Genomic DNA, 143,846 nt, shown 5'->3' with positions numbered 1-143,846 from the left:
GTGGCAGTTATGGCTTGCAAGGGCCACAGGCCTGTGATGGTCAGGGATGACTAGAAGCTTCATCAGGGCCAAAGAAGAGAAAGGAACTTACTGTGAACATGATAAAATCAGCTGAGGGACCAGTCAAAAACAAAGGATAGGGCTACACGAGATAAATAAATAAACTGTGATATGGAGGAGAAGATAATCAGGGTTGAGGGAAGAAGAGGGAGGATCGTGGAGGAGTATAACCTAAGCTCAAAGAGCATGCAAAAATCAGTGATAGTGCAGGTATTATGGGCTTCTTTAAAACTATATTGTTAAGCGACTTAACAGGCATATGTGTGGTCCTATTTACTCACATGATTATGTCCTCTCATGGTTGGAACTTAGCCTCTGGAGGAGCAGAACTGACACTGGGTTTGACTAACAAGCTTCTTCTCAGAAAATGCACTAGAGATGTCATGAATGCCTACACACACACAGATATCCGTAGCCTCCCTGGGCCAAAGCAATTTAAAGAGCATAGGAGCTTAACATACAGGGACTCAGTTTAGCACCCAGTTTAGTAACCAGCTGGCGAAATTTTGAGAGTAGATCTTTAGCCAGATTCTCACCACAGTTGCACCAGTGTGAATATCAATTAATTTCCAAGACTCCGTCTGAATTTATCCAGTAAATTCATTGTCCCTGAATACAGAATTTGGTCCTTTGTGTGCAATCTCAGTTTTATTCTAGGATGGGTCAGATTCCTTGAGGGAATAATGAAACATCTAAGTCATCTGGCGAATCTCCTCTCTGACAATGATACAGTGGTAAAACAGGTCAGTGTAGTTTAGGGTTGCTTTTGAATCTATGAGACAGGAGACACAGGAGTCTTTTCTAATACAAGAGACTGAATGCTAGGGACAGTGAGATTAGTTATTACAGGGAAGATGTAGAGAGATATGACAGCTATAAAAAAAGAAATTAAGAAGATTTTAAGGCTGCAAAACCAGACAAGATTAAATTATTTAAATACTTTCAAGTAATTCAGTACAGTGTTGGCTGCTATTCACAAGTGCTTGAAAGGCAATACAATTTCAATGAAGTACAGTATATAGCATATATGTTAGCATAGTATACAACACACTAGCTTCCACACTTCTTCTGGTCACATTAGTATACTAAAAAGTAGGAATAACCAAAGAAGAGTTAAAAAATGAAGGAAGCAAAGGAAGTAATTTTCTAAGATTAAAACTAAGCATCATGTCCTGACAGTAACATTTGGAGTTGTTTGCAGGCAGATATAGCTTTTAGTATTTAAAACAAGGTAGATAAAACATTATTTTTAACAACATGAGTTTTTCTCTTCAGACAGAGAATTAAATTCTGGTTCCATCAAAATTAGTGGGAACTTCTGAGGCCATCTGATATTATTAATAGTTTGGAAGAATAATTTCTGAAGGTACATATGTCTAAAGGAAGTGTATAGCCTATCTACATGGCAGACCTAGATAATTTTAAAAACCTGTTTAATGAAAAACTACAAGAAAAATAACAAGTAGCTGGAATTGGGTCAAGGCCTACAACAGGATATTTAATTTGGCTTCAATGAAGGGGCCTGGATTTATCATTTGTTGTTAATCTAGGCACTCTGCTTGTCCTCATTTATCTTCCCTTCAGAGCTATTAAGAAGAGTTTCAGAAATACATTTCAGCACATTGTGGAAACAGTCTATGCTTATAGCTAGTAATGAAGAAATAATGTAGTTAATTGCTGTTATGTAATGGCACTTGGCAAATTAATGTGGACTGCTACCGAGTAAATAAAAGCTAATGCTTTTTCTGGAATACCACTTAGAAACATCTTGACCAAAGACCTGGAGCATCCAAACATTTGACTGATGTTGTTTTACACAGAAAACATTGACATCAATAGCTGTTGGTTAAAGGTGTTGTAAGGAGGACCCTAGAGATTAAGAATTCCTGTATTGCTGCTGAGTAAGGACAGTGCAGCCTGTGTACTGTACCCAGCTGCCTCTGTCACAGTCCTGCAGCTCCTTCGTTCCTGTCATCTCTGCTAAGCTGGCAAGGGCATTCTGTTAATTCTGACAGCTCCTGGGGACAAAGTGATATGGCCTGAAAAGAGGCTGCCCAATGCACTGCATAGGAAAACATAAAGTACAAAATGCTACTTTCCACTGAGATGCATTCCCACCCGGAGGCACAAAGCTATTGTTTGTGGATCATCTTCTGAAGTTAATAACCTAGGATTTTTTACTGTGTACTCCTGTCCTTCACAGGATGGGAAGTTTAACCATAGCTACAGTCCATTAGACTAAACAATCTGTAAGGGCTTTGCAGGGACTGCTGAACAACTGTAAGCAGACACATGCTAGAGCATTTCCTGTGTCAGGTCTTACACTCACAAAGTCACAGTGTGTTGACAGAAGAACTGTAATATCTGTTCTTGGTAATGGAGGCTGCTCAGGGAGTGCTCAGTATGAGAGGAGCTGTGGGTGGGATGAAATCAGGAAGGCTGCCAGGCTACCCTGTGACTCAGAGGGGGAACTCCCACCTACATGGGGGGAATTCAGAGCCAACAGGCAGAAAAACTGAGGCACAAATCGTGGGCAGCTTAGCTGGCATCTGTCACACCCTCTGGAGAGCTGATGCTGTACTAGCAGAGTCTGATGACAGCCTGTGCTTCTTACCATTCTCATCTTTGTTATAAAATCTAAAACAAAATTAATCTTTTTATTTTAGCAAATGGGTCAACAAAACAATATCTCTCTATCCTAATGACTAAGAGATGTCAGTAACCTCTTTGCCTTGGCTCAGGAAATTTTAGAGGAGATTAAATTATTTGTTGCTATTACTGCACTCTTGCATCACAAACTAAATAGATAAAGGTATTTTGAGGGGATGGCTTTTTTTTAAAAATTAAGGCTCATATAACATTTCCAATATACTACCTTTAAATTTTTCATCTGCCCATTTACATTGATTTTTAAATTCCTTATATCTTTCCCATTTGAATAACAAATCCCAAATAACAGATTTAAACTGCTATTTATAAAATGCAGTAGGTGAATTGGGGTTTTGCTGATTACAATTTAAAGTTTGCACAGTTTTGAACCTTCATGCTTAACCAGTAATTGTTTCTTTCTTGTTAATCCTATTGTGAACAGAAAACTAACTTCACTGATAAGAAAATCAATCAGGTAAATCTGATTTTATACTGGGGATCCACTAACCTGTAATTTCATGTCTGCTTATTTGCTTCTGATTGCTTACATTTTTATTGTTGGTATTTCCTTCCCTTTAGGACTCTTAGATTGAAGCTGCTCACCAGAAATCCCATGGAATAGCTTATAATGGCTTAGTACCTGAATATTAACTGGCATCACAACTCAGCCGCTGTGGTGCTGGAAGTCCTCCCAGGCTTGACACTGCTGAGGGGACACCCACACACAGTCAGTCTGGGCAGAGGGATAGCCGCCGCTGCCTGGCCATGGGCTGCTTTCCTCGCTTCTGTGCCCTGAAGGAATTGGGGCTGAAGGATGCACTGGGTCACAGACAACAGACAAGTGGCATCAGCAGGGAGGAAGGTGGCTGTCTCCTCTCCCTGCCCTTCACACTGCCTGCAGCCATGCAGGGCTTACTGGGGCAGCCCTGCTGCTCCCCACAGTGAGGTAAGGTGGCCATTTTCCCTGCCAGTGTCCCTCTGTAGGGTGGCTGATGCCACAGCCCGTGACTCCCCCCTCCCAACCAGGCCAGGCAGTCGTCTCCCCCTCAGCACCCCACTGAAGACTGTGACCACGGCCAGAGAGATAGCTGTCAGCACCCTGAGGCCTTAATGGCAGTGACCTGCCTCACCTGGGGTGCCCATCCACACCTTGCCCATAGGCCTGAGGGCTCCATTTCAGCACAAGCATGGGTGATCAGCATGTCCTGAGCTGTGAGGTGCTAGTGGTTGTTTTTAGTATGGCCCTGGGACTGTTCATCTGCACACTCACCTATAGACTGTCTTTGTGCTGTGGTCTTGAATTTCTCTCATCACTGTGGATTTGCCTGGTGAAGAGGTGTTTTTTCTGCCAGCAACTAGTTCTGGGGAAGTTGTGACCACTGATGGCGAGGCAGCCATCTTGGTGCTCTAGGGCTGCTCTGGGTGGCTGGCTCTGCAGGCTGAGGAGGATTCTGACATGGATGTGCCTGGCCTAAAACAACTGGCAGGTCTACCAATGGCACAGGACCCCTCAGGAGCACCAGGTATGCCAAGACAGATTGATGTGTAACTTTCTTATATAAATGTTAAAATTCCACCTCACCAAAGGGTGGGTTCTGCCATTCTTTCTAGTTCTCCCTTTCAAGGAGGCTATTTGTGTGTAGCAATGCTGCTGTGACACAGTAATGCTGCCTTCATGAAAAGGTTTCAGCAAAGGGAGAGAATCAAAGGGCAAGGTTTGAACTAGTCTTACCCTTGGTAGTCATCTTGCCTCTTCTGTAGTTCTGGTGCCCTTTCTGTGAGCGACAGGGAGCCCTGGACAGCAGGGATGGGAATCTTACCGATACCTTTTTCAATGCCTTCCCAATTTAGCTTTCTTTTTAAAATGCATGCTCTATGCATACTTGGCCAAAGGACAGGATAAAGAGAAGGAATAAGGTCAGTTTTTCCTAATCGGGGTTTGCTAACATTATCATCTGTGAGGTTGCTCTTTTTACAAAAAAAGTCTGCTCAAGCTAGTTGATCGCCCAATTTCAGAGATACACTTCTGTTGCTGACTTCAAATACAGATGCAAGTTTTTCTGTAATCTTTGAAACTGAAGATTTTTCTAGATTTGAAGGTGTAAGTGAATTCCGTTTTCAGTTCCTATAGCAGAGGTGCTATGACTTATATGTAAACATTTGAAAGGACAAAATGTAGAGACTTTGATTATTATTTTTTTGCATTCAACTGTCATACAGATGATATGCAAAGATATCGATGGTTTATTTTATGGATTGCTTGCATGGGAAGTTATTGTGGGTACAAGAAAACTTTGATTCAATAGCTATAGTAATTCTGCCCCTCCTCTGGTCCTTTGCATACAATATTTATATAATTATTGTTTCTCCAAGACATTTGGAGTATTCCCCATATCGGTGTCCGCTGCTCATGGCTTCTTCAGATAATTCCAAACTAAAAAGTTCAGTGGCTTGAACAAAGGAAAGGACTGATTTTACCAATTAGGTTTATCATTACTAGTTGTGAAACTACTACTTTGCCTGAGGGTGTGTTTGAATTTTTTTTTTTTTTTCCCCAAAAAAGGTGACTTTGTTCTATTGAGGGTGTGCTATTTTTGAAAATGTATGGGGAGGGTATCAGTCTCTATTCCTGTTCTATTTCTATTGGTATTGTACCAGTTAGGACCCCAGCTATGATCCAGTATTTCCATTGTGTGAAGTACAGAATGAAAATGCATTCCCAGCCTCAAAGTGCAAGGTATCTTCTTGACTTTGTTTCACTCTACTGGATTCTTTTTTATTACTATTTTTGTCTATTCTTACTCTTTCTACTTCTGCTTTGGTTACTAAATATGGGGGTTTTACTAATCTTTTTATCCAAGAATTCCTGAGCTCCAACCCCATGTGTGGAATATTCACTCAGTGCAGGCAGACTGACTCACTCATCATACTTAATGTAGGGAAATGTTTTATCTTTTTAAAACATGTTAATTGTCACCACCTTATGTGGACAACAGTGAAGGAGTCCCGTGGAATAAACTGTGACCATCTGAAACACTTAAGCATTTATCTTAACACTTTTTTAAGATGGATTGGTTCCCCGATCTTGTTCACCACACATTTGGCACATCAGTTGTGCTGGCACAGTGGAAGGAGCAATGTGGATGCAGCTGAGAACAGCAACTGTTTAAGTTGGCAGTATTTGCAAGAAAATAGCATGAGGAACCCAGTTAGGGTATGTGGGACCTATCTGGATGCTTGAAGCGGTTGGCTCTGCCTAGTAAGGCCAGTAAGTGATAGGAAGCAGTAAAAAGGTGGGATGTCTGACTGTCAGAGAGACTGTCAGGCCTCAGGAAAAAGAGAAAGTTCAAGTCGTAGTGACTGAAATCTGTAATCAGTGATGTTTCTGGAGGTAGAAGGAACTGTATAGCAATCATGAAAACTAGGAGAAAGTTTCCACTTTGCCTCTTGAAACAGGTACTTGAGGAGATTTCTTTTGTTCTCCCTAACTGATTACAAGAATAAAAATATTTAAATGTATAACATTTCTGTTTAAAATTGCTGCCTTTTACTTGCATATGACTCTATATATCAAAGCCTGAATGTTATCTCTGTTGTATACAAACAAGAAGAAAATTGCCCAGAACTAAAATTCCATGTTACCATTATTATAGAAACCTTTCCTGTTAAGTATTAGTATTAGAAGTAGTAGGAATATGTTTGTATTAGTTTCACATGCAAATGCCTCAGCTGTGATTGTAAGCCTTGTTGGGTTTCCAATTGCAGAAATGAAAAGAGGAATCTTTGATCTAAATAGGTGACAATCCAAAAGATTGGGATACACTTAAATAACCTGACTTTTCATTTAAACTCTGAGCTGATATGTTTGTCAGAAGTTGACAATGTATTTTCTTATCACAGATTTCTACTTGAGTGTAGTTACTAGTCTAACTAGTCATATCTTTGTGAAATGGGAACTTGAATATGTGCATTTCTGTAGGTACAAAAAAAATGGAAATGTGTATCCATGTGTACACCTAGAAATATTTTATAACTCCACAAATCAGATAGTAATGGATCATTACTGGTTTACTGAGCGGATTAGACTAACAGAACTTTGCCAATATAGGTGCATTTGTACATTGATTGAAAGGATCAAGATGGTGCTTACAAACTTCTTTTTCAGTTCCAGAGCAAACATTTGCCTTATTTAAGGTGTTGCACCATTCTGAGGATGGAAAAAGTTTAAAAATATACTTTATGTTTACATTCTTTGTACACTAGTGGCTCTATTCTCATTTTTGGTTTGTTTATTTAATCATTCATTGCTCATTTTTGAAGCTGCTTTTGGACTGGAAACTTGTCTCATTTGGCCCATTTTTAGATGGTGTTATTTCTGGGTCTGAGTAAGAATTGCACATTTCCACCATGAAAGCAAAAATTATGTATGAGAGATTGAGAGGACTTGTCAAAATCCTCAGCATGCCACAATAAACTTCTGACATTTGAACTGTCAAGCTTTAGATTTTAACAAATGTTGTTTCAGCTCTTCTAACTGCTTGCTGTTTGAATGTTAAGGTAATTCTGCCAGAATATGCTTTCTGGACTGCTAAAAATAGGAAGTTCATCTTAATGACTTCAGTAGAATGCTAGTGTTCTGGAGACACATTAGTAAAGCTGTTTAGGTAACTCTTGTTACACTTGAATAAACAACACCTGGCTGCCCTAAACAAGTGTCATAGGACTAATCAGTGTGCTTCACTCAAATATAGAGCCATGAAAATACCTATCATTAGGTAATACCACCTCTGGTTCATCAGATTAATCTGTTGTGGATCTGTGGTACAGTCCTTTACATTTTGTGTAGAAAGGATCATGTTTTGGAAATTATAAAGACATAACTTGCTTCTTGTCTTCCACTAACTTCTTATCTATCACTCAGTCTTTTTTGATCTTTCATGACCAATTAGAGATTGTTGCTCATGGCCTGTTTATTTAATCCAAGCTGTGCAATTCAATAATAAAGGCTAATTTTACTGTGAGTTTCACAACTAAATACAGTATTATCCTTGCAGTGATGCACCTTGCAAGGAAAGAAGTCCTTGCAAGACTGCAAGGAACAGTGGACCTGAATATCTCCTGAGAATACTTTTGAAATGACATTAAATTCTTAGATTCTATGTAAGCAAAATAGTATTCTCCAAAGTGCTCTGTCTAAAATATGTGCCAAATATTGATAAGAGACTTCATTCACTTCTAGGTATTAGCATTGTAAAGAAATGAATACTCATAAGAAAAAGGGAATCCCTGAATATTTGTTAGGGGAAGTTTTATCCAACTATATCAGAACTGTTGATTAAGCACGTTACTGATAATTTTGCTGTGAAATACATAATTGTCCTGCAACAAATTTAAAAATAAACTTTAAGGAAGCTAATCAAATAGACTAAGTGTCTGGTATCTAGCATATTCAGAATCCTTTCCCATGAAAAGTTGCTAACATTTTCTGCATTTTCCTGAATGTCTTACTTATACTTGGCAGAAATATATGCTAGAAAAAAAGTCGAAACCGTCTTTAAGTCACTAAAAAAAGACATAAATGATAGGTTGTTTTTCAAAGGGTAAGAAAACCTGGATAAGGAGGGGAAGTATCCCTCTTGTTCTGTGTTTAAATTAAGCTTAGTCCTTTTCTCAGTAAGCAAAACGTAAATTTCATCAAAGTATTCTCTTCAAGCTTGTGTCTGCTTTGCAGAACTTTTTACTCAAGGTGTTGTTCTTTGCGTCCCAAAAAAACTCATTAGATGAACTTAAAGGAGTTCCTACTTAACTCATTTTAGCTCCTCTTCTATTGTATTATTTGTCTGGAGACCTCTTGGGACAGAGCAGTCCTGCAAGATTCCACAGGTTTATAAAATTGTTTACCACAATATTTCTGACTTCTGTAATCTCTTTTTTTTTTTTTTTTTTTTTTTTTTTTCTATATGGGATTTGTTAGTTTGAAAATTACTGAAAAATGTCCTTTTCACTTTACATGGGTTTTCTGGCTTTCAGTTTGGTACTGAACCCTGCATTGAAATCAAGCCTAAACAGAACATGCTGTACTGCCTGCCCCTGGGTGTGTTTCCACTATCTCCCTGCCCTATCAGCTGCTGTATTTCAGCTGTATTTCCAGTGAAGAGTTACTAAAAATAGTACTAAACATACAGGTGCTAGATTTAATTATTTTACAAGTTCAAAACTATGAAATCAGCCTCAATTATAAGAAAGCCTCCCTCCCCTCATTACAAAACAAGGAAGATTCCCCCATAAAAAATTCCCTTCCTTGTTACAAAAGTAAAAAACATTCCTCTGAACAACTCAGGATGGGTATTTATTTTCTATGAATTATAAATCAGAAGTCTAAAATCGACAAAAGCAGTCTCAGCTGACTGGCTATATTTCAATTTCCAAATAGGACTGTTCAAATAACCCAGTAAAAAGGGGCTGAAGTTTCATTCCATTAGTCTTAAGTGTCATTGTAGGCATAGACTGCAATTATTTAAATTTTCATCAGGCAGTAAAACTAATTTTTCTGCTGGAAGTGTATAGTTTGCAGTTTTACAGAAAGCTGTTGATCATGTTCAGCTTCAGGATTAGCTAATGAGAAAATGCTTAGTGCAACCAGTAGGGAAAAAAAAATAGGTGTTTGAATTCCTGCTGCTTGACTCAAGATGAGTTCTCACTTTTCTCTTCCCTCTTACATTCTGAACATGGAGTTGCTGGTTTCTCATACAGAAACATCTTCACTCTAGAGAGTCATGCAAAATATTTCCTGCCTTGGAATAGTAAGATAGCACATTCTTATTTGATTAAGAAAGTTGTAACTACCAGGTGACAAAAGCAGTATATTTGTAGTGGATACAAGAGGAAGTGATTGACAAGTACAGAATATAAAAAAATGAGAGTTCACAGTTGTCCAGAGTGGAAGGGAACAGCATGTCTAGCATGTATACCAGTTCACCTCTTCCCTTCACAATAGGAAGTATATGAGACTCCTTAGTTCTTACTTTTCAAGGAAAAGTGATAATTCTTGATGATTATGAAAGTGCCTTTTGACAAGCCTGGTTCCTGTACATGTAGTTGAAAAACTGACCTCCCATAAACTGAAGTTTGTTTAAGGGTACTTGCTAGAGCCTTCTCAGAAATAGGTACACTTACCCTTCCCATCAAAACACAAGTTTTTCCTTTCATCCAGAGATTCCTAGAATCTTTGGCATCTGACATGTGAATAAAAGTCACTTTTTGCTAAAAGCACTTATGACTTTGGAGGAGAATTCCTCCTTTCTGTTAACTTGGATGTATAGGACACAGTTAAACAGTGATTGATTTAGCTTGTCCTGGGAAGATGCCATCCATTAGCTGACATGCACCATTATTGTCCCAAACTAACTTACTGCAAAGTAGAATGGTTAGTTTAACCTTGCTAGCTTTTCCTTCCAGTTAGGATAGACAAAGTATTTTCCAGATGACAGGCAGGATCTTTCAAGACTAAGCGTTGAACAAACCTCTAGAAGCCTGGCACCAACACACGGATTTCAATTACAGAGGAGATTCCATGACCATTTAAATGTTTGGATTAGTATATGGCCCCAGTAGAATCACACTTTCATGCTTATTGATGGGGTTTGCTTGTTGATGTTTTATAGCTGTAGAGAACAATGATACTTTCTTCTTATTGAATTTCATTATTGAAGAATGGGGATACAAAACGAGTGATAATGCTTCTGTCTTAATTTCTTACAATGCTTACCCATTGTTTGACACACCATGGATACAGTTTAGGAGTAACTAGGAAAATACTTTAGTGAATGGTTGTTGTGGTTTGAGCCTGGTCGGCAGCCAACCACCACGCAGCCACTCTCTCTTCCTTCTCTTCCGGCAATAAGGAGGGACAGAGAGCCAGGCTTGGGGTTTGAGATATGACTGGGATGGGGAAAAAAATCCCCGTTTATGGGCACAAGGAAAAGGCAGACTCGTTAAGGGAAGAAAAAAAAGAACATACATTTATTACAGACACTAACAACACGTAACAGAGTAGGACAGTGAGAAACATTGCCAGATCTTGAGAACACCTTCCCCCCACCCCTCCCTTCTTCCCGGGCTCAGTTCTGCTCCCGATATCTCTACCTCCTCCCCCAGCAGCGCAGGGGCAGGGAGTGGGGGGTGCAGTCAGTGCTGCCACTTCCTCCAGCTTCAGAGGGGGGAGCTTCTGGAACTTCTTCCCCCTGCTCCATCATGGTCCCCCTGTCACAGGAGACAGTCTTCCACAAACTTTCTCCGACATGAGTTCCCCCCACGGGCCGCAGCGTTCCCCACACTGCTCCATCGTGGGTCACTAACTTTCTCTGACTGGATTCCCTCCCATAGCTGCAGCCCTTCCCGAGCTGCTCCAGTGTGGGACACCCCCGCATGCTGCAATCTTCCCAGTGCTGAATTACAGCAGTGGGGTTTACCTTTTCCCACAAGACCCCGGCCTTCTTTGGGCACAGCACCTTGATCAGTCTGGCGGAAACCACAGGCCATAAATCAGTGCCTACTCCACCGTAGATCTTCCTGGGTGGCAGGGGGGGCCGCCCTGCCGTCTCACCACAGGATACAGGGGGGTCTCTGCTCCGGCACACCTCCTCCCTCCTTTCTTCCTCTGTTCCTCCACTGACCTTGGTGTTCACGCAGCTGCAGCAACTCCTCCTCACAAGTCCCACTGCCCGTCAGCACGTCCCTTCTTAAATACGTTATCGCAGAGGCGCAGCTGATTGGCTCAGTTTCCAAACAGAAGTGGAGCTGACTTGGAGCTGGGGGAGCTTCGAGAAGCTTCTCACAGGGGGCCGCCCCTACAGCCCCCTCCCCTGCCACCAAAAAGAAACTCCACCACTCACTCAACCCAGGACAACGGTTTAGCTTACAGATCATTTAGCTTATCAGATAAAACCAAAGGGTCATTTAATTGCAATATTGAATAAACTTTATTGGATTTATACAGTTAGAGAACAACAGAACTCCTAAACTGTAACCACCATTTACTGCTGAATTGTTTGGTGTCCTATAAATTCCCAGTGAGTACAAAGCTACTAAAAAGCTTCCCACACAAGTCTGTAGCTCTTTAATGTAGTTCTTTAATAAAGTAATTTCCCACTTGGACTGGACTGTGGAGCATAAAAAACAGAAGAGTGATCTTTAAGCTTTTGATCTTGTCAGTTGATAACTAGGAACAAGAAGCTAGGGGATAGGAAGGGGAAATTCCTGTTTGAGGGAACAGGGATGAAAACTTTTTTTAGCAGTAATAGTTGTTTAAAAATGCAGTCAGCCATACAATGGAGGAAAACAGTGAGTTATCCATAGACAATGTGATTGGGATATTCTATTGTACTACCACACATAGTAATGCTACTTTTCTCATCAGGGGCACAAGGCTATTTTCTAATAATAGGTACCTTATGTGGGAAAAGGGGGAATAAATTCTACCTAATTAGGCTGCCATGGAGACCAGACTACTGCTTTATGCTGCTTCTCTCTGGCCTGAGTATGCATTCCTCCAAGCTGAGAGGAGTTTTACCTTTGATTTAAATGGGAGCAGAGTGAAACTTTCTCCTTTTTGTACTTTCTGGGATCTGACTCCTGAAGACTGTAATTTCTTGTACTGAAAACGGTGTAAACTTCAACAGGCAGACTCTGGTTTCTTCTGGCTCTAACCTTCTTACTTTTAAAACTAACACAAACTTTCAAACTAGGATGACAAGTATCTACAGCTCTAGTCATTGTTTTCTTGGCTTAAGGAAAATTCCTGATGATATCTAACTTTGAATTTAGCTTTTATATTTTGTATGTCCCAATAGAACACTTAGGTACTGAAATGACTATAGCAGTTTTGCTGGTTCCATCCATTCAGAAACATTTTTGTAAAATAATCTATATAATTTTGCCAAAGCATACTCTGGACTGTAACAGCATTGTCTCATGAACCTTTTTTTTTTTTTTACTCCCAAGAAGAAAAAATCAACACAGATAATTAGCACAAGGAAACCTGCTCATTGTTTTTCATCCAAATATTTTTTAAATTAAGTAAAGGTGAAATAAACAGAACTTCATGTAGACCTTACTAGCAATGAGATATTATTAGTTGTAAAACAAGAGATGTAAGTTTTCTGATGGAAAAATAAATTATGTTTTTTGGTTTTGTGGACGGTTACATACCTATAGTTCCAGTGATACCAACAATGATGCTGAAATTACTGCAGAAATCACTGTAGGCATACTTTCTGTCCTTGAGCTGTTTCTTTACCTTGTCTGTCCTTAGTACACAAGCAAATAGTCACTGAGACCAAGAGGAGACCAAAGCACCCCTTCCTCCAAAGGATAAGAGAGCCTGTCATGGACAAATACGTTAAGTAGGAAGAGCACCAGATCTAATTGCCTCATGTGGAAGCACCCTCTTCTCTGAAAAACTGGAGATTAAATTCCAATTCTGCAATGAGACTCAGCCAACAGTCTCTTACATAAAGCTGTAGCAAAGCAGGTATCACTTAAGGAAGTCCAAAACCTTCAAGCTCTCTTTGGTCATTATTAACATGCAGCAAGATAGTTATTTATACCTCTTTCAACAATTTGGGGAATACAGTGGAAGAAATTGTGTGGAAATGTTTCTGAATATTCACAGAGTAGGAAATCCTTAGCTGGCAGCTAAAATCAGCTTTTCTTTTGTTGTATTTTGGAAATCCATGAGAAGGATAACCAATCACAAGTGAAGATTTGGACATGGGATGTGTTTTAGTGGTGGACTTGGCAGTACTACATTAACAATTGGACTCTGATCTTAAAGGTCTTTTCCAACCTAAATGATACTATGATTCTGTTAAGAGCTGTAGATGGATCAGACTCTAAAAGATGGGCAAGTCTAGATCAGGTTGCACCCTAGTAGTGGAGGAGGAGGAGGAAAGTAGCTGCCATATGACTGAGTGTCACACCAGGTGATGTGAGTGCATCCCCTTTTTTGGGGGGGACATACAGTCTTCTCAGTGCTCTGATAGACCTTTATTAGCAAGTTAAGAGCTTGTTTAATCTTCATTGATTATTTTTGCCCAAACTTCTTCACCCAACCTTCTTCCTGGCCAAAGATGTGGATGGACATACAGAATGTCAGCTGTGCAAAACCCCTAACCATTTCTCTGGTCTCACCTACTGCTCTGGGGAGAAGAGAAAAAATATTCCATGTATTTTTAGATATGACCAGCAATGTGACAGCAAGAGATACAGCCAAGAAATATCTGGTAAAGTTGCTTTAAAAAAGTAAGGAACTTCTTCAGCAATAACAACTTTCCATCCCCACTTAGCACAGTCAGCTGTATAAACTAAAATTTTTGAAGCAAGAGCTTGGATTAGGCTCAAGTTTATATTTAGCAGCCAAGTTTCAGTTCTGAGAATGAAGGTTTAACCCTAATATGGGATACTACTACACACTGTTAGAAGTAGGTGAATGACTTGAAACAATTAGATGGTGAATTTTAGTTCACATATTGTCTGCAAATGTCTGAGCTTATAAAAACTTATTGTCAATCAAAAAAGTTAGGCAAATGTTTTGTAGGAGGAAAAAATAGCGCTGTTACACTCCTCAAAACCTGTAGGGAAATGATTAATGTGTCTGTTAACTTCAACTCTAAGCATACAAATAGTCTTTCAGAACTCAGAGACCTAAGTTATGCCAGGAGTTGAACACTTATTATAGGTTTTACAAATGCACTGATCAGTCTGTGTGAGCTTGATCTAAAATACTATTAACAAAGAATCCCTTTGACTGACACAGTGGATCCTGATCCTTGAAATTTAAGGATTGGGAATTTAAGCATTGGGATTCAAAAAGGGACTAGACTTGTATACAGGCAAGAAGACTATCTAAAGTGATACTGGTTAACCCTAAGGCAGTTTTAATTGGTGTGTTCGGTCTCATAATTTAAGGCTTGAAGAAGTGTCTATCAGAGGTAATGACATCTAATGTGAAGCTGTGATTATTACTCAGTATTGCTGTTGTAGGGTCCTTGCACCATTGTGCATGGACCCCATGAACAGCAGTACCAGTCAGTTCCCGAGTTGGTACTGGATGAAGTACAGCTCTGATTTGGTAAAATATGCATATTCATATCCATAGTATTATTGCTCATAGAATTGAGATCAATGTCTTGTCTGCAGTCTTGTGAGTCTGCATTTTGATAACAGTCTGATTTCTCCAGCAAAGCCTATTCAAGGAGATTTTGTTGTATTTCACTATCCCTTTATGCACCACAAGAATCAATGATTAGGTTTGTACTGTAACCCCACAAGCAGTTGGATAGGCATAATAATAGGGGGAAGCAAGACTTAGGGGAACCCTGTAAACTAGTGTCACTGCCAGAACATATGAACTACACCTTCAGGATATACTGGAAGCAGGAGCAAGAGGTTGATGCAACCCAAAATCACATCAGATGCAGCTATGGCTGAAGCAAACACACTGTAAAATAGTTGCCTGAGGGTACAAGAGTTTTATTTTGTATTCCTTTCTTTCAGCATTGTTTCAGCAGACTTTCAGCATTGTAAGTGTGTTAGAATTGTGCCTCTGAATTGTTTCTCTTTAGATCATTACCTATGTTAACAAGTCAATTATTGCTACATTTTATTCATTTTAGTTCTGTCTTTTTAAAACGAGCTGCAGGATAGTGATCTGATTTTACGTGACTGAGACGCAGTAAAATAGCATAGCATAAATATTAAATGTTTCCATTTGTCTTTTCAGAGCATTCACACTTACAATGTTCCACTTAACAACCCTTAAAATAGCCACTCTAAACGATTCCCTTTCAAACAAAGGAGAAATATATGCAAATGAATCACTGTAGCAATTTTTATAACAAACATCAAAACATTACAGGGAGCATTGAACCCAACCATATACTGAATCACGGGCTCTTTAAAATAAGTGCCTACTGACCTTATAACATGTAATTGGGCTTTTGAAACATCTTAGGGACTCAGCCAAAACACACTGCAGTGCATTAGCTATTAAAAAACCCAACTCATTAAACTGGCAAATTGTATATTAGACCATCATGCAAGTTCATCTGTTTTCAGCTCATGTACAGTCTGGGAACAGGATCAGGACCCTAATGCAGAAGAAATTTCATAAGAAATACTGTCACTAAAGCTAATGTGTCCTTAATTTAGAGCAGGACCTGAGTGACTACTGTGATTCCTGTTAGTGTTTTGCATTCACTTTAATGTCCTTACTGATTGGTGTCCACAATCAATACTTCCAGATCACTCCATAGCTATGCCAGACAAGGCCCAGTATGTAACTTACTTTCTCATGTTCAGGTTTATCAACAGTTGGCATCTGACTAGGTGGCCCACTTAATAGAGACGTACCCCTGAGGGCACATCTCACAGGCATTGTTGTAGCTGGGAGTTGGAAACCAAAGAAAGAAGCCTAAATTGTTTATCAAGTTCACTATGTATGCTGCCCTAGGATGAATAATTACTGCTTGGTCATCCTTATTTACAGCCTGTCATACTTGTTGTTTAGTATTACCAGGTTGCTTTTTAAAGGAGGCATTGAAAGCTCAGGCACTTTAGAGAAACCACTGTTTGTATTATGTACAGTTCATTCTGCTGCAAACACAGGAGTGGGAATTGAAGAGAAGTTTTGTTTTTGGCATATTACATACTCACTGAGTAAAGGTACCTGACTGACCAGTTCAAAGTGAGACCTTAATATGACCTAGAAGATACCAGTTCTGGTTTATTGAAGTTAAAAACAGTGTCCATAACACCTTATCTGAAGAGGAAAACCATGCCTCATTCCTACAGGAATTCGATCTCTCAGGAGTAGGTAGATGGCATCAATCTCACAAGTGTCACAGTAGAACTTTCTTTTAATTTGAGCCTTTCATGATGTTGAGGGCCACTAGGGAGAGTACATGGCTGGCAAATTTCTGGGAGCTCTTTCAGATGTGGAGAAACCAAGCACCGATAAGCAATATTCTGGAAATAAGGAAAGCAGAATATGGAAATAATGTAGGAAATAACATTTTATATGAACAATAGTCAATCTGCCCTGATCACTTGTTGTGTCTAGGTAGTATCCTATTCTCCAGATTCAAAGTAAAATTAAGTTATCTGGTAGCCCTTCTTAATTCTAAACTTTAATCTTACTTTTAATAGAAGCAGATCTGAGATCTTAATCAAGGACAGTCAAGGAAGCTTTGCACAGATGCCAGTTAGCTAATATAAGAGCAAAGCAGGTCACTGCCCTTTCCTCTGGGTGGAGATAATTTTCTTCAGCTGTGCTGCAACAGTAAGAGTCCTTGGCCTGTCCACACTACTGAGTAAGGGCCTGGAGAAACTTGTGAGCAATATTTGTAAATGAATCTTGTAGGTCACTGACAACAGCAGGAAAAAATCATATTTGGGATCTGTTCTTAATTTTCTTTTAAGATGCAATGACTTCTTCAATAGCAGGTACAACGGGCCTTCAAGGCCAGAGGCAAAGATACAGTATAAATTGAAGTCTGTTTTCCTCAGTCATGATACAAATGCTGAAAACTGCTGAAGTACAGGTCCAGATGATGACCCATTCCATACTCATATGACTCCTTTTTCACATTTGAGTGTTATTTGACCAGTATTGTTGCTGTTCCTACCTTCACTTACTAGCCCACTAGGCTGCAAGGCAGCAGGTGTCTTTTCATGAATGAGGATTGTGTTATTTCCTGCATTGTTCAGCCTCCTGTGTCCTCTGCATTAGCTGTTAAAAAAATTCACGAAGTCTGTCAAACAAGATTTGATATTTATGTAGACTTGTTTTTTAACAGCTCGTATTTCTTCTTAGTTTTGTGATTTCATCTTTTTCATGTGTCAAGGATCTAGCCAGCAACAGGAAGCAGACTCCTGATTTCTCCCTTTCTGCTTATTTAGTAACTTTTCTATAGTCCCTCTCTTGAAAGTGAATACTGCTGTTGGAAACCCTTGCCATTATGCCAGCAATTTCTTCCAAACATACTTGAAATGCTTTTCCACTCAGTTATCACCATATGTAGTTGAGGCTATAGTATGAAAAGAGTGATTGGGCAGATAAATGCCATAAACAGTTTTCATTATTAAAATGTATTTTTCAATTAAAATACAGTATCTGAACAGATAATTAGAATGGTGTATTGTTGGGACATTGAGTGCACGTAATCCAGGTTAGAGGTGCAAGAGGAAATAGGCAGTCTTGGACAAGCTTTATTCTCTTCTGTTATTTCCTGCATTACAGGTAGTAAGACAGAAATGAGGACAAGAAAATAATTTACTGTCTGTGTCCTGATGAAGTTGCAGGTAATTTAGCAAGTACAGAGGCAACTGCTTAGCAGCAAAACAGAAACAAGTTTTTGTTCTTGGCACAAGGCAAAAGATGCCTCTCATGTACGTGTTGTCAGATTAACAAAACTGCTTTTCCTAAAAATGTATTTTGGCATGCAGGGCAGTTTAGAGTAAGGTAGCAAAAATAGCATCAGCGAGAACACATGGAGCAACCTTAACATAGGGCTGCTAGGGAGTCAGTGCTATAATATTAAATTATCTGAAAAATGTGGTGGTGGTTTTTTTTGTTGGTGGTGGTGGGTTTTCTTTTTATTCTGAATATATAAGCATATACCTGAATGTTCCTCAGCTTTTTGTGAATTAAATCGGAAACCATTTTCTTCTAATCTTGTTTTAGAACATGGACATTGAGAAGCTTAGGATGAGAAGGCAAGTCAGACAATTAGTGAAATGCTTCACTATGAATACTTTCTTATTTAATAGATGCATAGATTATAAAGCCAAAAGGCACCATTCTGATCATCAATCTGATGGTGGCATAAATCCTTATGAGCAGGTACAGTTTAATCAGGGAGGATAAGGGAACACGTTTTGCCAAATTAGCAAAATCTCCTGTGAATATTCTGGTCTACCTCTGGACATGCATTATATATGGTATAGACAAGTATTTAACTTAACCATTTTTCTATATAAGGTGCACAAAGAACAAAGATGCACAATGTATTGTTTGTGTGGAGGTATTCCAAGAACTTGTATCTGTAATTGCAGTTATGGTGAGATCCTAATACGATCTTTTACTAGAGAAGGGAATAACATGAATTTTTTCCCACCCTTGATACATACTGTGGACAAGAGTGTCCTAGGAACTCTACTGGTCTAGTTGGTCTACGCTGACTCCATCAGTGCATTTCCTAGAGACTCTTCTTGAACCCTCTTCCCTTCCTCAGGATGGGTGAATGGACCAGCTGTACTATTTGCAATTAAATATCATCTGGAAAACCTCTCTGGATTTTTCTTCCCCTTTTTATAAAACTACCTCTTCTTCACAGTATTTTCTGTTTCCCAAAGATGTTGTCTGACTGATGTAACAGGAAAACAGTGTTGCCTAGAATTTTGCTAATGATATTGATCTTCAAGAAACAAAATCCCTCCCTGTGTTCTCACCAAGCTTCCAAAATGCTGGAAAGCAAATTTTACTCATAAGTACTTATCTTTGAAGATGTCCTTAAAAATTAAGATCTGAAGTCTGTGAAGTGCTCTACAGTGATAAATAACAAAAATGACCTTCAAATTTAAGCAAGTTAGTGTGTCTTAATGATTATTGTCTGCTTAATTTCATATTGTCTACTATGTGTATGTATTAATCTGAGATGGAATTATATTCCTTTTCAGAAACAATGTCTGCTTTGGTTTCCAGGTGTTTCCCATGGATAGATCCCCATGCGCATCTGTAAGAGAAGATGTAGAAAGGACCAATATTCACAGAAAAGGTAAATGTTCATGAAAGAATTCAGAACTCTGAGACAACTTCAAAACACATCCTCTTTCTTCTAGCTTTAGTAGAAGATAATCTGCTTTTGAGTGGTTGGCCGCCTATAACATATTAATCTGTTGTGTAATTGAAGATGTCAAAATGAAAAGTTTCTGACTAAGTTCTTGTGTCTGTAAGGTGCAGTGTATTCTAAGGCAGTAAGTCTCAGATGAACTTTCATTGTTTTACTTGCATAGTTACCTAAGGAGAGGAAAAAAAAATATTGATAGAACTCAACTAGATAAGCCCCTGAAAAAATTCAGCTTTGGAATTAACCCTGCTTTGAACAGGGGATTGGACCTGACCAGAAGATGACCTCCTAAGAGCCCTTCCAACCTAAATTATCCTATGAATTTGAAGTTTTATATTCAAAGACTCTTAATTCCTTTCCTTATAGGGAATCAGTGTAGACTTTCCAGAGAAAGATTTTCAACTGTTCTCTAAATAAAACTGTAGATCATGTGTGTGCAAGGAAAAAATTGCAATAGCCTTTTACAGAATATCAAGTTTGCAAGAATGCATCCTTACCTGCATGCACAAATGTCTGATATTTTGTAAGCATAGACTTAGAAGTGGTAGCTGAAAATGCAGTCTCTGCTGTGTCATTACAACATGGCTGAAAAGAAATCTTACTCTGTCTGTATGACTCGTGTCTCAGGTGGTATCATGTAATGTCTGGAAAATAGAGATTTTTAAGCAGAAGCAATATAATGCCTTTTTGTTTTGCATTGATGCTTAATTTTAGCCTCACCAAAAAAAAACCAAAAACAAAACAAAAAACAAACAAACAAAAACAAACAAAAAAACCAAACAAACAAACAAACCACCAAACAGAAAACAAATCCAAAACAATGTATCGAATCAGAAAGTAGCAATGAGGGACAGAGAAAGGATGATCAGAGGATTACAAGAGAAGTCTCAGCCAGATGAGTCTATGTTACAAGTGATTCAATCAGCATGTGTAACTCATGTTAGTATTTCTCAAATTACAAATATAAATTACATAGCTAGGAAATCTCTTCCAATACTAATGGACAAATAATTGATGCAAAACAAGCCATGAATTCTTCTTACTTGACAACATGAACAAATGATAGAAGGAGTAATGTACTGCTTACCTTTGAATCTCAGACTGTGATTAATCTTTCAAGCAAACAGTTGTGGATTAGTCAAGTATTAAGACAATATCTGTTAGGCCCATGTGCATAATTCTGCTCCCAGCACCCAAAACTGAGTGCACTCATGGAGACAGGCTGGGAATGCAGCTCCTCTGACACCAGTGAACCTGAAGCTAAGATATTAAAGCCTAATAGTAGAAGCTATTGAGTTTCTTATATGAGAAGTTAAACTCCTTCCAGTCCTGGTTTTAAAACTGTTCAGGATTGGGCTTTTGGAGTGCTTGATACTATTTATACCTCGGAATGAATCATCCCATTTTCTTCTCAATGTAATTGTCTTAAAGAAATGTGATCACAGTCATCTTGTTGACCTTACCCTCTTTAATGCATTCAGTGATTTACCATTCAGCAGTTGTCGATGGCTCAAGGAGATTTGAGTGCCAACCTTTATCCACTGCAGCCAGCTCACCACAGCCTTGTGTGACACAGATGAATGTTTAAATTACAACACTTGCTTTCACACATTGTTCTTTCATTCACAATGGCAAGAGTAGATCCTGCATCTGCTGTCACAGCTAGGTGTGATTCAGACAGAGGCTGAAAAAGAAACATTCCTGTCCAACTTACTTGGAGGGGTTTTTTTAGGTAAATTGGTTGGTGACGTCGCCAAAGTGTGAATCACTGCAGAGAAGTAGCTTCTAGAGCAATAAATCGCTGGTGTCTCTGTGCTGCTGTGTTTGAGTTAACAGCTCTGGTCATTAGAAATAGCCTGCTATTTTCCACAATTAGATTGCTTCCCAGTGTCTGCTGATTTCAAAGTAGCTTTTGAGGGGAAAAAAAAAGTCAAAATGAAGTTTTGATGTTTGTGATGCTCAGTGTAAACTGGATTAGCTGGTTGCCAGCCCCCTTGACACAAACAAAACTGAGACGGTTTTTAAGTCTAGCTGTTCCAACAAGACTGCCATGTGTGCATTTTGAAAGCAGGGTGTATTGCTGTTAAGGCCTTAAGCCCAGTAAGAGCTGTTTAGCTTTTCTTTAGGTACTGGTATACCAGTACCTAAAGAATTGTTTTTAATGGTATGATGTGACATTAAGGTATACTTTCACAATTTTGTTATGGAAGAGGTAACTTTATTTTTAAAACAAAGGAAAAGTCTGCAGGAAAATACTTGTTTTGGGTGAATAAAAAGGATTTTGTCACACTGCTGTAATAAGTTACAGTAAATTTTCTATGTTGTAATCAGCAATAGAATTCCCACAATAGTTATAAAGTGATTCAAGACTGCTTACTCCTCAGTGAAGTGTAATGGTTTCAGTGATGGGAATGAAGGGATATGACCCAGCTAGGGTTGACATGCCAGAGAGGTGATGAAAAAGACATAAAGGGATGTGGGTGTTAGGGCTTCCTGATGTTTTCCACTTGTAAGATATTATTTTAATTGTCTATGAAAGTTGTACATTTCTTACTTTTGTTTTAATCTTTATAGTCATTTCTAGATATGAATCTCTGCAATGACAATGTTTGGGCTTTGTGTAAAAAATTCCAGTTTCCTTTTACTTGAACTACTTTCGTGCTTTTCTACTTTGGAGCCATGATAACCGAAATGAAGCAGGAGCTTGGGAACAGGGAACTTTGGGACAGGACTTGGGTAGTGTACTGTCAGGGCAGAATAACCTTCTTGGCCATTGTTTTTTAGCTTGATTTTTTAAAAAAAGTTCTAGATTTTTAAATACTTTTGCACTCTGTATATTGTGTTGTTGAAAACTGGGTGTTGTGTCTAATACATGCTTTAAAAAAATGTTATTTCATCTGCAGACAATCAAATTATAACTTCTACAATTCTTGGAGTTTTTTGCACTGGAGAATCACTGTAAAGGGCTACAACAGCTCCGTCATAGCAGATAGCTGTGCTGTGTTGGAGGGATGCCCTTCTCTTTTTACCTGGAACTTAGATGTCCAGGATATATGAAATGGTAGAGAAGAGTACATCAGTGCCTTAGGCAGGAGAAAGTTGAATTAGGAGGCTTGAAAAGGAAGAAGCTGTACTAACCAGTCTAGGAAAAAAAAACATCAATGCTAACAAACTTTGAATCTTGAGATAGGATACAGAGGTGGTAAAACTTACATGAAAAGATGTACTGTGAGCATTGGCAGAAAATAAAAATCTAGATCATTTTTGTTTAAGTTCCTTTGTATGGTATTCCCTTGTATTCAGTCATATTAACTAGTGGTTTATCTACTTTAAAAAGAATCTATGCTCTTGTCTTAATGTTTGGGTACACATTACCAAGGCAAATAATAAATATTTTGAATTGTTGACTGTGCTTTGAAAGAAATTATGCATTAGCTCACTAGTGTTTCTGTTCTTGCTAGTAGGGTGCCAAAGCATCTATAACTTACTGCCTCAGTTTTAATCAGAATTCTAGACTCATGCATTTACAACATGGACAATATTTTAACTATTACCCTGGATGTTCCTTAAACAATTACAATATTCATTTTAGGTTCTGAATAAGAAATGAAATACCAGTCTGCTATGCTATCGAAAAACCTGTAGATTTTAAGGTTGACCACAAATGACTTAAGCATTTTTAAAGCATCCACATCTTGTTTATTCTCTTCTGTTAATTTGACAACCTATCCAGCATCATTAAAGAAACAAAGTCCACATGTCCTTTTGAACAAAATTATCTCTAAATTAACATTCTTTATAAATTTTTGCTATTTATTTATTTGACAGTGAAGCATGTAAATATGGGTATAATTAAGAAAGAATAAAAAATTCATCAATGATACCACCTACGATTTATGAATAAAATTCTCATGTTACGCTTCTTGCCCAAACAACCTTTGAGAAATGTTTTGGATTTGACTAATTTTTTTATTTCTCTTCCTTTTGATACAACGCTGAAACTTTCCAAGAGTTTGTGGAAGAAATACATAGTTTGGCCTAGAAATATTAATGAACAAGTAACATAGCTGACTAATTTCAGCCAGCACCCACTTCAGTTATAAGATATGGTTGCCAATAAACTTGCACAAAATCTGACAACAGCTGTCAGTTTTATTTGATTTTTCTAAGGGATCGATTTGAAGTTTCACATCTAAAACTCAGGGGTTTTTTTATTTAGGCTTTAACTAGCACTTACAAATATTTTTATTTGATGTTCTTTCGTTAAATTTCTCTGAAATAGAGACTATAACTAAGATCGAGTGAGATTCCTGTTTTCTTGGCCAAATCCAAATCCTGCCTTAAATCCATCTGGACACCAGCCCATTTCTCAGTGCCTTCTTTTCTTTTGCCTCTTGATGTTTGCTGTTCTTGATATTGATAAATCTTTCCATAGCCCATACTGTTATGCATGTAAGTACTACTTCTACTTCAGCTGTCAGACATACTAGCCTATTTTGTAATCATCTCCTGTTACATTATTTACAGTGCTGTTTAAGACATCCATTGTGGTCCAGTGGGCGCAGCAGGCACAGCTCAGATTTATATGCAAGATTTCACTGGGGGTGGAAATCTCCTTTTCCCCTTATTTGGCCAGGGCAGAGTTCCCAGTGCATTCTGCAGAGTGTGTGCATTGCTTTCTCCTGCTAAGAGCCTAATTTGTTCTGTAAATAGTAAACAGAGTCTGTGGAGGTTTTGGCATGTGGCCTCTCTAATAATGAAGATACAGCAAAAACATTAAAAGGTAGATGCATTTTCACCACAGTATCTCCAATAAGTCAAAAGACTGACATTTAATGACATTTCACTCATTCCAGACAAAAAGAACCTAAGATTCACAGGGTGAGTTTAGTAGATAGAGCTATCCTCAGTTCCCAAAGGGGGAAGTGGAAACCGGATACAGTCACAGAGAAGAAACCAAGGTTATAGTCCTATTTTTGCTTGGGCCTTTTTTTAATTTCTGGATGTAGTTTACACTTTTAATAATTGAATGTTCTTAGCATTTTTTCTGATAATATATCACAATTAAGGAATAAAACCTTCAAATTAAGTTGAACACCTTCATTCCCTCTATCTAGCCTGTACCCTCCTCAGATAAATATTCCTCTGAAGGAGAGGAAGTAACAGTGAAGCAGTTGGATGAGTATCTCCCACCTAAGAAAAACTTTGGCTACAGGTGAAGAATCCAAATAAGAAATAATAAGGGCAGTTTCTCTGAATATCACAGTAATCTGATGGACACTTTAATTTCCAGCTGTCTTGGATGTAACAGTTTACTTCCAAACATGCCTGGCTTGCATCAAGGAAGTTCACAAACTACAGTAAATTGTAGAGACAGAGTAGAATTATTAGTAACTTTGATGGCTTACCAAACACTAAAGCAAAGTCAGCATTTATCTCAAAGATTTAAAATGAGATTGTAATAAAGTAATCATCATCAGTCTTTAAGGGCTACTCTGTAAACACAGATCAAATAAACACATCCATGTTCTGAAGCAGCATGCTGTGCTGCACTTATAATCACTCAGGAGAGACCAGATACTATTTGTGTTTATCTGTAATCATCTCTGGTTTTGTGTCTCTCTGGAAAACAGATTTCTGAAAAAGTAGAAAACAATTACTTGGTTACTTCCCTAGTTAGCTTAGCTGTCGTTGTAATAGCAGTTGCATGAACATTTGTGTTTTCTGTGTGCCTCTTCCTTTTAAACTAATCTCCACAATCTTGCAAGACGACAGTGATGGGTAGAGCCTTCAGAAATACAGACAGAATCGTGCTGGGGATTCCTGTTACAGGCAGTGTGACGACTTGGGTCACCCTTGTCTGTCTGCTTGCAATTCTCCACCTCTCATCCAGAGACACGGGGATTTATTTTTGTAGCTTTCAGCGACAGGTTTTGCTGAATGCATTTCCCCTATGGAACTCTTTTCCAGAAATGTGACTGATATATTGATCAGAGGGAGGAAACTGACTGTCTCTTTCTTAGTAAGTTAAGAATTTACCCTTCAAATTCTCCACTTCAGAAATCTGAGGCAAGTTCATTGAAATCATGGGAATTAAACACTCTGGAGAGTAAGACCAAATTAATTTAGTTTGGGCCATCGATTTGTTCCTCAGACTTTAGGATCTAATTATCTAAGTTCCATTCAGGAATTTGCCTAATTCAAACCCAGCATTTTCTAGATCACAGTTGCATTATTTACAAGTGTTTTGCTGTTTTTGAAGATGGCTTAATCTTTTCCCTTTGTTTCCAAGTCTTGAGACTCTGGCCATACATGTCCTGCTGACTGTGCGTTAAGCCCCTTCGGATGCAATATGTCTAGACTTGGAATGCATGAAAATACAGTCTGCTAGAGTTCAGTTTCCACCCTTGTTTTCTCTAGATGCTTTTGTATGGAGTGGAGTGGAATGGACTGATGCTACTTACTGCTCCCCAGACATGTTCATTTTGTGAAAGGGAGAGAGCCCCCAAGGGAAGAGGGCAGACAGGAGTGGCATCTGTACTCAAGCTAAACATAGATATTAAAGCCTGGAAAGCCCCGTGAAGTAGAGGTAACCCCTATTTCTAAGGACTTCAAAGAGTACTGTTTCCTGAGGAAGCAGAACCACCAGATAAAAACAGGTTTGCATTTTTTCCCCAGTAGGTTTTCAGACTTCAATATGTGTCCCTCAAATATAATGTTGCCATATTCCTCTTGTTTCACTTCAGAGTATTTTCTGGTGTCTGAGATGGGGTGTGATAGGTTGTATTATGTATTAAGGACAAAATGTCTTTTTAGATGGCAATACTAAACTCTTTCGTAACCTGAAAATTGGATAAAACACTATTTGAACTTTTCACATTCAAACAAATAATTTTAAATCCCAATTTGGAATGAACATCTTCCACTTCTTTTTTGGACAAAGTTTGTACTAAAGTTGATGTTTGCTGATAATGGCCAGCCTTGTTCAAGTCTGTACATATTAGCTTCTTGACTGAGAACCCATTTGGTACCTAGTTTTTAATATTCTGTTCTACATTATGCCACTTTTATCAGAAGCTAAAATTTTCTTGGAAGTGACATGCAGTGACTAAAAACCTACTGTTCATGCTGACCTCATTGAAAGGATATTATCACTTACATGGCTGTCTGCTTAAGAGTATTAGCACTTTCACTGATGACACTAAAAAGCCCAGGTTTTACCCTTTCATTGACGTCAGCAGAAAGGTGAAGCTGGTTTACACAGAAGTAAACCAATAAGGATGTACTGCATTATACAATTACTAAAAGATAATCTCTTTTTTTTCATTGCCTTTATTTATTAGTGAGTCATATGGTCCCAGGACAAAATCCACACTGATTTATTGACTTCTATTGTTGTCTCTTAAACATGAAGAAAAAAGGATCCCTATACCTCATTTCATAGCTCTTACCAAGCATGATTCCCACTAGAGTAGGGAAGAGGTTAGCGTAAGAAATTAAGATCAGGTCTTGGCAACCCCATCTTTTTACAAGGGCAATGACTTAATTGTTTACTTACTCTGTAGTGTCACTTGCCACTTTAACCAAGCAATTTGGCTGTAATTGAAGTCAAGGAAAAACTACACACTGATTTCGAGGAGCTTAGGACTATATTTTAGGAAGGAGACAATTTAATTCTAATTTTAAAAGAATGTTTGCATCTCCTTTCTTCTTCTGTAACTTTATATCTCATTATGCTGAGCTTTTCCAGACGAGAAAAGAGGAAAACTTCTGTTTTTCATAGAAAAGTGGAGTTAGCTGGAAAGTAGATTGCAAAAAACTGAGTGTTTTTTTCTTTCACCTTAATACTGTTTCAGCTCCATGGCAAGTGATAATGGTTGCCTGTGATTCCAGCAGACATTTAGTGATAAGTAGGCATACTGTAAGTACTGTTAGTAAATGCAAAGTTCCAACCTCGAGCTTCATCCAGTTCTTGTCTCTATATTGTAAGAATCTATTCAACAACGGTATCTGATTTACTCTACTAAAGCAGAATTATTGGTACAGTAAGTTGTATGGAACCAGGAACTTTCTGTCTTTGCAGAGATGAATTTAATAATATCCTGTCTGAGGAGTAGATTCCTAGTTGCTACTATGTTATGAGTAATTAGTGAAACTGGTACTTGCACTGTGATTGTAAGAGGAGGGAAATACTCCAGTAAATAATTAACTGCAGAAGAATTATTAGGGAAATTTTGAGTAGAGTTCTTCTAACTGCTGTTTTGGCAATAGTCTACTGTTCCTCTGCTTTATTTTTTCATAGATTGTCATCTTAAGTAGAAAACTATGGGAAAAAGGAACATAAAGCAATTTTTTTTTTTTTTATTTTGTTCTTCAGATATTCCTTATGAGACACTAGACCTACCAAATATCCTTTTTAAAACACAGGACAGATCTAGGACTTTGATTTCACACCCACAGGTTTGTAGCCTTTATTGTAAGGTAATATATGAGCTAAATAGAAGGTAGGAAATATTAAAGGTTAGTTCTACAGAAGGGTAAACTTAATACAGTACACCCTGGGTGAGGGCATAGTGGAAACCCTGGTTAATATACTTTATAGTAAGACTAAAGTGACTTGTCTCCATTGTTTTTGTTTATTTTATTTTTCTTTTTTTACCTCAGAAGGGCTTGTGTACTTTGTCCTACAGTCAGGGGAAAACAAACAAACAAACAAACAAACATATATGGTAGTGGAAGCAAGGCTCAGAATAGTCATTAAGGTAGTTTCACAAACCCTGGTTACCTTAAATGTTCAGAAGAAAAGACCTTCAGATTTACAGGTCAGACTGGACTGCTTCTAAATAATCCTTATTAGGTCTTATATTACAAAAAGGCAAGAGTGCTATATAAGAGCAGTCCATAGAGTGGTAAGTATCTGGGAATATTATTTATCTTGTCAGATTCCATCATATTCTGGCAATTCAGTACTAATAACACATACCTCATCATATGGTACCACAGCAAGAGGAAACTATGGACAGAACTGACTGAATAAAAATGTAATTACAAAAATAATCATGGAGATGTTCCTATTAGTTTACCATGCATTGGCTGTTAGAAATAGTATTTCTAGCTCTACAGATTGCAGTAGGAGCTACCAGCATCCCAGTATATATTAGAAGAATTAGTCTAACGTCTGAGGTGAAAACACAAATGGTGAGATTCTGTTCCCAATTCCAAGAGAAATCCATGTTTACTCTACAAAATTCATAGTTACTCTGGATTATTTCTTATATGGAACTTTTTATCTAGCCCAGAGGTTTAAATGTAGAAGTTAGCTTAAACTTGTAGATCTCTTCTGCTACACATTTTGACCAGTGAATTATCCTAGCTAAAAATATCAACTTTGCCACGCAGCATAACTTCAAACATTTCATTTATCACAACACAAGTTTTTTAACGGACTCTATATGAATATGTAAACAGCTATTGACTGAATTAAAGTTGTGATTTTAATGTGTCATAGCCTCTTAATTTGAGCCAATTTTAACCCATTGTTTCACAAACTTCAGATTATTTCTAGCCCCAGCTAAAATCCTGTGGTACCTTTGCAGACCAGATGCTCACAGTGCCAGTCTACAGGTTGTTTAGACTTCCAAAGGTTTCATTTTCAGAAAAGTGAATGAACCTGAATATGATAGCTTTATCTGTTTTGGTCATAGTTGTTATCAGTATACTTACTTCTTCTGTATCTTCATAAAAAATGAGTTGTCTGTTTCACATTGAAAATGATGATAAAAATAGTAGCTTTTACTGTGCTGATTTATATCTTGAAATATGTTACTCTTAGATACAGTAGCAGGAAAGAGATGGTACAATCTATGATAATTGCTACAGTGTTTATCTACAGTGCCTGACAGATATTTTTCCCACACACACACTTTTTCATTTAGAATTAGTTACTTTATTATATTCTTTTGATAGCATTACTGTAACATCTAGGAGCTCAAATAGTCAAAGAGCAGCTGTATTGTGAGCAGTATCAATGTGTACAGTTACTATCCATATTGTAGTAATCCTAGAATCACAATTTAGAGTAAATTGACCATGTGAAATAAGGAGTTAAAAAAAAATAAAAGGAAGAGTTAGTGAGAAGAGGAGGTGACAAAAGTATTTTTACATAGAAAAGCTAATGTTCTATATCGAAGGTTAATAAATATACCATGCAATACAACAATTTCTCCCTTTCAGCACTATTTATGCAAGTGTAATTAGATTTCAAAACAATGAACTAATCTTTGTGACAGAGTATCAAACTATAATTAGCCTGATTCTTCTCCTAGTGAAATTAATGAAAATTTTATCACTGAATTTAGTGGGAACAAAGTTAGGTCTACCCTTAACCTTTGTCATAGCTGTCTACATATGGAAGTGATTAAGCTGCTGAGTAACTGAACATTATTCAATACTCCAGAGTGCAATTCTCTAAGATGTCAGCACTCCTTCGACAGCTAGCTATTAGAGTGAAGTTTCCAAGTCTGTGTTAATCTGTCCACTCTAAGATCAAACATTGCACCTTCTATAATAAGAATGACAACATCTTAACAGGCCAGATAGTTATCAAGGATGCTTGGAATCACTTCAGCGTTTTGTGCTGTGTTTATCTCAGCCTTAAGCCCTCACGTGCTATTCTAAAAACAGCAGAGAAATACTGAGATTGCATGAAAAAGCTGTCAATCTTACTGAAGCTGGTCTCAGTTCATCATAGCATTTTTCTAACCTAAGCAACCCATGTCTTCAAAAAAACAATGTTACACCAAGGAAAGGAGACCTTGTTGAACCTGGAAAAGTATATCAAAACTCTGACTTACTATAAAAGCTTCAAGAGGCACTTGGTATTTTGAAGAGTTCTTACAGGTGTGTAGACATCCAAGTTGGTGTGCCAAATGCTCATGATGTTATTGCAAATCTTCTGGTATTTTGATTATAGCTTTAGCCCTGAAGACAGGGTAGAAATGTGGTTTGATTGAAATGCAGAGGTTTTACAACCAAAAGGCAACACTTCTTCCCTTCTCCCCTGAACAATTTGCTTCTGAATGTGTATGTATGTGGTATTTAGAATAATTTCATGATCTGGGAGCCTTCATTCTGGTTTATTAACATCTTGAGATAGTTAGCCATTCTGTAAACCAGTGAACTAGGTGAACAACCTAGACAAATGGATTCTTGACTGCTCATCGAATACAAGCCCGTGTGAGAGTCGGTAAATCTGCATGCATATCTACATAAATGGTTCACACACACACACCCTCCAAAGTAGCAAATATATGTACTGCTAGCCAAAAAAATATATTTACTCCAGTACATGCTTAAAAGGTGCAAAAGTAGATACACGAGTGTTTTCAGTCACACACACACACAGATCACACCCTTGTACAACCATGTACAGATAAGTCAACTACCCATGCATTAGCCAAAAGAGTTATGTACCAACCTACTAATTAAAATAATGGCTTGTTATTCATTGCTGATAAATACATTATTAATTTGTCTCCCTATGTTTTTCCCAGTTTATCTGAGTGTTCAAATATGTGTCTGGGCTTCTCCAGACAGGAGTGTGGCTGCAATGGTAATCACTTAGTGGATGATGCTTCTGAGAAAGTCTTTTCAACTAGAGAATGCTTCCCAGTCACTATTATATTACTGTTGTAAGCAATATGCTATTGTCAGGGCATAAATTTAGTAACAATAGAATAGAGAAACTGGGAGAGTTGTTTACATCCACCATATTAATTAAATGTTTACATCCTCCATATTAATTAAAATGTTACAAGAGCTGCTGAGATCTGGCAAGGAAACACAAGTGAACTTTCAAGGCTTCTTGACCCAAAGTAAATATTTGATGCAAAGCAGACATTCTTTAGCAGGACACTGTCCTGACTGTCTGCCATAGTATCTGTGATATTGTAGGTTTGACAAGAGATAATCTCCTTTTAGGATTGAAAATCTGTTCTAAATCTGATTACAAGAGAAGTCAGGATAACAAAGTTTGAGAGATCTGTGCAGTAAGTGACGTTCTATAGTGGTCTTAATTGTAAAATTATCTGTATTGTGAGTGTATGTATGTGTATACTCTAGGTAAAATGGATCTATATGCCAGACTGGTCACTTCAGACTGAGTGCCATTGGTATTTATAAAGTTCCTATAGAAATACCCATGTCATTGGAGCTGCAATTGTGCTGTGTCACTGGGGGAATCACTGCATCATTCTGGTGAATCATGGCAATGGCCAGTATAACAAACATCAAGTTAGTAGTTACTCTTTCCTATGGATCACAGAAAATCTGCTATACTCAAAGCCACTCAAAAGGGCTGGTGTCTGAGCAAGTACACTGGTAATGCAGTTCAAATTGATGAAAAAAAGAATCTAAGTAATATAATTAAAGTGTTCATTATTGACCATAGAATTTGACATTAATGTTTCCATTAATATAAAAACTCTGTTGTGATCTACAGTATAGATGTAACATTCAACTCATTTTTAATACAAAAAAAAAAATTGGATGATTATAAGGATGTGTAAGACTGAAAGGGGCTAAAATTGTTCAGGTTCTGTGTTGAGCTGCACAGGTTACTTGTAACTTGTGTTATTTAAAGCTTTTCAGTAAGGCTTTTAATAGGTTGCACAAAGTCTAGTGTTATATTAGCAGAGCTAATGGAAACATGAAGAGGAGAGGAGAGCACAAAGAAGAGAGGAGAATACAGTAGTGGACAGCTAATGTATTTACAAAAAAAAAATAAATTCCTATAAAAATTGACTTTTATATTACTCCATGCAGCATGTGGACTGTGCTGGTAGATACTCTAAACTTTTGAACAGTAGCCTATCTAGTTTGGAAGTGATGCATCACCAAAACAAGCTAAGTAGTCAGTCTTGTCCAGAAGCTGAGAATTTCAGCAATAAACTCAACTGCAATGACAAAGCTAAAATTACTTTCTATTTATAAATTTCTCTGACAAGTATTGATCACATTTCAAATGACACTATTTCAAATGAGAGTTTGTCTATAAAAATCTTCAGCCAGGACTTCATTGCATGCACTATTCTCAGCTTTATATATTCCAGAGAAAAATCTGAAGCCTAAAGGTAAAATGTGTTACCACTGACAGAAAATAGACTTCAGAATCTCAGATGGCAGCTTGCAGGCTTTCCTAATACATGGAAGTCCCAGGGCTCTTTCTATAAATATCTAGGACCATATGTTCCTACATCACTGGAACTGTAGAAATCATCTACTCTGAGCACTGTCCAAGCACTTTGGGTGGACATTGGGAAGTTCTTGTGCTGTCATTCCATCTCCTTACCTGATTGTGAGCCAAGCAACTTGTCTCTGGTGTTAGCAGCCCATAATTTGTTCTTATCAAAAAAACGTAATCCTTTTTATTAGTTATTCTCTTTAGAGAGGCCTCAGGAAGAAACTGGAGACAACATTGCTCTTGCATCTAGTTGCACTACAGTGTGATCTTAAAACAGCTGTGGTTGAAGACTGTGCCAACGTATTTTGCCTTAATAGGCTTCTTAAACAAATTATGTTATCAAAACATGTTGAGATAGGGTCTACTAGCAATAGAAGGCACCTGGAAATCAAGAAATTCTGAGCCTGGAGCTTATTCTCTGCCAGACTCAGTCTGTGTATCAGTAGGCAGGCTATTTATGACTCTGAGGTTAACCAGTTTCTATTGACTTTAACTGGATTTACGAATGAACATTTAGCCACCCAGCTATCACTAATGTCTGCCTAAATTATTGTAAAATATATTTATGCCTGCTTCCTGCAATATTGCAGGACTTGTATACATAACTTTCTCAATCTGCTTTGAGTCCTTTGAATCTATAGTTATGTTATTATTCAGACTTCTGATGATAGTGCAAGCTTCCACAGTTCCACAAGCAGCAGCTTTTTGTAACAAAAAAAATCAAAATAATAATGAAATTGAAATGAAATAGTGAAATAATTAAATTCTTCTAGAACTTTGGGACACATTTCCCTGTTGTTATATGGTGCAATCTTTCCATCATCACAAGCCAAAGCAAAATCAAATCAATGAAAGCTTTGCCTGACATCCTTTGGCAGACTGCAAGTTAACTCATTTTCAGATTAATTTAAATATAAAATTGAATTAGCAGAGCTAAAAATATTTCTGCAGTACTGCACTGGTAAAAAGTAATAAACACTTTCATGCCAGATAGTCTAAGGAAGAATGGAGAGCAAACTCTGAGAAAATTATAACCAATTTTTTTGCTGTTACCATGGAAATGTAGCTACAAACAGTTGTATTTAGACTGAACAGTCCTCATGAAATACAGCTTGTCAGTTGTTTTTATAAGACATAAACCCTTTCAACTCCATGGATGCAGAACAGTTCCTAACAAGGAGAAAGGAGAAGGTGGCTGTTATAAATGGGATGTGTACAGTGCCCCATCAGTCCTCAAAATAACAAGGCAAAGCCATTATGGAGGCCTGATTCTAATTTAAACATCCATTTGTTTATGCTAGCATTAATGTGTTTCTTGGGTGATTTTGTTTAGATTTTGTGCCTCTTAACCCATATGACTGTATTCCCAAAGTATGTGGATACAGTCATGCAACTCAGTTCCCTCACTGCATTACTTGCTTGGCTATGAGGAAAGACAGTGCAATCTCTAATCCATGTTTAAAATAAGACTGTTATTTTAAGTGACCTTTGCCTAACCCTTTTGCATCTTTGCATGCCTGAGGGATTCCCTTTGGAGTTCCAATAAATAGAACAACAGCAGTCTTTACTCTGTGCATTATACAGCCCCCTGTGTTTCTGTTACTGCTCAAACAATGTGAGCTGAACAGACAGTAAGAGTTGGAGTAAGAAGCTGGGGAAATGCAGCACCGATTTTAGGTATTTCCAAGGATGTAGAAGTAAGAATGCAAAAGAGTGGAGTTTAGCCTTTGGGGAGAAAAACAAGGCTGTCAGTCCAAAACATGGGTGTGTAAATGATTTTAATCATCTTCATGCCAATTGTCACTTGAAGATCATATATGTGAGATCCATTTCCCGATCTCCTAATTAAAATTGGCCTGTTGCCATACATAATTCCCTGTTGCTTTTCAATGTGCAACACACAGCAAATCTGCTTTTCATAATGAACCTGTGCACATGACAGAATTTCTGCAAATGCACAAGAGAAGGCTGAATTTAATGGGATTATTCATAAACCTAAATTAATCACAGATTTGCAGTATCAAAACTAATGTTCCTAATCCAAAGGAATTACCCAGAGTAGATTTAAGATTGCAGGAGAATCTCATTTGAGTTGTATGATTTTGAAAATCAGGATCTCCTGACCTACATTGGAAATGATCTGAGGATAACTCACGTTCATGAGTTTTGGAAGGAAAATGGCACCTGGAGCTACCTGGCTGTTCTACGCAATTACAATTTCCACTGTTGCTAAGGCACAATATCCTGGAGGCTGATTCCCTATATCTCTGACTTGCACAATTAGATTATAATTGCTGACCTGGGATGTGTCTAGTAAAGAGCTGTCTACAAATAAGAAAAACTTATCAAAGACATTTATATTTCTTTTGCAAAAGCATGGCAGCCAGTATAGGAACGTGAAATGAAACCCCCTTTCTTGTTAACTGTCGCTAAATAATTCAAGTAGCTACTTTGCTATGGGGATATTTCTGTATTCTTGACTTTGTGTATTTCTCTGTATTTATTTACTGATGGTTTACTCCAGTTTTGTTACTGCCAATGGTAGTAAGGTGGTGGGCATGACACATTTGCTGAGTCTGCTAGAAGGGAAGAATTCAGGGCACTTCTGTATCATATTTTCCATGATACCTATGTGTCTCTCAGAGGCTTCTAAGGGTTGTACGGATCACTTACTGCTGATAATCCTGGGCTTCTGACTGCTAAATCTTCACTTTAAGGTGACAGCAGTATCTGCTGCTGGAAAGGAAATGTGGCATTGCCAGGAAAAGGTCTTCATGTAGCCTGAATGAGAGGTACCAGGAGAGAGAAGTGCAGCTTCTGAGCTCTGAGGAGAGAGATGCTCTGCTGAGGTACAGATGAAGGAATATGTAGGCAAATGAGAGACAGCTCCTTAAATATCCTGCTGATCTTGTTCTAGGCAATGCTGTGACCTGTGTCCACTAGCATTTATCTGATGTGACATTTGTTTTCATTATAATATGACTGTGCAGCATACAGTATGGGACACTTGCTGGTATTGCAGGCAGTCAGGGAGAAGAGCTTTCAGGAGTTGGATTTAGGAAAGTCCCTCTTCCCATTTCTAATGGAGGGGGCCATTCGGACAAGCTAACATAGTTACACTGGATCCTAAATCTTTAGGTACCAGACATCCTGATCTGCCTGGCATGCCAATGTAATGGGCGTTACTGTCTAAGGCTGGACAGAGATGATGTCAAGCTGACTCATGATGACCAGTGTTTCATCAGTGAGGACAGTCTCAAACCCCTATGAACTCCAGCAATTTGTCACTGAATTGCAGGCTGCCTCCTATCTTTCGCTGTGCCTGGTTTCATTGTGAGCAGAAGGTAGCCCTTCCAAAACTGCTCTGTTATGGACCTTTTCTCTAGATCCAGAATTTGCTGGATTACCTTCCTGCTTCCTCTGTGCAAGTAATCTCATTGACTGGAGTCAGGAATGTCAGGAGTGGGAGTGGATGTAGGGTTTAAGCTTGTATTAAAGGAGCCTGGCAGGGGCTAAAGATTTATCTTTGAACGTTCTTCCCTCTTCCGTTTCTGTTGAGCTGGTGATGCAGCTTTCTGTAACAGTTCTGTAGTGAGTAATACCTGAAAGCTGTAGAAATTTCTCTGAAATCTTGAATGAGGGAAAATGTGTTCTTCTGTTATCACAAGGGAGGTAGAGGATGTTTTTGCTTTTGTATCAGAGGGTGATATTTATATCAAGATGCTGTGTCAGTACACAAGTAATAGCAGCCAGGAGAGAGAAGTTAGGAAAGCCTGGTATTTTTCAATCTGTTTACTCAAAACAGAGTTATAGGGATGATGTGTTTCACTGTTAAACTGTTCCTGGAACAAAGGAAATCAACAAAATGACAGCTGTATTTTAGACATTAGAGGAGCAATATTAGACTAGAATGCTGGAAAAAAATCTGATTTTGTATGAACCTTTCGTTTTGGAGTTTGTTGCTTAATTTGACACACATTTGCAGAGATAGTTTAGTTAAAACAGACTTCATAAAATCTAAGAAACTAGTTTTCCAGATTGGTCTTTATTCCTGACTGTTATTCTGACCTTAGCTTTTATTCAAATCATAAGCAAGGACCTTCTGAAGTGATGGCCAGCAGCTGTTTTTCCAGGAGAAAAAACTTTTCTCAGTTCTACGAAAACCCTTAAAATTACTGTCTCATCTTGGGTTTGTTTTTAAGTGCCCTTCCCATTATGGTGGTCAGCCTTGCATAGCATTTGGAAATGTAATAAGTGAAAAATACATTGAGAAGCAGTTTACAGACTTGAATTTTTAATTTAATAATTAAATAATAGGTGTTTTCCATGCTATTGCATAAAGAATATAGAGAGGTGACCAGAAATGCACCTCTGTGTGCTGTTGTAACAAAACGCAGTGACATACATTTAAACAGAGCATTGTACCCTGCGTTAGCTTCTTAAAAGATGAGGTTTCTCTGCCTTCCCAATTAATTCCACTATTGCTTTTGAGTTGTCATGTTCTACTGTTATATTTCCAGGAGATTTTTCTCTGTATAAAATGTCATTTGCAAAATGTTTAATGGAGGAGAATCTACTACAGAGCCAGCCCATTGAACCCCAAACCAAGACATTCATTCTTTGGTCAGTATAGCATGTGATTAAGAACTCAGGCTGGATATTCTGCTTTGGAGATGCAGACATTTAGCCTTTGTCATTCTCTTTTGCAACATTTGACATGAAATTTTTGTAGTTTCTTTAAGGAAAATAATTTTTCTCTAAGTCTTTTTGCTCTCTTCCCTTTCCTCTTTTCTATTGATGCAAAATAACATACACAATTTGTTGACATAATTCCAAGTTATGGGTTAAAAAAAAATCTTTATAGATTTATTTAATCCCTTACCCATATCTATTGACTTTTTAGCTGCACTTTCCAAAATTTTCTATGGCTGTTACATGAATATAGACTTAGTCTTTCAACAGTCTTTCGTACAGTACACAATGACTGCAAGCTCACAAAATGAACTTCAAAAAGACCTTTCACTGCACTACAAAAAAAAACAATCTAACCTGTCATTATTGGTGATGCATCGTGTGGGTGTACACAAAGCATCAGGAATGTTTTTCAAGGATAACAATTTGCATGTTCTCAGCTGTACTTTATAATCTTCAGATTTAGAAAAAATACGCCATAAAATAAAACTTTGCATATTGGATTTTATTCACAAAGGAAGTGGAGAGAAGAGTCATCAGGGGCAGCATCATCTGGTGGTAGGTGTATTGGGATACAGTCTGGTAGACAGCTTTCTGCCTAGATTCACAGAAAATCTCAGCATTGCTGAGATCATTATAAAGTGCCACTTAGAGTGAGTAATGCAAGGTACTGCATTTCTACTGCTTAAGTTAAAATCAGAACTGAAAACCTGAGGGGAAAATTTTACTTCAGATATTGTTAAAGGGCTTTTTTTCATACAAAACCAAGGAGTTCCATGATATGGAACAGCTGCTATGTTGTGTGCTCTTGTTTCTGTATTATGTATTAGTTTGGTTATTCAGAGTTTTATCACTGGAATGGTGTAGGGAGTTCAAGACTTTTTGTAGTAACAGCACCTAAACAGCTCTCCAAACTTAAAGCTTATTCTTAGCTGTAAAAGACACAGTACATCATTCAGGCTCTAAAAACATTCCTTTGTTTACTTTGCATGTTTGTCAGCATTCTACATGGTCTCAAAATAGATAACTGACTTCTGTGTCCTGAACCTTAAGGTCTATATTTGTTCACACTTAAATACAAAGCAAGAGAGTACTACCCAGTTGTAACTTACTTTCTACAGATAAATAAATAGCCTATGTCCTTGAACAATCTGGTACGTATTCTCTGGAGGTTGGCTTGGAGTCTGTGTGAGGATTTTATACTGTAATTCAGCATTTGGTGTGGAAGGGTCATCCAAGTCAGTGGTGCAGCCAGGCACAAAGGATACTCCAGGTTTAAAGACTGCAAATGGGTTTTGGTGGCACAGTAATTTATCTAAAACACAGTGGGATTCAACATGACAAATACTTCTTTTAAATAAATTTGTCTTCCTTGCAAGCATCTGCCTATTCTGAAAACATTAAATGCTTAATAGTTTATTTTCTTAAACTTATGTCTTGTAAGTTTTTTAATCATAGGGCTGCCTCATCTACTGATATTTTTGATTAGGCTCATAGTGGAACAACATATTTTTGTGATTGCACAGAAAACCTTTAAAGCATGGCCTGAGGCTTGAGGCACAGGTGGTTCTTTCCACTTGTTGCTGTTTAAACTCTTCAGCTCAGCAGCTGGAGATGTTTTTTTACAGCCTGTATGTATCTTGCATTAGGTCTCTGTCTTGGGAACATGTGGAGAAGTCACAGTGAGTTCCTTGCTAGTTTTGTTCTTAAACTGTCAGAAAACAAGCTTAACCTGAGAATTTGGGGTCAAAGAACTTACTTGGGTGTATGTTATGTTTGTACATGTAATGTGTGGAAGGAAGTCAGCAGTAAGAACATAAGCTGAGTGAGAGTGTCTTCAGGTAGCTGTGTGTGTGTATCAGCTACATCTGCTGGTAACAGGCTTGTCTAAGTTACAAAACTGAAACAAAATACAATGTTTTGTGCAAATAATGGAAATGCAGGGCCCAGATATTGGTGCACTTTTCTGTAGTCATCTGTATCACTCCAAATGGGGTGGAGTACTTCCTGGATTGATGGTGTTTCATTTTGCTTTGCACTGAGATCAGTTATGGCCCAAGAAACTCAACAATAGATCAAACATAGATTGAGGCCTAGGTGTCTCACTAGGGGTTTACTCAGAGGTCGCAATATTTCCAAAACATCCTTTTTTAACATTTGATGTGAGTGAAACCCAATTCTCTTGTGTGTCTATCAAGACTGTGAAGTAGACAACAAATGGATATATTGTGTAGAGGGGCTGTGGTCTTGTTGGTCTCATTCAGTCAGTTTCCCTGTTGTGAACAATGTCCATCCTTTTATATCTATATTTTAATAATGTTGCTTAATTTTTCAAAATGAAACATACTTTGAAGTAAATAGTCCAGTTTTTACATTTGTATGTACCTTAAACAGCTGCTAAAGAGCTGTCTTTATGGTCAAAACCCAGCCAAACTCTACCTTTGTTTATATGCCAATGTAAGTGAGATTTTCTAGATATAGCAGAGAATTTCCATATGTTCACAGTTTATGCAATCAGGTAGCACTTGCTAGATGCAATTTGAATGGTGTTGTCAGGATCATATGGTTTGACATGCACGAGGAATCCCAAAGGACCTGCTAATTGCCTGGTCAAAAATGTGTGTCTCTTCTCATGAGGGATAGTAGAGGTCCAATAATGTTTTCCAGGATTGTTCTGAGTAAGCAAGCATTAATAAAGCATCTAACTCAATACAATGTATTCCCATTAATATGAAAGTGGAGACAGGCCATGTAAGGGTTAATATTTGGAACAGTAGTAATGTTTAGAAAATAGCATTAGGAAAGTGCTGTTATGTTAAATGTCAGTAATGTAGCACTATGGATTGTAGCACTGTTTCCCCATCTATTTTTCCTTTGTTCTCAAGTTTTTGTTACAGATTGGAGCAAATGACAAGTACCCATTAAAACTCATTTAGCCTTCACAGTATGAATCCTTCTGATGCTATGGCATGAAGTAACTTTTGCCTCTCTTACAAATAATGGAAATGCACAGCAAACCTTTTGTAACATCTACAATACAACGAATATTGCTGTTAAAAGCCACCTTCTGAGACATGACGCAAAACAGCATGACCAATGCAAGTCAAATGAATACATTGAGAAAACCATCATGCTGAAGACAACTAAGTATTTCAGACAGAAAAAACTTCTTGTGATTAATCAAGAATCTTATTCTCTGGCTTACACCTCATTTTCATCAATGTAATAAGCCAGAGTTCAGTGAAGTTACTCCTGATTTATAACAATGTAAGAGGAAAATAGTAGCAAATAGGTCATTCTCTGCTGATTTTTGCCTCTCATCATGACTGCCTGACATCTGAGCTGGCTTTAAAATACTTCCTGTTTCATGTAGGAGCTTTTTATACTATTTGTACTTGCTGTGTAGAGGAGAGGAAAATTAATTGCAGTCTAAATTAAATCCCTTTGGGATGCATTTAGATATGACTAAGAGGACTTCTAAAAATATGTTAACTGCTTTAAAAGTATATTGTGAAAAAAGAACATTTTAATGTATATTTGCAGGTAAATGTGAGATATAGATTGAGCATGCATTTACAGGATCACCTCAAGAAAATAGTGTATTCTCTTCTCTGTCATCACTCCAGTCTTTGACAATGTCCATAATGTTTACCTAAGGAGGTCTAAAACTACTTTTCCTTTGTGGTCCAGGCATGTTCTTCTGCACTGTAAACCCTGTTGACAAGTAAAATATGATGCACCTGATTTTTCTCCTTCTGACATTAGTAGACCACAAGCAGACACAGAGCTAATTTAACAGATCTTTTTTCTGGGAAGCTGGGCACATCCCTTATATTTAACTTCACAGAATGTTTCCGAAAGATAAGTGATGTGTCCTTTGCTTGCTGTTTGAAACATTAGAGCTCGTGTGCTGAAACATTGATCACAAAGTGCCTCATGAGATACCACAAGTCCCAGTAACGAGGTATTTCAGAACAATGGACAAACTCAGGAAGTGGGCCCAAGTGAACTGAGTGCAAGGTCCTGCACAGGGGCCCAGGCAACCCCTGATGTCAATACAGGCTGGGGGATGAAGGGATTGAGAGCAGCTCTGCGGAGAAGGACTTGGGGGTACTGGTGCATGAAAAGTTGGACATGAGCTGGCGGTGTGCACTTGCAGCCCAGAAAGCCCAAAGATGGGGCTTAGAGCAACCTGATCTGGTTGAAGATAGCAGAGGAGTTGGACTAGATGATAGTTAAAGGTCCCTTCCAACCCAAACCATTCTACAATTCACTGAATTCCTTCCATTGCAAAATTGATAATTATCAAGAATTTGGCCCTTATTTAACATTCCATGATAAATTGATGCACACCTGAATATAGATAATTTTCTTCCAATTTACAACTTATGTCCTGAAGATTTACAATTGCCTTTTCCCCATTTTTCTGACAAGGAGAATCATGTTAACATGAAGACTTAAGTACACTAGCAGCTTAAAACAATAGTCTAACAAGGTTAAACTATCTCACTCGATATCAAGGTCCTGAAATCATCCCTACAGTATTAAAACACTGTCTCCTGACTTTATGTTTGACTAAGCAATAACATTTGCTGTTCAAAAATATGTTGGGAAGTTTATCTATAGAACTAATGGTAGAACAGTCCATGTTTCTAAAATAGTCTCCTTTTAGCCTGCTTATCTCTTCCCTGACATTTCTTACTGAGCATCAGTGAGCAGGCAGCTTTGTACTGACATCTGAAAGCAAGTCTACAGCAGCAGTGTGCAAAAGGCTATGGAACAAGCAGTCACATGGTTTCTATATTTTCTCTCTTTGTTTACTGTGTTTATAATGCCAAATGTCAAATTAAAAAAATTCCCTAATCTCAGAGAGTAAGGCATCGTATTTCTCCTTCCCACATGGATGGTTGTGATTATCTTTGGGGAGGGAAGGCATTTTATACTTTTTCTTTTGATATTCAGTTCTAGTCTCCTCTCTGGAAGAACAAATAATTTCTGAACTGTTTAGTATAAACACTATATAATTTATATAAATTGGATTACTTTAAATGTTTGACTAAATTTACAAAGATTAGCACATGTAATCTGTAAAACTTTTGGCTTTGAATGTAGGAGGAGACAGAGGAAAGTACCTTTTTAGAAAGGAGCTGGGAAGGTTGATGTTACTTTGCCGTGTTTGCTAAGAACTGCAGAGAAGACATCTTCAGCCTACACTGGCATATTGCCTTTTTTAATCTTTTACAGCTGTGGTTATGGTCATGGAATTCAATTCCGGATGTTCACCTTCATCTTTTCCAAATGCCAACTTTTAAAACATTTTGTAATACACATGGTGTTACTACAGCTGTAGCAAAACCTCTTTTAGTTGCTGCTAGTAAAGGATGTGTGATGCTTAGATTTAAAAATCTATTAAAAATTTAAAATACAGGAGAAAGAAATAAACTGATGTGTGGAGATAAGCTTCCTCTGTCTCTCCTATCTGAATTTCTGTCCCTCATATCCCCCACAGAAAAAGGTAATGAGGAAAGAAAAGACAGGCTCCTATTGAGATGTTCAGGTCCTACTATTGCTGCTAGTAGTTTCTCAGGGACAGAAGTATGGAGCTTGCTTTATTACAGCTTTCTTTACTTACATATAACAAGGGGGTGATGATTTTTTGCATCATTTTAGTTATCTTGGCACGGCCACAGTGCAATTTGCTTACATGTTGCCTGGAAAGAAACTGTATGAAGAGATCCAGTGCTTGGATATGGATTTATTAGTATTGCCACTAGAGCAGTATTGGGCTTTTTGGATGTTTGAGTCTATCGCTTCATCTAAGCTTGTCACCAGTATACATTAACATAACCAGATCCATGCACATTTTCTGTCTTCAGATAAACATCTCCTAATTTGGAGGTTGCAGTGCATACTTCTGATTATAACCAAATACTTCAGCTGTAGATTTTTTTTATTGGCCTCACCTCATATTGAAACTCACTGAGCATAAAAGCAGCTTCGTTGCTAAGTGTGGCTTGACTTAGTGTCAGGGAAGACAAGTGACTCAGAATAAATACTCACAGAAGTATAGTCTACTTGTGTAATAGACTATAAGATACGATTCTGTCATGAAAAGGGTTCAGGAAATAAAACAGGTATCTAAGAATTTGTCGCCATGAGATAGGTAAAACCCCATGGTTTTCGTTCAAAGATTGTAGCTCTTCCTAGCCAGCATGTGGGGGCATTTATGCTACTTGGGGGAATAGAAGGTGTAAAATAAGAAAATATAAAAGCAATTCATGTTCTTTAATTTGCAAATTCTTGTTTGGTAGGGTGATATTAGTTGATAATATGAGTTCAGTTTTCAACTAATAATCATCTTATCTTAATTTCTTTAATTAGTATTATTTGCTAGCTATTTTCTATTTAGACATTCACATATCAACAGCTGGTCAAGTATTACCTATAAGATCAAGGCTACTTGATCTACTTACATGCAGTGGTTTGCAAGAAGAGTGTTTAAGATCTGACATAACGAGCAAGCACATTACAAATAAAACAGAAAAGGGCTGTGTAAATACCCGTTTTTGATAGACTTGGGTAAAATGTACATTGGTTGTAATAAGAACTGCTGGGGTTTTTTTAGCAATATGACTTCAGGAAGTTAGTCTGTATTCAATAGCTAGAATATTTACAGAAGTATATTGATCTGGAAGTAATTTTAAGGAGAAGGTAAATTTGCATCAAAATGCAAGATGATTTGTTACTTAAAGATGTTCCAGTAATATTTTCTGAGTAGCTTTTCAAACAATGTAAAAAATATGTCTGTAAATACTTTTTCACAATCATTTAATATCTATTTCAGTGCACAAAACACAACTGCACAGACAGTTGGGCAGTTGGGCACTTCAAGCACACTTTTAGCACATGCAAAATATTTTTAAATCCCCATTGAAAATCTGTGCTGCAGTTTTACTCTATGAAAATAGTATAGTTGTATTTGGACCATGTTTTGTGCTTATGAATTCAGAAAGTGCCAAGTAAAGAAAACAATACTAAGACTGAAAATAAAGTTCCAGCACCAGTTACACAAGCCTGGAAACTGTTTTCAAAGATATTGACATTATCAGTATTGACTTTAAGGGTCCTAGCTGGTGGTGTGAAGCACAGCAGCAATAAAATGGCAGTGTTCTGTTCAAAGTCAATTTAAGTACAGACTAATGAGTCACTGAAGCACCTATTAAATGGCAGATGGTGCTTATGACTGGGAAAGAGAATGACCATTTGTTATTCTAGCAGAGGGCAGTTACTGAAGTCAAACTGGTTGTTAGGAATTAAAAGGCAAAGGTAGCATCAATGATATTTGTTTTGTTTCGGTTACAGGCTCCATGATAAGATTGAGAAGGAGCATAATATTTATGTTAAAAGGACTTTGACTTTGTTTTCTTGAATAATAATGATGCCTTCTCCAAAATCTCTCTGTGCCCTATGAGATCCTAAGATACAGAGAAGCACACAGTATAAATTGTTTTCAATATGTATTTTAGCTGAGTGGCTCCAGTCAACAGTGTTTATACTTACAAATTTAGGATACTGTGTTTGGTTTTCATCATTTACTGTGCAAAGATTATATAGTATAGTAATTGTAGAACTAAAGATAGGCTAGGTGTTTCTAATTCTTCATTTAAAATGAAAATGCTGACTATAAACTGGAAAATTATGTCTTTAAGTAGTAAAGAATAAATTTGAGACCCTCATAGCCTTCTAGGAAGTATTCTCTGGGTCCCTGATAACTCTCTTCTTCTTGTGAACTAACCTCCCTATTACCCTACTTTTTTTGATGCAAAACTATCAGGAACACTTAAGACATGTAAGAAGCGGGAACACTTGTGCTTTATGGATGCATAGTGCCCTGTTAGGGACCTCAGCTCGTGCAGTAGAATAGAGTATGAACTGTGACTTCTTGGAGTTACCACAACATTTCCAACTTTTCAGCAGTTTTTTTGAAATTATTCTATGAAATAGGTTTTTTAAATGCTTATGTGTTTCTGTTGAAATTTTTCTTAATACTTCTTTTAAGCACTGAGATCATATTTTTAAGTAAATAAAGAGCAGACCAAGCTTTTCTAGTCCATTTTTCACACTCAACTCTTAGTCTTGGTCTGCTTCAAAATGCTATCAATATAAAAGTTTATCTGGGTATAAGGCAAAAAGGAGGCTGCCAAGGACAGATATATTAAAATCAATATATATTTATCTGATACTAGTGGCTTTTTCTTGTATTTCCTGGATACCAGCAATAGGGGCCTGGAAGAGCAAAAGGCATTAAAAAGCACAGAGCAAGCTAAGATTGAAAATTATTTTTCTAAAACGCTGGAAAGATTTCTTGTAAGCAGTACCAGACTACAGTAGCACAGGTGAGCCAGGTCATTCTGTTTGGCTCATATCTCTTTTACAGTGGTGTCATTTCATTGACTTTGGTGGGGCTACTAAACAGCAAAAATGAGGGGATATTAATACCTGTGAAGTCCTGAGTGGGTCTTTATGGTAGAGTACAGAATACATTGGGAACGAGCTGCCGTACTTTCCAGGTTCATTTACATATTCTTTTCTGCTAATGAGATAGGTTGATGATAGCGACACAAAAACCTGAAAGATATGTTAGCTTCTTAATTCAGATAAAATCAAATACAAATAATTACAAATTTTTTTTCTGTCAATGGTGGGATTGCATCTTCCCTTCCCAACAATGGAACCAATACCAGTCTCATTCAGTGAGATTTCCCTGAAAGTTAGTCCTGTTATTCTGAAGTTGATCAATATGCATTAGAACAAAGTTTAGTCCTCCTTTCTTCTTTTTCTAATGAGAATAATTGCTTGTTTATTTGTACCGTGTCCCTAAGTACACTCCTCTAAGTTCTCTACTTCAGTGAAATTAGTAGCAAAAATGTTAGCATAAGTTAACAACTTAAATATACCATTCTATGTTTCATCTTCCCTTTATCTGTGACATCAAAGGTTGAAAACCTGGTTATACTTCAAGGAAATGTTTAGACTGTTTCTAGCAGCAGATAGGATAAGATCTAACACAGAGGATTTAATCTTGAATAGTGCTGAAGATTGACAACTTTCACTGAATCCTCTGGAATACAGAATGTCTTTGTGTCAGGTTTCTAATCATGATCGTGTGAACTCATCTCCCTAATCTGGAGTTGCTTTCAATTCTAAGGAATGAGTTCTGAACCAATCTCTAATTCTGCATCGGGGTTATGATCTGAGCTACTCAGCTGACCTCAATACAGGAACAATGACAGTCAAGTTTCTTGTTCTTGAAAAAAATCAAGTTAGAGAGTTGTTATAGTTTAAAGATGGTCAGAATAAAACTTCAACAATAGATACCCCTCCACTTTTGAAAAATTTTGCTTCAGGATAAATTTATGGTTCATGCTCATTTGAATAACCACCATCAACCTTGAATCAGATCTAAATAAAATCTCAGGGTAATTGAACAGACAGGCATATTACACAGGCGGCTGCTCAGGTGACAGGATTACTGCACTTAAAAAGGTCATGTGGAAGAAATTAATCTTGTTCCCAGTCCCTGCATAAAAGATTTTTTTTGTAATATCGCTGACCATCAGATGACATGGTGAGGCAGGAAACATTTGAACTGATAAACTGATAGGTGTCGCATTTCCATGATGTGAATATTGGTGTTTTCTATGGATTACATCGTAGGCAAAAAGCATGGAGGAAAACTCTGAATGGTATCACAAATATATCTTAACCAATTTAATAATATAATGTGATCACGACTGCTTGATACGCATAACATTACTTTTTGGTTCTGGTATAGTAATGTACCAATATAAAATATATTTCTCAAAGATGTGGTTCCTATATATGCTTTATATTAAGAGGACCCACAGAGAAGATAGGATATCCCAAATAAATTGTAATTAAAAGTTACCTCATTTTATTTACTCAATAGCTGGAGTTAACAATTCTGTACATAGTAACCAGTGAGAAAAAAAAAAACATAGGCCTTTACCACTCCTCCTAATGCAGGCAGTTGTGGGTTTAAAAAAATTTTGAATGAGACTCTACATTGTACCTTTTTGTATGATGCCAGTCCAATGAAAAATTAGTCTGTTCAAACCAGTACAGATGATTCAGTGTTCAGAAGGAAAAAATTTATGTAGGTATATTTGCTGCATTGTGAATCACCATGGAGAGGGAAAAAGAACGTGAATAATTACAAGCTGCTTCTATAACTCTTTATAAAAGTAAAAAGGCTTCACGTGAGACTTGTAAATTTTTCTGTAGTATCCAAAAGGTCTGAAGAGCAAAGAAATGGAGACTGCTGCTTTGGTACTGATGTCACTACCTAGATGTCAGTATTAAAAGAAATGTCACAGATATTTTTTGTAGTAAATAGTCCTCTATTGGAAAGCGTGGTATCTGAATGAGACAAAGTGACAAAGCACAAACTCAGTCCTACAAAATGGGGAGAATGGTGTATGGTTCGATATTCTGTCAGTGTGCAGCTGTATGTGCAGGAGATTTAGCTGAACCTTTGTAAGTCTTCATCATTAGCCTCCTACAGTGTATTCACCTTGTTTTCATACTTTTCTACTCTACTGGGTCATTGCATTTGTCAGCCTATATCCTTTTATATCTTATTATGGAACAAATGCAATAATAATCTGACTGTGGATAATTGTATTATAGGGTTATGGGGCTCGGCTTTTTCAGAATCATAGTCAGATTGCTATTGTTCATGGTGCGAACTCCCGGAGCAGATTTATAGTGTGCTTTAGGGACAAAATCAAATGAAACTTTTTATGATCCAGAAAGAGTATCTATGATACAAAGGACTCTCTTGGTCCCCTGCTATTCTTAGTCATATCACAGTGTTATGATCCAAATATCCCATTATGATCTATTACTGTGAATCTGTGTCTGTCTGTTCACCTGAAATTTCTGAATATTTGGATTCAGCTGGCCCGTGCTGAGACCTTAGCTTGTTCAGAGAAGCTGGAATTAAAGCTTGCCCCTGCTGTTTACCCAGTCATACCCAGTGCCATTGGTACAGATCAGTCAGCGCTGCATGGCAGTACGGAGAGGCTGCAGATTTGCCATTTTCTAGTATGGCTGGAAATGGAGTGAGAAGATTGATGGGTAACCTGCACAAATAGGATTTTCTACAGAGGTTGCCTCAAGATGATGTACAATGCACTTCGGCCTCCTTTTCACTGTACCTTGTTTATTTTTATCAGCAGACACCTCATTCAAGTCCTCTGGACTCCACACTGTTTGAGACCCACTTTGCATAAAAATTTAAAAAAGAAGTAAAGAATGGGGCCCTCTGTATTTCATTCTGATCTCACAGCAGTGTAAGTTCAATTAAATAGGATAAGCCTTGATTTAGACTATGATTCACCCACTTTCTTAAGTAGACATCCAATTTTAAGCACATGAATAAGGCAACTATTCATAGGAGGATGATGGATCATATACTCAAAGTCAAGCATACTTTTAAAAGCTTAGCCTAACTGGGTGTTTTGAAGATCATGAACTGAGATCATATCCAAGAAAATATGTTAACTTAAATATTTCTATGCCCGGTAATAGAATAATTTTTTTGTTTGTTATTAGAAGGGACATTCCATATTTAGAATGGAGAGTGGCTGGGATCATCAATTTGTATTTAAAACTAAAAGCTTATTTATTTATTTTAGTGTTAATGGTATAAATATTTGGAAATTTAATGCTATGTTAGTCTTTGTCAGTGACCAGAGACCATCTCTATTACAATATTATACTATTTCTCTTAACAGGGGCTTTTATTGTTTGACTTTATGTTGCATACAAAGTCCTAACATGTGCCACAGCCAAGATATTAATAGAAGCAATCTGCTTCTATTTTCAGGAATGGAAAAGGAAATGATCAGTAGCTGGACAATATATGTTATTTTAAACATCCTGAAATGCAATGAAAGAAATAAAATATCTTAGCTAGAAAATTTTCTTACCTGATTTTAATCTGATTTCCTTACAAATAATTTAAAAAAAAATTTCTTCTAAATATATTAGTGGAATAACATACCATTAATATGTTAAAATGTTATTGAAATACATATAATTACCCATATGATATAATAAATTAACTAGGAATATACACCACCTACACAAGAAATAAGGAGGATTCAATCTTATTCCCCAAGTACCAGTAAAGACTTCTTTCAGCCTTATCAGAAGTCAAATAGCAGAAGAATTTAAAGGAAGCCTGATCATTCCCAACACTCCTGAAAAAAAAAAAAAAAAAAAAAAAAGGCAGATATTATTTTCAAATCTTCTACATATAATAGGATTAAAAAGGGACAACTTTTGCAGGAGACCTATTTTGCAGGTTAGAGGTATACCTACAGATTATATTACGTAATACCACATAGAGTATATAAAACTGCCTGTAACATCACACAATACTATTATATATTGTTTTTTCACAGCTGGTAATAAGTATCCTACTACGCTAGGTTAATTTATTTCAGGAAAATACTGCCTTGTACAAGGTTGACAGATCTCAATTGGTGAGTATGCTCACAAAAATTTACTCTTGGACCTTTAAGTCAAAAGAAAGAGTAACGGAAAAAAACCACTAACTTCGTTCTAAAAGGCCTAACTCTAACCTACCATGGTTTCTGATATTTTTATCCATATTTATGGTTTCAAATAAAATGTTGGGGTTTTTTTAAGACTCGGAGTTCTAACTAGAAAAGCCACATCCACATTTATAAGCAGTCAAGCCGTCACTAGTCTTAAACAGAGATATCTGAAAGGGGAAGGCATGTATAAGGAATCTCAGCTAACATACGTTCATTAAGTAGGAGAATGAGGTCACTAATGTTGCTGGTGCTATAGTGAACAGTCATTGTAACATTTCAGCCATAAACTAGACTGATGATAGTTCTGTAGGCACAAGCTAGATAAATGAAGTCTGATATATTAAATATCCCTGTGAAAGGTAAAAGGATTTCAGGGTGAAATAAAAGTTCATTTATACTGGAAAACTGAAAGTAGTAATTTTATCAAAGCAGAACATTAGAGAAGAAAAAATATTGTAAATACTGGTTTTTGAAAATATAATTATTAGAACTGTATGGAAATGCTTATGTTTACTGAAAGGTGAACGGTGAAAGAACAATATGTGGAAAAATAATTTTTAAAGCCAGCTATGCCTGCTGTCTGACTCAGTGTCAGAAAATTGGCTTATTGCATCCCTGATATAAAATAAACTGAAACAATTGACTAAATTTAATTGACCAGTCCCATGATATAAAGCAAAAAATCTAATGGTAGATGAATGGTTTTGATTTCTTTTGTTTTCATGTGACTATAAGACATTATTTTAATCTATCAGTATTATCCTGATGTCTTTTAAATAAATTATTCTGAGGAAAAAATATTGGTTTACATAAAAATAAGAGTAATACTGCAATGGATGCCCTGGTACCACAGTTAGTCATTAGAGCAGTGGCTCTGCAAATACATATGAATTTTATTCAAGTAGCATCAAGCACATATCTAAATGTCAGCATATCATGGAAGGAGCAATATTAAAGTGGCCTTTATTAAAGCAGTCTATCAGGTTTAGTTCTTATTCATTCTTTAATACACATCAGCTTGTACAGGAGGCCCCTAATAATTGAAAGCTGTGATAGAAGAGCTTTGGTAAATTCTGCTGTAGATCTTTAAAATGTTGTTCTCAAATATGGATGGCACCTCTCAGGTAAGAAGTATCCAAGTTTTACCTTAGCCCCACCTTCCCTGGTGGCTTGAGCTAAGTCAGCCAGGTGGCTGGGGTGCAGGACATGCACGTGCTGGCAAAGAGGTGGTGTGGAGAGTGAGCTGAGGAAGGTCAGCTCTACAAATCCCCCAGCATTTATTTGATTTCTTAAATGAAAGCTGTTCCTTTGAACTCAGTAAAGCTCTTCTGCAGCATAGAGTGTGGCAGGATCATATGCTTTTGTAGGACTCTGACCTTCTCTCTATTTTTTATCAAATAAAATGGGGGACTTTTCCGCAGTTTTGGTATTGTTAATTGCCTCCCAGACATAGAAACATAGTTTTGCATTTAGTCATTCAAATATCCGAGATGTTGGATACAAAAATAATGAGGAAACCTTTAGTGGGTTCATTTTCTTAATTTCTCTGTCTGAATGCATCCATCTGTCAAAACATTCTTGTGCAAAACACATAACATGAGGTACAGGTTTTGAATTCTTTCTGGGCATAGTTTGCTGATTTGTACAAAATCCACTTAAAAATAGAACTAATTTTCCTTTTTTGTGCTTTTTCAAGTTACTACATCTTTAATGACGGAGAAAATAAAGCTTTTGTCTATAGTCAGGTCTAAGGGAAAACAGTGACTTCATCAGGGTTAACATTTAACCCATTGTATTTGCTAGCAGGGTTGGACAGGAAACTATTTTCCTACCACATGATCCTTGGAGGCATTCAAATTTTTTCTTATTCCCAGCCTCAGGACAAACCTCCCAAAGTACTCTCTTTTTTCATTGAGGAAGTGGAGGGGGTGCAGAAAGGAGTCTCACCAAGCAGTGATGCTGGAAGCTAGAGCAACTGGATCCAGATCCATCCATATTCCAAGATACACTTGTTCAACTAAATTGGAATGGGTTTGAATTATGAAAGACAACTTCAACTCAGTTATCCAACCATCCAACAGGCATTTTTTGATGGCTTGCTTTGGAGGCTTAAAAATCCCTGAGATGTACTTGGGTCTCTTTTCCTGTATTGCAAAGGTATAGGAATAGTACCTGATGATTCAGCAGAAAAAGAAAAAAACATGTGGGCACAGGGAAGACAAAAATGTTCCAGATAAGGTGGGATTACATTACACCATAGATCTATCTATTCAGCTTTTTAATTTGCTGTGCTACAAATTTTTATAATATTTTCATTTTTAAAATAAAATAATCATACTTCCAATTAGGATATTAAAAATGTCACACAGTTAAACTTAGGTCTAAAATGAGTTGTTGTTTCTCCCAGTAGAGGGATAGGAATTTAATGATTCTAAATCCAGTGTTCTTCCAAAATCAGTGCAATTATTTTTTTGTATGTTCTGCTGTAACTCAGAAGAAGATAAGGCTCAGAAGCAAGTTCATAAGAGTAAATTAATAATTTACAGATGGGTGCTTTCCACAGATGACAGATCCATGATACTGCCACTCTTAAATTTTATCACAAACTCACAAGACAGGATCCAAAATTATATGAAATTTAAGAGATATCTTTTCTTTGAGCCTTTGGGTTCCATCTAATTTACATTTTCAACATTCCCTGTACCTCCATAGCTAGATCCTTAATTTCTAATAGATGTGAGATCCCAACATAATCATTCCCCTCCAAAAGGTAGAGTGGGTAGAATGTTAAGCAAAATTTCAGATATTCCTTTGATAAATTTGCAGAATTTAAAATTAGAATGATGTCTTAGATTTATATCCCTTTCTTTGGAAAACTAATTCTTAGCTCCATTATGCTCTGCTGAAAGTCCTATGTCTATGTGACATTAAGTTTATTATTTTAATGATTTCTTAACCAATGAACTGTAAGTGCTGAGAACATTCCAGAACAGGGTTGAATTTATTAGTGATTAATGTAATCCCTCTTTCCTGTTCTGGTAGTGGATACCTGACCTGTCATTTTTATGACTCCCAGAATTAAATAAAATAAGTCATCAGTGGAGGAATTGTTTGGATTTGGTTTTGATTAGTTTGGAGAACCATCCTGTGCTTGTTCATGTTTTTGCCAGTGTGATTGCTTCTCACAGAAATTGCTCTGCAAGTATTTTATTTTCAAAATGTAGTCTTGATCCTGCAAACATACTATACATTGTCATGAGATGCCATAGACACTCTCCCAATGTCAGATGTTATTTCTGTTTTCCCCATAGTATAGCAAGAATACAATTTCAAACAAACAGCCTTTTAAATATTCATTCAATTTTACACATTCAGTGTACCCTACTGACATGAAGCATGTGATAGTGTTTCCAAAAACAAGGCCTAAATCTGCTGACTCTCCAGAAAAGACCAGGGTTTGTCTTGTGATCTTAATAGCATTATTTGCATAAGTAGTACTCAGTTGAATAAAAAATTATAAAGATGGGTGTATGTTTAGCAATGAAGGTGCTGTGCCTTCTCTGCCATATAGATAGGGGTAGAAGTAAGGAGTATTAGGAATTTCAGATGGGTTTTTTTTTCCATTCGTATTTGTGGAAATTACAAAGGATAAGCGAAACACAGATATTAAAATGCAGTTAGTGTTCTTCATCCATTATTCACCAAGTGACCTAATAAATCATTTTCACTGTCACGTAAAATGTTTTAGAGATTTGAATTTGATTTTGGCAGCTTTTCTCACAGAAATACTGTTGAATTCAAGGAATAGTATAGAAACCTGCCTGAACTGTGTCATTTTGGTTAACCAACCTCAGCAAGGATTTATTCCCTGAAATGGATGGGATTTTACTGGATTATGTTAGTTACCAGGTGGAGTTTTAATTAAACCTCTACCCTGCTGTTGGGAAAGAAAGCTTTACAATCAGTGAATTAAAAATAGCCCTTTCTTTGGTGTCAGGGGAGGAGGAAGGGTGGAGGTGATGCTCTGAGATGCAGGAAGTTTCCCACTAAGCACAAAATGGAAGAACAAACTCCTGCTTGAGCATCTTAGCGGTTTTTCACTCTGTATTCCTCAGGCACAGCTACTTGATGAAGCCAGCAATCCCTGTGCTGTAGTTTCTTCCTGAAGCAGCTCAGAGACAGGAAGTTAGTATGGGTGATGTTTTTATTCCTCCTTTGATTGCTCTCCCTTTCTTTCCTTCAGCCCAAGAACCCCTGCATTTGGCTGTAGAGTTTGGGAAGGGAACAGCTGGCAGCAGGGGGTGATCAAAAAGTGCACGCTGCAAGTCTTCTTACTTACAGGTCTTCTCTGTCCTGTTTACCCACTCCATCCCCCATCTGCAGTTTCAGCAGTGAAGTCAGAGGTGGTTTGCTCCATAAACGCTCCAGCTCTTCTCTTGAATGGAAATACCAAGTTCCATATAGATTTAATTTCAATGCTTTCCTTTTTGCTCAGTCTTTTATGTGACTTCTGCAAGTGCCAACACTGAGTCAGTCTTCCTATGGTATCCAAAGTAAAAAAATCCTAGAAAACTCAGTGTAAAACAAACGTGATTTTATAGACATAATTTTATTTTACCTAACACCAAACATGCCCCATTCAGCATAAAACTGCAAGTTTAGAGTGCCTGAATGCTTCAAAAACTCTTGAAGACAAGCCTACAGAATACTGACATTTATTAATGAAGAGAATATTCAAAATCTTTCTTCAGCCAAGGAAGACCTGAAGTTACCACCCTGAATACTAATTTGCCTTTACAATATTCACAACACCCAAAGTCCTGTCAAAATTTGTCTGTGGTTTGTTCTTTTGGGCTTGACATCTGCTCTACATCATATTACCCAAATGAATACTGTATTAGCAGATATTAAGCATAGTCATTCAAAAAGAAATGGAAAAGCAGGCAAAAGGCTCATGACTGTAGGTCTCACTCCAAAGGCTGGAGACCTCCTTGTTCACATTGATGGGAGGGATGGGTGAGAGCGGCGTGAGTTTAAAGGGGTCATAATTCAAGCCAGCAGAAAAGAAAAACCAACTCCCAATTTCTCTGGTTAAAATGAAAATGGTCCTTAATACCTCTTACTCTTGAAGGGCAGAACATTATTTTGGGACTGAAATAATAAAGACATGTTAATTAATTATATACCTTGTAATTAAAAATGAACCAATTTCTAACCAAGTCAGGATCTGTAGAATTTAACTAAGAATTTAATTTACAGTTCATTTTCTGAAAGCTAAGTATAAAATGTTCATTAAAAATCTCTGAGCACCTTTTTGGTTTTGAATCTGTTTTTAGAACATAACCTGTGCTGTTTTCTAGAACCCTTGATAATGATCTAAAGAGTTGGACATTCTGCTAATGAAATCTCTGGGAAGGTAGATGGTACATTGGTGCATATTTGCATCCTAAATCTTTGTTCTTGAAGACTTGGCCATTCAGAGTTTTGCTTTGATACTTGAATAGCTCAGCTTTTGGATAAATGGTCTGCAGACATGCATGGATACTTTAGCTCTCCAGTACCTTGAAAAAATGAACGGTGAATAAGAGACTGATTTGCAGGAGGCATTATTTGCTTACTCAGTGCTGTCTACTGCTTTATTTTTGTGCTTATTTCACTTCTGTGCTATAACTTTAGTTTTAGTATTATCTTTTGAATTACTACGTAAGAGAAAAAAGAAAGAAAAACAGTTCTGCAGGTAATGCCCACATATAGATGCATTTGTTGTGTATTTATCATACATATTGAGTGTCCTTACTTGCACAAGTGAAAGCTTATTATTGGTAACAACAGTCTAGTCTTGTAGTTTCTGTTTTGCCAACTTCTTTGCAGTTTAGTATAGACAGTGACTTTAGATCTGCTTCAGAGTGTCAAGATAAACACAGAAATACTTATTGATAAAGACTAATGAGTTCTGTGTTTTCTTTGTTTCTCTAATTGGTTTTTCCTTTTTTAATTTAATGGACTACCACAGTGCTGTGGATTGTGAGTTGTAAACCCTGCATAGAAATGTTAATTTGTTGAACAAAATATTTTCATTAGTGTTTTTCAAAATCATGGGAAATTTTCCATTGCTCACATCTTTCACTTAGCTTGCTTTCCTTAAGATCTCATGTGTCAGACTTCTAAGATTTTCCATATGGGACTGGGTAGGAAGAATAGAGATCCAAGAACTCTATGAATAGTCAGAGGGCAGAAGAGCATATGCAACAATACTCCCTAGTTCAAAAGATTTCCATTTTTAAAATGACTTTAGGGTAAAAATGAGAGGTGGCTGTCAGATTGCATAAGTTTTCTTTTTCCTCCATGCGCAAATTAACTAAAAATCTTCCATTCCCTTTTGCCTTGCAAATGCAGCAGTACCCCTGACATTCAAGGAGACAGTAACTTAATTTCATAGGATCATAGAACAGTTTGGGATGGAAGGGACCTTAAAGATCACCTAGTTCCAACCCCCAGCCATGGGCAGGGACACCTTCCCCCAGCCCAGGTTGCTCCCAGCCCCGTCCAACCTGGCCTTGAGCCCTTCCAGGGAGGGGGCAGCCACAGCTGCTCTGGGCACCCTGCGCCAGTGCCTCACCACACTCAAAGGGAAGAATTTCTTTCTTATATCTAATCTCAATCTACCCTCTTTCAGTTTAAAACAGTTACCCTTGTCCTATCCCTACACTCCCTGATAAAGAGTCCCTCCGCACCTTTCCTGTAGCCCCCTTTAAGCACTGGGAGGCCGCTATAAGGTCTCCCCAGAGCCGTCTCTTCTCCAGGCTGAACACCCCCAACTCTCTCAGCCTGTCTTAATCAGGGACTTTTGTGCAGCAAAATCTGACAATTTTATCTAGACTATATTATGTAAAGTAATGAGCTGGGGGTCCAGGTTCATGTTACAACTGTTGACAGCTAATATTTTTGAGTAAGTCATGCAGCAGCAGAGGTGTAACACTTTCCCATTCCCACAGTACTGTTGAGACACTGCTGCAAGGGTGACAATGTGTAACAATGGAGGTTGGAAAGATAAAATTGAAGTTGACATGAAAAGCGTGTGACAAAGAAGCCCTACAACTGAGATACCGATAGCTGAAAAATCCGTGAGAAAGTTGTTTGGCACCTGGCTGGTACCCAATGAGAGTTACATTGTTATTTTCACTGAAGAAAGCTGGTGAACACTCCTCAATAAATTCCAGTGGCAGGCCTGTAATGAAGTGGAGCTGATGCAAGTTGGCAGAGTTTTAAAATTCACCATATGTTCTAGTTCAGTTAAGATGTATTTCTGTTGCTTTATGCTTTTCACATCCTTGATCTGCAAGAGTAATAAATAGGGTGTGATCCGCTTCAGTCACCATTGCAGTGTCAAATGCATTAAGCTGTTGTGGCCTGAATACCTGTAATAAGATACCCGAACATGTGCAGTTAGAAATGCAAAGATTGTTCTTGTTGAGCAGTCCAAAATCAAGCAATGCTGCTGACTTTATAGTGATTTCAACAAGCTTTGTAGCTAGCCAGGAAACATGCAACAAAGTGAAGCAATTTCAACACTAGTCGTTTCCAATGCTATTTACAGCTTTTCTAGATCATCACTTCACCTAAAAACATATGGGAACCCAGGCCTGAGCACAGAAGATATGTGTTATTTTGACCTAGCCAGCTTAATCAATGTGGCTATACTTCCTTCTACCTGGAGCTCCTGAAAGCTCTTTGTTAAGCATAATGATTACAATAATACAATTTAGACGTGACAAAAATTGCTGTTCTTCTGCCAAGGCATCTACTGAACTGAAAACTGTCATTCCCAAAATAAGGGTCACAACCTTCAGTGGTACTGCAAGCCTAACAGTAGTGTAATTATTTGTGCTAGTATAATGAGGCTGATGAAAGTGGGACTTACTGCCAGAAACAAAGTGAAGAGATTTTCATGGGTCTGACTAGACTATTCTGAGCAGGAGCACTTGCTCTCCAAATCCTGCCCTTTCTCCAGCCCATTGCAAACCTTAGAGAAGTTTTTTTAGGAGGGTAAGAAAATTAGTATTTTCAAATATGTTTTATTTATCTCAATCTCTGAATCTGCTAAATTTTAGTTCAGATTAATATTTTCTTCAGCTTCTGTGACACATATGGGAAGTATTAGAAAAAATATCTGTAGGTTCCTAATTGGTTTCCAATGATTCATTCAAACAGCACATTTATAAATAGGAGAAAAAAAAAGGGGGGAGGGGGGGAGAAAAGGGGGGAAGAGAACAAGCAAGAGGGGAGTGTCTAGAATGTACACTGACCATTTTACTCAGGGGCCAGAATATTTTTGTGGTATGTACTTAATCCTGTTTCGTTGCTGAAGAATTCAATGTTGAAGTAAATTTCTTAGCCTGGTTCCTACCTTTTAGTGCTGGAATTCTTAGTGCATTTTTAAGTTAAGCAATGTTGTTCCCCCTTGGATTCTGAACAGTGGGTTAGGGAAATCTTATTTGTAAATTAGCAATGGGCATTTGTTCTCTCTTTTTCTCTTTTACTTCTCTGTTCAAGCTCCATGTCATAGAGCACAAGGATAGTTCACATAATTTACTATTTCAATTTTTAGACATTAATAACTTCAATGGTATTGGAGCTCAGGTGTTTCTTTATGCAAAGACAGAGTCAAATTCACCATTATAATGCTAGATATTTTATGGTAAATTATAAATTAAATGGTGGTCCTGGAATGCACAGACATCATCTTTGACTGTGACTGCAGATTCAGTGAGGTCTTTGTGATATAAGTGCAATTAAACCTGTGCATTGTCTCTGAGTAAAATTAAAAATACTAAAGCAAATTTCAGCATAAGTATTACCCCACTGTTTTTAAACTATGTCTTAGCAATCTTTTATCATACATTAGATTCTTAATCTCTGCCATCTCACTATACTTCCCTTTTCAGTAAAGAACAGTGATGTTATGCAATGTTACTATGTAGATCGTGCCCTGTTTTTTCTAGTCCTATTTTGAGAACATACATCTGAGTAAAACTACATTTTCAGTGATGCTAAGTCTTCCCCCAGCAGTTAACATTTTGTCTATATTTATGACATGACTTTACGCTTTGTGGTTTTGGCAGATGGAGGAGTGATTTTCTTCACATTTTTCATATGGTGAAGAATTTGCAGGAGCTAATTTAGCAATAAATAACAGAGGAGGCTTTGATTTGTTTACCTAACATGTGTGTCACATATAAAAGGCAATGTCCTTCCACTGTAGCTGTTAATAACTAGCTGTTCCAAATGGATTTATGCCAACACAAAATCTACCACCACAATTAGCAGTAACAGGAACTTCAACTGGCAGCAGCCGTGAAGGCAGTAAGGATTAAATGGTTGTGTGAATTGTCCCTTCAAATCAAAACTGATATACATTGGCAAAAAATAAGAAAACTCACAACATTACCCCTTACACTCTGTTTTGCTCTGGTAACAATTAGAGTAAATACTGCTATCTGGGAGTATTTTTCACATGACACAGGTTCACCCATTAATGACAAGAATCTGAGTATCCACACCAATAAAACACCCCAAATTACAAAAACCTATAGATGACTTTCAAATGCTTCAGGATACAAATAACCTTTTGAAGAAGGTTGATTTTTAGAGGCATTTCTCAGTTAGGTGTGAAGCTGAGAACTGTTAACGATTTCTAGATTGTGTTGCACACGTACTTCCAAAAAGTCTGCTTGGAAATTCCACTAAATGATATCCAATAAATTATTTTATTTTTTTTCTGAGCAGAAAATTTTCAGGAGCTACAAAATCTCTGCAAATTAGTATCCATGGTAAATACTTCTATAACATAGAATATGATCTTGGTCTAGAGCAGGTTATTGTCAGAGTTGCAATAACAACAAACCCTCCCCCTTTTCATGAACCATGGCTGAATTATACTAATCCCTGTACAAACAGGTGAATGAAAAAGTTAATATAATGAGGATTTGAATAAGTATTTTATTGTACAATATTATCTGATAGAATACATTATAGATTAGCCCAAGTTTCTTTAGAGTGTTTCACAGTTTATTGTCTCAGTGTCCTTTATGACATACTTTCAAAGCACAGATTATTTTCCACAGTTTAAATGAGCCTCTAGCAATGCACTAGAGCACCTCAGAAATATTTTAGGCTTAAGAGTTGTCCAAACCAAACCTTTGAATTCATGAACACAGTAAAACATCTGATTTGTATGTCAGCGTGCAAAAAGCACAGCTGTTAATCATGACCTTGAAGAGGCTTTGCAACTGCAGTTACCTTGCAGCACTGAGTGACATATCTTTGTAACATTTTGTACTTTGTGAAATGCCATATCTTAAGGTCTGGGTTTGCATCCCATTCCCTGTATTTATTATAACAGAATTAAATCCTACAAGTCAATCAAACATGTCAGTCCTCTCCTGGTCATGTTGAAAGCACAGGGCAACTAAAAGTTTTGCAAATGTACAGGGGATACCACATAGTTTTAGCAATAATGTTAGCATGTGCATGAATAGGTATGTGCCAAATTTATGCACATGAATTTGGACACTGGCTGTCAAGTTTTCAGGATTGGAGCAATTGCTTTGATGTTGACAGTTACAAGTTTCTATGTAAATAGATGCCTGGTGCCATATTCTGATAGTGGTTAGATGTTTCAGTGATAATAGTTTGCCAGGCCAGTGAAAAAACGCCAAATCCAGTTAAGACATACCATCATGTAAATGTCAGTTTTAGAAGCAGAACAGAATTATTCACTTTAGACTTCACTCACATCACAAAGTAAATATTTCACTTCGTAAGAAACGTGACCTCTTACCAGCAGTATATGCTAAACTGTGCTTCTAACCAGTTAGGTCCAGCAGCAGCACATCAGGAGACACTAATTCTACAGTGCATTACCTATGCAAATCAGAGGTGATTCCCCCAGTACTAACTGTTCCCTAATCAGTGCCTAAGCACTGGCCTAACCCAACACAGGGCTCTTTGTTCGAGCCCAGGGAAGGTCAGTGTAAGGTGTAACAGCTGATGCAGTTTGCCTTCTGTATGGGAAAAGTCAGCTCCTGTAAAATCATGGATTAAGAGAGCTCCCAGGCAGCTAGAACAATCTCTCTGAAGAACTAGACTCAGGCAGGGACAGTAGAAAAAGACCAAAGAGTATATATTTTACTGTTTTTGAGAAGTGAGTTTAGGGATGAATTTAAAGAGAATGTAGCCTATAAAGAGGAATTTATAAAGCAGATGCAGTAAGTCCATGTTTTTCACTGAGACATGATTGCTTTTTAACTTAATGAATAGCAAATACGGAAAAATGGAAACGCAATTATTATAACACAGCAAAATTAACATGAAAACTAACAGCACTGAAGACCACCATACACCACAACTCAAGTCTACAATTCTTTCAAACAGCTTTGCCAGCCTACTTTGAACTTCTTGAAACCACTGGAAGGTATCTACAGGCATCTGAGTGGCTTAGACAATTATACTGCTCCCAGAAAAATAAAATAAAAATGAAAAACAAACCCCCACATTTGCTTATTGCCTGTAACACAAGACCCTCAAGCCAGGAGGATTTAAAAATTAGAACATCGCAAGCTTTAATTTACCAGCAAAGACACAAGACATTTATCTAACTAAAGGCATTCTATAGAGATCTGTGTCTGCCAGAGGTGATGAGAACCAAGTTGAAGATGAACAGTAATATGAAGGGCCAAGGCACCCTTTCCCAGTATGAGCTGTTGAAGTAGTGTTCAAGGGTTTACTTCTGAAAGAAGCTGTCTATTAAAGAAAAGGACATAGGATATTCCTGATTCACCTTGTTCCAGAACTTTAGCATGTGTAAATCTGCATAGTCTCTGTATAACATTCTGTACAGTGAAAAAAAGGTCAGTATAAAAATACTGCTCTCATTCTTTAGCCATACTATGAGAAGAGCACAGTTTATTATAACAGGAAATAATACTTTATTATAAAATCTGCATGTAAACAAGTAACAAATTAATTGAATAACAGTTAATGGAAGTGCAAATTAACTTGATAAAATGATATCTGTTCTGTATTTAACTCTCTCTATATATATAATTTGTTTTCTCCCATTCTAAAGTGGTTCTACTCCCCCCTCCCTACCTTTAAGTTTAAAAAAATTTATCATTGTTTGCTTTATACTAAAAAGAGTGTACGAGCCTGCGTACAAGTTTAAGGTTTGCTCTGCAAATGAGACAAGACTATGGTGATACTTATCATCATCCTTTCTTATCTTTGCATCTCTGTTATCCACAGGACAAGAGGATATATAACATATGTACACAGTGAAAATGTGGGCATGTCAAGCCCCCTAAAGTTAGTTCATTTACTTGCACACATTGAAATTTAAACCATTTATCAGTGAAGCAGACATTGTAGTGTAACTTCCGGACTTGCTTGCATACCTTAAGGCATTAATGAGTCTCAATTGATAAGTCATTCTTGTTAACACCATGAGGAACATTTATGCACTTCTCACAACAGTCAAATGCTTGTTCATCAACCATGTGCAAAATCCGGCCTTGCTGAAAGCTTCTAAAGCACAGATAAGTCATGGCAAGACTTTGATTTTGCTTTGAAAGCCATCTTCTTATTGTTCTTAGCCACAATTCTCCCAAGGAATCGCTTTGCCTTTTTGCCTATGCTTTCTCTTCTTTTTGTGTTGGCCATTCTCCTAGCATTGTCTTCTTTACTGTCTTTGCGAAGTCTAATTTGCCGAACGATACCTTCAAACAGGTCCTTGACATTATGATGAAGAGCAGCCGAGGTCTCAATGAATTTGCAGTCAAATACAACAGCACAGGCCCGTCCCTCTGGATGGAAAGAGAAAGAGGGAGATGAGTGGAGACAGATATTTTCTCTTCATACATACTGGCAGAAAAAGAAATTGACTTTAGGTAATGAAAGTTCCTTCAGTACCACAGAAGAGCTTTACTGCATGGTCGGAAAGTCCCAATTTGCACTCATGGTTTTGCCTCTTTACTCTTTTTTGGTTTTGTTGTGGTATGGTCAGAAATCTCATTTGACCAATGGTACTGAATATAGGCAACAATAGTCCTCTAGGTAGACCATGCCAGTAGTGTTTAGGAGCTAAAGCTGATACAGGAAAGTCACTTGGATGCATGTTTGCTGTTTAATAGGAAACAGTATGGGGTACAGAAAGAAATGGGGTTTCTTTCTTCTGGAAGTTGTTGAGCAATTACGCACCTCTGCCTTGCTGTAACATGAGAGTTTTCCATGCTCTCTATTTAATAGACCATTAGAGGTCATGAAGTTGTACACCACTGGATTTGACTAAGACTGCATTGGAAATGCAAGATGCTCAATGTTCCAGACGTAAGCATGTAACTCCGGAACATTGCTGCAGTGTAAATTTCCATGTTCAACTTGTATAATGGTAAGGTTGTAAACCTGAGCAAAGTACTGATGTCATGACTAGAACGGTCAGCCATGCACTGCCACCAGCCTGGAAAATGTTATAATCTCCTGATGAACTCCAGCCAATTCCCTGTGCATGCATTTAACACAGGGAACATGACAAAACCAGACAGCAAGAGTTGGTTCATCATCATCAAGGCACCGATATTTCAGAGTATTCTTCCCAGTGGAAAAAAACAAACCAAACCAAAGCCAAAACTACCAAATGTTTAAATAAGTGAAATTCTGTGGTGTTGGCAGTGGTTACTGTGCTCCAGTTACTGAAATGCTAGCTGGAACTAGCTGAGAAAATTCTCACTGATCACAACTGGAGTACGTATACAAAAAGACAACAAGTTATGAGCCTGGTCCCACCAGCTCAACTCACATGTGATGGAATCACTTCCAGAAGAAAGAGGATTGTACAGGCTGTATGACATCACCCTTTTCAAAGGCTGCCTGAATTCAACGACATGACACCCCTGTCCCTTAAAAAGCATAGCTCAAGCTATCATGTCTTGAGACTAGCAAGTACTGCTGTGCACACAGCATACAATTAAACCCTTCAATTACCCTTTAATACTGACCAAAAGTGAATCCTAGACAAAATAGTATGCTAAAGCTGCAGCTCCAACGCATTTTTCCTCTTGTACTGCAGTTCAGAGCATTGCTCTACACAGTCACAAATCATCCCCCCCCACCATCTACAGTTTTCTGTGGTACTAAGTCCCTCAGTGCGATTTTTGGCTTGATTTTTCCACTGTGCCTGAAGTCATACATTTTTCTAAACCAAAACCAGACTATTTCTATTGTCCATGATCCTCCATAGCCTTTGCTACTAATTACTGTATAAATGAATAGTGTCTCTTACCATCAACCGAGACTTCCCGGGATCTGACCAGGTCGGTTTTATTGCCCACAAGAATAATAGGAATGTCTTCTGTTTGCCTTGCTCTTCTTAGCTGTATTCTTAGCTCGGAGGCCTTTTCAAAACTAACTTTGTCTGTCACTGAATATACAATAATATAGGCATCTCCCATTTTCATACAGTGGTTCTGAAGCCATTGGCTGTCATCCTAAAAAAAGAGGCAAGGAATGTATTTATTGCACTGAAAAATCTATTCAACACTGATTAAGGATATAAATATTGTAAGCAATTTACAGATATTTTTCTTAGCTTCATTATAAGGAGTCAGTAAAAGTACACCAACCTCCCATTTTTTTTTAAAGATTTTGTTATTTAAACTATATTACAAAACAAAATTATCTTGTTTCCAGAAATAATATCAGGTCTGCACTGATCAGATTGTGAATCTCTAATTTTACAGTAATTCCCTGGGCTGCTCGTGTAAACTGCTGCTTATTCAAAGCATTAACAGATTCGCACTCCATCCCTATTCAGGTTTTTAAATTGTCTGTGTAGCTACAAGGAATTAATTGCAGGAGAGAACAAAGGTAGTAGGAATTCTAATTTTTTTATTGTCACTTTTTTAATGCTACTGATCTGATCAGCAAAATAGGCAGACATAGTTGTTCCGTTTCCACTTTATTTTTTGAGTGAACCACTGACCAAGCCATAAAGCAAAAAATATCTTAAATTTGTAAGTACCTACCTGCTCCCATATATCAAACACAACGAGAGATGCTTCTTCTCCATCCACTATAATTGACCTGTCATATGTATTTCCTACGGGGGGGAAATCAGAAAATAGAAGTTACTGTTCCCCATCGCTGCCGCCTGCCCGAGAGGGGCCCGCAGGGGACGGCCGGGGGCTGCGGCCGGCGGCGGTAACACCGCGCTGCGAGCGGCGGGTGCCCGGGCCCCACGGCCGCGCCGCCCCGCGCTGCTGCCCGCGCCGCCCCGCGCCTCACCGGCCTCTTCCGCGTCCGCGCAGTCCTCCACGCCGCCGAAGATGCGGGCCAGGCTGGTCTTGCCGACGCCGTGCTCGCCCAGCAGGATCACCTTGTAGAGGTTGCCGTCGGAGTCGCTGCCCGAGGAGATGACGGAGTCGGAGGAGTCGGAGGCCCAGCTCTCCCGGTGCGCCTCGCCGGGACTGTACGAAGTGCAGCGCACCAGGCCGGAGAGCTCGCCCTGCGGCAGGGCGGCCCGCAGGTCCCGCTCGTCCACCGGCATGCTGCGCCGGTGCAGGTGCTGGTGCGCAGAGAAGGGCATGCTGCCGCGCCGCTTGTCCAGGTAGCGCAGCTTGTCGCCGCGGTTCAGAGTCATGGGGCTGCCGGGCTGCGGCCGGAGGGGAGAGAAGAGCTGTCAACACCCGCCGCAGCGCCCAGCCCCGCCGCGCCGCGCCGCCCGCGGAGCAGCGCTTACCTCGGGGCGCTCCACGGAGGGAGGGAGGGAGGGAGGGAAGCAGTGAGGGGTTGCTCGCCGTGCCGCCGCGGGAGCTCCCTCAGCGAGCTCTGCGGCCACCGCGCGCCTCGCCCCTATTTATGGCTCCGCCAGCCCGGCCCTCCCCGCCGTGACGCGCGCCGCGTGGCGCCCTGCCAGCGCGGCCGTGGGCAGCGCCGGCCGCCCACGGCAGCTCCGCGACCCGCCGCTCGGCTCGGCTCGGCTCGGCTCGGCTCGGCTCGGCCCGGCCCGGCCCGGCCCGGCCCGGCGGGAGGCACGGCTCGGCGTGCGGGCGGCGGCGGGGCCCGGGGCCGGGCAGGGGGAGCGCCGTGGGGAGGCGGGGATGGGCGCGGGGCGTTTCAGCGGGAAATACCGTTGCGTGTAGTGAGTGAAAGGCTGCGCGGTCAGGATCGACCCCGCGCCCCTGTTCCTGCCTGCCCGGCCCCGAATACTTTCCTTCTCTGCTCTGCCCCGGGCGGAACGGGAGGCAGCGGTTGCTGTGCGTGCCGCTTGTCTCCACTTGCAGCCCCGCGTGTGAGGGCGCCTGTTGGGTGCAGACAGAGCCTAACCAGCCGAGGAAACCTGTGCCCTTGCCCGGGAGTTTAGGTACAGTCCTGGTGTCTACAGTAGCGTTAGGAAAAATGTTTGCAATATTTGCATTACTTCGTGCTTGCTTTACTGAATGTTCAGGAGTGGGTCATGACAAAAGCACTTGTGCTAGGTGTTGCGATTCCACAGTAAGCTTGCCAATGCGTCCGCATGCACTGTTAACAAGAAGCCAATATAAAACATAAAGGTCAAATTCTTCTCTTGATTTCACCTGAGCGGCAAAGTGAGACAGTGAAAGTCTTATCACATCAGCGACACAGTCATTACCGTGTGATCTGGTGAAGAAACAACTAACCAGATAACTATACGTGTCTTCTGAATGGCTCACTCAAGCATCGTATATACAGTTTATTGTTTACCTAGCAACCGAAACATGTTAGACATTTTACAGCCAAAATAAATCTGGCTCGTGCTCCCAAAAGATTACAGCCTGGTCACCTCGGGAAATTCCCTGTGACTCTATAGGGACAGTTGCCATCAGATTCGTGAAAGTTTATGGGTTTACAAATCAGCTGCAGAAACAAGGCTAAAGAAGGCAAAAGGTAGGGATGTGATGGAAATTCAGTTACAGGTGTAGGGAATAAAGAAAAAGTAAAGTATCTGTGGGATTGGGCTGTGGGGTTGCATAGCTAATAAAATATAGCATACCAGCTCAGAAACATCTTTTTTTTCTTGTAACATGTTAAAGTTCTTGGGCTACTTAACTGCAACAAAGATAAACACGAAAAATACTTTGAAGGCACTGACCACAGGGAATGGATATTTTTTCCTATGAAATTAAGTGAGTGAATATTGTCTTATTTTCAGGAGCCAATTATAGTTCTCCAGTCCATGCTCTTGGGGTGGTTTTGGCCCCTTTGTCCTGATAACTGCAGTTTGAAGTGTTAATGTGGCAGTTAAAGATCACCAAGTGCTTGCAGCAAGTTCTCTCTGCCTGTCTCACAAAACAGCGACCAAAATAGCCCTGTCAGTTTAAATAGTCAGACTTTGGTGGTGAAATGAAGTGTGTGCTTCAGTTAACTGAACTGAATTATAAACCTCTGGTTAGCATTTTAAATCCTATTTAAATCAATGATGGTTAGCATTTGAAGTATGTCGTGGCTACTTAACTTGGGTAAACTGGAATCTGCCAAACCATCTTGATTAATTTGTACTTACATACAGTTAATTATGTAAAAACACTTCCAAAAATGGTTTGTCTTCAGTTAACTTTTTAAAAAATTGAATGATTCTGCTTAAAATTCTCACCTGAAAATATTCCGAGTGAGTTTATACGCCTTTTGGACCAGTCTTTCTTGCATGCCTTTTCTGTGTGTCAGGGTCAAACTTTAGAAGCTGACATATAAAGTGAGGGTATTTTAAATTCTTTTCTGCATGAAAGAAGGGAAATCTGAGAACCAAAGATATACTTTTGTGCCACATATAGCACTACTGACTGGAACCAAACTAAAAATGGGACTTTCACTTACAGGACTTAAAGAAGCCATATTTTATTCCAGGCCTTTTGCTGATGAGAAATTATGAATATTTTAATGATGTAAATGCAAGATAGACCCCTTGCTAGCCAAAAAAATAACAGGAAAGGCATATGTAAATGTGCTAAATAAAAACTTTGAGAAAACAGTGTTTCAGCAGGAAAAGTGACTGAAAATAAAATAATACCTAATAGAAGTCATACAGAAAATTCAGGATTCTGGGAAACACCTGTTTTGTGCCAGCACCCAGGTACAACGAATGAATTAATGGTTATAGAATACCGCCACAGTTACAGGATACTACTCAGAACCTGGCAGTGAGTTCTGTGAGTCGTCCTTTAACGGAAAGTGAGATGGCCTTGCATTAGGTCCCCGGGGCTTCACTTGTTCCTAGAGGGATGAGTGAAGGTTGCACAGAGGAGCGCTGTGCCAAAGCAGCTAGGTCTGTTCCCTCCTGCCGCAGGATTTGTGCCTGGAACCAGAGAGAGGGTGAGATCACAGGGGTCATGCATCTGATTTATCTCCTTTGATCTTAATATGACCAGCTATTTTGTGCAGTTGGAAAGAATTAGCAGATAATTCAGATTAATCATTTGAGACACATAATGTGCTGCTTCACATAGCTTGTAATTCTATTTGCTGTTAATTATTGTTATATGTTCATGTATACATTACACAGCATCTGCTGGTTTCAGTGGGGGGCATGTGAGACCACAGGCTTGAAATGCTGCTCTTTTAGTTTCTTTGAAGGATTTTAATACCATCTCCTTTCTCACCTGCCTTCCATTTCCACTTCTGTGTGACTGTGCTTCTAACAGATATGTTAACTGTAATTTATTTCTGTTCAAAAGAGGTTTTCATGTATTGCTTTTCTACTCTTATTTTCTATTGTTCTAGCTTCTACTGGTCTAGGGTTTGTTTTAATTAAATGAGTGCTTCAGGCACATACTGTAGAGTTGATATTTTCAGTAAGCCTAATATACCATCCTTTATGTACTGAAATAGAAACTGAGAATTTTAGAATTTTGTTGGATTTTATATAGAGCCAAACCTGGAATCTATCGGTGTTGAGGGTAAAAGTCCACTCCAGCCTGCATGGCAGATTGTAAGTGCACTGAACTCAGATCATCATGGCACAAGGAGACACGGCTTAACAAAAGTAACAAGCAAATTCTGCTGAGGTCAGGAGCAGTGGTTCATTTTTGATCTCAGGGACCTCAGTCAACTACCTCCTAACTATCAGGTTGTTCTGGGATCCTGGCGGAGCCACTGTAACCTGTCATTTGTGAATCAGTCCAAAAACTTCACCTTTGCTTGGCTGCCCAGCATCTGTGGTATGTGTCCTGTGGTTCTCATGGATGAATTTGATCTGAGACTTAGAATGAAAGGAATACTGATATCCTGTATTGTGTGGAATTGAGCACAAAGCTCTCTAGCAATGGATTACTTTTTTTTTTTTTTTCCATTTCATTTCATCTTCATATACTTTTCACTTAAAGTGCCTTTCTTTGTATTTTACTGTTGTAGTATACCCAGTTTCTTTTTTTTCTGTTATCTCATTCCTTTCTTATTCTCTCTCTGTTTTCCCTTTCGGTTTTCCTCTAGCTTTTGAGAAGTGTCAGTATTCACTTCTAGTGCAGTCTTTTGGCTTGAGTATTTTTCATCATATGGAAAATGTAGAACGTGCAGTCCAATCCTGTTTGTCCAGTTATTTATTCCTGGGGTAATAAAGCTTGTGCCTGGAGTTTTTTTATTCTATATTAGATACAGAGTGCATTTCACAGTCTAAATGACAAGCACAGACTTTGCATGGGATGCACTGATAACTGAGCATGTATAACCTAACACCTAACCTTCTCCCCTTTTCAGATAAAAAAGCAGAATTTGGGGGGTTGGCTTAGCTGTATGTGATTCTACCTCATCAGTGTTTGTTCAAGGTCAAATGCCATATTATAAATAGCTTTTTTTTTTTTTTTACATCAAATTAATATTATCACTGAATTCCTGTTTTTTTGCTTTACTGTTGTCTTACATTTAATTGTTTCACAATCAATTAGCAATAATAGAAATACTTTGAACAGCTCACAGACTGGATTAGCAGCAGTGAGGTTTGGGAGAAAGTATTGTTCTCAGTGTGGCTGTACACTGGAATTTATGGGTTTCTCCTCTCCTTCTATTTCAACTCATCTGCACCGCCTCAAGTCTAATTAATCAGACATTATGAGGGTGAAGTTATTTCTATACAAACTGCAGAGATATCCACAAAGGTCTGTTCTTGCCAAGTTATATGAAGCATTACTCCTGCAGAAGCATGAGTCTGGCTACTTCCCAAATACCTGGACTAAAAAAGAAATAGCATTTATTAGTATTTTAATTACAGAACTGACAGGCTCAGGCCAGTGGGAGAAGAGACAGTAGTAGGAAATATGTTGGGCTTTTTAAACCTAAGCAAGAGAGATAGAGGTACAGGGAAATGAGAAAAAAAAATATATATTTTTTCCTTACCCTACAAAAAAGTAAGATATAGTGCAAATGTGGTGTCTAGTTTCCTCACCATTAAAAAGTCACAGATTAGCGTGTGCTGAACGGGCTAACTGGTTCAGTTTGTGGGTTATATGCAAATACATAGTAGACCTTTTCATGTGTAACATATGGTATATTGCACTATCTTGCAGTTAATATATATGGATGTAAAAGTAGGCTACAGTTTGAACTGTATGAGTAACTGTAGCAATGGTGGAGCTTTAGGTTTGCTTAGCACTAACTCCTTTGTCAGAAAACCCAATAAAAGTCACATTCACACTGAACCTGCATTTGGAGATTGCCAAGGGAGGATGGCACACCCCTTCAGCCAAGGAGCCATGCTTTTTCTCATAATTACTCTTGCATTTAATGACAGGTAATATTTTTGACCGAATAGTAGTATCCATGAATTGGGGCTGCAACAATAACGTGAGAAATATGAGCTTTGGAGTCGATAGAAATCGACATAGCTTAGAAAACTCACATAGAGTGCCAAGAGGGAAATGCAAACAGAAACCTAACTAAATCCATTATTACATCTACAAAATTAATCACGAGTTGGTTCCTGTCACAGCTACTGCTTCCTCTCAGCTCCAGACTGATCCTTTATCAGCTTCAGCTGATAAATGTCACTAAAGGTCACTGATAGGCACTGCAAAATAATGTATTACTGTTTGTGTTTTTCAGGGAGAAAATGATAAAATAGGTATGTTTTAAGTCCATTGCTTTTAACATAAAGCAAAAGCCTGTCTTTGCGAAACTCTCACAAAAGAGTGCAAAAAATAGCTTGGGATACGAATAACTGGAAATGTGGTTCATCTTCCTGCTGCTCTGAATTTCTCACTGCTTTCGGTAAGCTCAAAAACTTCCACTACTAGGTAACCTCATGATCAGCTGAACCAGGTGAATCATTGCTCTGAAAAAAAGAAGCCACACAAGTGGCATATCTAATTTCATTTTTGCCTGTGTAATTCCCCCACTTCTTTTTCACAGAGTGCATCATGCTATTAGTAAACTATCCTATTAGAATATACTTGAGAAAAGCATCCTGTACCAGTCTAACTTCAAATTTTCACTGATTTTTAGTTCTTCGGGTTTAAGTTTACTTCTTACTGACACTGTAACTGCTCATGCTATACCCCGCTACAAGAGTCAGAGTTTGGATACCCCCTTAGTTTCCTCAGTCACTGTGGAATGGACTCCTTAGCACGTACTGTATGTGATCAGCTGTTTGCTCCTATTGCATTTCAAGCTTGGAGTAAAATCAGAACATGACCTAAGATATTTCCATAATTATTTTCTTTTATCACCCCTAATTCCTCTTTTTCAGTAATAAACCTGTCATGGACAATGTGTGTTACGTACATCATCCATCCATGAGTGGAATGCTAAATATCCTGTTACAATTCCTGTGGGATGTACACTCCTTAGTGTGGATTTCAGAGGCCCTTTACAAGAAATATCTAGAAGTCTGGCACCATTAAAAGGTTTCTGAATTTACAGATTACAACAGACTGTTGGTTTAAGGATTGGGCAAAGTAAATGACTGGCTGGCTGTCCTACTAAGAAGTACATAGCAGTAAAGAAACAAATTGCAAATGTAAGGTTTACTGTTTACCAGCAATAGCTCTTGGCAAGACGAATGAATCTATTTACAATAACAAATTAAAGGAGCTGTAGTGGGTCAGACTCAACTTACAGACAGTTTCCAGCAGCTGTCAGTAGCAGATATCTGAAGAATAGACAGTAAGAACATGATAAACACAATTAAAACTCTCCCTATACAACCACCAGGCTAAAAGTATTCCTTTTATTCAGAGGCCCTTGATGTGTTTTTTCTGCATATTTTTCTAATTGTTTTTTAACCCCTGTGGATTTTTGATATCCTGCAACACCCCCATTTACTGTATTGTGAATCAGAGGATAAGATTTCCCTCATGTCTTCTTCATACGTGTCATGTTTTTATAGCTTTCTGCAATAATTATCTCTCTTGGCTGAGGAACTAGTGTATTCTATCACTCCTTGTATAAACATGATCTCTACTTGCCCTTCTCTGTATCTTTTCTAATACAACTCTTTAGAAGTTAGGGGACAAGAAGCACACAGATTAGAAACAGATTATTCAAACTGCATGTGCCCATGGACTTCCACAGTGGACAATTGATGCTTTCTGCTTTCATTGTTAATCCGGAGAGTTCCTAGCATCTGTTTACGCTGTCAACACTGAGTAAGATTTTCATGGACCTACTGTAACTCTCTTTTATTGAGGAACTAAGGATTTCATAGGCAGGAAATTCAGTAGAAAACAGCCTAAACCTGCCTTTGGTAACCTGCAGAACCCATTTCTTCCATACACCTCCAGGACAATGTCTTCAGAAGTTGTCTGTTAGCATGCACCTTCCACATAGTACTGCAGAAAAAAGCTCAGAAACTTGCAGAAGAAAAATATAGCTGTAAGGGAAAACTCTGCAGCAAGAGACTACAGTGAGGGTGCTGGGAGTACGGCAGATTGCGCCAGTGACAAAGCGTTGCTTACGTTTCAACACATTACAGAGATACCAAAGGAAAGAAGATCTGGGGATGTGGGATCCGAAAATCTGGATAAAGTCATCATATTGTAGATGCTTCCATGAATATGATAGGTGAACAAGGAAAAGTCTCCTTGAAGTGAAAACCGGTAAGTAGGAGCAGACCTGTGATCCTCTGAGGAAATGACCAACACGCTTCCAGTGTGCAGAGTCACATTGATCTGTCACTGAGGGAAGGATATAAGACAGAAACACAATTTATAATGTTTGTGGCAATATAAAGTGAAACTTTAACTGTGCTGCCCTCTTCTGTGTACTAGATAAGAAAAAAGGACAAGGATTTTTTAATCTATCTTTTCTTATAGAGAGAACTTTAGTTTTGTGTCCAAATGTGCATTTATAATGCTTAGAATTGCTGCACCTTTTATAAGGCTCCTGGTGGGTACTGGTAGTGACCAGAATTAAAACACAGCTGCCCTTTTGCTTTAGGTGATAAATTCTGGTCTTGTTTCCCTTGTGAGGAGAACTCCACTTCCCTTTAATTTCAACAAATGAAGCAGGGACAAAACCTCACAGTCACAGAGGAGACTTTTGAATTTGAATTAGAAAGGCTTTACACTTCTTTATAACCCAGTGCAGAATTTATGGTGTCTTTTCCTGTGGTGAGTGATGTCATGGAATCGTTTGTATAAAGTGTGTAGGAATTTGCATGTGAGAGATGTTATCATCTGTTACAGGAGAAACTCAGAATTTGTCCAGTTGGAATGTGCTGAGTTTGGCAAATTCCACATTTGCATCATAGCAGTAACAAGCATCTCCACTTCTTTTAAATGTCTCATTTCCTGCTTTGCCTCTGCTGTTATACAAGATATTCCTATGAAGACCCTAAAAATTCTTATTGTGGAATTATACTAAAATCAAATAAACTTTCCTATTTTCACTTTAAATTGTCAAAGTTCTTTCTGATTTTATTCTTGAGAGAGAACGTAATAATAATTATTATAATCACAATATGCTTCATTATCTATCACTTTCTCCCCCCAAAATATAAAATTATCAGGATCTAGGTTTATGATAGAATACAGCAAGCATGAGCATGAACTGAAGTAACAGAATGGTATGAAGTGTGTACCTTACATAAAGAAGGTTATAGACAGTAATCTTGAAAAATATTATTTTATGAAAGCAGAGATCTTAATTTCAAAGCCAACCCTAACTAGAAAATCTGAATCAAAACTCCAGTGCTAAAAATCTCCCTGTCCTAAAGATAAAACCACAAAATCTTGATGCATATTGAGGGCATTCAACACCCAAACCGGTTGCAGTGAAGCAGGTAAGAAATAACTTTATTTCCCTGTTCATTTTATTCTCCCCCAAGCAACTTCCCCATATCTAGTGAATACCAGCATACTGAAATCTTTGGTGAGGCAGTGGCATGCTGAGCTGCTGATCATGTTGGGGAAGTTCCAGGGAATTATTGCGGTTCTCAATCTCTGCATGTCTCATGCGTGAGGGCAGAGTTCCCTGTCAGAGGTTTATTTGACAGCCACAATACAATGTAAATCTTTGTGCCTTAGGCATTTTAAGTGGACTTTCTTAATTTTCAAAATCATCAAAGATACTTCTGTTCAAAGAAGGACTCAGTGATCATCCCATTCTCTGGTGGTAATGAAATTCAGCAAACTGGTAGCTTTTCATGGCATTTTTCCCTGTTTGCAGTTTTGGAAATGAGATCAGAATCAGGTCTTGACAGTCTTTTCCCTTCTCTACACTTACTCACAGCAGTAATTAACACAAACCAGGCAAACGCTTCCTTGGCATCGGACCCTCACGTCAAAAGCATCAAGTCTGTGATTTCACTGCTTGCTCATGCACCCAGGGCTGAGAAGGGAAATGGTCTTTATTCAATAATTAATGTCAAAAAGAATATGATGAATACAGTAAATTGCTTTTCTGCGAAGGCTCGCTCTTTTCACACTCACCCCTTTCTTTCATAACCTTTACCAAAGAAAGGGTTATATATTTGCATTACTCCTCTGCTCAAGCACATCAGCACTATCAGAATCATTCAGATGAATCTACAGCCTTCTAAGGTAACAGCAGTATGTAGCTAGGCAACAAAAATAATATAGTATTTTTCAGAAAGGAGGACTTTTCTAGATGATCTCATACAGATGCAGTGCTTTTTTGCCTTATAAGAAGAAAACAGTTCGTTGGAGGAATGAGTCTGTCATCCTGTCACCGTCAAGTCATATCGATGTATGGGCTTCCTTTGGTTGGCTGTGATAGAAAATAACAATGCACTGTATACTGTTCCTATTTATTTCTCTATATCACATATCTGTAAGGTTTTTTTATGAAGACTACAATCCACAAACAATTTTATGGCAGATTTCATTAATCATCTTCCTAATTAAAATGGAATGCTTCAATAATTACCAAGTCAGCTGAAATAAATTGTGTCTCGGGTCAGCTGAAACCATGTCAGCTTTAAAAAAGAGATTTTATGAGTGGAAAAGACATCCTGTTGTGTGTACTGTTGTATGTAGGGACAGGGCTGTTGTGAAAGGTGAACACTGATTTTATGCTTGTGAAGGGATCCAATTAAGTACAGGCAGAAAAACTGATGTGATCTAGCAGCTACAGTGCAGGCACTGATATGTTGGTGCCCCAGATGAGGTCAGTAAACCTGGCAAACGGGATGACAGAGGTGCCAGGCCAGCTTCTGGGCTTTGGAAGGACTCTTTCCAGCCTCGAGAGGTGGCAGGAGCTCTGAGATGCTGGATGAAGACATCTTCCCATGTTTCTCCTCCGGGTTTGTGCTGGCCAAGACTCAGGACAGCCGCTGACCCATGTGAATCGTAGCATCATCTGCCAGGGTGCCATTATCAGCCCCTGAGCTACACCGGGATTCACCATGTCAGCTCAAGATTTCAGCTATCCCCTGTTTCCTCATTTCTCCTATATTCCCTTTTCTACATCTCACTAATTTGTCAATTTGTCTGTACATTCAAAACCATATCTAACTTGCAGAGCTTTCAGATGTTGTTTCCCAGTCTGGGTGCAGCAGGGGAGCCTGCGTGGCTGGGACAGGCTGTGCATGGCACTGGCAGGAGACGTGCATGGCACTGGCAGGAGACCTGCAGGCACTGGGGAAAACATCAGTGCTGGAGCAGGGCAGTCCCCCTCAAGCTGTCCGTGTTTGTGAGAGCACATGCTCTGTGCACTGCAGTTTCTGTGGCAAATATTTTTTCTGGTACAGACCTGAACATAGCTAATCAGAGACATCACAGCACAGTCTTGGCAGCTTTCAGGTATGTATTTCCTCTGTTTGGCATGTTATTTTATTTGTGTATTCCAGAGCCTGCTCTGTGGGATGGTTTCCATTCTTCCCAGCTGGACCAAGGCATGATTCATACCACGTTGTCTCTTTCATCTTGTCGTTCTTGGTGGTGAAGCAGGGATTGCCCAGTTAGGCCTGCAAGCCAAGACATAATTTATTTGTAGTCAGTGAAAGACTCAAGCAACTTTTAAGAGGATGAAGACCAGCTCACAGTAAAATGTCAGAGGGAGGTACACTATCTTCATAACATTAATAGCAAAGTTCCTGCAGTTTTAAAGATTAGTACAATACATCACAAGTGCTAAATTTGTATGATACACTAACTGATGTGTATACAATTTGCATCTAAGCTATAGTGTTTATTTATTCAGCCATAAAATGCAGAAAACTATTAATTATATGACTTGGTAACTGCATAAATCCATCTCCTGTGGAGTTAAGTGCTTAGACTACAGGTGAACTAAAATGCATTCACACAAATGGTATATGCCTTAAAGGTAAGGCAATTATGTTTGAGGCTAAACCTGGTAAGTTTACTTTTTGTTTGAAAAAAATCAACTTTCAGTTGTTTTACAAGGTATTCTTCTTACCAGCAAAAATAAATGTGACAAGATTCCAACACTTCTATGCAAAAAATATAATCCAGAGTATAACCTCAACTAAAGCTCTCAATTTGCAGGATCAGATCCAGAATAGTGAGTTGGAAGGGGAAGGGGAAGAAGTTGTTTAAATATTAGCTCCTGTCTCAAGCTCCTAGTAAATTTTGTCATTAGTAAGAATCGTTAATAAAGTAGAAATTGAGAGGGCCTTTACATTATTGACTTATGTTTCAAAAGACAGTGTCTAAAATGCATTAATGTGAAAATAAGTCAGCACTAATTTGAAGAGAAACAATTTACGTGACTCATTCCTAATAATTATCTTCTGTCTACCTCAAAAGTAATTGTTTATTAAAAAGTTGGCTGCAGTGTTAATGAAACTATTTTCTGATTTTCAGAAATAAAAGTAGTTCTGTTCGATTAAAACTGTTAGGGGAAAAAAATTGAAATCTGTTGGCATTTATTGTTTTTCTCTGCAAGCATTTCAGACTACATAGATGATTTATTTGTCACTTTGCAGGGGAAATTAAAAGTGTTACTGCTTAGACACCTTTATAATCCTTAGACAGAGCATGTGCCAGCTCTTCCATTAGCAAAAGTGTGGAGAAATCAAGCTGCCAGGCATCCTGGGGCTAAGCAAGCTCCTGACAATCTATTGAGGTTATTTTGGTCAAAGCCATGTGTGACACATCTGATGGGAACCCAGAGGAAACTAATTTGGGTAGATTAGGAAAAAAAGTGCTATGATAAACCATCATCTCAATGTTACATCAAAATAATGGGGAGGATAAAGTCAGGCAGAGAAAATTTGGTAGTGATGATTTGCCAATCACTCCGGTCTTCCTGCTTGGCTCAGCGTGGCCCCAGCTGCTGCCCACACTCTTTGGCCACTGCACTTAGGATCTGGCAAAGTGTGCATCTCCCTTTGTAAACATAAAGCATTAATTTTATGTAAATACTTGTCCTGATCCTCCTGTCTCCTCCTGCTGTTTGTGATTTACCTGCAGTGGGACAGCAAAGGCTTTCTTGTTTCCTGCAGCAGTGCAAGGGCACTAGTGGGAAGGGATGGGCTGTGCAACAGCCCAGCAAGAAAGGGCAGGGAGGGGCCATGCTGTGGCCATGCCTTGGCTACAGCCCCCACGGGAGAATCTCTGCTTCAGGCAGCCAGCTTGGAGGGAACAAGGAAACAGGAGGGGCGGGAGATGTCTAATATAAGGTAACGGGAGCTCACTTATATCCCTGCAATTTGGAGGACAAAGACTCCAGCACTGTAGAAGTTCCCTGTTTGCCATGTTGCCACAGATCGAGGCTAGTGGCAGCACAGTGAGATGTTGTACGCTCCTACTATCTCCTTCTCCCAAAGCTCCCAGGCAGCAGCTGCTCCCTGTTATATTTGTTCCACAGACTTGCTGGAAATTAACTTCTGCCCTGTTTGCTCCTTCCAGTCCTGCAGTGTGAGCTCAGCTAATGGCAGGAACCAGAGACTGTTTTAACTTCTGTACTAAAAAGGACAGCCTTGGCATTTGAAGCTTGTGTGTGCTGCAACAAGATGCTGAAAAGCAACAACACTGATGAGACAACTGGCAAGTTACTCAGCAACCCTGATGAGTGTGTGGAATGAAGCTGGGAGAGCAGGGTTTCCAACTATCCAAACAACCAGGATGTTTTTTATCACTGCAGACAGGGCTGCTTCTTTGATCCACAAAGGAAAGATAAGGAATGGAGATAACCTGCCACAAGATGCAAAATCTCTTTACAGGTAGGACACTCTTGTGGTTTGAGCCTGGTCGGCAGCCAACCACCACACAGCCACTCTCTCTCCCTTCTCCTCCAGCAATAAGAAGGAACAGAGAACCAGGCTTGGGGTTTGAGATACGACTGGGATGGGGAAAAAATCCCCGTTTATGGGCACGAGCAAAAGGCAGACTCATTAGGGGAAGAAAAAAAAGAACATACATTTATTACAGACACTAACAACATGTAACAGAGTAGGACAGTGAGAAACATTGCCACATCTTGAGAACACCTTCCCCCCACCCCTCCCTTCTTCCCGGGCTCAGCTCTGCTCCCGATATCTCTACCTCCCCCTCCCAGTGGCGCAGGGGCAGGGAATGGGGGGTGCAGTCAGCGCTGCCACTTCTCCATCTTCAGAGGGGGGAGCTTCTGGAACTTCTTCCCCCTGCTCCATCATGGTCCCCCTGTCACAGGAGACAGTCCTCCACAAACTTTCTCTGACATGAGTTCCTCCCACAGGCCGCAGCATTCCCCACACTGTTCCGTCATGGGTCACTAACTTTCTCCGACTGGATTCTCTCCCATAGCTGCAGCCCTTCCCAAGCTGCTCCAGTGTGGGACATCCCCGCATGCTGCAATCCTCCCAGCGCTGAATTACAGCAGCGGGGTTTACCTTTTCCCACAAGACCCCGGCCTTCTTTGGGCACAGCACCTTGATCAGTCTGGCGGAAACCACAGGCCATAAATCAGTATCTGCTCCACCGTAGATCTCCATGGGTGGCAGGGGGGGCCGCCCTGCTGTCTCACCACAGGATACAGGGGGGTCTCTGCTCTGGCACATCTCCTCCCTCCTTTCTTCCTCTGTTCCTCCACTGACCTTGGTGTTCACGCAGCTGCAGCGACTCCTCCTCACAAGTCCCACTGCCCGTCACCACGTCCCTTCTTAAATACGTTATCGCAGAGGTGCAGCTGATTGGCTCAGTTTCCAAACAGAAGTGGAGCTGACTTGGAGCTGGGGGAGCTTCGAGAAGCTTCTCACAGGGGGCCGCCCCTATAGCCCCCTCCCCTGCCACCAAAAAAAAACCCACCACTCACTCGACCCAGGACAGACACGAAAGAAGAAATGTATGAATTGATACTAAGAAATATATAAGAAGGTTACAGAATGTGATAGCATGACTTCTGCAACTACTGAAGTGTGTGGAACAAAATAAGGGTTCTCTGCTATTTGTATGTTTTATAAAAATATTATGTATTTTTAGCATTTTATGGAATGAAAAAGGTTTTATGTTAAATGTACTGGCAAATAGTTGTGAGACATACCAGCAGACTTAATCACACAGGTAATAACGTTCCTCTGGTTTTATTCTCTTTGCTAATACTTACCTTTCTATAGTAACATTTGAAAGATTTTGCTATAAACTTTTGTTTAGGGAAAAAAAGTTTACTCTGCCACTTCTTCAGTCTGTATTTATGCCAAACAGTGCATTTTGTGAAGGAAAGGAAACTGGTGGAGTTATCTACTTGACAGGCTAAAGGGAATTTTTTTTTAACAGCTATAAAAAAAGTAACATTATAAAACATGTAGTGTTTAAATCAAAGCTGCAGATGGAGATCTTTATCAAAGCACTTTACTGACATAAACATATCAATCTTAAGCATGGCCAAAAAACTGAAATAATTTTTTTTAACTAACGGTTCCCAATGTGTGGTACACATTGCTCCACCCAAGGAACACACAAATTATTGCCGGTGAAGTTCTTCCATGGACAGTTTAGTTGCATCTTTGGGTACAAAGCTGCTGAGCTGCGTCCCTGCCACTCATGAAATGGGGGGATAAACAGCTTTAAAAAGTTTCAGCTGCTGATTCTAGGGGCGGTATGGGAGCAGCTGGGAAGAAGTCTGCTTCCTCCCAGGGAGCCAGGCTGTGTGGGCAGGCCCGAGCACCTCAGCTCAGTGGCACCCGAGATACACAAACTGTGCTGGTCTGTGGGCTCAAACACACGGCTCGTTACTCCAGTGCACAGCATGGCTGGTTGCCCTAGGAGCTCCTGCTGCACTGTTTGCACACTGAGAGTAGTGAATGCCATTCAGCCACCCCTGGAAGGTTACTGCCCAGAGCCTAGGAATGTGAAACAGATGTCTGTTTCTGGCATTTTTCCTGGATTTGAATGAGGCTGTTTGTATTCAACACAGCTGCTCTAAAGGGTCATAGTTTCTGATGGAATGTGTCTTATTACAAAGCATTCCAGAGGCTAAATTTAGAGATAGCTTTTTGGAAGATTAAGTCTGAAAATAAATGTATGTAACAAATCAATGTGTTCTGCCACTTTATCTCCATACAACAGGAGCCAGCTAATGTTCTTGAATGGGAGGGAACAGAAGATTTTTGCTGGAACTGGTGGTAAATTATCATTCTGCAAATATCCAAGCTGAGGGAGCCTGGACAGGAGCGATCTTCAGCAAAGTAACTGTGGTTTGTCCTTATTGTTGTTTCTATTATCTCATAAACATAGCATCCACATCACTTAAAGAAACATGACAGATCTAAAGTAATAGCATTCTCCGTCCCTATGCAGCAGCAGTCAGACCTTTTCTTTGATACCCCATAATAGTCCCTTTACTGAAAATTCATCCCCTATGTACTATAAATTTAAACAATCTTACCACATACTGTTGCTTATTGGTGCAAAGTGTACCCCCAGGGTTACTGCGTACCATGTGCTTCATGAGGCAAGTGCCAACATCCCACTATATTATTTAACACTATTATTATGTAGTGGTGAAAGCCCAGCAGAGAGATGCAACAAAGCATAAATTACTGATTCCTTCTCAATTTGGAGTGCAGGTTGAAGCAATCTGTTGACAACTTAGTCACCCTTCTGTTTTCCCCCGGCACATATTTGCATTCCTTTCTTCCCCCAAATCTGTCAGGGCAAAATTCACTTTCTATAAAAAAACCCAGAAAACAAAATCAAACCAACCAAGCACGTTCCCTATGAGCTGCCTGCAAGCATTGCTGTGGCTGAAGTTTCATTTGTGGTACGAATGTTGGCAATGTCAGAACTAATCAGTTGAATGACTCAGCAAGAGAAGCAGAGAGGAAAGATAGTATTAACAGCTGGGTCATTGTGCTCTTTTCTCAGGATCAATACAACATAAATATTGTCTTTATTTACAGTTTCACTCATACATCCAGGCAAGCGCTGATCATTCAAAGGATACTAAACCAAATAAGCAGATTAAGGCTGCTGCTGAGTTGGATTTCTGTAGATGCCCTGTGCAAACTGGGTGCCTCATTTCTGAAATGGGAAGATTTGGATTTCCTTCTGTCCTATTTTGCTATGTGAGTTTCGATGTCACTGTTGGATCACCACTGCCTCAGTTTCCTCAGCAGTTCAACAAAGACTAGACTGGACTAGAAGGCTGTGGTTTACATAGTGTTCATAAGCTTCAACATTTTTAAAACAGCATCTGAGACCCTCCAAGAAAAAACACTGCTGAAATAACAAAGCATTACCATTAAACAGGTAAGCACAATCTACTTGTAAAAAAGTGTATTAGTTTCTAGATAACTGATGACAATGAAGGTAACATTGCATGTGCGCAGGCACCAAAATACCTGATACAATTCCTTTAGCAGGTTGTTATTTTTCCATGTGGTCCACCATTAGAAACATCTTTTATAAAATTTCAGATTCTGGATTTCTATGTTAGTTAATGTTTCTACTGTTAATTTTTGCCGAAGACAGTAGTTTAGTAAATGCCACACTTCCCAGACCAGAAGCATGAGCTAAATATTATTATTAAATATCAGTACATTCAAAGCAAAACTTGTCATTTAGCTGTCAAACTGCCAGGAAAGTCTTTCAGCACAGGGTAGCTGGACTGTTTGTACCGAAAACTATGAATTACTCTCTCCTATATTTCAGCAGGTGCATAACCCCCCCCCCAACCCTCCCTCAAAGATACTGTATTTCCTACCACAAGTGATGAGCAATTTAAAATAAATCAGGTCTGAAGAGCCCTCCATATTTGGCTAATCCAAGTCAATATAATAAAAACCAGGCAGATGATTTAGAAGTGTTTACACTTATTGTTAAAATGTGTTACAACTATGCAAACATGAACTTACACAGTTTTTTATGTCTGAAGCTAAAATTCTATTAGCAGTCCAAAATAGTCATATGAATGTAAAGACTTTAACTGCCAATAAGCTTGGTGCATTTGTAAAGTCCAGTGCAAAATCCACTTCTAAAATGCAGTTTATAACTAATTTTGGATAGTGAGAGACCAGTTAAAAACCAGGTTGAAACAAATCTTTTTAGAGAAAAATCCTACCTACGTCGTGACTTAATAAAACATAGAAGTCAATTTTCCCTATATTTTTGTAGCTGCCTGAAAGCTAATTTCCCACATTCTTTTTTTTGTAGGAGTAATGCAACATTTCTTTAAGAAAATCCAAGTGATTTTATTTTGCTCATAGATATACGCATAGTGTAACATTAGCATCACCACTTATATACAAAATAAGTTTAACATAGCAGAATACCAACGATGTTCCCATTGGGCAATTACGATCGAGCAGACAAACACTGATTCACCACTTCCAGTAAGTGAGAGTTTTCCAAAGCAGCTGCTACACGTTCTTTATCAGCAAGCTGTTTATTAACTGTGCAGACAAAAAACACCACAAGGAACTGGTCAAAACATTGGTAAGCAAGGTCTTTTTTAAAGCATTTTATGTTGAGACACATAATTACACTGTTGCTGGGGTACTCAGACTAGTAATTCTGCAGACAGTACACTGCAGAGTTGCAGCCTAAAGTCAAAGTTAGCATGGTATCACAAGTTAATCCTACAAGCTGTTTGTGATTTGGCAGCAGGGAGCTACACATGTGTAGGTGTAACACAAGAAGAAATTTCTCCTCAGCCTCTCCCCATTTTCCAAGTCCTCCATAACCCAGGCAAATTAACAGCTAGTTGAGAGCACAGGTTGCCTGAAGAGGTGTTTAAAGTACGGTACAGAACATACCTAAGTGCCATTATTACACAGTCCTGTTCTGTAACATCCCCCAGAAGCTGACACACATAAAGTCCCAGATACTACACAGCTGCTCTGCAGGTGTGGGAATCTCCCTCCTCTCTAATTTTCAAGATTAAAAAAAATAAAGACCACACAACAAAGCACTAAAAACCTTACCTGCATGCTCAGAAGCATGTGTTCCTGGTGTTATATGAACATCCAGCTTAAAGAGCAGCATAAAAGAAAAGAGGACAAGTCAACAAAACATTGGAAGCTCAAGTTTAAAATATTTAACAAAAATAAGACATTAACAAAAAGAGGGGTGAAAAAAAAAAAGGACATTCTTACCAAAACCAGTTACTGTTATGGCAGAATAAAATGAAGTCTAAAATCACAGAATATTTTGCATTCCCATCTGCTTAAGCCTCCTTCAGACAGGGGGGTGAGGCACTAGCCTCTCCTCCAGTGCCGCTGAGCGCTGCAGGCAACTTCCCTTCACATCCCCACCCACCCCTGACATGACTGTCACAGAACAGTAATTCTGCACTGGTATTTTAATCCATTGCCCTCTCTGGTTCCCGGAGTGTTTCCCCCCACCCATAATATGAAAAACGCTCTAGTTATTTTTCATTGTAAATTTGCTTATTTCTTCTGCCTTTTTTTTTTTAATTTTTTCCTCTCCTTTCAAACGCAATGCCTGCCTTTTGCTTTCCACAGTGATTTTATCACTCACCTTAAATCTCTCAGGCAGAGATCTGATCAATTTTACTTTTATGGAGAGGCCGATTAACGTCGCCATGCTGCAGTGAGGGATGGTGGGGGTGAACTCCACTGCCACTGTGCTTTCTGCGTCATTCACCTGTTGAAAACCAAACACTTCCCATGTTCAAAACGCACTGGCTTAACTAGCGGGAGGCATTGATGTGAAACGCAACGTGAAGCTCTACTTTGCCGCTTATAGTTCTCCTCACTGACATTTTTAAACGCTGTGCTTGGCTGCAGTGGGCTGCGATAACAAACCTCCCTCAGTGTTAGAGAGGACTAACGCTGGGGACGAGGCCGCGGCAGCCCAGCCTGGCAGGGGCCGGCCCGGAGACCCGTGGGGGGGGCGGGCGGCCGGGCCCAGCGGGAACTCACTTTCACTCGCATTTGCTCGACGACGTTCAGCTCCTCCAGGGTGAGGGGGTGTTCGGGGTCGTTAATGGAGCGAATGAGATGTGACGCGTTAAGGAAAGCGGAGCTGCCCTGACCTGCCCTGCCCCGCGGCCCCGGCCCGCCCCTCCCCTCCCGGCAGGATATCGAAGATCTCCCGGTCGTCGATGGAGTCGGGCAGCTCGTCGTCCTCCTCCCGCGCCGTCACCGGGCGCTCCCCCGAGCGGCGGTAGATGAGCGGGTTGGCGTTCTCCAGCGGCGCCCCGCCGCCCGGGCCCGGGCCCACCATGGCTGCGCTCAGGCCCGCCCCGCCGCGCTGCCGGGCGGACGCTGCCGCCGCCGCCGGGCCGGAAGGAGCCCGGTCGCCATTCGCCGCAGCACCGGGGGCGGTGCCGGCGCGGCCCGGGCCGCTTTCCCCTGTGGGGCGGCAGCGCTCTCCCGTGGGAGGGAGCGGGACTGGGACTGGGACTTTCGGCTGCCTGGAGAACAGGCCTGTCGGGGGGCTCCGGGGCTCGGCCGCGCCGGCGCTGGCGAGCTGTGGGAGGAGGCGCCCGGCGCTGCCAGTCCTGCACAGCTTTAACCCGAGTTCTGAGGGTGACGAACCAACGGCTTCCGTGGAGCCAGCGAGGCCGCTGGGTGTCTTTGAGGGACATCTGAGTCCCTCTGACAACTTAGTGCTGTCAAGGATGGGTAAATTGCGTATTAAATACAAAATGTATTTGATTAAAATGATTTATTTCACCTTTTAATTAATTTGAAAAGTCAAACTATCTAAAAAAACCTGCAAGCTTAGAGAAACCGGAATGATAGAGTGTAATGATGACATAGTTTGGCTTCATGCACTCCTTTATAATGAGGTTAAAGCATATCGTAATGTAAACATACTGGATATTATGTTTTAGCTTCCTTGACATAACTGATTTCTCTTTGCAAAAAATGATCTGTGTAGGGTTTGGGTTTTTTCACGCCTGCCACATCAAGTCACGCTCACGAGTAAGATGTGAATGCTCCCCACGTGGAGGGCAGCAGTTTCCCCAGCATCTGACAGAAATAAAAGAGGATTTTAAAGGAGCTGAGACTTGCTGCTTCAAAAAATGTTGCAGCTGGAAGACAGTTTGTGGTTCTGTTGCTCATCACTGCCTTTGAGAAATGGTCGTTACCTCAGGCATGCTTTTGACTGCAGGGAACTGGGCCAGATTGGGTTTGCCCCTAGCAGGACTTGTTCTGAAGGTTACTGATGTGTTTATACATCTGCTGATACTTTAAAGAAGACAAGCACACTATCTGTGAGCAAAGTTTCCATTTATCTCTGCTTTCATCTTTGTATTATATTCAGTTAATATATAGATTACATTGCCATTAAACTTAATTTCTTAAACTAATCCTTTGCTATCTTAAGTTGGTCTTTCAGTTAGCCTGTGTTGTTTTGGATAATAAATTTTATTGGTAAGCATAATACAAAGCTGACTGAGCTGACTTGCCCTTAGTGGTGAAGATGTCTGATTTGACAAGTGAGTTTGGTTTGGTTTGGTTTGTTTTTTAATTGGATAAAGGAAGTTCAGTTTGGTAGCACAAGAAGTCCATATTCATTGGATTTCACTGATGCAAAGCATTCAACTTAAGTAGCCTCATGGGATGCTGCTTTTTCCAACTTCTTGCTCCCTGCCTTGTGCATATGTGCATTTTTATATGTACATGGGTGGATATATATATACACAAACAGGTGCACACACCTATGCCCATATGTTGAAATCTGTCTCCTGGTTTTGGTCTGTCTTCCTAGTCCACAAAAAGAATTGACAAAAAACACAGAGCTATTCATGTTGGCTTGGAACAAAAATAACTGCAACAGAAAGGATTTTCCAGAAAGATTTGAGGGAAGTACAAAAAATAAGAGGCGAGTTATTTTCAACAATGAGTATTTGCACAGTTCCAGGTGAAATTCATGAGAAGTTGACACACTTTCCAAAGCTGTTGAAGCCCTAAGACTCAGGAACTGTGTAAGAAATAGCAAGTAGATCTGAATTCTCTTCCACTGAAAATCTTGGTTTACCTATCTCATTTGTGGCCCTTTTTGTTAGAGAAGCACTGACTTTCTCTGACAAACCTGTTTGCCAAGCAGGATGAATTTACATGATGTATCATCTGAGGTGAGAAATTGGTTTTACAAGCTTTATGAGTGTCCATGCTGGAGGTGAATTAAGTGAAAGCAGTGCAGGGGTGCCAGGAGATGTGAAGCGAATCAAAGGTGGAAAGGCAAAGACTAGTTATGTAGAGGGTGTTTTGCCAGTTGAAGGCTGGGAATTAGTGGAGCAGGCTGGGCTTGTAGGCCCAACTATGAACAAAGCCTTGAGGGTAATCTGCTTGGGGCCAGTCATACACGCTGAGGGATGTTATGCTTCTACAAGCTACAAATTTTTTTAGGACTTTTTCAGCCAGCAGGTGAAAACTGTCTGTTGAATTGCCAGCCTATTTCCACTGCAGGAAGCTATTTTATAGAAAAGGTGAGGTCATGGCTCTTTCTGACTTTTTTGAGGGAAGTACATACCCCATAAAGTGTTAGTAAGTAGACCTTGGTCCCTCATTAAATCTTCTGCACTAATTTACTACTTCCTTTTTTTTTTTTCAATAGTTACTTTCTCATTATTTGAAATCTATAATCCTGTTTCATGGTGAGGTGGTTTTTGTTTTGTTTTTGTTTTTGTTTTTTTTTTTTTAAAGAATTTAAGTGTTGACAGCTCTAGAACATCTTCAGAGCTTCACTATTTTTTTTTGTTTGTTTTTTTGTTTGCAGGATTAACAGCAGATTAACTACGATTAGATCTTTTGTTGTTCACAGATGGTATTGGGTCCTTTTCAGATCATTCATTCTCAGGATCAGGTAATGGTTAAATGCCTTACAGTAAGGGATTGTATTTACACACTGTATCAAGTACAGTTGTGAACATGCTTACTGCAGTGCCTGTTCAAAAGGGAATTTAGCTGCACTCCCTATTCAGAATGCACTCAAAGACCTTTGTACCATTCTCTTCCGCATAAAACCAGAAAATAATCTAGCGTCCAAAATGGCTCCTCAAAACCAGATTTCTTTGCTTTGTACCTTGTTTTGTAGTATAGCATTCATCACTTGTGGAGCAGAAGGTGAGATGCAAGATCTGTTATTACTGCTGTTGTTGAAGCAACTTCACTACTGAGTTGCAGTGTAGTGATTTTCAAAGGTAGTACATCCCTCATACTTTTGCTAGCAATCTGCAAAAGTATCCTAATAAGCTTGCTGCAAAAATTACTGGTTTTATGAGATGAAACCATTTCTAAGATGATTTTATGAAAACAAAACTTTCTATCTTTCTTAAAAGATAGAAAGCAAAAATATTTCCAAAGTATCTAAACAAGGTATTTTTAAGACCTTGTTGGATGATAAATTTATAAAATGTTAATGATTTTGACAGGTGCTGTTTGCTCTGAAATTTGTTTTTAAGCTTTATGCTTTTTGCAGTGATTAAACTATGTCTTACCTAGCTCCAGTTGTCATTGGCAGAGCCAACTACAGGACTGTTTGGCAGGGGGTGTCTGTTATCGCACAAAAGCGAAAAGAAAACTGAACAAAATTGAAAGGAATAAGCTGAAATCTTCTAAATTAAAGTCAGTAAAAATACTTAATTGAAAAGTCTAATAATTATGAAGATGCAATTTAATTACTTTTTTTTTTATGTGTTACTTAGGACAGAATGGTGCTGAGCCACAAGTCACTATCGCACTTGGACGGCTCAAAGGGAGACAAACAAATGTGAAGGAGACAGACAGACTTGTAAATGTCTTTCTTGGGATTCCTTTTGCTAAAGCCCCTGTTGGATCCTTGAGGTTTTCCCCCCCTGAACCACCTGAACCCTGGAATGATTTGAGAGATGCAACTTCTTACCCACCACTGTGAGAGTTGTTTAGTTCATTTGTACATAGGACCTGCTCATGTTTGTCAGTGTTGTCATGTTTATTAGGGTACAGAGTTATGATTTTTGATAAGGAGATTGTTTTGACTGATAGTGAATACGCTGCCAGTACTTTAATATTTTGTAAGAACTGTAGGAGTAGGAACCACAAAGATTTCCCAGCAAATTTCTGTCTTTGGAAATCATGTTTTCTCACACTGTGCTGAAATAATTCAGCTTTTCCAGTACAAGTACAGAGCTGTGCTTTTACAGGTTGCACCTCTAACTGTATGTAACACAAAGTCCAAGCCCCCTGTGGGAATTCAGTCTGAGGGGCAAAAGAAAGTATGTTTTCTCTGTCATTGCTACATTGTTGCTACTGCAGTTTTACTACTAATAGTCATGCTTCTTTTCTTTTGTGAAGATGTCCTCAAGATCTATCCATGTTGAAAACAGCTGAAAAAAACTTTAAAGAAAAACACCTTTCATTCCAAACTTCTGAGGACTGTTTGTATCTAAATGTTTACAGCCCTGCTGGTTCAAACAAGAAGGACAAGTTACCTGTGAGTAAACCCAGGCTACAAACTTGTGTTGTACAAAGTTTGGACCTAATGATAGCTCCTAAATCACTTAACTGCTTTTGAAAATGTGATGCTGCATTACCGAAAATAATATTATCTAAAATTCCAAGTCCACCAACCTGAAATTCAGCTCCCATTGAACTTCAGTGATTTGGAGTTCCTAATTCTCTGATGTTGTTTTCCATTTTCAAATTAAATCTACCAAGCAATGTATAAAAGTGTGTCTCATCCTTTTTTCTCAAAGGTAATGGTGTGGATCCATGGAGGAAATTTTATATTTGGTGGTGCTTCTAGGTATGATGGTTCTGCACTGTCAGCCTATGAGAATGTTGTGGTAGTAATAATTCAGTACAGACTTGGACTTCTTGGATTCTTCAGGTACGATGACCTGTTTCACTTTTGACAAAATACTTCCTATCATGTTTAAAGCATGGGTAGTTTTGTTTTCTAAATCAGCTGAACTTCTATAGCAGCTTCCCACTGTTACAGTGATTTAACTGTTCATAGTTCACTGACATCAGGACTTAAGAACATGAAGAAAGGTCCATAAATTCCATTTGCATTGCCATTTGATTGTGGCCTGCTATGAAATCATATTTGGGCTTATTTGGTTCTGGATAGGATGTTCGTCTTTGCCTTTATGTCCATCCATTGGTGTGTAAAGCAAAAAATCATATAGTGTGAAGGCCAGGAATCCATCTGTGTATGAGTGAACAAACAGTAGATGCAGGTCCATGGAGTTTAGATCTGAAGGACTGTAGGACAGTAAGATATACAGATCTTTCCTTGGCCAAATATGACACTTTGCACAAAATATAAATTGGTGAGATTTATTTTATTCTGGTATTAGACTAACTATTAGGCTTCCTGAGAGGTTGGCTTACAATGCTTTTCTTTTAGTACTGGTGATGAACACGCTCGTGGGAACTGGGCATTTTTGGATCAAGTAGCAGCTCTTCGGTGGATCCAAGAAAATATTGAACACTTTGGTGGAGATCCAGGATCTGTCACGCTCTTTGGTGTATCTGCAGGATCTTGCTCTGTTTTTGCACATGTAGGCATACAGTAGATAGACTAAAATGTAAAGTCTTAAAAAATCTTGAAAAGCTCATTTAGTGTAACATTTCATGCTTAATCTGATTTCTGAAAGTAAAATTAATGGCATATTGTGCTAAATCTGGACACTTCCCCTGTAAGCACATAAAAATGTGTAATTTCCCACTGAATCCAGCAGTCTAGTCAAGCATAAAATGATGGGATAAGGACCTTAATGTAGAATAAATACTTTCTGTTCTTTCTTTCTTGGCAGGTTTTATCTCCTTTGTCTAAGGGTCTCTTTCATAAAGCAATATCAGAGAGTGGAATTCTAATCCCCTCTGATAAAGATTTGCTTCCTTCAAGAGATGTTAAGGTAGGTTATTTTTTTATTATTTATTTAAAAGCCTTTATAACCTAAAATAGGATATTTCTTATATCTGATAATTTGTTTAAAACGGAAAAGGGGAAAATCTGATTGTATATTATGTGACAAAGTTGATCATATTTATTCTCATGGCATACTTATAAATATATAGATTAGCACTAAGTAAATTTTCATTCAAATAGTCTATTTCCAATATCATTTGGTGCTGGAAATAGGTTGTACAGTTATGTGATTATAATATCTGTGGGTCGAGTTAGGTATTTTCAGTTAAACACATGCCAACATAGACATATATCCATTTTCATGCACACTGTAACTTACAGTAACTATTAAATTTATTATGGAAAGTTTAACTAAAATTTAGAAAAGGCATTCAGTTTTTATACAGCTGTGGTCTTTTATGGAGGGCCTTTATTTGAAGTAAATTAATTTAAAAAAAAAAGCAGAAACAAAACAAACAAACAAACGAAAACAAAATTTAAAATTAAATTCCACTCTATAAGTACCTTTTCATTTCTCCTCCTGAAACGGCAGGTAGTAATAATATAAATTACTCATAAGTTCATTTTTCTGAATTTTCTTTCATTATTTATGTTACAACCTTGTATTATCTCTACAGCAAGGTTTGTTGTAGAACGATGAATGGAAATATAGCAAGAAAGAGAATTATACCAGAATGATTTCACTTCATGATCAAACTGTAGTATTTCTGGTAAAATAAAATATTTGAAGACCTATCCAGCTCACCTAAATCTGCCATTGAATAAAACTATTAAGAGTATTGTTTATAATTTTCTGTTTATAAATTCCTTAAACACTACCCCATAGCTAATGGTTCTTGTCTTTGATAATAATTTTCAGAAAATTGCAAATATATTTAAGTGTGAGGCAAGCAGTTCACTCCCACTGATAAACTGCTTAAGGAACCATGAAGCAGAGGATATAGTCTTTAACAGTACGGTAGGTGAAACTTTACTTGGTAACAGGTATTTTTAATGGCATGCTTGCAAAACTTTAGCTCAGCCTCTGATGAGCATTCATTGTTGGCCTGTTCCAATGTTGATTTTTCTTAACTTTTCTCAAAATACCCCTTAAATATTTATATAATTTCACATAATTTCAGTTTAGAACTTCCAGTGAAGTGTCACAGCAACTGTAAAGTTGTGAGCAAGACTTGAGTGTACATATGTTTTAATGTCAGTTAGAAGCAGCATAGGATCAGGAAACACTTTACTCCATACCATGACCCAACTAGGCTTGTGGTTTATACTTTTGTGCGAAACTGTAACTTTATGTTACAGTAGCTGTGGATGCTCAGATTTCTTAAAGCCCTTTTTTGCACTTAGATCATTAAATGTGGACATTTTATTATATGATTTGAAGGAAAAATGGAAAATACTATTAATAAGTAATTTGATCTTTTTCTCTCCTCCTTCAGGAAATCCCACTTCTGCCTTTAGTTTTGGATGGAGTATTTCTTCACAAGTCACCTGAAGAGATACTAGCTGGAAAAGAATTTAATGCAGTCCCATTTATGATAGGAGTCACCAACAATGAATTTGGCTGGAATATTAGATCTGTAATTTAATGGCTATTCTTCATTTTTTTGAATGTTTCTGTTAACTGATGCAAGCAACTCTGAGAAGGTATTTGCTGGTAGGACACCTTTTAAGTACAGCCAAAAGGCTTTGCATTGTTGGAAATATATACAAGGTAAACTTTGCTTGCATTATGACTTTGTAGTCACCTAGAACTAGTTGGTCACAAAACAGTGAGGCAGGCTTCATCCTGCAAGTTAAACTACATGGACGTCATTGGAACATCAATTTTATACAGTATTTTCTTAGCCTAAAATTTTAGTCATTTCAGTTCAGGCAGAGAGAGTAAAAAGAATGCAGCAATCGGGTTTATTACTGAAAGAAGAACAAAACCAATCCTTTCCCCGACAACACGCAGTTGGTTGATAAATAGAATGTTTAAAAATGTGACATTGATCACCTTAAACAGCTTACCCTGTATGTCATTATGAACTCTGACTGCTGGCTATATCATTGCCCCCATGTTCCTTATTACCATGCAGAAAGAGCTATCGTTTGAAAATCTCATTTGAAGACAGAGTATGGGGATAATGCAGGTGTCCAACCCATTCTCAGTGCATAAATTCTTTCTCTCATGAATTGCATGGGTAACTCCAAAAAATGAGCAATTGCTATACAGTGCACAAAACTGCAGGAGGTAGATTTATGTCCTCTCTCTTCCTTGTTCTTTTTACTTAATTTCCTAAGTATTCACTTTCATCTATGTAGTACAAAGCATTTGTTCTGAATGTATGTAGTAACTGCGTGTCTCTGGGAATGTGCTGGTAGGGACCCCAATAAGAAAAATGTAAAGTGAAATCTGTTCTAATTCATTTTGCAGACAGAAGAGTAATTTTATGTAATGCTCTAAAAGAGGAGGAGCATTGCCTCGTGTTGACTTCAAAGATTTCAGTTGGACTAGAGACAGAGAGACTGCCAGTGGCTTAAGATCTCCCCTACCAGAAGGAAAATAAGCTTTTGAGACAGAAGAAGCTTTTCGCTTCAATTCTGCACTAATGCTTTCTAGTTGTACAAGTTTCTTAACAATGTGTGTTGAATTTCAGGATAAAATATTTAGTATGAGTGGTTTATGTAGAAACCTTCACCAAGGAAACATTTACTGCAGTAAATACAGCCTTTCAAGACAGCTGCTCCATCGTACTGCCTTTTTGCATATGATATGATGCTTCAAAAATAAACACCAATAGTAAGAATAAAGTGGAATAATGTAGTTCCAATGTTAAAAAATACTGGAAAAGTCGAATGGTACTAATATTCTTTTTTTCTGTGCAGACATCAAATATACCAGGGTTGAAGGAAATAAGAGATAAAAAATCGATCACTTCAACTTTAGAGTTTATACTACCAATGATGGTAAGTACTGTTGAGCTAATCTAATTTGAGAAGTGAAGTTTCTTTTTAATGCATATAACAGATTTGTGAAGTTTGGTGTTCTCTAGTTTCCTGCCTGAGTCATAGTGTTACTAATACTCAAGGTCATGTTATGCTTTGGGAAGAGTCACAGAAAAGTTGACATGATTATGGTGTATGGAGTTACACAGAAACAGAATTGAGTCAGGCCTGGGATTTGGGAAAATACCTTTTTCCTTCTAGACCTCTGAACCCACATTTTTATCTTATGTATTTTTAGGTACGATTACTGTAATAGTGACCCTAATCTTATGGTATCTGATGGCTAGTCTCCTGGTTGATGGGTTTCGAGGCAGGATTTTTCAGTATGTTTAAATTAAATGCAACTTTTAATGTAGTTACTTTGCACTCCTGGTTTTGAAATGTATCTTTTCAAGCAGAATTCTAACACTAAAAACATAAACTGTGTTTGGAAATCCCATTGGTTTTGCCCTGTAGTCTAATAGTCCATAAATCTTTCAAGAACTCAGAGAATTTACTTTTGTTATTCCCATCTCTTTTCTCCTGAAGGAAACAGAAGCCAAAGGTATTATCAGGAGAATTTACTGGATCTTCATTGATTCCTGTAGAGTTTTAACTCTATAAATCTGCTGCAAATTTGACCTGAGGTGGTTGGTTTTGTTTGTTTTTTGGCATTGGGGTGTTTTTTTCAACCACAAAAAGTCTAAATAGGTTTTGTTTGCCATCATGGTTTCCCATCAACATGAGTGCTACCCTGGGCCTTTGTGGAATCTCTTAAGTTTAAAATATGACATTTTTAGTTGCTAATTCTGAGAGTGGTAATTTTTCTGTTTCTTTCTTGTTTCCCCTTTTTGTCTTAGTATGTATCATCAGAGTTTTTGCCTGAGATAGTGGATGAATATCTAGGAAACACGGATGATCCTGCTGAGCTACGGGACCGATTTCTGGACTTGCTAGGGGATGTAGCAATTGTCATGCCATCCATTAAAGCACTGAATTATCACAGAGGTAAGATAATGAACACCAGTAGGATATTCAAACCTCTCACTACATGCTGAATCAAATGATGTAGGCACAAATCCTGTCATGTGTAAGCAGCACTTATTGAAATTCCCACTGGGAACTTGAAGGTGAAGAGTGATATAGTTCTGAAGGGTTGTGTGAAGCAAATGTTTATGCTCTTTTATCTTTGTACTAGGGTCTTGCACTTGTGCTTGTAGTCAGAATATATTGAGAGCAGAGCATGATAACACAGGTAAATGTTTGCTAACTGAAGTATACAGGCTTAAAAATTAAAACATATTAAACAACCTGGAATTTGTCCTTTGGCCCACTGCTACTTAGGAAGTCAGCAGCTTTGTGGTCTGGAGATTTTCTGGTATTTAAGTGTAGACAAGCCATGCCAAATGCCCAGAATTGGAAATAATTTGATGTTATTTTGTTTTATATAAGTTTTCCTGAGGTGAATCTTTAATTTTTTTCTGTAAGTGCTGCGAGTTCTTAATTTTAATGTAACATGACATTAAAAATGTGCCCAGTATAAAGCTTTGGGCATATTTGAGGTAACATTTTAACCAGCTGATGTCAGCTGTAATTTATGCATCTCTTCTTTAACTCTTTAAATGTTACAACTTCTAGAGTCTGGAGCTCCTACCTACTTCTTTGAATATCAGCATCGGCCCACTTCATACCGGGATAATAAACCAGACTATGTGAAAGCTGATCATGGAGATGAAGTTGGCTTTGTCTTTGGAGGACCATATCTGGCTGGTGATATTCAGCTACGTAGTAAGGAATAGATTCAATGTTCACTTATAGATTACTCTCATAACACTATCAATATTCTATTCAGTAGTGCTACTTCCATTTTAATCAGACTAAAGTGCATATATTAACAGTGAGACTGAAGTGGAATTTGTTCAACACTACTGTCTTCTCCATTTTTGGTCATGTACAGTTTGCTGTTTCTGAAGCACAATAAGTTACATGTTGTCAATAATTTAGCAGATAAGGCATTTGCTAGAAAACATCACTGTCATTATACCAGCACTGTTCATGAGTTTGCCAATTAGCTTTGGCTGAAAAATAAATTGAAGAAAAGGTCAATTAAACTTGCAAGGGCTTAGTGGACTGCTTGGGAAGCAGGAAATCTAGTTTCTCTTCTTTTTTCTGAGGAATTTAAGCTAATGTCTCCTGCTTTCCAGGAAATCCCATGGGCTGTCGAGCTCCAGAGAACAGGGGACTTGGTCTCTTTTGCAGTTAGTGTGCCAGTTGTGTTAATTAGAACAAGGCTTGTAACTCTAGCGTTTCATTTTCTGCATGAAGATCTAATAATTAGGTTAAAGACTATTTTCTCACATGACTCAATATTTAAGCATTTTATTCAAAATTGAATGAGACCAATGAGCAAGAATTAAGGACGTACTCCCAAAATTGCCTTTGCCTTGTTGTTTTGGTTTTTTTTTTTGTAGGATTCTGGAAGTTCTGGTTCCTTCAGGCAGAATCCCATGTTGCCACAGTCCAAATTAATGTGCTGATAGTTGAACACTTAGATACAAGATGCCACATCCTCAGGAAAATTATGAATCCAGCAATTTGCTTTAATTGCGTATGCCTAAAACAATAATATTCAGGATGGAGTATTTTCTTTCCCATGAAACAAGTTAGGAGCAATTCTTATTTTGACAAAGAAACACAGAAATTCTACTTAAGTGAATTCACCATTTTTTCTGCTTTTATTTTTGTAATTTGCACAGTAATTCATAGTCTGTTTCAAAGCCTATATAAATGAAAGTATTTAATTTTACTCGATTGAACTTTGGAGCAATCCAGCTATGTTGTAAAAGCATTCGTTAATCTGTTACTAGAACCTTTTGAATTTGCTTATATTTTATATTTATTTCTTTTACTTACATTATACTGTACTGGAAAACACTGTACAGCTCTTCTATTTGCCTGAATTTACTGAGAGCATTAAAATAGCAAATAGTTTTCTTGATATGTTGAGATGCATTTATAATTAATAACACACTGCAACTAAAATTATTTCCACCTCACTGATACAGTGGGCATATGTGTAACTACATTTACATGAATATTCTTGAAGTGTTGAAACATGAAATTACATTGTCTTGTATCAGAACGAAGGAATCTTTGCCTAGTCATGCTCTAAATAATAGGGAGAATTTGAGTCCCACAAAGCTAGAATGAGAATATGAAATTAAACCATGTGGGACATGAGACACATGGTCACTTTCTTTGGTCCTGCTTCTGGATTCCTGGAAAGCTACAGGCAAATCACCTTATTTCCTGGTACCCCAACTCCCTAATTTCTAGAATAAGGGCAAGAATGCTAATCTCATTTATAAATAGTGCTGAAATCTTCTCTTGATGATTGCTATATTACTAGCACATTGCAGGTATGGTGCCTCTGTTGTAATCAGTAACTTGTTATAACATACTCACAGAATGCTGCTTCTGTAGTAGCAATGTTTTGATTTCTGCCACACATAATAATTATTTTGTGTTTTGTCTATCAGGTGAAGTTACAGAAGAAGAGAAGAACCTTAGCAGAACTCTAATGAAGTACTGGGCTAACTTTGCTCGAAATGGGTAAGAATCATGAGATTTGTGACACACATTACTGTTTTGTACTGAGTCTGTAGCAAGTTAGCTGTTTTGTTGATTCAGTCCTAACTTCTGTGACTGAATTCCCCTGTGTTCACTTTCTTTCTTGTTTTTTACAGAAATCCTAATGGAGAGGGTTTGGTTGAATGGCCATCTTACAACCTAAATGAAGAATACTTACAGATAAATCTAAAACAAAAGAAAGCCAGAAAGCTCAAAGAAAGGAAAGTAGATTTCTGGAGAAAGGTGATGTTTGAAAAGACGAATAACAAAAGAATGGAAAACAAGAAGGTTAATTCAGAGTTATAATTTACAGTCTAAACATGCACATTATATGCAAGCTATTAGGATAGGAAAAAAACTACTTAGAGTAATTTTGAGGATAAAATTAGGTTTCCCTTCTTTTCACCTTTTCTTCACAGCTGTCATATTTGCAGTTATTCACTGTGATAATTCCAGCTGATCTATTTCCCCTTTGTGATGCTTTACTTTATCCTGGATTCATGTCTACAATAGAAACCTCACTTATTAAATATAGGTACAAGCTTTCCCCCCTGCTCAGGTTTTTCTCTTGCTTCCCCATGACTGAAGACAGAATGTAGCAGCAACATTGTTCTAATAAAGTGAAATCAATAAAGTCCCAATTTGCAAGTGAAACTGTCTTTAGATGTCAAGTGCATTAGCCAGCGATGGTACAGAAGTTTTGGTCTGATTTGGATACAGAAATGTCCTCTGTGTAAAGAAAAAAAAAAATTACTAAAGAATGTTCTGCTTTGTAAGTCAGCTCTACAACAGAGAGAGTATCTTTCTGACTGTTGTGATACGTGATCTGTAACAGTAGTGCTGAAATTAAGACTTCTCTCAGATGTTAGAAAAGAGAGAAATGGTCTCTACTATCCACAGTTTTTTTCCTTTTAAATTTAGCAATAATTCCCCTAGAAGGATCAATATTGGTAACCTTATTTTCACACTTTCTGTCTTTTCCATGGTGTTTTAACATTGGGCTCCAGGCTGTTCTCTGTGCCATCAGTCAGTTCCAGATTCTCTGTTTGCACTGGGTCACAGGCCTTCATTACTAGTACTGGAGAGAGATAGGTTTGTACCAGAATTATTCCAGTGCCCTCAACAGTTGATAGGCACTTGGGCTGCCAGGAACAAGTCTTGAACACTTCGTTTCAGTATTGTCACGAACTTCTTTCTCTGCTATGTGTTATTTCCTGTATCTGGATCCTAGGCTGCTCCAGCTATACCAACCATTTTCCTGACCATACTGCTACCTCACAGCAGCGTTATGCAGCTCCACAGATCCTGTGGGGTACTAGGCATCTCTTCCCCCCTTCTTTCATCTCCCTTCTGTATCTCTGAAAGAATTTAAGATTGTTCATATCTAATAGTGACCTACAGTAACTAACTAGCCATCCCTTCTTTCTGAATTTCTTTATTGGAAGAAATAGGGTGGGATTTCCTACATCTTTCTGCCCAAATGCTGTTGCCAGTCAGAACTCGGGAGGTAGGGCTAGACTGGTAGTGCAACCTCTGTTTTGGTAAATGGGAATTCCTGCTAAGCATCTGTCCTTCTTCCTCCATTTTAGCTAACATATTTTGTGAGGGAATATAATCTCAGAATAGTCTTGATAGATTTTCATTGCATGTACAATTCCCCTGAGGTCCTGTGCCACTCCCTTTAAAAGGAGATGAACAAGCAGTATTGTATGTATATGCATGGAATATATGCTTATATTGTAAGTGTATGCAGAGAAGTGAAGTGGAACTGACTTCTTACACACAGGCATGGTGCTAAAAATAAATCACAGTGAAAAATATCAAAAGATTTTACTCCTGTCTACTTAGAGGTGAGTGCTCTGATACTCTGTCTCATCCCAGAGACATCCTGATGTGAGATTACCACATGCTGAACAGACAGAATGTTAAAGCTGTCCAAGCACTAGCTTCATAGACTCTAGTTCTAAGTTTTATACACTAGCTTCATTGAATACTCACCAGGGACTGAGTGAAGAAACCTCAAACTGATCCTGTTTTAAATGCAGACTTCTAAACATTTCTACCATACATACTTGAGGCAAAATGTAATTGTGAGCTCTTATGCAATTATGGGCCTATAAATATGATGTTTGTCTGTCTTTTTCAGCTAAGTCAAGAAAGGAGGCAGTGCATTAAAGTATGAGGAGGCAAATATCATATGACAGGGGTTTTTTTTTTGATTGATCCCTGACTTACTCATTATTCACTGATTGAGGGTAAGCTGCAAAATGTTCTCTCTTAAAATTAAATGCCAAACAGGATTGAAGAATTCCACTTGCCAGGTATGTAGCACTGCCTCCAGATTCCACAAGTTTAGTCTATTTTACTAGAGTAAGAGTTCCCGTATTTCCAGAGTGTATAGATCATGCTTGTAGATCCATACAAAATATCTACAGGCAAGGGTGTAGGGATTTAAAATGCCATTTGTTTATTACCTTATTGTAAGTATGATTGTCAGAGTTTGCAGAAACCAGTTTGCACTGGTCATGTTTTTGGAACGGCTGCTTCTCTGAGGCTGTGGGTGGGGTATGGGTTGAGACATTTTGGAGAATGGGTACTTGAGAGAGAAGTAGTGAGTAGAAGAAAGATTGAAGAGAAAGGCTTGGGAAATAGAATAATAAGTGAAGCAGAAAAAATAAAAGGAAAGAAAATGGGAAAGGACAGAGTTTAGTAAAATCAGTAAAGTTCAGGATATAGTAAATACATTGTTTATGAAAATGAAAAAAAAAGTTTGTCACAGCAGAAGGAGAGAGCAGCAAGCAGAGTACACAGCATTTGGATTTGTAGCAAAGGACTCCTGTAGTTTGCAGGTCATGAGTGGAGGCATGCATGCCCATCAGGATGGAAGCTGAGTCACAAGCAGGGATTCTTGTAGTTTCACCTTGCATGAAAACAGTTTCCCCAGGCCAGGAACCAAAGCAGTCCAAGGTAAGTGCAGACAGTGAGAGAATCCTCTAGTCCTCTCTCATGACACCCCACCTGCAGTGCTGTGTCCAGCTCTGGAGCCTACGGCGTAAGAAGGACATGGACCTGCTTGAGTGGGGCCAGAGGAGGTCACGAAGATGATTGGGGGGGGTGGGAGCACCTCCCCTGTGAGGCCAGGCTGAGAGAGTTGGGGGTGTTCAGCCTGGAGAAGAGAAGGCTCTGGGGAGACCTTATAGCAACCTCCCAGTGTTTAAAGGGGGCTACAGGAAAGCTGAGGAGGGACTCTTTATCAGGGGGTGTAAGGATAGGATGAGGGATGATGGTTTTAAACTGGAAAAGGGTGACTTTAGATATAAGGAAGAAATTCTTTCCTGTGAGGGTAGTGAAACACTGGCACAGGCTGCCCAGAGAAGCTGTGGCTGCCCCCTCCCTGGAAGGGTTCAAGGCCAGGTTGGACGGGGCTTGGAGCATCCTGGGCTGGGGGAAGGTGTCCCTGCCCCTGGCAGGGGGGTTGGAATTAGGTGATCTTTAAGGTCCCTTCCAACCCAAACTATTCTATGATTTGCAGCAGTATTCAAGCAGGCAAACAGGAGTGCAGAGTTTACTACTACACAGTACTTCTGCCCCTGGCTTCTAGGAAACCTTTATCACACAGATAAAGGTTGAAGATAACATGTTAAACTCCATCACTTCTACCCCAGGCCCCTATTTCCATTCATTGCATTTGACAGTGCATACATCTATCAATACAGTATAGATTGTACATTTGTAACAGTGCAGACTAATCCCAGACTAGTTTCAATGACCTTTAGCATCATGAACTTCACTCTTGAGAAACAAGAAAAAAGTCTCCCAGAGAACATCTATACAGCTATAAAAATTCTGCAATGAATTTTTTGTCCACATTATTTTCTTAGAAGCTCAAATTTACAGTGTTATCCCATTTGCCAATGTGTACTGTGTACCAACCATGTGTTCAGGAACAGCTGATGCGCACACTAGCATAGCATTGGCATTGTTGATGGTGTAGCTGCTGCAGCACAGAGCTCAGTATAGAGGCCCGAGTCTCCTGATTAACAGAGCAAATGCTTAAACTAGGCAGCATGCACTGAAATTGTACATCTGAAGCTACCTGCCAACAGTTTGCTCTCTAAGCAGTCCAGTTTAAAGTTGACTAGGATTTACCTACAAGGGCTCTAAATCACACCTGTGCAGATATACTTAGGAAGATCTGGAGGAAAGTACACAAGCATAACCATAGCAGGACTACTAGGTGCATAATATATGTGCTGAACTAATTTAATGACGGTGGGTCCTTACAGCCCACTTAGATGAAAACAAAGGTGCAAGCAGTAAATTAATCTATAGAAATGCTTTCTCCGACAACTGAGAATTCTCATGATACAAAATTTCAAAATGCCTTTCTAGAGCAAGAGCTACTGAGCCTTGCCAAAAAAAAAAGGCAGAGCCCAAAGCTTACATAAACTAACATAACCCCTTAGTTCAGCTATCTCACCCCTTTTTTTCATATAATACTCCAGTGATAGATGTGAGTTCACGCAGAAGTCCATAAACCCTCCTGATTCTTCAGAGGCATTAAATGTATAGTTACCACCCAAATCCTTTAATACTGTTCCCACACTACAAAAGTTAAGAAATCATCTCTTTAGTGTTGCAAAACTCATGTATTGTGTTAGATATCAAACATCCCTGAACACACAGGAGTGAGTGACAGGTAGAGTATCCACCCTGCAGGAAAAGCTAAGATTGTTCTAGTATTGTTTTTGTCAAAAGATATCCTCTTGCAAGAATAAAAATCCCTCAATTTTACTTCAGCAGAAGCACATTTTTCAGGAGTATTGCTTTGGATTTTGCTCTTTGTGGCTATATTGTGTGTCCCTTACATTGAGATATTAATCCCCAAATTAAGTAAACTTATAATAAAGTAAAAGTGTAGAGACCTTCCTGGTTTCTTCGCTGTGTGGTGTGAGGAAATGCTAAGTGTGAGGAAACCTTCACTGTGAAAGATGGTAGTGTTACAGCAGCAGGACGAATCTCCTGGTGCAATGGAAGACTGTTTTCAAAGCATTTTAAAGCACGCTGTTGATGCCTGAGGTTTTGTGAATAAGATTCATAAAGAGTTCTAGGGAGCAAGTATGAAACTCGCAGGGCGACTCTGCAAGGCATGAGGTGTCACTGCTCCCCCAGGCAGCTGAGCTGCTGTGCAGTCCCCGCGGAGGAGTGGTTTACAGGCAAGGCAGTTGCTCGGGCTGCCCACAGCTAGGCTGGCTCACAGCCTGAGTATTGCTTTTCCTCATCAGTGTTCACATTGCGTAACAGTTATACTTAACAGAGTATATAAGGTAACACACTGAGGAGGTAAATATGTGACTAGCTTGCAAAATGGCAGCTGGAGAGGACGCATGGCTGCTGTCCTTGATTCTCACCATTGGGGTCACAGCGCTTGTTGCTACCGGTAAGCTTCAGAAGGGTTTTTCCCTATTGCCTTCTGTAAGGACACAGAGCACATATGCAGTTTGCTCACCTAGGGGAACCCCAGCTTTATCGGAGGAGCTGGGCACCCAACCTTGCTACATAGAAATTAAATCTGAATAGGAAATAGTTCTTAATTTCTTTTTGTGATCTCTTTTCAGCCATTTGTCTTATGTTCTTTCTTTGCAAATATTGAAATCAAATTCTTGTCCCAAAATCTTGTCTGCTGAGGCAGAGCAGACCACTGTACCACATTCGTAATTTGGTATTGAGAACTTTAATGCAGATCATCTAATCAATTTTACCTAAATGTTAACAGTATTTGTATATGCTAGACTATTTTCATGGAAGTCTGGAAGCTTCTTCTTTTGGCTGTACATACTATCAAGGGTCAGGAATATATTTTGTGTGTTCCCAGATGTTTTCTTAATAAGGAAATGCATTTTCTTAATGAGAGCAATCTATTAGACTTCTAACTAACAATCTGGATCAAAAAGGATTAAGATCTATATGCAATTCCTAATTTGTGTGTACAGTAAGACAATACATATGATATACCTTAGGGAGTTTATACATACAAACCAATCGAAACAAAGGCTGAAATAATGTCAGCTATACTCATTAGAGTTTCTTGAAGCCTTATGTCTGAAAATGAATTGTTTAAGCAAACATAAGATGTATATTTAAGTAGCTAAAGCTCTTGGAAAATCTGGCAATTACTTGCGAATAAACCAATTCTGTGATTTTGTGCTCACATCCCGCAGGACAAAAAGCGGAGCACCCAGAAGTGGTGACCAAGTATGGGAGAGTCCGAGGGTACCAATTCAAGGTAGATGCAGCTGAGAGGAGTGTAAATGTCTTTTTGGGACTTCCTTTTGCTAAGCCTCCAGTTGGACCACTGAGGTTTTCTGAACCCCAGCCACCTGAAACATGGAAAGGTGTCAGAGATGCCACTTCCTACCCACCAATGTAAGTGACAAAACCATCAGTCTTTTTAATAATTTTATATTACATGCAGTTCCAGGACACTAGTGTACAGGGCAATCAAAAGCCACAAAGATAAATTCCTTGGTGCCATCTTGTTACCAGCTGCAACTGTTACAATGAATGCATTTCTAAAGACATCTTTATGAGCTGCCCTTTTTATTAAAAACTGCTATCTAATGGACAGTGATGAGTTAATATGGACCATCACTTTGCCAATAATGTTATGTTTTGGGAGCATTTGGCCATTACTAAGTAATGTTTATAAACTGTGTAGCTTTGCAGCAGAAAGAAGCAAAGGAAATGCTGGTATAAAATATTAGAAGAAAAAAATGCTGAGTCACATGCTTAATAGGACACATAAGAAATGCAGACCAGTTCTAGTCTGTATTGTAAATATAGACTTACTCGTACTACTTGTTTAGTGCCTCAAGCCTAAAGCCTATCATTACAATGCAAAAACCTGTTGAAGATGGAAAATAATTAATTTGCATTTTAATTGAAGTAATTTATAGCCATATGTATTTGCAGGTATAATCCTGTAATATTTTGAAACATGCAAAATTATATCTGCATGCCACTGTGCACTGCTATAGATTGTGTTTCCTTTTTATGGATCTCCTTAATAACAGGTCAAAGGAAGAAAATATATTAAAATTGAAAAAAAAAATTTATGTTTTCTGTTGCCAAAAGTCTAAAAATGTACTAGAGATTGGTTTCTGGTTTGCACTTTGTTGTGGAAGTACAAAAAATCTACACCTCATAGCTTTGATGTTTTAGTTATTTCTGTTGTTTGTTATTTTTTCATTTATTCAGGTGTCTACAGGATAAAGTACAGGGACAGGTTTTTTCAGATGCCATTACTAATAGAAAAGAAAAAGTTCTTCTTCAAGTGTCTGAAGATTGCTTATACCTAAACGTGTATACACCTCTTTCTACAGAGCACCAGGAGAAGCTGCCTGTAAGCAAAATCATTATATAACCTCTAGAAAAATTATTTTACAGCAAACCTACAATGTGTGCTATCTGCAGACTTACAGGTGCAGTTTTGTAATGATGATCAAGTTACATGCTGTGCACCAGTAAATATTTGCTGAGGTTTAAGAGACACAAAATCCTGTTTTACAAATAAAATTTTATTGACATTTTAGCTAGGTAATGTTTGATTTCCTCTAACTAACCTGTGAAAAGTCATGGGGCACTGGTATAGTGTAAGTATTTAATAAAATCAATGCCATTTTGTAAGACTGCAGGCCTCATAGTCAAAAGACATGTACCATTTGTGAAATGTAATTGGAAAGAGTCAGGAGTGAAACAGTACAAAATACTATGGTTTTGTTTCTATTTAGATTTTTTCACTGGGAGCTCTTATCTGTGCTGGGTTGTTTATGGTTTTGTCTTTCCAGGTCTTTGTATGGATCCATGGAGGTGGATTAGTTTTTGGAGCAGCTTCATCATATGATGGTTCAGCATTAGCAGCCTTTGACAATGTGGTGGTTGTAACAATTCAGTACAGATTAGGTATTGTTGGATATTTTAGGTAAGATATTTTATCTCAGTTTTTGCTTAGTGATTTCCAGAATTACGTGTGCAAAGCCTTTGTGAGGAGGCATGCAGAATACTTGCTTATGCAAAGAAATTGTACATTTCTTAATTACTCATGCAAGAGTTGGGAACAATTTGCAAGTCCCAAGTCAGCTTCCAAGTCTGTTCTTGTTCAATGGCTACTCTAATCTCAACGCTTTCTGAGACCTTTATTTTTCAGTTGTGTAGAGAAGGTCTGTGTAGAGAATGGCAGCTGATTTCTTATGCTACAGATTGTATTTTTCTCTGTCTTTTTTCTTGCATTGAGCATTTAAGCAAATGTATTCTTTCTCTGCAGCACTAGTGATAAGCATGCCCAAGGTAACTGGGGGTATTTAGATCAAGTAGCAGCTCTTCAATGGATTCAGGAAAATATCATACATTTTGGAGGAGATCCAGGATCCGTCACCATTGCTGGAGAATCTGCAGGAGGAGTCAGTGTGTCTGCTCTTGTAAGTTCACGGTAATATTGAATTTTAATTACTTAGGGAAAAAAAACACCATCCACATTCATTTTTAGTACCAGCATGAAAAGTCAGTGAGAGAAAAGGGATGGTTTTATAGTAAATGACACATCACCTTGGTCTAAGATACAACAACAATACAACAGAACAGTACAATTTCTGATTGATGAAAATGTTCTTTTCATACCCAAATCTTTTAGTTCAGACCCAAAATGTTACTCCTCATCTACTAAATTAAATTCTGAGGGTTTTTTTTCAGTACCAGAACCCCAAATATTTGTTCTTGTGAGAAAAGTCCTTTAAGAAGATGGATTGCCCATTACCTGTTTGCTTTGACAGTCACTTGTGCAAAGTAACCGAGGAAAATAGTCATGATAGCTGAATTAGACGTGCATTTTGTGACCCAGTGATGATGTAAAATTTTTACATCAACACTGAGCACTTGGCCAAGAGGTTGTTTTTCTCCAGTCTCTCACAATTTGGTACAGATCACAGAGTGAAACCAAGGTTCAGTGATACACGTGATAAAATTTTCTGTTTCCCAAACTCCTGCCCTCTGGCCAGTAGTTCTTTATTCCCCTTCTGCAGCAGAGCCAGGCTATCCTGGACACAGTTCTGGTTGTTCCCTATCTGGCCTGCAGTGTAGTTCCATGAAGTCTTGGAAGCTAGGTGCTATGGGAGGGGAAAAGGCAGGCATGAACTCCTTACCAAAGCCCTTTGCATACCTGAACTATGATCAGAGGCTACAGAATAACAGTCTGACCACAGCTGTTTTCAAAATGTTTTAAATGGCAATTCCTGATAATGATATTCTAAGTCAGTGGTCAGAGCATAATGCTTATCATGCTTGTAACGCTTGTTCTTGCCTTTTTACAGGTCTTATCTCCCCTGGCGAAGGGCTTGTTCCATAAAGCCATTTCAGAGAGTGGTACTGCAGTCAGGGCTTTGTTCACTGACCAGCCTGAGGAGGAAGCACAAGTGGGTATTTTGTGGTGTTTTTCATTATTTTTCCTGATAGCTTTGCATATCTTAGGCTGTTTATTCCAAAATGTAAAACCAGAATTTTTTTCTTGTGAAACTACAACCACAGTCATTTAAGACAGTATTTCTATGTGTAAGTAATAAATGTTTAATGATGCCTTGCTTTTCAAATACCCAAATATCCACATATGTGTGAGTGAAAGCAAAAGGCTAAGGAAGCAAATAGAGAAGGCGGAGAAGTGTGAAATGTAGAGGAATACTAGAACATGTACTGTCTTCAAGAAAAGTTGAGCTGTAATTTTGGCTGGAAAATGGCACCAGAGTCTGAATACTCTTCTCTTCCCCTCCTGTTTGATGCCTATTGTGTGCAAATAAACAAGACTGTATTCAATTTGTTTATATTTGAAAAGAAGAGATGACTTCAATCCAGTGCCTTTTTCAACTACAAGAAACAACTTCCAAGAACCTAGATTTGATAATCTAGGATATAAAAGAAGCAATATTATAATGAGCTCTGTCTTTCTAATGAGAGCTGTTACTTCACCCAAAAAGACATCATCAAGAATGGTATAATGTGCTCTTTGTTACCATCTATATGGTTGTGTTCTGAGTGTGTCTCACTCTAACTCCTTTATGTCACCCTTTTCTTTTCACCCCAGCATTACTTACCAGAATGACTGTCTTGGTCTACTTCTGTATAAAAATATTTTAGAGTCATGTGTTTTGTCCTTCTGCTCAGCCCACAATGAGAAGGGTTATAAGGGCTTCCTGTTCTCTACCTCTGCAGCTGGAACGTGACTGGCTTCAGTGATCCTTGTGCAGAAATGTAGACTCGCCCCTGCCAGACTCTGAGGCTTAGTGGCACATAGAGCCTTCTATGGGAACTATATGAAAAGCGTTTGTTTTTGTTGATTGCAGAGAATTGCTGCTGCCTCTGGCTGTGAAAAATCTAGCTCAGCTGCAGTAGTTGAATGCTTAAGAGAAAAAACCGAAGAAGAGATAGTACAGATAACACTAAACATGGTAGGTGAAATTATATTTCTTGCATTTAAAACATTTCAGATTTTACGCTATTTATGTGTTGTAGTATTAGGAGAACTTGAAGTGAATGTAACATCTGACTTCCTTGACCTTTTCAGGATTTGACAACACTGCAGATCTGCTATACCTCACCTGAAAAATGTGAACAGGTTACTTCCCTTTCATTCTCCACGGACTTTGAGCTACTTTGTTTTGCTGTCATGCTCTACTAGGGGAAGGAAAAGAATGAAGTGTCCCAGTTTCTCCTGGAGAACCTGAAAATTAATTAATATAATATATTATGTCCTACTTAAAATTTCTTATCACAGTGCTGGCTTCTGTGTTCCTTTGCAGTTTCAACACAGAAGTTAGTTTTTCCTCTACTATTCCACGCACCCATAATAGGATTGGACTAACTAAGAAGAAATATAAATTGGAAATTACCTATGTTTTGCAAACATTCAAAATAAAATGCTAATCTTCTCAGAACCTTCTACCTAGTGCAGAAAATCTGTCAGAGAAAATGTAGAGATGGTTTGAATACTATTACTCCTTATATTTTAACTTGACATTTTATTTGGTTTTGCTTTGGAACTACAGTAAAAATCTGAAAAGTTTTTCTAAAAGCAAAATTGATGTATTAATGAAGCTTGCTTTTTTTTTTTTTTTTTTCCCCTCCAGTCTTCCCCGTTCATCAGTGCATCTGTAGATGGTGTATTTTTTCCAAAGAGTCCCAGGCAATTACTATCTGAAAAAGTGATCAATGCAGTCCCATATATAATAGGAGTAAATAACTGTGAATTTGGATGGGTACTTCCTACGGTAAGAGACTTATAATGTCATTATTTATACATCATTTTGTTAATGTAAGGTTTTCTAATAAATATGATTCTCTATATTATGCAGATAATGAAATTTCCTGCTTACACAGATGGTCTGGATGAAGATGTTGCACGTCAAGTTTTACAGAGCTTCTTAGCATTATCACTTAAGGTGAGACACCATTTTCAGAATAACCTAGTGCTGCTTCTTCACTGGTCTGGTTCTATATTTGTACTCTGAGAGGGGTGTATTTTAGAGGCAAAGTTTGTTCTCTTTGACAGCTTCTTACTATGGGGCAGTAGTGGGCAGCAGACATGGTGTATTCCTGTTGCCACTAATAATTGAAAATACACTTTAAATTCCCATCCTATATGCCCCGCTTTTTCAAAACGAGTTCTGTGAAAATCCAGGAGTGATTCAGGTACCTAAGCATAGATCTCTTGTGACATTTTAGATACCCTAAGTTATCCAAGACACACATGGTACCAGGAAGTATGACACAAGACCTATAGAACACACCGTTCTGAAGCAGCAGCTGGAGACTCAAAAGGATAACCTGAGATGTTTAAAATGGCACAGAGACCTATGTTTACATGTCTTGAGTTTTTGCTTGCCTGTAATTTACAAACCTCTTAGCCATCTGGTTCCTTTGTGCTCTCCTGAAACTACAAAGTATAGAAAAATGCAGGTTAATAGGTAAGAATTAAGGGCTATATAAACATGGCCAGTACTTGCAATGGATCATTCAGTGTCATGGATATCCATCATGAATTTGGAAAGGCAGAGCCCAGGCTTGTTCTGAAAGGGAGTAAATTATGACTATATACAACAATAAAATAGTTTTATGAGATCCAACAGGATTTCTTTTCTTTATGAGAGTTATTTCCACAGAAGGGAGAACAGACTACCATATCTATTTATCAGCATCACTGACTGATGTTCATCTAAAGATGTTTGATCTTTAGATCTTGCAAACCTCTTCTCCCTGATAACATCTGTATCTGATAGCTGTGTAACTCCCAAGTCTGAGCTCTGAGCCACACTCTGACACAGTTGAGGATTGTTTCTGAAAGAAGGTAATGCTTGCGGTTTTAGCCAGGGACACGCAGATGGCACACTCAATTAGTGCTGTAACTCTCAACGTCATTATAAGAAGTATTTTTATTGTTCATTTCAGGGTGTTACTTCTGAAGTTGTTGATCAAGTATACAATGAATACATAGGGAATGCAGAAAACCGTGCTCAGGTGCGAGATGGCCTTCTTGATACAATAGGAGACACTTTGTTTGTTTTTTCAGCCATTGAAGTGGCTAGATACCATCGAGGTGAGTCTCTAATTCAGCACCTATTAGAAGAAATGTAGAATTCCATCTTGGGATGTGTTCGTGGACAGTACGCATCATACTTCATTATTCAGAGAACTGATAGTGTTTTCATTTTACCAAAATAATTTGTAATGAAAGTTTATCATCTTTGATGGCTGGTATTTTCAGCTGTCAAGCTAACACCCTTCTGTGTATTTTCTACCAGATGCTGGCAACCCAGTCTACTTTTATGAATTTCAGCATCGACCAAGTTCAGCGACAGGTGTTGTGCCAGAGTTTGTAAAAGCAGATCATACAGATGAGATTGCCTTTGTCTTTGGAAAGCCATTCTTAGCCGGTGATGTATCCAGCCTACTAAAGTATTTCTTTTAAAACATCATTATTGTTCATTTTACTTACTGGAAAGCTTTAGAATAGACTTGGTCTCTTAAAAACATTGGAATCAACATAAACATTTTCTGTCTTTGGTAGAAGTTACTCTTCATTAAATCATTCATCTGCAGTTCTCCAGCTCTGCTCAAGTAAAACTCCCATAGCTCAGAGTAAAAAATATAACTGGTTACAGTCTATTGGAATTGATATAGCTGCTACTTTTTCGATTATTTAGTTTTTAATGTTTCCATTTAATCTCTCACTTTGCAGGGTATGCTACAGAAGAAGAAAACAAACTTAGCAGAACTGTTATGAGATACTGGACTAACTTTGCTAGAAATGGGTGAGAATCATAACTCTAGTTACAGCTCAAGTTTTGTCTGTGGTGCCTGAAACATAATAGCAATACTTACATGGTGGTTCCTACAAATTTGACAGAATTTAAGATAAATATTGAAGAAAATTATTTATATTCTTAATGATTGCAAGAAAAATATTTTAAATGAACCTGCAGACCAAAAAAGAAAAAAAAATAAATTCAAGATCTATTACTCCATCTGCAATGGAGTTTTAGATCCAAAAGTCATGGCAATTATTAAACATTCGCTATTCTACCAGTGAGCATTTTGATAAAAAACATTCAACTATTCAGGTACTAGAATCACATAATCTGAGCTCGTGCTAGTTTTCTGAAATGCTCTCAGCCTGAGCAGTCAGAGCACAAGCGATAGGCAAATGGAAAGCTAACTTTTCATTATATTATTTCCAGGAATCCCAACGGAGAAGGCTTGGTCCATTGGCCTCAGTATGATCTGGATGAAAGATTCCTAGAAATAGACCTGATACAAAAGGCAGCAAAGAAACTGAAAGAACGCAGAATGGAGTTTTGGACACAGCTCACAAACCAAATGATGAATGAAAGGAAAGAACGCACAGATTTATAAGAGTTGGGGAGGGTACAGTTTGCTTTTAAAACCCAAAGTAAAATCAAGCAAAATCAGTTTGTCAGGATGCAGAGTTTAATAACCACCTTCTAACTCACTATTATGTAATCTGTTGTCATGATCACAGTGAAATGTGAGAATCATGGGAAATTTGGAATGTTTGTGGGACTAAAAATCCCTGTTTAATGAAGCAAGCAGAAAAAGCCTATAATCTTTTCAGGCTCAAAACCACCTTGTATCTACTCAGTGGATATCAAAACTGAATAATGCTCCTGTGAGAAGGGGGAGTAAGGATGAAATTGGAAAATATATTGAAATCTGTAAGAAATTATCTATACAGAATATAACACAAGTGTCAGAATATGTTACATGCTGATTCCCCTCTTCTTTCAGAAAAGAACACCGAGTTATCATTCTTACAGCCTGTTTCCACTTTCTTTAATTGGAAATAGCTTGTAGGGAGTAGAGAATCCATTGAAAAACATCTGTGAGATGGGATAGACATCTCATAAATGAGGACAGAAAATCTCTGTTTTCTTGTTTTGTAAACTGTTATAAATAAAAGTTCATATTGATTTTCTGGAACTTCTTTTTCTTTCATGTAACTGATCTAGGCTAATTCCAAGAGGTTAAATCACACCCAAGAAGAAATGTGCCTAGTTTCTTTCTTCAACCTAGTGGGTTTCAGATACAGATTTTCCAGCTTTATTTGCAGGACCTGAATCTCAAGGCTCTAGGAGTTTCACAGACTATGCTATGGTGTGATTATCTATTCTTCAACACTTCCCAGCAAAGAATTCACAGTTCACTGGCTGGATGGAGGAAGCATTACTGGCAGGACAGACACCCACTGAGACAGAGAGGAAAGCAATGTATAATGATGTTTACTGCATGTTATTAGCTCAGCGTTGTCTGTGGGCCCACAAAGGGAAGACCTGCTGATATGAAAAGCATGCACCCCAGTCTTCATCCTTGCAGGGGCACTAGCAGCTGTAACCACATTTTTGGCATATCTGGAATGTGTCAGGGCACACAAGTAGCAGAGTGGGATTTTTGCAGTTACATGGCAAGCAAGACATGCTTGCCAGGCACAAAAGAACACAAAATGTAAGCATCGAAGAATCTATAAGAACACTACTCATAACAATAAACAAACAGTAATAAATTAGCTCTAACTACCCCCTTAACTGATGCTGAGCTCACCCTCCCGTCTCCCGCAGTGTTCCACAGTCTATGGCTACTCTTCCCAGGAGGGACTGTCACAGTGACACACTGGCAGCCCAAGCTCCTGCCAACAGGTGTTGATTTCTTGAGGATGCCTTCTTCTTCCTCCTTACCTTTGGGTTCACTTGGGCTTGTGTTTACACATTGGTGGACCTCAAGCAGTGTGATCTATACTGAGCTTCTGCCTGGCTATCCCTGTTTGTGCATTTTTTTTCGTAACTTGCAAAAACCACTAGTTGTTACCATTACTTGCAAAAAGCCATCATTAAGTAACAGCTAATCATAGCAACAGTGTTCAACCATACTGCTAGTTCTGTCACACATTTCTTAATGCAGCATATGGGGCACACTGGGCATTTCATTCCTTCCCCTAGTTTGATCTGAAGTAGCCTTTAAGTCTGTTATTAGTTTGTTTGTTGAATCAGTGTTTCTATCCTTGTAGGTTCACAAAAATCATTATGTTAAACAAGACAGAAAAAATTCCCATGTGTTTGTGAATGCAACATCATAGGTATAACTTCTGTGGAAAAGTGAGGCCTGTTATTTTATTAACCATATACGATAACGCAGTAGTTTCTGACCATGTGAGAAGCAGCATTCTGTCTATCTGTCTACTTTAAAACCCCAAATATAAAGAATGGTATGCTTTCAAACAGTTGAGAAAGGAATAATACTAGGACCACAATGTATAGGTTACCTTTAAGCAGCAGATTCCTACATTATGCTCCAAACCACATTTTACTTTATAACTTTAATATTAATGGTCACTTGGCATAGATACTCAATTCAGCTCAAGGTAACAGTGCATATACATTGTACAAATGTATGCAGTGTGCACTTACATTTGAAGAAATTCTTAGCAGTATATTTAGTTGAAAATATTCAGCAAGAGCTGCTGCTGTTGTTCTGGTTTTCACATTCTGTTAATAAACACTTAATCTTTTTTAAAAATGTATTAATTACACATGATTTCTATAATTGCCTTTCTAAGTCAGTGACAAAGTATGTTTGTTATGAGTCATTCCTGCTTCTCAGGTCATCTCTCCTCTGGCAAAGGGTTTGTTCCATAGGGCTATCTCAGAGAGTGGAGTTGTAGCCAGAAGTCTGATAACTGACTGCCCTGAAACACACACAGTAAAGTAAGTAATTTAAAAATGTATATTGTTCCACATTTTAGTACTTGAATGGTATTCAATATTATTATTGACCTTTTAGTATTGTAGATTTCCATATGTTGATACTTCCTGTGGGAAAAAAAAATCCAGTTGCATACCCATTTATGATACTGCTTTGTTCAAACTTGCAAACATTGTGCATGCTGTTGTAACTTATTTATGTCACAGCTTCTACATGAACCATGACTCTGGTCTTCAGCTATGATGGAAGGAATTGGAATTAAAAATCACTTTCCATTCCCAGCACAGCGTAGCTGATGACTGTTCACTGTGACTCAGTTGCTGAAGAAAGTACTGTTCACGGAGGAGTAAGTAGCATAGGTAATATAAGAAAACTGTCAGTCTTTTGTTATACTGATAGCAGAGGATTGCAACTATGCTGACTCTGAAAAACCTGATTCAGCTGCAGTGGTTCAGTGCTTAAGAGAAAAAACAGCAAAAGAGATGGTAAACATAACTCTAAAAATGGTAGCTTGTGCTGTACTTTGTCTTATAAGACAGGATAAATTCTTCTCTAAGACAACCTGAAGCAAAATTGTTGTATGACCCTTGCATGGCTTTTGTAGGACTTCACAACAGTGCGCTTGAACAATAGTACTGCATTTGAAGAATCTCAACAGGAACATTCCTTACCCTGCATTTCAGGGTAAAAGTGCAATCATCACAGGAACGTAACTATTAATGCTGCTTTTTCTTTCCACACACACACACCCCCCCCCCCCCCCCCCCGGGAATGGTTATGAACCAGGTAGGCTCACAAATACCAAATAAGAGAGCTAAAATTGCAAAAATGGAACTGGCCAGCTTTTCACAGTCAATTATATTAGCTTTGTCATCAGCAAGGCACCTCCTAGCAGCTGGCTGATTTTTTAATACAGTGTGCAAGAAGGAAGGACTGCATATCGGAGGAAGTAATGCAGCATTTATCAAACCCTTCTAGGAAGTGCAGCCATTGAGAAAGCTCCCCTTTTCACAAGAGCGACCTTTTGTTAGTAGCAATTTAATCTGTTGCCATAACCAGTTTTTCTGTATCACTGTGCTGACTTGTCAGTTCTTTTGTCATTTTACCATGTAAACTTATTTTGACCTTGTTCCTAACCCAATCTTAAATTGGAGTTAGAAACTGGTTAACAAGTCACTCTGTCTTAAGCATTCAGCATTAAGTTCTTGTGCAGTACTAAGCTTATGTAAGAGAAACTCGGAACAAGGTCTGAAACTTAGATACCTTTGACATTATGCTTTATAACTAAAAATAGGTGACTTGGGTGCTTTCTTTAGGTCAATACTAAGGAATCTGAATTATCTTTCCAAGCAAAACCAATATGTAAATAACAAAAGGGTACTTTTTTCCTCCAGCATGCTCTCTTTATTGATGCAGTTGTGGACGGTGTATTTTTCCCAAAAAACCCATCACTGCTACTAGCTGAAAAAAGAATCAGTGCAGTCCTGTACATAATAGAAGTAATGAACCATGAATTTGGATTCTTCTGCTTCCAACTGTAAGATGCATATAATGCCTTGTATTTATATGTTGATTTATTAACTATTCAGGAGCATAAGAACTCACACAAAACACTCTTTTAACTCTGCAGGTGCTGAAATACTCTCTTTTTGCAAAAGGATTGGACAAAAACGTAGCATTCAAGCATTAAAGAGCACAGTCTTTTCCAGTAAGAGGCAATTTTAATATGCTAATTGACTTTTATCTAGTGAGGGTCGGTACTGCAGCCTAGTCCTTGCATTTTTTCCCCCCTTCATTTTCTTGGCTACAGACACTGCAGCAGAATTCCCGTGTACTGCGATGTCCTTGAACCAAGTGCCAGGTGGGGGGCACTGGGCGATAGTTCAGGCTCTGCAGAGGGTCCTTCGCTCCGGGCCCCCGAGGCAGGTTCCTGAGCTCCAGGAGTTGCTCCATGTACCTGAGAACATCCCATCTCAGGAGAGAATAGGGTGAGCTTGAAATAATTTTATGGAAACTCACAAGAAGATTATTCATATTCTGTCTTCCTTACGCAAGTGATTTCCACAGAGGAAAGCCAGCAGGCATTGCTGACTGGTAGTACCTGTGCAATAATGTAATTCCCCTTTGAGCTCCTGCAAACCTCTTGCTTCCAAGCGGAGCTGTAACAAGTAACGCTGCCGCAGCGGCTCCCGAGTTCAACTAAATGTTCGAAACCGAACTCTGTAAAAGCAGGACGTGCAGATGACATGGGCTTTGTACTCGGAATGCCCTTCTGGGCAGGTATCTGCGTTTGCTAAACAGTTTGTTCACTCATCACATGCATTGTGAGCACTAAAAACGTTTGTAGCAAAGTAAGAATTTTTAGAATTCCTAGAGAGTACCCGACCCACTCCCCTCCACGCCCTCTCTCCGCGACCTGTGTGCGCCGCGCCGCCCTCCTGCCGGCCCTACGCGAGAGCGGCGGCGCCGCGCGCAGGCGCGCCCCCGGCGGCGCGTGTCCTCTGGCGGCCGCCGTAGGGGAGCGAGCGCGGCGCTGCCATGGCGGCCGGGCCGCCCGTGCTGCTCGGGCTGCGCGACGCCGCCGTGGCGGGGCCGTGCCGAGGGGGCGAGCGGGCCCCGGCCTGGACCACCAACAAGCTGGGCGGCTCGGCGGTAGGGCCGGGGGTGGGTCCGCAGGCCGGGCGGAGCGCCGGGCGCCCCCGCAGCGCGCTACAGTCGTGCCTGTGCTGTTGTCTTTTCAGGACTGGGTGCCGTGCGTGCGGCCGGGCTCCCCCCGGTGCGGGCTGTGCGCGGCGCGGCTGGCGCACCTGGTGCAGCTGTACTGCCCGCTGGAGGGGTCCCCCTGCCACCGCCTCGCCAACGTCTTCGCCTGCGCCGGCGAGCGCTGCCGGGGGGCGCCGGGCGGGTGAGCACGGGCTCGGGCTTCGCTCCGGGGCGGGCGCGGCGCGGCGCGGCTCGGCTCTGCTGGCAGTGCCGCCGCGGGCTCGGGGCTCCGTCCCTTACGCGTCCTTTTCCTTTCTGTTCCTCGCATGTTCCTTCGCCGCGTGTTCAAGCTGGAAGGTGCTGCGCTCCCAGTATTTGGAGGCCCAGCAGAAGGAAACGCGAGATTGCAGCGTAAGACAGGTATCCCTGACAAACTGCCTCGGCGGGACCTGTGCGGTGTCCCAGGGCGCTGCACGAACTGCAGTGCTGAGGAGGTTTTAACTTTAAAATGCAGTTGAGGTGGTCGAGTTTCGCACTGGTGTGTACTTCTTTAAGTAACCACAACCTTTCTCAAGAAGCTGTGCTATATGCTAGTTTTGAGAAATGTTTGTGCACATGTGGAGAAGTCATGGCCGTGGAATTTCTGACAATGGGACTACTACATGTTTTTTATAGAAGATTAACTTCTTGTTTGTGATCTGTGTTAGGCTTATTTTAAAGTGGAGATTGCAGTCCAACCCTGTGGTCAAAAATAATGTTTTGGTAGCTCAAATAATTAAAGTATTATTTTTCAATTTTAAATGACTGGGCTATACAGTTTAGGTTTGGATCTGGAAGATGTTTTCTTTATTTTCTAATTTAAATAGATTTTTAACATTCTATTATCAATTTTAATTAATCTGATTCAGTTATTGTTAATATACTTCTGGTATTTTTGCTTGTGAAGAAAAACCACATGTTGGCTTTACATTGAAAGAGGAGGATGACTATCGAACTAGTGATGACAGGCAGGAAGTGTTTATTCTGCTGGTGCATTTGCAGCATGAAATTTTGATCTGTGGTTAATGAGCTGATGCTCTGATAAAATAATGGTGGTGGTGTTGGTGGTGATGCTATTATTTTCCTCCCTATTCTGCCCTTTAAGCGTACCTGTGGTGCCACTAACTGTGCTTCAGATAAATGTATCCAAACTAGCTGTCAGCGGTCACACCAGCAGCCAGGGTCTGGCAATATGATGTACAAAGGCCATTCAAAAAGCCAATGAATTCTTGTTCTGTTTTTCCAATGTGAGAGGTTTTTTGCTATAACTGTGCCACTGTGAAAAGTAAACGTGGGTGTGCTGGTAAGTACAACTGTGAGGAGAATAGGTGAAATAACACAAAGTGTTAAGGTTTTAGTTTTCCTGTCTGTATTTGGAGTGCATTAGGGTGGCTGATCTTGACAGTGTTCTTTTTCCTTTTTCTGGTTTTTGTTTGTTTGTTTTTTGTTTTTGTTCTTTTCAGAAACAAGAATCAAATTTTGCTGCAAAAGACTGGTGTGATGAAGCAGATGACTGGGGAGTCTGTGATGGAGCAGAATCTCCTGCATGTGCCTCCCTTCAGCTGCTTGGCTTAAATGAAGCGGTGAGCAGCTCCTTGTCCAGAGAGATGGAGTGTGCATCCCAGTTCCAACAGCTTCGCTTGTCTGAAGCTATGGATGGGTCAGGTTCCCTGAATACACATCCTCCAGTCAGCGAGGGAACGGTAACAGCGACATTTAGTTCAGCTCCTGTGTTCCAGCCCTTTTACATTAGTGTGGTGGATGAGGAAGACTACGCTGGTTTCCTTGATACAGATCATGCAGATGAGCTATTGAAAGAGTATCAGCAGAGAGAGGGTGTTGGTTTGGAACAGTTGATGTCAGAAAGGTGAGAACAGGTCTGGGTTTCACGCTGAAACCGATGGGATTATATAGTTGCCTATATGCTGACTGATAATCTAAATCTGGCTCTCACTAAATCTGAATGATTTTTGTAACTGAGTCCTTCAGGAATCACTGGTGTTTTGTACATTGCTGGAAGAACATAACAGTGCACCCAGTTCTGTCAAATTTTGAGTTGTTCAGAGATGCATCTGTTTCTGAGTGACTGAGCAGTTGGAGTGTCCTTGGGCTCCAGATAGTTCAGTGGACCATCAGTCTCTGAAACCAAACCAGTGTGGTTTAAACGACATCTTATGCTAAATGGCATGAGTTTATATTGTGACATTTGTCCTTTTTTTTTTTTTTTTCTTTATAAAGCTAAAGATTTTTTTATATTCCAGTTGCATTTTTAAGAGTTTAATTTTGGTTAGAGACTCGGATGATAGTAAGACTCTGGAAGATTTTGTAAAGGTTGTCTGAAAAACAATTTTTGAACATAATAACTGAATGTATTTTCAGTATTAACTTAGGTGATCGCAGTAAGCACTTATATACAGACCGTTCATCTTTTGATTGTATTAACATGTACAGTGACTTTTTCTGATTTGTGGACAACAGTGAATTTTTTGGTAGCTAAAGCTACTATGAATTGCAGAATCTGCATAGAATGCTTTTTAGTAGTGATGTTCCTGTCGACTTTTGTTGACCTTTATACAATCATAGAACTTTTTAATTACAATTAATTCAAAATTTTAAGAGACACGGTTTTAATTTTAAAACTAGCAAAACTCCTGAGAAGTTACTAAGGGAATGATTTTTTTTAAGGAATAAGCGTCTGGTGGATTTGAATCTCATGTGGTAGTTTTAAACACTGTTAGCACTTGTAAGCCACCAGAAACCGAAGAATTAGAAGCAAAATGTTCACTTGCAACCTCTAACAGGAATTGCCTCTTAATTTAACATGTATAGTTTTTTTCAGTGTACTTAGTATAACTTAATGAGAACATGAAGTAACCATTGCTTATTTAAAGCATGCGTATCATACTGAAAACCATACTGGAAATTTTGTTTCTTTTCTTGTTTTCTTAGTTTTGTAGGTGAAGGTGATAATGAAAAATATGAAAAGAGTGAAGTCAAAGGCAGGGATCACACATTCCATAAATTTATGAAAAGAATATCTGTGTGTCATGAACAGATTATAAGGTATGTTGATTATCTGGTTGTAAAAAGGAGATACAGAGCACAGAGGTTGATTGTTAGTACATTAAAATAAACCATTTCATTGGAAGTAGATGTATATTTTTGTTTCTTGATCAAAAATAATTGCTAAGAGGGCTGTTAGCATGTGCCTGTGTGGTCAGACTTCAGTGCCTGATTGGGCTTTTTTGTACAAAGTCTTAAGTAGTTGAGAAGCAAAGCAGAATCAGAGACCCCAGATCTGGCTCTGGGAGACTTTCTTTGACAGAAGACCTGATGAGAACAGACCCAGACTGTCTTTGAAGACTCGCTGAAATCCAGGCATAGAGGTTTTCAAGAGACCATTTTGAGATAGAAGTATAATACACAGTGGTATGCTCCTGTGATAGACTTCCAAGGCTATCTGCTCCTCTGAAATTTTGTAACCTTATCGTAGTTGCTTATGTCTCAGTCCTTGAGATGTTACTGAAGTAAGAAACCACTCGTTTTAAAGCCCGGGTTCTTCTGCAGCTTATTGTGATTACCCCTTGGGACCTTGCAGTCTTCAGTTCTTGTAAATCTGCTGCTTTTCCTAGAACAAAAGCAGATTCAACCTCAAAGCAGCTGCTTTCCCAAAAGAGGAGTTAATTCTGAATGAAAGTATAACAAAGAGTTCAAATTATGAATTATTCATAGTACCAGATAATACACATGGTTTTCGTGGATCATACCAAGTGTTAGTTTTTAACTTTGTTCCAGAGTCCAATGCAGCAGCTCTGGTCAGGCTGGCTCAGTGTAGTGACAGGACCTTTGTTTATCAAGTTTCCAGAACCAGGTGGAACTATTGGGTACCTTTTTGATGGGAAGGTAAAGTTTGAGGGGCTGGTCACACAGATAAGAAACATTACAAACTTTAATTATCTTTCAAAGTTTATACAGAAAATGTACTATTGCAGAGTGCAAGTAACTTTATCAGACAACTTTTTTTCACTGGATCTATCCCTTTGCAGTATTATGCTCTTTGAATTTTCTGTTCTTCTAAAACATCACCTCTGGTGATGCCTATGAGTAGTTATAAGTTTTATGTAGCCCTCCCTTTCCCCTTCACGGATATTCTGAGTATGCCTGTTAGATCCCCATTTCTCTTGGGCTGCCAGATCGCTGTTGAGCTTTCAGCACAGCACAGAATCCCCTGCTTGGCATTCAGTGGAAGCAGTCTTTGATCTTGGTTTCCTGTTAGTTGTGGAGCTATGATGATGGCTCCTATAAATAAAACATCAGTTCTGTGGCATAACTACAGTGAGTTTGAGACCTGTTCTATGTTGAGTATCTTTAATTGCCACTGGTTAGGATTCAATTTTTCGCAAAAGTGTAGTTTGCTTAATTGAGCAAGTCAAGTACAGCATATTTTTGGAGGTGTCAGTTCAAAGCATTTATCTGCTTTAAATCCAGCTCTTTCCTTAAGACTTTCTAAGTGTTGACCTTCTATGTGTTTCCCCCTCCCCACCTTTATTCTTTGTTTAATAACTCATCTGAATCTTAGGCAATGATTCTGGCTCATAGCAATGTTTTTTACTTCAAGTTCAGATGTTTCAGAGAATCCTGAACACTGTTGCCAACATGTATGTTTTCCTATGAAATTTAGGTATAAAAAATTAATACTTTTTTCCTTTCTTCTCTTAGATACTCTTGGGGTGGCCAGCCTTTATTCATAACGTGTCCTCCAGCCAACATTGACAAAGATATTCCAGCCTGCGGTAACTGCGGAAGTAACAGAATATTTGAATTTCAACTCATGCCAGCGCTGGTCAGCATGCTCCAGAGTGATTCAGGTGTTGACCTTTGAATTAGCTGAATGAATGCTAGAAACAGTCACCTTCTTGGTAAAGTTTAGTGAACTGCGATTTGGATTGTTTCTTGCTAACCACACGCACTGATGTGGTTATCACTGTGTGACAGTGATCGTCTTGTGTATAGAATCCACTCTGTCTCCCGTATAGCTTTCACTAAGCAAAAGATATAACTCTGATTTATGGAGACTCTATGATTGCAACTTCATTTGCTCACTAGTGAACTTTAATAACAGCAATATAGATAATTCCATGGCCTCGTGAGTAATTTGTCTTTATTGCCTCTTAAATGTGCTCTTGGAAAATAATAAATATTGTCAGATAAGATTGCAGACACTTACAAAGCTCTTTGAAAATTCTGAGTCAGCTTGCTTTAAAATCTTTAAAATTAGAAAATGCTATGTATGTAGGAAACTGAATATGAAAAATATTTTCTGAACTGTCAAAGACTGAAGTATAGCAATAAGCAGTAGACCCTGATTATGTAAATTTTTCACAGCTTTACATTACATTTCTTTATTGCTTTGTTTTTAGATCTGTCGGTGGAATTTGGAACTGTTATAGTTTACACATGTGAGAGAAGCTGTTGGCCAACAAATAATCAAACCCCTCTTGAAGAATTTATTATTGTACAAGAAGACCCAGATGAGAGATTATTTAAATAAATTGTATTTCTCTGCATAGATGGAAAGTCTGTTGTTTTTTTTTGGTTTTTTTTGTTTTTTTTTTACCACAGGTGAAAGTGTATAATTATGCAATAGAATTTTCCACAGATGTGGTAAAAAATTAATTTCATTTGGTGACTTTGTGCTTATTTCCAGGAAAAACTGGTTGAAGTATGTATTGGCATGCGTCTGAAATGTGGCGACAGAAAACTTCGCTTACTTGGTTACACATGGAAATTTAAGCATAGAGATTGTATCGTGATTCTAGTTACACTTATCATTTGGGGAGGAAAGGAGAAAGGTTGTCTTGCTGCAGTTAGGTATACTGTTAGCTTTCATCAGTCAAACAGGATCCAGTTTGTAGACGCTGTTAGCAGTGAAAAACTTAATGTAAGCTTGATTTTTAAAATAGATGTGTTTTGGTTTAACCACAGATTGGAAATTCAGTGGCTGAAAGGGCTTTGCTCTTACCACAGTCTTCCTATGATGAAGCTTTTCTGTACGTGTTTTCAATGAAGGATAAGTTACATTTGCTTGGCTAAATGAGCTCTGGCAGTCACGGTGCTTTGGATGGGGAAAAGGTGGAGGGTTTCGTTCATGCTCCTGTTCCCACAGGTACAGAATGATGGGGCAGGTACAGCACCTGCCTTGTTACTGCAGTCTGGGCTCGTAGGGTAATTCTGCTGCTTGAGTTAACAGTCTTAATTCTTCTGTGGAGTTCCCTGTTGGTTTAGGCTAAATTGCAGTATTTAAATTGACTTAATAGAGGAGTAATTTAAGTAAGTGTCCTTAAAGCTTTTTGTACAGGTTTAATGCTGCAGCATAAATTAACACACTAAATGTGTGGGTTGAAACAAACAAAAAAAAAAAAGTGTGGGGGAGTGAAAATGATGGAATGTGTTTGCAAAACTGCCTTTTTTAAAGGAAGCGTCAGCTTCTAGAGGTGAGTCAGGTAATTTAGGCTCAGGTATACAAAAGCCTTGTGCTGGGTTTGGAACGCCGCCAGCGCTCCCCACGGCAGCTCGGCCCGCTCGGCCCCAGCTCGGGCAGGCAGCCTCGAGTGCGCGGTTTGCGGGCCGGGCCCGGGCTGCGTGCCAGGCTGCAGCAGACAAGGGAGGCCCGATTTCTCGCGGGGCGCTGCCGCCGGGACCACCGGCCCACCGCCAGTCGGGGCGGCGGCGGGGCTCGAACCGGCGGCGCGGCCCGGCCCCGCTGCAGCCTTCCTGGGCGGTGCGCGGGAGAGGGCGGAGGACCTCCCCGCCGGCAGGGGGCGCTGCGGACGAGGCGAGCGGCCGCCGCTCTGGTGTGCCCCGGGCTCGCTGTCCGGAGTGCGGCCCGGCTGAGGAGAGCCGCGCGGAGCCGCTCCCGCCGCCGCCGTTGTTCGCCCGCCGTCATGTCCGTGCCGGTGTCGGGCCCCTTGCGCAGCGAGCTGGCGGAGGCCGTGGCCCAGGCGCGGCTCTTGGTGGTGGGAGCCGGCGGCATCGGCTGCGAGCTCCTCAAGGATCTGGTGCTCACCGGCTTCAGCAACATCGACGTGGTGCGGGCCGGGGCCGCGGCCGGGGCGGGGGTGGATGAGGGGCTGGCGGGCGGCGGAGCGGCCGGGGCCGGGGCCGGGAGCGGGGCGGGGGCCGGCGGGGCGGCGGCGGGCGCGGGGGCGCTGTGGCGGCGCGGCCCCTCCCGCCAGCCGCATTGTCTGCGTGTTTTCAAACTGCTGCCGGCCCGCCAAAGCTGCCGGGCCGGGCCGCCGCGCCGCCCCCGCCGCCACAAAGGGGCCGCGGCCCGCCGGCGCCATCCGCGCCCCCGCCCCGCGCGGCGCTGCCGCTGTGCCCCGGCTCCCCGCCGGAGCGGGCGGCGCTTTCCCCCGTGGGTCGGGCTGCCTGCCCGGGGCAGCGGCGGGTCCGGCCGGCGGGGGAGCGGCGGCCCCTCCCCGGGTCCCCGTGGGGAACATCTCCCGAGAAATAAACAGCGCTGTGCTATGTTTGCTGCCTAGCGATCGCTCGTTAAGGTCTCGGTTTTGCCTAATGTCGCCTTTGCTGGTGCTGTGGGTAATGGTCCAGTGATGGATTGCAGCGAAAAACAAAATACGTGGGAGGTGAACTGTATTTTTAGATACCGAGTTGTAAAACTGTCAGTTTTAGAAGTCCGGTCGTGGTAGCTTCCCGCGGGCTGTTGCTTTCACTTTTGCTTCCTGATAGTAATCTCTGAATGTGTATAGGAAGGGCAGAATTGAGAGAGTGGTAATGAAAACGGGATAGAGAGAAATACTGTTAGCAAAACTCTGATGACCTAGTTTCCAGACCTTTATTAACTTCTTGTTGTAGTTATGGAAAGCATATGGTTTTGAGAAATCACAGGAGTACAAATCCAACTAGAGGACAGGTCTGTTTCCTTGAATACATTTTTACTTGTGTGTGTGCCTGGCTAGGAGTCACATGTGACAGTTTGGTATAACAAGTTGTAAGAAGTTTGTTTTCACAGTCGGACTTGTTGAGCAGAGCATATTATTAACAGCTTTTATCTAAAACTATATCAGCTTATGGAAGAGTGAAGCTACTGGTTTGCCTTGTTACTCATTCAACTTGGGCCTTTCTACTGAAATACTTTTTTAAACTTATAGGATATGCTTAAGTGTATTTCCAAATTGCCCCTTTGATTTGAGTCTGAAACTGAGAGCCTATCCAATTTTAACATTGTACCAGTGAAGTAAACAAATGCAGAGGAGTGGAAGCCTGCATTTTCTGCAATTTTTTCCCCTCTTTTTTTTTTTTTTTTTTTCCCCTACTTTTTTATGACATTTGTGTGTTCCTGCAGTCTATTATAGTAGAAGGAGTTTAATATCTCCTGATTTTCCAGTTAGTTATTAGACATAAATTTCACTGGGTCTGCTTATTGTTTCATTTATTACAGTTTGATCTTTTTGTGTTAAGACTTTCAGGGCTGAATTGGTTGGATGCCATAAACTTAAGTACATGTTGAATCGGGGCCATCTTCATTTAAAAATACCATTGGCAGTGTTTTATGCAAGACAGCAACATTTTGATAACGTATGGAGCGGGTGGGCAAAAGACAAGGCGACAGCAAAAAGACAGTTGTTACACAAAGAGGAAGTTTGCTGTTAGGAGAATAAAGTGCTTTTGTCAACATTTGCGGCATTGTTGGGTTTTTCCTTGATTATTAAATACTAACAAACTTAAACACCTGAAAATTATTTTTATAAGTTATGAAAATTGTTTAAAAACTGAATATTAATACCAAAAAATCTAGTAGTTTTGAATACAACTCAGGTGATTTCATTAAGTATACTTTGTTGAAAGGTGGTGCCATTGTCCTCATGAATCAAGAACAAAACCAAATTACTCAAAAATCCAAGTCTGAATTAAGAATATGAATATATATATTCCTAGGAATTTCTGAAGCCTTTCCTTCTAACTTACAAAAGTGGGAGCAATGTAAAAGTTATTTTAATAAGAGAACTGTTAAAATCTGATCATTCTTAGCTAGCTTGAAGCTTCTGTCAAGGTCTAATGGTCTCCAGTATTCTCTTTGGAGAAAAACTTCCTTTACTTCTTTTGCTCTTGGTAGTACTGTTTTCAGTTGTAGTTTGTCACTTGTTATCATCTCCAGTTAAAATACTAAAAGCTGTTTAGAGAGTGGGAGTTTTAACAGAATTATGCACTTTATCATTTTCACTTGAGGTTCTCTGGTTTTTTTTGGCTTTGGACTAAGCAAGCTTTCTGAGTGCGGCTTATGAGAGAGGAGAGGAAGTAGAAATGTTTACAGGCAAATACCATTTTCATGAAAAGATACAAGACCATGGGTATTTACTAGGCTACTATGAATAATAAAGATTAATTAATGTAATAGAGATTAATAGTCTCTGCTTTATAATACATTTCTAAAATGTCTGTTTTCTGTTTGCTCTGTACACACAGGTGCTTTTATTTAGTGTTTGAATAAAATTATTTAGCTATTACCTTTCTTATTATATTAAAACTTAATCCTTAAATTAAAAATATTCCCTTCAGAAAACAGGAAGTTTAATCTTGGAGTTTGGATCTCACATGCAAAGGCTCTTCAAGGAGTAGTGTCTGGCATACTTTTTTTATTATTCCAGTTTGGTTAATAAAACTAAAAATGTATGAGAACATCCTCAGTAGGTCATGCTTAAACTTCATGTTGCATGGTCAGTCTGATAATACTCTCTGTATAGCCAAAAGCATTACTGTGTTGGGTATGTCCGCATTATCTATGGAATTTGGAAGAAATACCTTGAGGCTCAGAAAAATTGTCTTCCTCCGTTTCTGGTTAAAAATGTTAGGCATAGGAGAGGACTTCTAAAAAGAGTGGTTGATCAGAGAAACTGTTTAATTAAAGGAAAGGTAGTGGCAGCAAAGGTTCTTAAGTCTTGTGGAGAGTAAAGACATTTAAAATTATGATGTTCATGTGCATATACTAATAAATAGAAACATGGCTGTTAGGGGAATTACAGTCATGACGTTCTTTGAGGTTGTACATCACAGGTGTTCTGTGGTATATGGTTTTAAGCACCTTGGTTGCATGATTGAATTTTTTTTTTTTTGTAACTAGACTTCATAAGTTTTTCATATGCACTTAAACAGTTAGTCCTGGTGACAAACAGTAAAAGCTTTTGCCCTGCAGTGTGTGAATTAGATGACAACGCAGCCCTCAGTTTACCAATTCAGTTGCTTAAAGCCATGTTCAAATGTAATGCAGAAGTACTAATTAGTTTGCTGAGTAGCCTTTCTTGGACCTTGGGGAAGTGTGGTACAGAGCCAGTGTTCAGGGTGTTTAGTCGCCTGTAGAGTCTGACTGGACCTATCTAAACCAATTTCTGCAGTATCTCCTCTGAGTTTGTATGACATGTTCCTGATGAATTCTCACTAAAATCTTTATCCTACGACAAATAGGGCAATCAATTACTGACTTTCTACTAACTACAGTGCAGGTGTATCTCAAAGTTTATATGCATTTTTAGTAGGGACTCTTCTGAAAGTTTGTCATGTAGCCCTTTATTTTTGACATACGGTTCCATTGTTAGTAATTGTTTAAAATGTATGGATTCCCGAAGGTGATTAGGTGATCATCTGTGCCTCTGTTGCAGCAGTGCAGGTGTAACACCCATATGCAAGTCTGGAAAGGGATCTGTGAAGTTTATGCATTTTGGTCGATCGCATCAGCTTCAAACTCAGTTAATGATTTTGTTCCTTTTATTTCTGTAAAAGTGAAATGCCTGTCTCTTGTGTGTTTATAGATTGATCTGGATACTATTGATGTCAGCAATCTCAACAGACAGTTTTTGTTTCAAAAGAAACATGTTGGAAGGTCAAAATCACAGGTGAGGAAAAAGTCAAAGCTCATTTCTGTCTTAGTATTATTTGATGAACAGTGTTAGAAACATGTCACAATTTTGTTTCTGCTGTGAAGAGGTAAGTGTTGATTGGTTGATCACGGCTATCCACAATATTTCATTATAAAAGTATTTAGATCTCTTAAGATAGTCAATTTACTCGATACTTAGCTGGTATCGAGTCTACCTGTAGAAGGAAGGAAGAAATAATAAGGTTGTTTTTGTTTCTGTTTTTTTTTTTTTTATTTCTAGGTTGCCAAGGAAAGCGTGTTACAGTTTTATCCAGAAGCTAATATTATAGCTTACCATGATAGCATCATGAAGTATGTTTGTTTTTAAACTCTAATTACATGTTTTGATTTGCAAGTAATGTGTTATTTAAATGCTACATTGGTGTGCTTTAAGATATTTTACAAAGCTATCGCAGTAAGAAGAAATAGCTGTAAACATGAGACTGCCACACACCTGAGTGGGAGTGTGGATTTTGCATGAGTTTTCTTAAGATCTGGTAGCTCACTGTAGTCATTTGCTTGTGTCTATTTTTCATTTTATTAGCAACATTTACTATAAAGTTTTTACACTGTAAGGATGCCCCGATGTCTGGAGCAATAATTAAGTTAAAATAAATGTGAATGTTGAGTCTGTGGTTAAAAAAATTAAGTCATTTGTGTGTGTGCAGGTAACTGAGTGTCATTTATCTATGCCCCAAACTGTTTAAATGTAGTCTTTATGATCCATAACCAATGAGTACAAGATTATGTAGATTTTCATTAGCTGTTTCCCATATTTTAATTTATATTTGTCCAGTTCCTTAAAAATTTATATTCTGTAATATTAAGGTTTGAACTTTGATATTGCTATTAGCAACTGCAACACTGACTCATTGTATCCTTCTCCTGAAACTGTAATACCGTTAATCCTTTTTCTTCTTTACTCTTTTTTCTTTGCTATCTTCATGTTTAAATCAGAAAAACGCAATGTAGAGATACTAAAGTGTCAAGATTTTAAAATCCCACATCTTGGCTCCTAAGGGTATGGAGCCATGATCAAAACCAATTGAGCTATCACAGTATAATGAGTTATCAACAGTCTGATGAGCTATGGTAATTACAGTGTGCATGTTTTAGCCTCAGCTGATGGTTTTTAAAGTCACTTACCACAGCTCAGACAATTTACTCATTAGGTCAGAGCAGTGTAATCACTTTCTTGTTGTCTGCCTGTTTCATTGGTCAAATTAATACTAATTGCAATAGCTTCCTTCCAGCAGCATAAAATTTGTGCTTTCACCCAGCTTTAAAACGAGCAGAAGACAAATGGGGCAGTTGAGGGCTAGCAGTAAATGTACAATACGTGTAATTTATCACATGAACATCAGTCCACTCTTTGCATGTGTATAGCTTCTGTTGTGACATAATAACCAAAAACTCTGATACGCCATTTTGAGTATTGTTTTTCTTTTCTGTAGCCCTGACTATAACGTAGAGTTCTTCCGCCAGTTTACGTTGGTTATGAATGCTCTGGATAACAGAGGTGAAGCTTTCACTATGGTTTTTATATTAGAGATTAAAATACTGTTGCTTGTTCATAGAAACAGAATTTTAATGTGTTCTACTCTTAGTACTTCTTCAAGGTCAGTTAAATAACAAGCATCCTCTTAACCCGTCTGTAGTCTGACTGATGCTTGTGTGCTTCACTAGAATCTTGGAAGGGTAGTTAGTGCTTTTACAGGTGTTTTGAAAGTAAACATTAACTGCTATGTTGATGCTTTATGAGAACTGATAAGTATTGTGTGTACACATGTAACTTTATTCAGTTGAGTTGGTTATAGTGTTGATATATTTTGTGTTAATTGCAAAATTGACTTTGTGAAAAAGACAGTGCTCTGTAGTGGAATAAGAGAGATTAAGGATAAATGTTTGCATAGGAGGCTAGTTCGTATTTGGAGAAGTAAAAATTGTTTTTCTAATTATTCAAATTTTTCTTTAAAAACTCTTATTTGCAGCTGCCCGTAACCATGTGAACAGGATGTGTCTGGCTGCTGATGTTCCTCTTATAGAGAGTGGAACTGCAGGCTACCTTGGACAAGTAACAGTTATTAAAAAGGTTAGGTTGTGTGTTACTCTTGTTGCTTGAAGTTTAAATCATTGGCTATTTTAGACAACTGGGAGTTGGGTGTTTTGAGATACAGTTACAGTTCAGCTGGTAATAGCATGTACTATCAGTAGCCTTCACGATGTGACAAGTAAATATTTCACTTTTTACCAGGGAGTAACAGAATGTTATGAATGTCATCCTAAACCAACTCAGAAGACTTTTCCAGGCTGCACAATCCGAAATACACCATCAGAACCTATCCACTGCATTGTGTGGGCTAAGTATTTGTTTAAGTAAGTGAATTTTTTAAAAAAGAAAATAGGTACTGTGGTTCACTCTTGCAGTTTCTAAACCTACAGACAGAGAAATAAAGTGAACACAAGGGGTTTTTTGGGGTGTTTTTTTGTTTGTTTTTAAATGAATGTGGATTACAGTGAAAACCTCCAGTTCTTTGCCATAGATTTTGAGGTGTTTTTTTGGGGGGTGGGTTGTTTTTCTTTGAATAAAAAGATGGAAGGTTGGCTGGTACTTAGGCCTTGATCTAATATCTGGCAGAGTAGCTTGGCACAGCAGTTTAGGTTGAGGTTACTTTATTCAGTTTAATGCATGTATTGACAGATGTGAAGTTTTCTGGGATCTTGGAGGGTGATAAGCAATGCATTCGGTACTGCAATATACATATAAGGCTAGGTGAGCTATTGAGTGAGTTATACAGAACTGTTTTGCTAAACTCATTTTTGTATTGGACATTTTGTGTTGTCAGTGTTAAGTCCACGTGGGATGAATCCCAACAATTTAAAAAGCAATGTATGAAGTGGCACTCAGCAAGAATTCGAAAGTGGATATATATCCGTTAGCAAGTATGTCAGTCTTTAATCAGATACGATGAAATTCTAGTGTTGTGTTGTTGTTCTTAATTATTATATAGCCAGTTGTTTGGAGAAGAAGATGCTGATCAAGAAGTGTCTCCTGACAGAGCTGATCCTGAAGCTGCCTGTGAGTATGACATAAGTTGGTAGTTTACCCTGTTACTGAAATGGTCTATTTCAGAGATTATGACTTGTTTCTGTACATTTCCTAAGGTTATAGGGTTCAGCTTCATTTTCTTTTAAGAGGATTCCATTTACTTTATCCTTGGACAACAAGAGTTTGGGGTGTGTTAACAGTAGTTTCCCTTACAGACCGTTATGTACACTGTGCATAATTTAGTTCTCTCATACTGCTGCTTACTAGATATTTGAAACAATTTCAGTGGTTTTCAGTAACTTGATTCATAGGGCATACCAGTGTTTTTTTCATGGAAAATGTGCAGAAAATACTCTTCGAAATGACAACAGTTTAATAGTTTCATCTGTCAGAACTGTGGCTCTTGTGGGCAGCATAAAACATATTGTTAAAATTACTTAAGCTGTTGTGAAAACTTTTCAATACGGTGTAAGATGGGTCACTGGCATTCAGTAGTTGTTCTCAGATAGTGTGGGTAGAACAGCTGTGAGGAACACAGCTGATACACTCACTAATCATAAAGTTCCCATTAATGCATCCAGGTGTAAGCTATATGATTTAGATGAATAGGTTTGTATCTGGAGACTCCTGTTCCCTCTGCAGCAAATGGTCTTCCTCATGTGCATAGAAGCTTGAAGTGAAAAGTGAGCTTGAAGGGCAAATTAAATATCTTCACAGGGTGGCCTTTTTTTCCCTATATATTTGGGTTTGATGAAGCACTTCCTTCCCTGCAGCTGGGAGGCTTGTCTTTTGAACTGAGAACTGAGTGATATTTGTAGTCACACTGCATTATTCCACTTCTAGCTGAGGTATTGCAAGGAAATACAGGGATTGTGTTTGAATTCTTCTAGCTTGAAACACTTCAGTATTAATCTACATAGGAAATATACCTGTTTTGAGTGATGTTTTTGTAGCTATTCAGTATTTTTCTGTAAGGACAACTGTAGTTACTGTGAAGGAGAATAAGCATCATTGTTGCTTCTTTTGAATCCTTTCATAGATGAATGGAGTTAGGAGAGGGAGCTTAGAGGATCCTCTGGCTCTTCAGGTTCTCTGAACATCAGATACTGATCGTCCGACAGGTTGTTCTTACAGGAAGTGCAGAATGAAATAGCTGAGTCTTAAAAAAAGTGGCGTATAAACTCACTTAAAACAACAGCTGCTGGAATACTTGGAAGGTAGCAGACACAATGCCACTTGTTTAAATAAAGATACCAGGGGCAATTATAGGAAGGCCTGAGCTGTAGCCTCATGTCTGTAGTGAGTAAACTGTCCATAGCAATACTGCTGTTTAGAATTGATGGACATACAAGGTGTATCAAAGAAGAGTCAATGCAACCTTTGTAAAGGGAAATTGTGCCTTGCATGGCTCTGCAGGTCCTTTGAAGGAGGAGGCAAACTTGTGGATAAGAATATCTGGTTTATGCTGGTTTGAATCTGCGGGGGGCACTCAGGAACTTTTTGTGAGGAACCTGAAGGAGTTAAGCATCCATGTGGAGAAAAAAGGATGAAGATCCTGAAGTGGATAAACTACTTAAATGATAGAGATTGGGGATGGGACCTGTTCTGTTCAGCATACATCATTAAGCAAAGTCACTCAGAACAATAAAGATGAGGACTAACTGCAAAAAGTAGTAGAAAGCTTCACAATAGAGAATGACTGAGCAATGAGACATTAGGTATATTTGGTGCAGATAAGTATAAAATGATGCAAATGATGCATTGGTGAAAGGGGGAAAATGTTTACAAATTTACATATAAAGTTAATGGTCTCTGAGTTGATTTTTCTCATTCAGTCAAGATTTTAATAGATAGTTTTGTGAAAACATCAACCTGCTGCTTATTAGGAATCACAATAGCAATTGCTGGATGTGACTGGGAAATAAACACAAAATTAATAGCATCTGTATGCATGGATTTTTTTTTGTACAGGAATAACCAGAGGTAGGAAGCTGATTTTTTTTTTGTGTGTGTTGAAGTTGCAACCAAACTAACACTCCACAGCCAGAAAAAGAGAGTACTGAAAGGGGATAGTTAGACATTTATGAAATCGTAACATTGTGTGGAGAAAATTAATAAGAAACAATTTTTCACCATTTCTGTCAATAAAGGAATTACGTAACATCAAGTTAAATTAGTGAGTTGCTGTTGCACAAGCAAACAGGAGTAGTTGCCCTATGTCTAATTCAGCTTTTGTTGGGTGCAGTAAAGGCATTTTATGGTCCCTGCATAATTTTTGTTATAGATTCCAGGGAAAATGCTTTAATGTGATTTTCCTTTTTTTGAATTAAAATATTGGTTAACACTTTATTAATAGGGGAGCCAGCAGAAGCAGAAGCCAGAGCACAAGCATCCAATGAAGATGGTGAGATTAAACGTGTTTCAACTAAGGAGTGGGCTAAATCAACTGGATACGATCCAGTTAAACTTTTTACTAAGGTATCTTCTTTACCCCCAATAAATGTCTTTATTTGAAGTGTATGAGGTGCTTTAAAGTTAAGTCAGAACCCAGTTTGGATGCTTAATGCTAGCCGTAATTATGCAATTATGTTATGACTTCTACCAATTTTGCTGTACTGTTGGTGTTTTACAACACTTGCTTGTTTTATGGTATTCCATCTGCATCTGTACAGATGGCTTCAGCAGCTTGTTCATACTGTACAGAAAAAAACTTAATTCAAATTACTTCTAATACGAAAAGGTAAATTTGAATTCTATAGGAGTTTCACTGGGCATAATTGGAACCGATCTGAGGACCTAAAAACTATCGGTCATTTCCTGTGTATAATCATGCTCAGGCAAAAAAAAATACAAACTTCTTTAGGAGTTTTCCTTCTAAATAGTTGCTGAAAGAGGATAAATAGAGGAAATTAGTAGAGAATGTTATGTTGATAGGTAGTAATACCTTTACTTTGGAAATTCATTGGCATGTAGGTAAGTATCTCAGGGAGAGTATATAAAGAGCTGTAGTGATGGCTTCAGTAGGCATATGAACGCACCGTTTGGACTATAGTTTCTTGATTTTTACTTTACTCCCTCACAACATTAATTGGAGCTGTGTCTGTTTTATGCAATAAGTATTAGGGAACGGGGACCAAGAAGTTTATAGGATTTGGGGTTTCTTACTGTGGAGTTTGATTTTTATTTATGTGGTTGAGAATATTTTCAAGGAGAAAAGCAAAACCTCATAAATCTAATGCTGATTTTTCAATTTCACAGCAGATGTAAAAATAAAGTATATCTTTTTCTTCTCCTTTCATTTTAATGGTTTTGTTTGTTGGTTTTGGGGTTTTTTTTAATGTTTCCTAGCTTTTCAAAGATGACATTAGATATCTGCTGACAATGGATAAGCTGTGGAGGAAAAGAAAGCCTCCAGTGCCACTGGACTGGGCTGAGGTACAAAATCAAGGTAATTGCCCCTCCTCCCACTGTGTATTTGTAAGTCATACCTGCAGTTTGTTGATGCATCTCTGTGATATGTACATTTTCTCACTGTCACAACTGAGTACTGATAATGAACATACTAATTCTTTGAGATTCATGAAGACTTAACATTTTTCTCTATATGGAAAATGCTTTTTCTAAAACTGTTCTGCAGTTGTTATTTTAGATACTCAGTACTGGCTGTAGAAAACTCACATTTCACAAAATTACATGTCAGCTTATTCTAGGACACCTTAGCATAAGCACTGATAAATTTATCTCTGAAAGCTGAGTTCTGCTGAAAATTTACTGTGATTTGTTCCTTACAGCATAGGCTATTATCAATAGGCAATTGCTAATAAGTATAGCTATAGTTGCAGTTTTAAATGCAGATTTGTTGTAAAATGTTGGGGCTACTGTAGTTGAAGGATATTGTATCAATTTAGAAAATACTTAACTTTGCTGAAACTGGAAAATTCTTAGCTCTTTAAAAGAACTTCTGTGGGATTTCTGTTTTTTCCTGATCGTAATTTTTTTTTTTCTTTTTCCCACAGAGAAAAACATATCTGACCAACAAAATGAGTCCTCCGCAGTCTTGAAGGATCAGCAGGTTCTTGATGTCAAGAGCTATGCACACTTATTTTCAAAGAGTGTTGAAACCCTGAGACTTCACCTGGCTGAGAAGGGTGATGGAGCAGAGCTTATATGGGATAAGGTTAGTTTGCCAAATATGTAAAACCCAGTCATACTCTACATATATAGTACAAATATTAATTGGACTCATTTAGTTTCACTCCAAAATAGTACTACTTAGAACAAAGATGTCTGGCACCTCACTGATAGCACTTCCCATGTGTAAACAAATATATATTTAAACACTCTATTTTGTTACTCACTGACTGTAAGGATTAACTGTTGTGATGTAAGTAACTTAATTCACCAATTCTATAAAGCACAAATTCAGAAGTATTTGTTATATTTTGTTTTTTTTGAAAGTATTTTAATAACTTCATTTTCTTCCTTTTTAGCTTTCTCTAAAACATGTTCTTATACAGTGGTTTCTAGCTAGATTTCTACTGAGTTATACATAGTAATTAGCTCTGATGATAGGTATGTGATATATTAAAAGTTTTGCTAAAGAAAAACAAGAAAATAATTTCCTCTTCTAGCACCAGAGACAGTGTAATCTTCCTGCAGTCAGTTGTCATTTGGCATAAGAAAAAAATAGTTTGTAAGTATAGGGAGGACAAAACAGTAAAATAGTATTACAACAGATAGTAAAAATACTTTTTTTCTGAAACACCAATTTTTGCAATTGAGTATAAATCATTGTAAGATTTAGGATTTAGACATTATTTTAAATGTAAAAGGCATTTCATTAATACCAATACACTAATTCACTACTAGAATACCAAGTACAATTTCTAGACACGTATTTAAAGTATTACTGCTCTGTCTAAACATGCTATCTGAAAGAGGAAGTATATTGACTTTGAAATGGAATATTGTAGAGACTTTTTTAAAAAAAAACCTTTCTGTTTTTAAGGTTTGAGGAACCATGTGTCGCAAATCTTTCCTATGAGTAATCTGATAAAAAAATAAATACTTAAATACTTTTTGTATTAACTTGTCAGGATGACCCTTCAGCAATGGATTTTGTCACTTCTGCAGCGAACCTCAGGATGCATGTTTTCAGTATGAATATGAAGAGCAGATTTGATATCAAGTGTAAGGATAACATACAACATTGTTTTATTTAAATAATAATCTAAACTCATTTTCTTTTACTGTTAAAAATCTCCATACATACTCTTGCTTATTTTGCAGCAATGGCAGGAAATATTATCCCAGCTATAGCTACTACTAATGCAGTAATAGCTGGTCTGATAGTGCTGGAGGGTTTGAAGATTTTATCAGGAAAAATAGATCAGTGTAGAACGGTAAGTGGGAATAAGATACTTTTACTTTCTTGTTATTTATCATTTGTTTAAAAGTCACATTTAACCTGCTTTGACTATTGTGTAGTTTACTGTCTCTTGCTTGTTGCTTCAGTAGATTCTGAATGTGCTGGAAACTTTCAGCCACAAAGAAAAGAGAAGTGGAAGTCTCAAGGATCATTAAATTCCTCTGATTTAAATGAAATGGGCTGCTGGATAGGGGAGAGAACCAGACTGACATAACTTGAAACATGTTTGTTTAACGTGACAGATCTGTTTGGCAGTAGCTGGTCAGTCAGCACAGGTGTCATTGTGGACTGACCGTAACATGCACTCTCTCCTGTTCAGCAGGCATGTCAAAAAGGATTAGGGAACAGGACAACCTGTGAGACTAAGAGAATAAATCTGTAGGAAAACAGGTTTTGTGTGTGCTGTTACTTATAGAATAACTTATTTTATTCTTGTCTGTCCTCAAGATTTTTCTGAACAAGCAGCCAAATCCCAGAAAGAAGCTCTTGGTTCCTTGTGCTTTGGATCCACCAAATCCTAACTGTTATGTATGTGCGAGTAAGCCAGAAGTGACTGTGAAACTTAATGTACACAAAGTTACTGTGTTAACACTCCAGGATAAGGTAAATCTTGAATATTAGCTCCAGCTTTAATTTTGATTCTAATACTGTAAATTATTACAGTTATGTTTTTGTTCAATATATTTTCGACTGAACATCAGGTGTTTATATTTGCTCAACATTATGCATTTCTTTCAGCTACAAGAACAGTTAGATTAGCCATTATGTTTCTTGCTCATGTGTGCTTGTATGTCTTGTGAAAGAATGTTTGTATTTCTTAACTTTTTGGTGGTTTTAAAGCCTATTCATATCCAATGGCAAAAAACGTGTGTTTCGGTTGAATAGTTCAGTAGCCACATTAGAGTTACACAGTCCAAACTGATTTGTAATTCTGTCATTTTTATGAAGTATACAAAAAGAATCTTTCTGTGTGTCTGAACCTGTAGGTTTCAGACAGCAAAAATGTAATTATTTTATTTGTGGAAGTTAAAATAAAGTATAGGCTTTCAGCAGATGCCTGAAAATGAACTAGGATAAGACAAACACTTGTAAAAGAACTTTCAATTATGTTGATTTTAAGTCAGATATTGATTAAATAATCATATTCATCTTTTCAGATAGTGAAAGAAAAATTTGCTATGGTAGCACCAGATGTACAAATAGATGATGGAAAAGGAACTATTCTTATCTCTTCAGAAGAAGGAGAAACAGAAGGTACGCATACTGAAGATTTTTAGATAAGAGTAAATAAAAACTAGGAAGAAACCAAGATATACAGATTGGAAGTGTATCAGATGTTCTAGCGTTCATCATGTAGACTAATATTTGAAGAGAACTGGATTTGCAAGTATCTAAGTGGCTTTAGAATAAATAGCCAGTGGTATTGTCTAGAAGCCTGTATGTCCAGTTCAGCTTTCCTATATAAAGTACTTTTCACCTGGAGTGTCAGGATTCATTTCAAGAATAAGTATTCAGCTATAAAAGTGCACCAGTTATTTTTCTCTGTTTGCAAGTCCCATTCATTTTCTTGTTCTTAGTTTGTGGTCTTTTTATGATGCTTGTAGGCACTATTGTAATACAAATATTATCTCCAAAATGTTCCTGAATGTAATAATAGTGAAGTGCTTGAACACAATGCATGAGGGGTAAAGAAGTCAAACATAAGTAGTTTTGAGCCCAGGATCTTTATATAAATAGTTGTATACACTGCAGTTTTACACTATTTTTGTAGCAAATAACCACAGGAAATTATCAGACTTCGGAATTCGAAATGGCACTCGACTACAAGCAGATGATTTCCTCCAGGACTATACACTGTTAATCAATGTACTTCATAGGTAAGGATTCTGAAATAATTATTTTTGTGTATATAAGTAGAACAGTTCCACAGCAAGTTTCCAATTCAGAATTTTAAATTCATTAATAAAGCTTAAGAATTAAGCTGTGGAAAGAAAATACAGAGGTAAAAGAGGAATTGTTATTTTTTTATGAATTTATAGAGTTTGGAGCTTTTTTGCTTGTTGTGCTTTTGTTTCGTTTTTTTTTTTTTTTTACAATAGTAATTGGAAGAAGTTTATTTTAATAATTTCTCATTACACAACATAAAAATACAGTGCAAAAGCAAATTTACTTTTGGGGCAGCAAACAAGCAAGAAACTGCCATTTAGAAAAGAAAACAAAATTTAAAAAGGCAAAAACATACCCAGCCTGCTGGGATAGTAGATCATCTGCTTTGACTACCAGTGTTCAGATACAGCAATGCAAATAGAAGTCACTGAAATAACTGGGGTGTGTATTTAACCCTGGGTAAGTAATGTGCATATTACATACAGCAAATTAACACACTGCACTTACGGTGAGAATAGGAATGGACGTTGAGGAAGAAAGGTAAGGGCAGGTAATGATTTTTCTCATTCCTAAGCATTTTAAGTCATGGGGCTGGGTGGAACAGCGTTTATGAATAGACAAAGCATAAATTATAAAGAACTGAACAGATTTCCCTCTTTTTTAATATGTTTTTCTCATCTTGTCATAGTTGTAGGGTGCTCTAATACTTGAGTGGCATACTTTCATTGTGAAAAAGACAGTTTTTTATTTTCATCTGGTTGTTCAAAAGCATATGTATTTTTCTGCAGTGAAGACCTAGAAAAAGATGTAGAATTTGAAGTTGTTGGTGATACCCCTGAAAAAGTTGGCCCTAAACCATCAGAACCAACATCTAAGAACATTACCAATGGTAGTGATGATGGAGCACAACCCTCAACATCAACAGGTAAATAACAGTAATCAGTATTAAATAAAACAGTCTTTCAGTAGTGCAGTCCAATTAAAGCAGTTGTCTTCAGTTTTATGACTCAACCTTGCCAACATGCAATGAATGGCATTTAAATTGCCTCTGTGTATAAATATAATATTAAGTAGAGAGATGGACATTTGCAATTGTTACAAAATGCACACTTAATATTGTTACAAAGGTTTGCAGTAAATACACCTGGAAATTATATTACTTAACTTGCAAGGGCTCGGGGGGGGGTGGGGTGTCAGTTTAAGTGCATCATTTGCACAGTAATTTAAGCAAAGTTAGCAAAGTTAGACCCATTCTATCTGATGGCCCCACTATTGCTTGACAAAAAATTGTTCACTTTCTCCCTACAGATTTAAAAATTACTTTGTGCATGTCTTTGATCATGTTTCATTTTGTTAATTTAAAATTACATCTTTATTATCTGCTTATAAAATAATTATTTTTTACCTGTCAAGCAAACCATGGCAAGAAAACAGTATTTGCTATCCAGGAAGAAGTACTATCACCTTCCTAATGTAGAGTGTTTATTTGAACGTACTCAAAACAGTTTGACTTAAATGAATATGGGATGCTTAAGCACTGAAGGCTAATGTACTGGAAATGTCATACTGTTTTGTAGGGATAGCATATGATTCTGAGTACTTGTGACAGATGTTAGATATCTGTAGTTCTGTCTTACGCTTTTGGATGATGTTCCTTTGCCTATCAGATGGTTCTATTTAAGATATGTACACAAGTCTGTAGTCACTTCCACCTCCCTCTTGTTTCAGGGGAGATTTAAAGTTAAGAGTATTGCTAAAAATTATTTAAAATTATGTAAAAAATTAGCATAAAATTAGTTTTTACAGTTAATTTGTACTTCAAAACAAACAAAATCCACTAGATGTCTTGAAAGCTCACATTTGGTTTTATTTTCCCTTCTTTATCCTATCCATTGGTATCTTTTAGATCTTTAAGTTGACTCACCCTTCAATTCCTCCCTCTCTTGACATGTTCTTTCTCATGGAGCATGGCTTCTAGCAGGAGTTCTGTTGAATGCACTAGTGAAAGGAGAGGCTGGACTACAGCTCAGTGTGTGTAAAAGCTCATCTCTCAAGTACTGCTGCAGATAGCATGCAAGTCTTCTATTTTGTACATTAAAAAGAAAAGTGTGCTAATGCATTTCCCGTATTTTGGGGTTATTGCAATATTTTCCATACCTCTAGTGAAGAGGGAATAACGATGTGAAAAGCCTATTATTATATACTGTTTTCAGAGAAATTCAAAATACTCTTTCAGTTGAATGACAGAGAATATGGATAAAGAATGTTCCAAGATATATTTGTTGTATTAGAGACATTCGTATTTTTTATGTATGAAATTTGGTTTGAGAGTAGAATATCTTTACAGTATCCATTTGAGTTAAAAACATATTTTTCAGCTCCAGATCAAGACGATCTATTGATTGTTGATTCTGAAGATGAAGGTACTTCGAGCAATGTGGATGATGATATGCAAAACAAAAGCCGCAAGAGAAAACTAGAAGATAAAGAGTGCATCAGTACAAAGAGAGTGCGTACTGAGCAGTCAGAAGAGCAAGATGAAATTATAGCATTAGACTGAACATGCAAATGCCCCTTGACAACATGACTCGGATAATGTAATACAGTAACAGCATATTATGTTGGGATGTGAAAAATGTCCAGAACTAGACTAATTTTAAGGCTTTTGTTCCAAGTGAATACCAAACCCCTGGCTTAAATAATTGGTGTCTGTTTCTCTTGATGATAAAGCAACTGTCTCAATAGACTCTCAGAAGTTTTTCTGTATTAATTCCATATATTAAATGTAGTAGAAACATAGTTTATAAATACTCACAGATAAGTATTTGCTTAAACAGTCATGAAAAAAGCATGTTATTTTTGTGTAAATACCTTTTAGGTATAATTCAATAGGACAAAAAACCCCCCACTCTTGTTTAGTAAATCATCATCTGATGCCCATATTTTAAGTAAATACTTTTTTTTTTTTTTTTGCTTGAAGAAAAATATTTTTAGCCTAGTCCTAAACATTTTTCACACCCTGAACAAGTAAGGAAGAAAATTCAAAATAAAGCAAATTAGTGCCATGTTTTAACAGTGTTCTTAAACTTCAGCTGGCACTATGTACATTACTGTAAAACTGTTAATTTACTCAAGTTTTTCAGCTCGTACTGCCTGGTATGTCAATGTAAGAAGCAAATTTTTGTGTATTGTTACAGTTTCAGGTTATTTATATTTGATGTTTTGTAAACTCAGATACTACTACTATACTGTACATCTGATGGACCAAATAAATGACATCTGAAATACTTGCTATATTTGCTTGCACAGTCCAAGTTTATGCTGACTTATGGGATTTTACAATGTATAGCCTTCAAAAATTACTGTATTATTTTCATTTTTCTAAACATAACCTAGTAGTACAAAACTTAAGCTTCACTTGTTTGAGGTGAAAGGGGAATTTTTTTAATAAAACTTTTGTGAATGGTTTTTTTTCTTGGACAATCATTATTGGCCTCTTCAGTTGAAGCATTTGCACCACCACACACATACTTTCACCACCTCATGCCTTCAGAAAGAAGAAAGCATTAGTCTTTCATGTACTTTGTGCATAGGACAAAAATGCAATGTTTAGGATCAGTATCTTAAAACCTACTGCATTTGTGTAACTATTTTGGTGGCTCTCAAAACGATCAGTGTTGATTCTTAGAACGCATTCATCAGCCATTTCTGTCACTGTACTGAAGTTACTTTCCAACTTTGTGTTAGTGAACCAAAACTGCTTCTGTTCATATATAAGTATGCAGAGTTAACCTTACAGAGCAGAGGAATTGAGCAGAGGACATTCATTCTGTTACAGTTAGCAAACTGAATGAATTTTAAACAAGATGTTAACTGTATAGAAGGAGAATGTAGAAAACCCAAAACCATCACCTCTTCAGGTTTTGGTTCCTGCATCTGGTTCTGTCTGGTACAAAGGCCAGCTCATCAACAGTGTTAAATTGCCAATACAGTGCAAAACTACAATTCCACAATGCAAATAATGTTTTATCTCTTCTTTTAGGTAGCAATAGTCATATGCAATGGCTTGTTTGGAGGTATAATACTCTACCATGAAACGAAATTCTTTTGAGTTAGTTGCTTCCTGGCCAGCATGAGTGAAGACTGAGAGGTAAAGATGTAAATAAGAGATGTTACAGAAAGGATTTTCAGTGCTACAATGGGAAGCTTTTATAGTTCTTGTCATAAACAGTTGAAGAACTAGAATTTAATATGTCTAATTCCAGCTTCCAAAAATGAAGGCCAACATTCTTCTTTATGCTTTACTAAAAATAAAATTATTGGTTTATTAAATTAGTTGTCGAATCGCTTATCTATGTAGTAAGCTGTGCTTCTCATTGTGACATGACAAAGCTTTATCTAAGCTGATGGCATGTGTAATGTGTCTAAGATAGTGTGATCCCATCTCGCTCACTACCTGAGAAATTTCCCTGCTTGTACTGGTTTTTATACAGGAGTTTAGCCTTCTAACTGGTTTTTGATTATTTTACAGTGGAGGCTATAATTCTGGGAACTTTATTGCATTAGTTTCACTGAAGTTGAGAGTGTTCCTGACATGGAAGTTGTTTGTTATATGAGCTGAATTGAAACAACACCAACAGATTTGGAGGTGTAAAAGGGGGGTGGGGGCACTATTCCGTCTCACTGGCTTAGTTATTAGTGTTAACAGTTTAAGATGATAGTACTCAAATGATTTCTTAAAGTATTTGGAATGTTGCTGTCCGAGAAGATGCTCATAATAGGTTCTCAGGGCAGTAGACAACTCTGTCAATAAGGCCAAATTGCAAAAATGTGCAGAATTAATCAGGCATCATAACTTAGATGAGGGAGTACCACTGCAGGATACTGGTTAAGTTTTAGAGAAGCATTAAGTAATTTTAACGATGCGTCATCATTTGGGTTGCAGCATGAAACATAGTCTGGAATTCAACTACATAAGCAATTACATCTTGATGTATTTAGGAGATGTAATTGTGCTGCTCTTGTCTGGGTAGTAAGTAGTTAGATGGCAAAAAAATCCTCCTAGATACTTCCTGTAAAATACTTTAAAGTAAATTATTTTAAATATATTTTCTTTACACAGGTTGCTTCTGTAGAACATATGACAGGCTGTTCATATAGTGTCAGCTGTTCTATTTGGGTCTTGTTAAGTTTGGCAATACTGAACGAACCACTAAAAATGCAAACTGCTTTTGTACTAAATGAAAAAATGCTTTTCAGAACTGATGGAGTATGAATGTCCCTAATTCTTCTAGTCACCAGTATTATATTAATGTAGAATTTTCCAACTTAAACTTTCTCTTGCCCTTGAGAGCAAATTATAAATCGAAGCATTTACTAAACTTTCAAGTAATTTAAAAAAAAAGCAGCAAGCCGCTTTTTAGCTAACGATTTGTTCATCTCCTAATAGCAGTAATATTGATATGGAAGGAAGTGTAGTTGGAAAACACAAGATTTAGATGTTAAAATGGAGAAGAAATTCTTCCTAGTGCCTTAGCTTGGCAACCTTTATATGTAAGCTCTGTCTTCACTAACAGTTTTTGAGCCAGACTCGTTAAAGCAGTCTACAAATTGCTATTTGCAGTGATACAAATTGGCTCTTCTGTCACACAGCTTTCTCTGGTTGTTTATACTGATGCAAATTTCTGTAACACACATAAGCTTTTCTGACTGCTTTTCATAATAACAATTAATTCTTGACACTTGTATTTTTTATTTACTTAGTGAATTTGTGTGCCATGTAGGAAAGGGACAAAAAGAATAGTGGAATATTTTACTGTAGTTAAATGCACCTGAGTGTGTATCTAGTATCTGTCTTTTATCCTATTAGTTCAGTATCCCTTTTCTGCAGTGGAGCATGGAAAGGAATATTGACCACCATTGATATACAACAGTTAAGTAGAGATTCTTTAAGACTTATGGTGAAGAAATTTGT

At 38.5% G+C, this 143,846-nt stretch overlaps 6 protein-coding genes and 1 long non-coding RNA gene across 9 annotated transcripts; 5 read left to right on the top strand and 2 right to left on the bottom strand.

The window, feature by feature from the left end:
- Positions 1–61,791: 61,791 nt before the first annotated feature.
- Positions 61,792–66,069, bottom strand: RRAD (RRAD, Ras related glycolysis inhibitor and calcium channel regulator). The gene is made up of 5 exons (XM_042797815.1): positions 65,986–66,069; positions 65,532–65,898; positions 65,273–65,346; positions 64,531–64,735; positions 61,792–63,055 (listed from the first exon to the last, which is right to left on the bottom strand). The coding sequence occupies exons 2-5, from the start codon at positions 65,884–65,886 to the stop codon at positions 62,778–62,780; spliced, it is 912 nt and encodes a 303-aa protein (XP_042653749.1). The 5' UTR covers positions 65,887–65,898; positions 65,986–66,069; the 3' UTR covers positions 61,792–62,777.
- Positions 66,070–78,718: 12,649 nt separating this feature from the next.
- Positions 78,719–81,789, top strand: LOC116960251. Its single transcript, XR_004406291.2, has 2 exons — positions 78,719–78,840; positions 81,164–81,789. It is a non-coding gene; the product is annotated as an uncharacterized LOC116960251 (long non-coding RNA).
- Positions 81,790–81,957: 168 nt separating this feature from the next.
- On the bottom strand, positions 81,958–85,349 carry CIAO2B (cytosolic iron-sulfur assembly component 2B). Its single transcript, XM_042797715.1, has 5 exons — positions 85,141–85,349; positions 84,979–85,058; positions 84,575–84,700; positions 84,019–84,064; positions 81,958–83,487 (listed from the first exon to the last, which is right to left on the bottom strand). The coding sequence occupies exons 1-5, from the start codon at positions 85,280–85,282 to the stop codon at positions 83,390–83,392; spliced, it is 492 nt and encodes a 163-aa protein (XP_042653649.1). The 5' UTR covers positions 85,283–85,349; the 3' UTR covers positions 81,958–83,389.
- On the top strand, positions 85,278–98,176 carry LOC104367373 (fatty acyl-CoA hydrolase precursor, medium chain). Of its 2 annotated transcripts, XM_032987213.2 has the most exons (14): positions 85,278–85,683; positions 87,833–87,874; positions 88,716–88,920; positions 89,344–89,482; positions 89,745–89,878; positions 90,401–90,554; positions 90,810–90,911; positions 91,785–91,883; positions 92,362–92,502; positions 93,794–93,874; positions 94,753–94,900; positions 95,531–95,680; positions 97,432–97,504; positions 97,639–98,176. In XM_032987213.2, the coding sequence occupies exons 1-14, from the start codon at positions 85,281–85,283 to the stop codon at positions 97,826–97,828; spliced, it is 2,061 nt and encodes a 686-aa protein (XP_032843104.2). In that variant the 5' UTR covers positions 85,278–85,280; the 3' UTR covers positions 97,829–98,176. The 2 variants fall into 2 exon arrangements, with proteins under 2 accessions (XP_032843104.2, XP_009972780.2); XM_009974478.3 differs by lacking the exons at positions 85,278–85,683; positions 87,833–87,874 and adding an exon at positions 88,031–88,134.
- A 4,655-nt stretch (positions 98,177–102,831) lies between these two features.
- LOC104367374 (fatty acyl-CoA hydrolase precursor, medium chain) lies at positions 102,832–112,060 on the top strand. Of its 2 annotated transcripts, XM_009974479.3 has the most exons (14): positions 102,832–102,962; positions 103,744–103,948; positions 104,780–104,924; positions 105,370–105,503; positions 105,846–105,999; positions 106,888–106,989; positions 107,911–108,015; positions 108,132–108,182; positions 108,694–108,834; positions 108,919–109,005; positions 110,012–110,159; positions 110,365–110,496; positions 110,802–110,874; positions 111,301–112,060. In XM_009974479.3, exons 1-14 carry the CDS (start codon positions 102,890–102,892, stop codon positions 111,473–111,475), a joined length of 1,725 nt encoding a protein of 574 aa, XP_009972781.3. In that variant the 5' UTR covers positions 102,832–102,889; the 3' UTR covers positions 111,476–112,060. The 2 variants fall into 2 exon arrangements, with proteins under 2 accessions (XP_009972781.3, XP_009972782.3); XM_009974480.3 differs by lacking the exon at positions 108,132–108,182.
- Positions 112,061–116,332: 4,272 nt separating this feature from the next.
- PDCD2L (programmed cell death 2 like) lies at positions 116,333–122,147 on the top strand. The gene is made up of 7 exons (XM_042797804.1): positions 116,333–116,488; positions 116,578–116,741; positions 116,890–116,959; positions 118,042–118,445; positions 119,528–119,641; positions 121,298–121,446; positions 121,999–122,147. Exons 1-7 carry the CDS (start codon positions 116,375–116,377, stop codon positions 122,127–122,129), a joined length of 1,146 nt encoding a protein of 381 aa, XP_042653738.1. The 5' UTR covers positions 116,333–116,374; the 3' UTR covers positions 122,130–122,147.
- A 1,284-nt stretch (positions 122,148–123,431) lies between these two features.
- Positions 123,432–141,340, top strand: UBA2 (ubiquitin like modifier activating enzyme 2). The gene is made up of 17 exons (XM_032987210.2): positions 123,432–123,666; positions 127,402–127,485; positions 127,750–127,820; positions 128,963–129,027; positions 129,500–129,600; positions 129,763–129,884; positions 130,520–130,587; positions 132,914–133,035; positions 133,906–134,005; positions 134,574–134,734; positions 135,654–135,747; positions 135,847–135,959; positions 136,433–136,588; positions 137,143–137,239; positions 137,757–137,862; positions 138,661–138,797; positions 140,251–141,340. The coding sequence occupies exons 1-17, from the start codon at positions 123,523–123,525 to the stop codon at positions 140,430–140,432; spliced, it is 1,923 nt and encodes a 640-aa protein (XP_032843101.2). The 5' UTR covers positions 123,432–123,522; the 3' UTR covers positions 140,433–141,340.
- The last annotated feature ends 2,506 nt before the right edge of the window (positions 141,341–143,846 follow it).

Source organism: Tyto alba, unplaced genomic scaffold (assembly GCF_018691265.1).
Source record: "Tyto alba isolate M040663 unplaced genomic scaffold, T.alba_DEE_v4.0 Super-Scaffold_26, whole genome shotgun sequence".
Classification (NCBI taxonomy): Eukaryota; Metazoa; Chordata; class Aves; order Strigiformes; family Tytonidae; genus Tyto; species Tyto alba.
Note: the sequence above shows the minus strand (reverse complement) of the source record. Positions and strands in the feature narration are given on the sequence as shown.

Coding starts and splice junctions, on each gene's coding strand:
- RRAD (XM_042797815.1), bottom strand. CDS start 65,886: ATGACTCTGAACCGCGGCGACAAGCTGCGCTACCTGGACAAGCGGCGC. Junction 64,736..65,272: donor TGTTTGATATATGGGAGCAG/GTAGGTACTTAC, acceptor CTCTTTTTTTAG/GATGACAGCCAATGGCTTCA. Junction 63,056..64,530: donor CCGGGAAGTCTCGGTTGATG/GTAAGAGACACT, acceptor CTTTCCATCCAG/AGGGACGGGCCTGTGCTGTT.
- UBA2 (XM_032987210.2), top strand. CDS start 123,523: ATGTCCGTGCCGGTGTCGGGCCCCTTGCGCAGCGAGCTGGCGGAGGCC. Junction 130,588..132,913: donor AGCTGATCCTGAAGCTGCCT/GTGAGTATGACA, acceptor CTTTATTAATAG/GGGAGCCAGCAGAAGCAGAA. Junction 137,863..138,660: donor TTAATCAATGTACTTCATAG/GTAAGGATTCTG, acceptor ATTTTTCTGCAG/TGAAGACCTAGAAAAAGATG.
- CIAO2B (XM_042797715.1), bottom strand. CDS start 85,282: ATGGTGGGCCCGGGCCCGGGCGGCGGGGCGCCGCTGGAGAACGCCAAC. Junction 85,059..85,140: donor CGACGACCGGGAGATCTTCG/ATATCCTGCCGG, acceptor TTAACGCGTCAC/ATCTCATTCGCTCCATTAAC. Junction 84,065..84,574: donor CTCTGCCTGAGAGATTTAAG/GTGAGTGATAAA, acceptor CTGCTCTTTAAG/CTGGATGTTCATATAACACC.
- LOC104367373 (XM_032987213.2), top strand. CDS start 85,281: ATGGCTGCGCTCAGGCCCGCCCCGCCGCGCTGCCGGGCGGACGCTGCC. Junction 85,684..87,832: donor CTTAGTGCTGTCAAGGATGG/GTAAATTGCGTA, acceptor TGTTGTTCACAG/ATGGTATTGGGTCCTTTTCA. Junction 97,505..97,638: donor GCTAACTTTGCTCGAAATGG/GTAAGAATCATG, acceptor TGTTTTTTACAG/AAATCCTAATGGAGAGGGTT.
- PDCD2L (XM_042797804.1), top strand. CDS start 116,375: ATGGCGGCCGGGCCGCCCGTGCTGCTCGGGCTGCGCGACGCCGCCGTG. Junction 116,489..116,577: donor ACAAGCTGGGCGGCTCGGCG/GTAGGGCCGGGG, acceptor TTGTCTTTTCAG/GACTGGGTGCCGTGCGTGCG. Junction 118,446..119,527: donor GAACAGTTGATGTCAGAAAG/GTGAGAACAGGT, acceptor TTGTTTTCTTAG/TTTTGTAGGTGAAGGTGATA.
- LOC104367374 (XM_009974479.3), top strand. CDS start 102,890: ATGGCAGCTGGAGAGGACGCATGGCTGCTGTCCTTGATTCTCACCATT. Junction 106,990..107,910: donor AGCCTGAGGAGGAAGCACAA/GTGGGTATTTTG, acceptor TGTTGATTGCAG/AGAATTGCTGCTGCCTCTGG. Junction 110,875..111,300: donor ACTAACTTTGCTAGAAATGG/GTGAGAATCATA, acceptor TATTATTTCCAG/GAATCCCAACGGAGAAGGCT.